The sequence below is a fragment of the Engraulis encrasicolus genome, chromosome 16, assembly GCF_034702125.1.
Source record: "Engraulis encrasicolus isolate BLACKSEA-1 chromosome 16, IST_EnEncr_1.0, whole genome shotgun sequence".
In the NCBI taxonomy this organism is placed as follows: Eukaryota; Metazoa; Chordata; class Actinopteri; order Clupeiformes; family Engraulidae; genus Engraulis; species Engraulis encrasicolus.
The window spans coordinates 27,008,134-27,148,133 of NC_085872.1; the positions used below are offsets into that span (position 1 = coordinate 27,008,134).

Consider the following 140,000-nt stretch of genomic DNA (forward strand, 5'->3'; position numbering starts at 1 on the left):
TGAACATAAGAAGAACTGTCAATCATCTTGGTTACTTCATGATTGTCATGTCTGATGAGGGGGACAGACAGACAGACAGACAGATAGACAGATAGATAGATAGATAGATAGATAGATAGATAGAATGGGTTTTGGTTCTCAGGCTTTTTAAAAAATAAATTCCCCCTTGACCTCATCAAAACCCTGCCAATGCCCCCCTTAAAAATAAAATAGACTAATGCCCCCCAATGGCAACTAAGCACCCCCTCCTCTCAACACTATCCAATGTCCCCTCAACGCTTGCCTGGTTGTGATCTCGTTTGAACAGTTAATCATCATATTTCAGACAACTTGTAATACAAAAAATCTTTGACACAGTTTGGATAAACTACTGAATTTTTTGTCCATTCACCTAGTATATCTGTTTCCCTATAAAAAAAAAATAATAGGAAAGCTCCAACTTTGACCGTGAAAAAAAACTGTTTGACCGTGTTCCACTAGATTTTTAATATGTAATTTAGATGTAGGCTACCAAGGGATTACAAAAAACTTGGCATGATTCCTAAAACAATTTGTCCCGTGTAAGTTAGGCTTCGCTCTTTCTCCCTCTCCCTCTCTCTCGTGCGTGCTATGAGAAGCCGCAGCATTCGAAGCAGGTTGGATGCCACGTAGATATGCGCTTCTTCCCCGGCCGTAGCGCATACTATTTCGCCATTCCGTAGCGCACAGACCCGTTAAAATAGCCGTCAGGAAAACGTGCTACCCAAGCTTTCATTAAGGGAGCTCTTTTGAGAATAAATACTTTTTCACGTGGGCACGGCAAATGCGGTTTCAAATTATTAGGAAAACAACTTAACTTCTGTGGCTAACTACATCCACTCCCTTCTCATCGAAATGCTTGCGTCTTGATGTTCTCATAACAAGAATCATGATCTCAAATAGCTACCTCTCTGGGAAACGTGTAGACTATCTGTGACAGATCGTTTGGACATTTTCTTATAATCAGAGATGTTGTAAGGAAAGATATTTGATACAACCACGCCAGCCCCGCAGACCAAAGCTTCACCTGTTTAAAACGCTTTCAAAGAGAAGTATGAAGGGCGGGACTTAGATTGAGCTCGTTCACGTTATTGGCTGTGATTGAGTATGGCGTTTGCCGCTCGACCCCCCCCCCCCTAAAATGTTCTCCTCGGATCTACACGATTCACAGAAATGACCCATTTTGATTTCAAAACGGCGAAATTCGCCGAAAGGTGAGGGATTTTCATGCCTGAAAGGGACACTGTGCAGGAAATGGTCAAAAAAGGTACTGCAACTATGCTGCTCATTGAAACTGGGCTGCCTATTGGTAAATTTGATCTTAGCATGAAAGTCTACTAAGTAATAAACTAATATTTTCTAGTATGGTCCACAAATGGCTATTTTTGGAAATTCAAAATGGCGGACCATGAACAAGATTCCCTTTTCATGTATGAAAAGTGCAATTTTTCCAGTCATAATGAATACTTAGAATTTGATGGTGGTGGTAAGTATTCATGAAAAAGGTAACATTAGTGAATGGGCAGCATGAATTCTGGAAATAAACAACTGAAAATCTCACACAGTGTCCCTTTAAAGGGCAGTGGTATTAACATTTTCAAGATAAGGATATTATACAACATTATTTCAGCTAAAAATGTTACAGCAACAGGGTTGAGGTTGAGTAACAGGGTTGCAGGGGTTGAATGAAAATCTGTAAAGACCCTACCAAATGCCATGAATATAAGCCCAGTAGATTACTAAAATGCTTCCAGACACAACTGCCATGAAGACACAACAAGAAGGGATGTGATTCATCAATGTAGCATTAATACAACAGTAACAGGGTTGCGAGTAACAGGGTTGCAAATCTAGGCTAAGTTGTGGTTTAACCCAGGAACGGATGCTAACCGTAAATTTCAGCTACTGTATGGGTACAAGATCAAGGACAAACATGGTTATATAAGAATATAAAGCAAATTTTGACTCTACTCAATATTAGTGTTACAATATGAATAACAGAGTTGTGTTCACTGAGTGACACACACAACTTGTACAAACATATTTCCCAGCTTCATGTTGCCTGTGACACATACATTTTAATATAACCACCAATTAGGGGTCGACCGATACAGGTTTTTTAATGGACGATGCGATACCATTTTTTTTTTCATCACCCATGGCCGATACCCGATTTCCGATACCCAATATTTGGGGCCGATATGGGTTTTTTAAAAAAAGGTTAAAAAATGACATATATTCCAGGTCTCAATTTAAAAATAAACATTCCTTTAACATTATCAAATTAAGGTAGAACTTGTAACATTTAAACACCCACTCTAACAATCAAGTAATGTCTAACAATCAAGTAATAAAAAAATGAAGTGTCTTGGTGCTTTTACAGAATGACATAAAATAATAATTATTGTGTATCGGCCAAACCACACGCGTATCGGCTGAATGCAAATATCGACCCGATATCGGACCGATATATATATCAGTCTATCCTTACAGTCAACCCTTACTTTNTCACATGATCAGAAAAAGGCGTTGGTCCATAATTAACCAGTTAATCAGTTAGCCTGACGAGCCACACCCACTCTACTTATTCCACCAGCTACAAAAGTAGAAAGGGTCTTGCTTTACAAGCTACCTGCCACATGGTCAGTTCTAGACAGGGGCCAGGGTGAGCCAGGGCCCCTGTAGATTTCTTCCTAGCCCCTGTTGTGGCCCCTGTGTTCAACAGCAAATGACTTAAAATATAAATCTGTAAGCGCATGGTATGACATGACATGATGTACCTTTTTGTATTATATATTCATAGCATTAAAAATTAAAATGCATCCCTGAAAAATCACTGGCCCCACTTCGGTCCCCTGGTAATTTTAGTCTAGAACCGCCAATGACCTGCCAGTAGATTTCATGCCAGTTACAACCAAGAATTCAAGTTCCTTGAAAATAGGAGCTCTAGCGCCGTAGGAATGTGTGTGGCCACTCGCCTTGCAGCAACCGTCAGTTCACAATGCTGTTCATATGCTAAACACAAATCTATGAAGAGCGAATTGTGCTAATTTACCTCATAACAACCTGCACAAGTTTTACATCAGCCCCAGGCAACTTGATTGACAAAACAGCAACAAGAAACTCATATTTCATTATATTTTTTACGCTGTATATGCTCTGTGGATGGATTTTGGACAGGGCTGGCCTCACACGTGGACTGTCAGTGTGAAAATAGTAGAAGGCGCTGTTGTCCCATTGACAGTCAGGATTTGGCCTATTGAAAATGTCCTATTTTTTGGCTTAAAATCTGGAATCTTGACTTGAAATTTTGCTAAATTTGTCCAATTTGAATTACACACAAGCTTTCCCTTAGCGTCAAATAATGCTATATTGTGGCCATGGACGTTACTAGGTTTGAGAGACAGGGGTTCCCTGAAGGAGGCAAGATACTGGGCGCACATAGCTCGCAAAAAAATACTTTTGAATAATATTTAAGGAGCTTATTTTTTCAAACTAATTTTACAGTTAACTCATAACAAGTACATTGTTCACAAAAAATAGTCATTTAGATATTTTGGAAATGTACATTTGAAATTTAAGTGGTGGGACAATAAATGTACCAATATCCTGGAATGTCCCAGGGCAATACCCATACATTATACATATCCTTACTTACATATATGTAACTCTTTCTTTAGGTGACCATATTTCAGGCTGAGAGAAACCCAGGGAAAGCAGATAGCTTCTCCTTCACTGTGGATAATTCTCTTAGAAATCTAACAATGTACATCACAGGCAGCTCTCCCACATTCACCATCACAAGCCCGACAGGTGAGGACACACATAGCATATAACAAGGGTATGTTGTTTTGAACCACAAGAAATAAGAACTGGAAATTGTACTATCATTTTAACCATTGTTAATTAAAATCACTTGCGTTTCGTGTTTAGAGTATGACATCCACAACCATTTTGATTCAGGGATATTTGACTGAGCATTAAGACAGAGATTCTAGTCTCTCTTATTAAGATGTTGTAATAATCTGAGCATGAAGCTATAATTATCCAGTGATGTAACCTCGTGTTGGTGAAAATGTGTGCTTTAAACCCTTAAGACACGGCTCTATAAATTAGCAGTTACCAGAATGGCAATGACCAAGTCGTAATGTATTACTGAAGTCCCTGTGCACTGACATCGTAGTGTAGTAGTTAACTTTCAATGTCTATTACAGCGTGCCACAGGAGGTACGGCGTGCATTAAGGGGCTACAGCTCCAGCTGCACTAGAGTTGCAATAAGATATGGAGATGAATGCGATGCGGTTCTCTTACAGGTGCGACACAGAGTAACACTGCCTCCACTGGAGCTGTGGGGACCATCCAGTCAGTGGGAAACTTCTGGACCGTCCGCCTGAACTCCACAGGCCAGGGAGGACTATGGGGCATCAGCATGGCGTCCACACAGCCCTACTCCATCAAAGTCACTGGTAGCTGTCTCCATGGAAACACTAGATTTAGAATGACATTCTCTGCAAAGCAATCATTCCAAAAGTGCATTCATGTAGCTTACAAATTGACAATAAAAAAATACTTAGAAAGAGAATAATGCAAAGAGTAACAGTTAACTTAACCTACATAGTGAATAGACAAGTAGGATTGAAATTGTAACATTACATTTAATAGTTGAAACCATTTAAAGTCCACGATGCCCACTTGTTCATGACATATCTGTGCTCTGTGTGTAAATACAAAACCATGGGTTGATTGTCAGGAGTACGTAGGTATGGCGGTTGGGGTTGCTATGCAAGTTACTACGGGAATCATATTACAGTCATGGCCGTAACTACCATTGAGGACACAGAGGTCATGTCCTCTGTATTTTTTCAGTAATGTAAAATGTATCTATGATGACAATTGATGTAGGCCTATGATCAACAATGATGAATTCAGTCTGTATACGACACCCCCATTTATCCTCAAGGCAGTGATTAATAAAAATGTAGTGGGCGAGACCGTTACAGGAAGTAGTTCGACTACGCCACCCCCGGGGGTGGAGCCCCCGGAGGAAATGAATTAGGGGTAGTTACAGATACCCCGGACCAACACACAATGTACCCGCACAATAGATTACCAGGCAAACACAGGTTCGTGCACAATGGAGGCAGAGACAGTGGTGACAATTAATAATTCAAATCTTTATTATTCTTTGCGTTATAAAAATATATTTTTCTCACTCTTTGTAATAAAATATAAACAGGTACTCACAATTCACAAAGTAAAGTGGGGTGGGTGTGCTGTCGCAATCACCCGCAGATAGATAAACACTTGCCCCAAAGTATGTTCACGTTAACAGTAAAGTGCAGGGGTGGGTGTGCTGCCACCACACCCGCGGATCTGTAAACACCTGCCCCAAAGTATGTTCCTTAATTCACAATAAACAACACACCTGGTAGGCCTAAGGCCTTAGAACCTACACTCAGGTTGTCAGACTTTGCCACTAGGGGCTGGCACGGCTAACACAATAGGGCGAATGGCACACCTCAGGATTAACAAAAGAAAAAGTAAAGAAATAGTTCACAACAAACAAAAATAATTCACGGCAAACAGAAACAACAAGAAATCACAGCAAACCATGCAAAATAAATCAAAATCATGCAGTTAAATAAGAAATTAGATAATGGAATGAAATAATGAAAAAAAAGGAAATTAGGCACAGCAAACGAAAGAAAACGAAAATCAAAACATGAGGTAAACCAACCCCAGAGGCTCAGCTCAGTGCAGTCCCCTAGGTATCCCCACACTCACTCATCACTACCTACACACACACTCACACGCACCAACGTAAGCACACGCACACACACTGTGGAATGGCTCACACACCAGCTCACACCGAGCCGAGCGCCCGCCCACACACACACACACACACACACACACGAATGTCCAATTTCCCGAGGCCGGAGCAGCAGCCGAGATACGGGTTCCCGGCTTCCAGAGGCACCACACAACCGGGGCTAAAAGTCGCCGCTCGTGCACCTAAACGCGTGGTGTGTCTGACCACGGCCACACGGATACAACCTGCGAGGGAGGAGGAGAGCGTTAGCAAAGCTAGCAGGACACCCACTATCACACGATTCTGCTGCCGAGAGGTTACCTTACCCGGAGATGAGGGTGCACCGATGCGCGATTCTCACAGTCGGAGTGCCAATACAGAGGTACACGGCCGAGGCGCCGGTAGCGACCACACGCTGAAACCATAATAATGGCCGTCGTTAGCAACCATGGTACGAAAACAAACAGTCAGGGCTGGGTAAAGGCACAAGCTAACCCACTATAATACATACCGGCGTGCAGGAGACGGGAAAAGCGCAAGGTAACCGTTGGTATTGTCCACCGAAGTCCTTGCCAGTGGAGAAGCAAGAGATCACTCTAGCCAAGTAAGAGACGCCAAGTTGGAATCACAACCTATAGAACAGCAGACGCGAAGTTAGCCACTAGCCGCTGGCTAGCACATAAACAGCGACAAGAGATGGTCCACATACTCACGAGGACAAGAAATGGTCCACATCTCCTAGATCTGAATCGGACACCGCACTCCTCTCGACGATGAGGGGGGAAGCAACCACAGCATTCGCCGGTGGCGATGAAACGCGCAAAAGGGGGACTTTGCGGGCTTACCGAATACTAGCCATTGGCAGTATTTATCAAGAGACTTCCCATAAGCCTCTACGAGCGGCGTGGTGACGTGTGCCGCAGCGTCAGACTTTCCCTTAAAGGAGCAGCGCTCCACTACAATCTACCCCCCACATGTTGAATCGTCGGCCCGACATTGCTGGTACGCCGTCCCCCCCACTCCCAGATCCAAAATTCCATCAAAAGTTTGGAGTCGCCCCACCAGGCAGCCGATGGGGATTAGAGTGTTGTCCCGCGTTAAACCGGGAAGTCCGGCGTGGAGGCACCTCGCTGCTGCTAGTGCCACGACCGGGTAGCTGAGCGGCCGAACTGCTGGGGGAAGCCTGCGAAGTCCGACGCTGCCCTTCGTTTCCTCCTGAGGTGCCACCCTGGGGTGCATGGGGCTCTGCTGGGACACCCAAGCCAGCATCGCCCACCTGCTCCCCAAGAAGGATATCTTCTTCGCTCGATAGCTCCCCTGAGTCGACAGGGGTAGGTTCGCCTGGTCGTCGGCCCGACCCCGGGGGGTGTCGGGGGCCAGGGGGCCCACCACTCCTTTCAGCATGCTGCGGTGAACGTGCTTCAGCTTCGTTGGATCGTTGACGGGGGCGATCGTGTACACGGCTCCGGTCTCCGAAGGGGTACGCACCACCATGTGTACCTGGGAGTTCCACACATCTTGGATTTTATTTCGACCTCGCACGCCGAGGTTGCGTACATATACCCGTTGCCCTACTTCTAAAACAGCAGTCTTCACCCGTGCATCGTGTCTGTCCTTGCGATATTCCGCCGCTGCGGCCAAACGCTCCCGAGCCCCATCAAATGCCACTTGAAGCCGGGTCTGATGCTCCTGTATCCAGTCGCACACTCGACCATGGACCGGTGGCCGAACTCGGCCCAGGAGGAAGTCTACGGGTAGCTGTGGCTCTTGGCCGAACATAAGGAAGTGTGGCGATTCTCCTGTCGCTTGATGCGGGGTGGTATTATAATAGAAGGTTACGTGCGGCAGGCAAGTTGCCCAGTCGCGCTTCCGAGAGGCCGGTAGGGTACGCAGGAGGTTGTGTAGAGTGCGGTTAAATCGCTCACATTGGCCGTTCCCGGCCGGGTGGTACGGGGTGGACCTGGTAGGCCTAAGGCCTTAGAACCTACACTCAGGTTGTCAGACTTTGCCACTAGGGGCTGGCACGGCTAACACAATAGGGCGAATGGCACACCTCAGGATTAACAAAAGAAAAAGTAAAGAAATAGTTCACAACAAACAAAAATAATTCACGGCAAACAGAAACAACAAGAAATCACAGCAAACCATGCAAAATAAATCAAAATCATGCAGTTAAATAAGAAATTAGATAATGGAATGAAATAATAAAAAAAAGGAAATTAGGCACAGCAAACGAAAGAAAACGAAAATCAAAACATGAGGTAAACCAACCCCAGAGGCTCAGCTCAGTGCAGTCCCCTAGGTATCCCCACACTCACTCATCACTACCTACACACACACTCACACGCACCAACGTAAGCACACGCACACACACTGTGGAATGGCTCACACACCAGCTCACACCGAGCCGAGCGCCCACACACACACACACACACACACACACACACACGAATGTCCAATTTCCCGAGGCCGGAGCAGCAGCCGAGATACGGGTTCCCGGCTTCCAGAGGCACCACACAACCGGGGCTAAAAGTCGCCGCTCGTGCACCTAAACGCGTGGTGTGTCTGACCACGGCCACACGGATACAACCTGCGAGGGAGGAGGAGAGCGTTAGCCAAGCTAGCAGGACACCCACTATCACACGATTCTGCTGCCGAGAGGTTACCTTACCCGGAGATGAGGGTGCACCGATGCGCGGTTCTCACAGTCGGAGTGCCAATACAGAGGTACACGGCCGAGGCGCCGGTAGCGACCACACGTTGAAACCATAATAATGGCCGTCGTTAGCAACCATGGTACGAAAACAAACAGTCAGGGCTGGGTAAAGGCACAAGCTAACCCACTATAATACATACCGGCGTGCAGGAGACGGGAAAAGCGCAAGGTAACCGTTGGTATTGTCCACCGAAGTCCTTGCCAGTGGAGAAGCAAGAGATCACTCTAGCCAAGTAAGAGACGCCAAGTTGGAATCACAACCTATAGAACAGCAGACGCGAAGTTAGCCACTAGCCGCTGGCTAGCACATAAACAGCGACAAGAGATGGTCCACATACTCACGAGGACAAGAAATGGTCCACATCTCCTAGATCTGAATCGGACACCGCACTCCTCTCGACGACGAGGGGGGAAGCAACCACAGCATTCGCCGGTGGCGATGAAACGCTCAAAGGGGGACTTTGCGGGCTTACCGAATACTAGCCATTGGCAGTATTTATGAAGAGACTTCCCATAAGCCTCTACGAGCGGCGTGGTGACGTGTGCCGCAGCGTCAGACTTTCCCTTAAAGGAGCAGCGCTCCACTACATAAACAAATTTAAGAGTTTGACTGAAGTATTTGATACATTCCATAATGTACGGTATACAGTACAGCACAGTATTTGACCTCGGTATTTGAAAATGTCTGGTTACGGCCCTGATTACAGTGTTTCTTAATTGTTTGAACACAGTTTCAACTCCAAGGACTCGGGACTCCAAGTCCTAATTCTAAATTCACCTGGTTCCATCATTATTTGTCTTTTCCTGGGATTCATCTCCTCTCATCTGATCACTTCCAAACTTTTCATTATCTCATCCTCACTCGGCTTTCCTCATTCTGCTGATTTTCAAACAGAACCAAAACTTTCCAAAATGTGTCATTATACATTTTATTTCACCGTAGGCCTATTGATTGTAACACACTCACTTACTATGCCACCATGCACTATGTTCTTGTGTGCCATTAGGACAATGTGAAGTATCATAACAATATTTTAAAACATTTTCAGGTCAGAGTGGCATTGACTTCCTCTTTGACTTTGTGGAGATATCCCTCGGTGATCACCCGACATTTGACCTGTTACCAGGACGTCCTTCAGCCAGTAAGAGAGTCTACCAACCTACACCACTAGCAAGGCCACTACTAGCAACATACGATTCAGCCTGCTACATGCACAACTGAAATGTTCTTTAACTTCATTCCACAGATGAGAATGCCACACTCTTCCTGACAGTGACAGGAGGCGACAGTGTCAGTGTCTCTGAGGTGTTGCTGGTTCCCACATCGGGAGCAGAGGCGGTGAACACAACAGTGGAGGACAGAGAAGGAGGGGACTACCTGGTGACCGTGGATAGGCTGCCGGAGGGCGAGTTCAACATTCGGATCAGGGGGGAGACAAATGCAGCCTCCAGGGCGTCGCCGGATGTGTTTGAGAGACAGTCTTCCACCCAGCTCAGGACATCTAGCTTGACAGTGACAGTGGCTGTGAGTTTATCTCCTCCAACTATATGAAAGCTGAAGGATTTGTATTCAGCCTTGTATTCAGCGAGTGTTAAGCGGTAAACTGTCGTGAACATCCTCTCTCAACAGGCATTGAATGAGACTTGGGAGCCTGGCACGAACCTCACCATCCCTTTCACCGTGTCCACTGATGCCACCGGTGACATCACCATCCGAGTGACCAACGATCGTGAGTTCACTTCTGAGTCCCCCGCCTCTCTGACCCCGGGGACAGGAGGACAGGCTGAAGGCACGGTGACTCTGACCGCTCCGCCCAGCACCACCTCAGGCACTGACGTCACGCTCACCATCGAGGCGGTAACTGCTGGGGCCACAGATTCCAACTACGCTGTGCTCCGCCTTTCAGTTGTTGCTGAGGTAACACTTTTTGTTCAAACCATTTTTTTGGCCATTACATTTCAGTTTTTGCCAGTATGCAATTTCATTCTTATCACGTCACCCTTCACACACTAGCATTTGTGTGCACTTAGTCTCAGAAATCCCAACAGTGTTCCTAAATGAATGTTGATCTCTTTCAGGTAACTGATCTATCCGCTCCCACATGTGACATAGTTGATGTGAATGCAAACTGCTCTGGCAACTGCAGCCTGTCGTGGGAGTTACTGGCCAATCTGACGGACGGCGACGGCACGGGCATTGAGCGCATCACAGTCCGACAGGGCAGTGGCAGCCTCAACACAAGGGTGGTGACGGGTTCGGACGGAGTGGCCGTGACTCTGGCCACCTACACGGCGTCCTGCTGCTCTGAGGAGGTGGAGCTGGTGGCTGTAGATGCTGTGGGGAATGTGGGGACCTGCTTCAGGTCCATAAGAACCCCAAATGTCACTGCAGATGAGTCCCCAACTTCTGCTGCCCCTACCACTGCAACTGACACACCCCCCACTACCACAATGCAAACTGAACCTGTGGCTGAGACAACTTGCGATGACATCGATGACAGCATCTTCTCGGGGCAGTCGAGAGGTCTGGACTTGGGTCTTCCACTCTGGCTCAGCCTGATTTCCTTCTGGCTTGTTGGGCCTCTGCAGCCCTGAGTCTGACTCATCATCACCTGATCCTCAGTTATCATGTGCATGTTGCCTCATGTGACCCGCATCTCAGTACCGGTAAACTTGTTTGTAGAAGTATTTGTTATCCTTAAAGGGACACTGTGGAAGAAATGGTCAAAAAAGGTAGGCCTACTGCAACTATGCTGCTTATTGAAATTGGGCTGCCTATTGCCGAATTTGATATTTACATGAAAGTTTACTAAGTATTAAACAAATATTTTCTAGTATGGTCCAAGTACAGTCCTTTTTGCAGCTAAAAATGGCTATTTTTGGAAATTCAAAATGGCGGACCATGGAGAAGATCCCCCTTTTCATGTATGAAAAGTGCAATTTTTCCAGTCATAATGAATACTTAAAATTTGATGCTGGTGGTAAGTATTCATGAAAAAGGTAACATTAGTGAATGGGCAGCATGAATTCTGGAAATAAACAACTAAAAATCTCACACAGCGTCCCTTTAAGTTCCTTTCGTACTTTACTAAAAGCACATGTGGAAACTGTTATTTTATGTCTCGTTTAGAAAAAAAAATCTTCCTGCACAATTTTATTTACCTCCAAAGTGTGTCCCAAGTCTAGAAACTTCTTGATGGTAAGATGTTATTAATTATACAACACTGAGATGTGTCAACAATACATCAATGAAGTGTATTTAAAATTAAAAATAAATTCCTGGTCTGATAAAACAAAACCTTTGTGTTCATGTTTTCACAGTATAAGATATGTTTGAAAAAAAACAACAACAAAGGTTATGCACACCCAGGTACCAAAACAACCTTTATTGTAAAGGCATGACCTTTGCGCATAAAGATGAATATAGCCTAACAATGGATTTGATGTTGGCAAATACACAACCTTGCAAAAAAAGTAATTACAAAGAAAGTTGCACGCTAATACGTAGTTGGACTGCCTTTAGCTTCGATTACGCAACTCATTTGGCGTTGTTTCAATAAACGTCTACAATGGCTGCCTGGACTGAAATGATTTACATCTCTATCCTTGTAGCCTATTAAGATATTGTATTGATGATGGTAGAGTGTGATGAACACTGAGCAAAGCCTTCTTCCAGCACGTTCCAAAGATTCTAATGAGGTTGAGGTCTGGACTGTGTGGTGGCCAGTTCATGTGTGAAAAGTATGTCTTGTGCTCCATGAACTACTCCGGTGCAATGACTTGTTTTTCATCTATTGAACAACTATGTCAAAAGACAGATACTCGGGTCATGTTAAAGGCTTTTAGCCTGTTTAAGAGGGGCCAAAAAAGGCAGCAACCAGCAGATTTAAACAGATAGGGTAACCCCTTTTCTGTTACAAACTTGGTTTGACGTAAAGATATTGGGCACTCCTGCAAGACAAAAACCCAAAGCACACATCTAAAAGCACAGTGAAATGGTTGAAAAATGAAGAAACACCGTTCTAAAATGGCAAGCAATGAGATTGCCTGATGAAGGTCTAGTACCGAAACGTCGTTTATTAAAGAAAGAACAGCAAAATGGTCAGTGTGCGGGAGTTTCTTTAAACTATTGCTGAGTGACCCATGGTGCCATCTCCGACGCACCTGCCAGCTGAGGTGTGCGAAAAAAGCCGACGTTCAAAGCAATGAGTTGAAAAATTGTGTGTGGGGGGGGGGTTGTCATTATGAGAGAGTCCTGTATTTAAGAGAGAGGATGAACATATTGCAAAGCAGGAGTGGGGGGATTGACAAAGTGTTAGAAGCTTGTTGATGAATGCAAAAAAGTGTTGGAGGCTGCCATTGCTGTCAAAGGGTGTTGTATGATATTATGATGAAGAAAGTACTGGTCGTACACCCACTGGCCTAATTCTTCGGTCAGAAAGAATGCAGCTGTTCTAGAGGTTGTGTCTTGCCATTTATTAATTAAACATGGATGAAATTGTACGTTGTGTAGTCGTGTTGTTTCATAGTGTGGAAGTTGAAAAGGTTGTTACAGTGTGGGTTTCTATACAAAGACAGAAATAAAGGGGAAAACAGGACAATGCTAATTTATTCACATTCCAAACGTCCCATTCACATTATCTACTCAGAGATAATAATTACAGGGAAAGTACTGCACACACAGTAGTAATAACAGGGTGATAAACAATACTAAATTGACAGGTATAAAGCATTAAAACAGCACAGGAAATTGTACAGCATTAAATATATTAAATGCTAACAAAGAACACCGTGTACAGGATTGCTAACACGATATTGCTGAGTCACGGAACATTCTAGACATTTCCAATTACACAGAACGATTGTCAGGCTTCAATACAAAGTTAGAAAGGACTGTAGAAACGAAATAAAGGGCTGAGGGGGGCCTGTCAGTGTGGGTAGTAGTGACAGGCGCATAGCCAAATGTGTCTGGCAAACTGCTACTGGCCTACTGCTGATAAGGAGAGGTTGATCTTGGATGCTCATGAGAAAAGCCCATAGTACTTAATGGATAAGAAGCACGCTTTGCATTCTCCATTTCGATAGCAAGCTGTTCCATTTCAGTGCTTAAACTTTTACATCTCTCCTCTAATCGATCTAAAGCAGATGTGGTAGCTCTCTCAGATGGGAAAGAAATGTTGCTCTGACTTACATGTGTTGCATGCCTGGTTGGTGGCATGTGTGGTCTGGAAGGGGATGACTGCCAAGGGGGGAGGGGGGGCACTCGTCATTCCGACATAGCACCATTCCGACATGACGCCATTGCGACATCCCGTCATTCCGACATTTTGGTATCAGCATTCCGGCAATTTAATGTCACCATTCCGACACTTGTGGGGAGCTGTCCATGGTCATGGTGCGAGAGATCGCTCGTGCGTCGGCAGCAATCCACCGCCAGCCTCCTTTTTCTTAAATGTAAAAAAATAATGATCCCCATAGGCGCAGGATATTTTTTGGGAGAGAGACCGCTCGTGCGTCTTAACACTTGACCGCGGTGAAAAGTGAAAAGCTGCCGAAAATAAAAAGCACAAAAGTGACACTGACAAAGTACAACGTACAGACACACATAATTGTCTTTAAAATAGAGCCTAAATCAAGTTCATTGGCTGAATAATGATCCCCATGAGCGCAGGATATTGGGAGAGAGACCGCTCGTGCGTCGGCAGCAATCCACGCCCCACCCCCACCCCCTCCTTTTTTTAACATGTAAAAAAATAATGATCCCCACGAGCGCGATATTATTTATTATTTAAGCGTCTTAACACTTGACCGCGGTGAAAAGTGAAAAGCTGCCGAAAATAAAAAGCACAAAAGTGACACTTCGTACAGTTCTTAGCAGCAGCTATGTTTTAAACAATTTCTGAAGACAGCTTAGGCCTACATCTCGCACACATTTATTCAACAACGCCAAGTTCAAACAAACACACGCAACACTTTCACACTCCAAACATTCTGCTTGCATGCATTCAGCTCAGGTCATACAAACATCGAATTAAACAGCAACCCGCCCAACCGACACACTGATAAGCAGGCACATGTACCCTATAAAGGAAATACCGAAACTGATTAGTAAAAACAAAGACTGGGGGACTCCACTATGAAAGGGGGAAATGGTGGAAACATCCAATTAAGTGCAGATAGGGGCGCGCAGGTTACAGCAGCGGCGGTCGCAATGCGGAGGACCCTACAGTACTGAGGACATATCGGCGAACTTCCATACAAAAGTAATTCATTAATTAATCAGTTTGAGGATCATAATGTTGTGTCCACTGGGTAACCAAAACCAAAAACATCTTGTTGCACCATGCACAAATTGACAAGGCTTAAGACTGATGTTCCAGTCGTCCAAACAGCCACCCAAAGTATGCCTCAAAAAGAACCTTCACCATTTTTTACTATGCTGTAGCCACGTTAAGTAAAGGGTTTTTATTGCAACTCCTCAACTTTTGCGATTTATTGGAACTCGTGCGTAGTGCAGGAAGCCTATTAAACTTTCTGAACTGATGCTCGACATACAAAGCGCCACGACCTACTGAGGTAGCCTACAGGTTGTCCTATATGTTTTTGTAAGACACAAAATATTTCCTGAATCTCATTATAGCTAAATGTAAAAAGGAAGGCCTACATATCAGAACATGTCTTTGGTATTTCGCTTCAGGTCTTTAGTACATCCAATCAGCTGCGTGTTTAAATACTGGCATGGCGTTGCATGCCCATGCCCAATTAATTCCCATATCTGCGACAGAATAGGCCTAAAGTCCCCGTTTTTTTTCACGATGATCAATTCCCTTGTTCGTCTTTCAGCATGCATGTAAATGTCATATGCTGGCGGACAGCTGAGATCCACATCCAATGATATTCATTCTAAGCGTTTACATGAGACACTTACTGTAAGTCCGATTTAACTCACTTTAAATCTGATTAAAACTTAATTCCACTCTAAAAATATCATGTAAACAGTTACCGAACAGGATTTAAGTTTATTCCGATTTAAACTTAAGTCCGATTAAAGTGGGTGGTTTAATCCTCTTTTAAATCCGATTAAACACGTTCCTCTGTCATGTAACCTTTTATTCGGAATTACAATAAATCCAGTCGTTCCACGCATGCTCGTTGACCACATGATGGCGCCAAGAGACCGTGCTCTTTGCCAGTGAGAAAAACATGGCGGCACTTCCTGTTGATTTTCACATGAAAGTTTTGCTTAATTTAAAGTCCCTAAGCGACTATAAATGTTGTGGCTTCCATATATTGATGTAAAAGTGCCCCACGAAGTAATGAAGCACAACAAAGTTACTCCACATTACCATTTGACCACTTGTTTTTCTATGCTAACAGGGTAGCTAATGTAGCATTGTAAATGATCCAGGGAGAAAGGGGGAAATGTTGTGATTTCAGTCCGCCTGAGGCAACGACTTTCGTGGGGAAGATGACCTGCATCTCGGTGGCATTGGACCACGCCCCCGTGCCTTATTTGGCTCGCTCAGCACGTGCGTCCTCAGTCCAATCGCAATGCTTTATTTTCCCCAGACGTTTAATCGCATTTAAGTGAAAGTGCCATGTATACACATTGCAAAATAACTCTTAATCCGATCTATTGTACTGCCGAGGTTTTCACATGGTTGATCTGAAAATCCATGCTCTGTGGTTTCTTTGAAACCACAACTGAAGTCGGGGAAGACTCACCCCCCCATTTAGCATACATCACGCATGTTGGGGTACGCGCTGTTTTTCGAAGTTAAGCGCGAGGGGTGTGGTAATATTTCAGGGGGGAGAGCGTCAATATTATTTGGCTACTTCAAGCAACACTGAATAGGCACAGCAACCTCCATAGAGAAAACGTATTCATGTTGAAGCCCACCACAGGAACACGACCTCACACCACCAAAGGAAACTAATAAAGAAACAAAAAGACAGAATGGAGAACTCTCACTCTCACCTCTTGTTTAAACTTAAAGCATGACACACATATTCCAGGTTCAGCTCTCTCGCTCTCTCTCTCTGGCATTTCCAGCTGGGGGGCGCACAGCGAACTGTCCACGCATGTGCTGCTGAAATCATTTGAAGTTCATCTGTCAGCGAACCGAATGCCAGCGTTGTCCTGAATACAGCTTATGAGGCTTCATTTTGATTGACAGCATTCTCAGTGGTTTAAGGTAAAATAACTTGAGGCAATTGTCACTTTTGTGCTTTTTATTTTCGGCAGCTTTTCACTTTTCACCTCGGTCAAGTGTTAAGATGCACGAGCGGTCTCTCTCCCCTAAAATATCCTGCGCTGGTGGGTATCATTATTTTTTTACATGTGGTGGATTGCTGCCGACGCACGAGCGGTCTCTCTCCCCAAAAATATCCTGCGCTCCTGGATCATTATTCAGCCAATGAACTTGATTTAGGTTCTATTTTAAAGACAATTGTGTGTCTGTACATTAAGTTTAGTTTAGTTTAGTTTATTTAGTTTAGTTCAACAGGGACCATGCACAATACACATTGATTACAGAAGTAAAAAGATGGCTTGTGCCAGATTATAGCTATATAGCTAATTTCCATCTGCAGTCCCTGGACAGGTAAAACAAATATTAAAATACAATAACATAGACAAGATATAAACAAGTAAGCACATCCATAGGCCATAGGTCAAACCCACACACACACACACACACACACACACACACACACACACACACACACACACACACACTAAAATGGCATACAGTGTGAGTCATATTTTAAAAAAAACATATGATTAATGTTGACAAGACTGGTTGGTTAATATCCATTTTTTCACACCCCTTGAGAAGGCCTGATAATCAGTAATACTTTTTAGGTTACTGGGTAGACCATTCCATGTTTTAGTTGCCCTGAAGGAGAAGGCTGACTGAGCAAAAGCAGTTCGTCGGATTGGGAGACTACAATCACCCCTAATGGTGGATCTTGACGTTCTGCTCATCAATTCAGAGCAGGGTTGAACAAATGTTCTTAGGGGTGGGGGTGCTGCATTGTGAATAATTTTATGGATTAGCCGCAGATCAGAAAATTGTATGATGTTTTCAAGGCTGAGCATATTATACTTGCTCAGTATAGGACAATGGTGGTACTGAAAAGATCTTCTATCTAGGACCTTCAGGGCCTGCTTGTATAGTGAATCAATGGATTTTAAGACAGTCTTGTTGGCCTGGGACCAGCTTGATAAACAATAATGCAGGTGGGACATGATCATAGCATTGACATAAGTCACAGCAGCATCAATACTCAGAGAGTTACGGATATGTCTAAAATTTGATATGCTATACTTTACAGTATTACCCAGCTTTTTAATGTGTTTCTTAAAACTAAGAGTAGAATCTAAGGTCACACCTAAATATTTAAACTCATCAACATTATTTAGCTTTGTTCCATCAACATATATGTCTGGAACAACATTTAGTTTAAATCTATTGTGAAAATACATTGTGACAGTTTTGTTGGTATTTAGTGTGAGACAAGAGGCTTTTAACCACATTGAGACCTTAGTTAGTGTTTGAGTCAATTTGCTGGCCACCTGTACCGGATCTTTGCCGTGTGTAAATAATACAGTGTCGTCAGCATACATCAGTATCTCCACACCCTCACATACAGATGGAAGATCATTTATGTAAGTGCTGAACAACAAAGGTCCCAATATGGAACCTTGTGGCACCCCCATAGAGCATGCTTTTAAGGAAGATATTTTATCATTTATCTTAACACATTGGGCCCTATTTAATAGATAGGACTCTATCCAGTTTTGTACACCTGGAGCCAGCTGAAAGCACGCCAGCTTTGAGAGGAGTACTGGATGATTGACTGTGTCAAAAGCCTTGCGAAGGTCTAAGAACACAGCACCCACCACTCCTCCATTATCAAGATTTGCCTTGATGTGTTCTATAAAATAGCAGCATGCAGTGTCGGTTGAGTGGTTGGCTCTAAAACCAAACTGCATGGGGTGCATGAGTTTTTTGTGTTTAAATGCTCCACAAGCTGTTCAGCAACTGTTTTTTCTATTATTTTCGAAATGGCCGGCAATATACTAATGGGTCTATAATTAGTGACATCCTGTTTGTCCCCAGCTTTAAAGATAGGAGTCACTATAGCTGTTTTTAGTACATTAGGAAAATAATTTTCCTCCAAGGACTTGTTTACTATATGAGCTATGGGAGTAGTTAAGACATCTTTAAATTTCTTTAGGAGAAAGGTGTCCATGCCCCAGATGTCTTTAGCTTTGGAGGTGGATATAGTTGATAAAATTTTATTTATTTTTACTTCATCTATAATATTAAAATCCAAGACAGAGATTGCACAATTTTGAACACAGAATTGAGATCTGTCTAGATTGGTTGACGGACAAGGAGCTGATGTGCTGCCACCCAATTCTAAAACAGAGTTAATAAAATAATCATTAAAACTATTTGCAATTATTAGACTATCATTTTGCAATGTGTCATTTATTTTAAGATTAAGGGGTACAGTCTCTTTGCGTTCTTTTCCTGAGAGTTGATCAATAGTTCTCCATAATAACTTTGAGTTACCTTTTGCTTGTTTTATAATATCAAGAAAGTAGTTTGCTCTGGCCTTCCTAAATTCTGATGTGGCCTTGTTCCTAAGGCCTGTGTATAACAGGCGATCCGTAACTAGACCAGACTTAAGTGATTTTTTCAGGGCTGCATCCCTTTGCTTAATAAGTTTTAATAATAAGGTGTTAAACCAGGGCAATGTTCGCTTTCTCTGTCTGCGAGGAATGTTTTTGGTGTATTTGGATAATAGACCTTTGATGGTATCCAGTAGGTCATTGCATGCTTGTTCACAATTCTTATCCTTTACAACATTACCCCAATGTGTTTCCTTAAAGTCTGTTTCTAGGTGCTGCATTTGTGACTTGGGAATGAGTGAGATATATTGTTTTCCTTCTGGTGTGTTGTTCCTGAATCTTTTTTTGGAGAGCTGCCTTGCTACTAGAGTAAGATTATGGTCTGATAGCCCAGTGACTAGATTATATGTTTTTGATATGCGTTCCCTTTTATTTGAAAATATCAAATCCAGTAGTGTCTTTGAAGACTGTGTGATCCTCGTTGGATTTTCTATCAACTGGGTTAAGTGAAATTTACATGCAATATTTTTTAGTTTTTTCCTTCTTGTTTTGTCTAGCCAGTTTAAATTCAGATCACCCATTAGTAACACTTCTTTACCACAACATGCTTTGAGAACATCAGACAGTTTCTCAAAAAACGTGTCATTATCAGACGGTGGTCTGTAGAGAACAATAACATTAAATGACATCTCGGGAGAAATACTAATTGTGATACCAACACATTCAAGATCATTTGGCAAATCAATCTGTTGACACTGCAAGTGTTCCTTTACGTAAATCATGACCCCGCCCCCTTTGCCATGTCCACGGTCGCGTCTGAAAACTTTGTAACCAGGGATACTGTACACACCCGATGGTGTAGTACAAAGGTGGCTAACCCGCGACTCTCGAGCCGCATGCGGCTCTTTGACCGGTGTCTTGCGACTCTTGCGTTCATGTCCAAGTTTGTGTTTAGGCTACGTCTTATAGAAAATATGCATTGGAATTGCGCGCACAAAGTTGATGGCAAATACGTGTCCTGTGGTCTTGGTACTACAGAAGGCCTTGCCTAAATGTGTCCTGAATGATCACGTTGGTGCGTGACATTTGTTACTGCAAATACAAGACGTGATTTAAGCCTATGTTCTAAAAATAGCGCTTTCAAAACCGCGTCTTTCGCTGACTAGACAACATAGCGGCAAAAATGTTTTAACCTGAAAGATTTGGCCATCACTCCTCAATAAGAAAATGTGCTGTCCATATTTGTAGATTCTATCGCTCGGATATGGCGGTTATAAATGTGCAAACTATGTGAAGAGAAAGGCGCCTGGAGCAGAGATGCGCCGAGAATCTCTGTCCTGCGTAGCCAGCTCGGCGCTCTGTTAGGAGGAGTGTTCATGGCTATTGACCCGAATGTGAAATTATGTTTTTGGTTTAAAATAGTCTTATTTTCGCGGGCTATAGACAAAATAGCACCATACATAATGTTCTATCCTGGTTTTCGCTGTGAATGTCGGCCGTGGTCTATCAGCCATTGTCAAAGCGGTGCGGGCAGACAGCGTGCAGGTGGGAAACAATTTCAATCCACTTGTCGCTTGTCCGCGCTCAGTTTAGTCTCAAAAAGAAAACTTTGGGTTTTCCCCTGGCCGACTGCAGCACCCGCTGAAACATTAATGTGTAAAATGAACGGCGATTTGACGAACCACCTTGTTTTGGATGGTGTCGTCAGACATCCAATGATCATCGGAGCGCAAGAAAGCGGTGCCTGTGCGCCTAACCCCCGAATGAGCTAAGAGAGGCGGAGAATCTTTGTGCCGCATTACTTCGTGCTCTGTTATAACGAGTGCTCATGGAAATTATGCTGAGAAACGTGTTTTATTAAAATATGAAAGAATTTATGAACATAATTTTGACCTGTGTACCCTTGTCTTCTTATGTAAAACAACAATTTTATCTTGAAAAACCCTTTTCCCCCAAACAATTGAAGCAGTAAAAAAAAAAAAGGGGGGGGGGGGGGTATCTTATATTCAGGATTGTAGTCAGGCCATTAAGTTGGAGTGTAACATCAATCTGACACTTGTGTGTGTGTGTGTGTGTGTGTGTGTGAGAAAAGAAGAGATGGTTGTGTAGCCTATTCTGGTCTGTGGTGCGAGAAGGATGAGTGATGCATCTTTATATGCCCGCGTGATGTTTGTGTGCCGATGTGGCTCTTTGCTGTGACACATTACAAAATGTGGCTCTTGGTCTCCGACTGGTTGGCCACCCCTGGTGTAGTAGGTTTCAACCAAGTTTCGGACAGACACAGGTAATCGACGTTTGAGTCTGTCAGAAGGTGCTCGATTTGTTCAGTTTTGGACACTAAGCTCCGAATGTTCAAATGTCCACCAAAGATTCCCTTGGGTTTTAGCTTTGGATCCCAGAGAACTCGCGCATGATTTACAGTCTGAAACATCCTGATTTTTTGTTGTTTTATTTCCGCAATACCCCGACAGCAAGTCTGTGCGGATTTCGAGGGTGAAATAAGCAAATCCCCTTTCATATTATCCACTTGCAGTTCAGCTTTACCTTGTGCTGTGGCATTGTCAAGCAGCCCGCCATTGGAAAGTTGGACCACAGCTTCCATAGCCTGCCCAAGGTCTCCAGGTGTAGCGTGGCGCAGCAGCTGGCCATGTTCAAGACCCACCGGGATTTGACGTTGTTCATCCCGCGGAAGCATACTGTTTCCTGGCCCAGGGTTGAGATGAATGTCGCCGCTAAGGAGGAGGATGGTACACAGCATCGTTGTGAATCTTCGATCACCGGGAGGTGTTTTGTTCCCCTCTTCTCGCCTGAGTCGCGTAACGCGCGACCTCTACGCGCCCGTTTGTCAGAACGGTGGAATACAGGGTGAAAGCACCATAGGGAAGCCGCTGTTTATCGGTGTAGGCAATTGTCACAAAAACAAATGGCATCAGTTTTACACTGTCAAATGAAATATCGGCTACACAACGAGCCATCACCCCTAATCATCAGTAAATTACTGAGTGGGTGCAATCATTCTGGCTTGACTTGCATGTGTCTTTTTCTCTGCTTTTGCAGCTGGTGCAGCCCTATTATTCCATGGTGAGCTGTCCACGCGTGTGGTGCTGAAATCGCGTGTCGGAATGCTGGTATGTTGAAAAAAACAAAACAAAAAACACCATTCCAACAAAAGAAAAATTGAAATTCGGAATGAGGGGACGTTTCATTTCTGAAGAAAATATCAGCATTCCGACAATTGAATGTCAATGTCGGAATGACGGTACGTCGGAATGGCAGCATGTAACCGGCAAGGGTGGCTGAGCACATAGTCCTCTAGGTAAGCTGGAGGTTGTCTTCTCCGGCTGGGGCGAGGATAAGGCTGATGTGCTTCACCCTGGACATCTCTAGAAGCAGCCATGACGCAGATGATGTACAATCCGGCGATAAGAAGGACCAATTTTGTAGGATATTATGATGATGAAAATACTGGTCGTACACCCGCTGGCCTAATTCTTCGGTCAGAAAGAATGCAGCTGTAGGCTAGAGGTTGAGTCTTGCCATTTATTAATTAAACATTGAGGAAATTGTATGTTGTGTCGTCGTGGCTTTCATTGTGTGGAAGTTGAAAAGGTTGTTACAGTGTGGTTCTCTATACAAAGACAGAAATAAAGGGAAAAATAGGACAATGCTAAGTTACTCACATTACAAACGTCCCATTCACAGTATCTGCTTGAGGATAATGACAGGAAAAGTACTGCACACATCAGTAATAACATAGTGATAAACAGTAGTAAATTGACAGGTATAAAGCATTAAAACAGCACAGGGAACCGTACAGCACTGAATATATGAAATGCTAACAAAGAACACCGTGTACAGGATTGCTAACACGATATTGCTGAGTCACAGAACATTCTAGACATTTCCAATTACACAGAAAGATTGTCTGGCTTCAATACAAAGTTATAAAGGACTGTAGAAACGAAATAAATGGCTGAGGGGGGCCTGTCAGTGTGGGTAGTAGTGACAGGCGCATAGCCAAATGTGTCTGGCAAACTGCTACTGGCCTACTGCTGATAAGGAGAGGTTGATCTTGGATGCTCATGAGAAAAGCCCATAGTACTTAATGGATAAGAAGCACGCTTTGCATTCTCCATTTCGATAGCAAGCTGTTCCATTTCAGTGCTTAAACTTTTACATCTCTCCTCTAATCGATCTACACAGAAAGATTGTCAGGCTTCAATACAAAGTTAGAAAGGACTGTATCAACGAAATAAAGGGCTGTACAAATGAAATAAAGCCTTACAAAGAAAATATGGGTACTTACAGTTACATTCACGCACAACAACACAGAAACACTTCCAAACGAAGTCGGAGAGTCCGGGAATGCGACTGCATGATAGAGAATGTCCGGGCATGTTTCATATCACGCAGCTAAAACATGCATTCAAAGCGTGATCAGTCTCTTAAAGCAACAGCGTCACATTTCTTAAGAGCAAGTAACTTGCATAGGAAAATGTACACATATAAGAAGTAAGGCATTTAAACATATGAATGCAGGGAATTTACACATGAAAGCAGGGAATTTTGTACAGGTGTGCAAACAAATATTAAAGGACCACTCTAATAGAAAACTATAAGTTTACATGGTTTCAAACGTGTTTTCATGTGTCCAGAAACAGAACTCTAATGTACAGAAGTTGTTTTGTTCAGTAGTAAGGACTGTTTGTAAACGTTGTTTTAACCGTTTTTCAACACTCTTAGTCCCGCCCCCCAAAAACAAACACGAGCCGGAATTGATGTCAGAAGATGAAAAATCACGTCTCAATCCACGCACTTGTGTCAGCCAAAATATCTGCACTTATTTGCCGTTAAGCTGAGGGTGGGAAGTGCACTGCATCTCAGTAGGCCTACATAGTGCACAGTGCGGGGAATGGAACGTACACCAGGTCATTAGCAGCGCCTTAGCTAACTGGATCTGTGCACACTGTGGGAGCTGTGAAATTTGAGTGCGGATACGATAGTGATGTTATAGTTCAAATATACTATCTCTTTGTGTTATAGAGTGCATGGTGTTCATTATCCAAGACAGCGAACAGTTTGCAAAGAAATGTTTTCAATTTCAATGAAATAGAAAGTCTAACAGCACGAGTTCTGCAACTACAAGGCTAGCTTATTAGCTTTCCCCACGTCTCCACACTACCAAGCAAACTTCCAAGCACAACACCACTGTATAAAATATAGGACACCGTCCACAGACATGGAGTGAAACAAATAGCTCTAATACCAAATCTGCCCCCCGACATTTTCGCTGTTGGGGTGAATACACAGTTACATTGTAAGCTTGACCTCAAAAGACACGTAGCAACATGGGGTTTCTAAACAGTCTGGAATAGCCAGTAGCACCAAAAGAGTAGAACATGTCACACGGAGATTATGTATCTGACACACTTACAATCTATGTTCACACCGGTATACGGTAGCTGAACGGTCAATCAAGGGAGCCAAAGTTACGGAAAGTGTTTCATCTGTTACATACTGTATCATATTTACAGCTATTCCACCCACCCAACCCTGAAAGCACAGTAGGTCGACGAAGCTAGCAGGCTAGCTAGTCCTACTCACCGATGTGTTGACTGACACCCAGGCGAGCACCATTAGCACATACCTGTCAACCATCCCTAATTTCCCGGGAAAATCCCTATTTTTGACTCATTTTCCGATCTGATTTTTTTCCCGGAAATATCCCGGATTTTTCACATTATCAAACAACACAGTTGGTCCAGTGGGCTATTTATAGGCTACCCACGGCCCTGTCCGACGAGCCACACCCCCTCTTGAAAAGAGAGACAGAGGGTCTTGCAAGCTACCTGCCAGAAGACGGTATGCCAGATACCAAGAATTGAAGTTCCTTGAAAATACGAGCTGTCAACCTCGAGCTCCGGAGTCCGTACCACTTGTGCGCCCACTCTTTTCCTCAGAAACCGTCAGTTCATGCAACGCATAAAACAGCCTCGTAACAGCGAATCATGCGATTAACCTAATCACAACCTGTACCAGCACCAAGTTTTGCACGAACAGACAACTTGTGCGACAAAACAACAAGAAGAAACTCATTGCGCTCATTTCATTGTTTTGTTTTCATTGCATTGTTTCTCCACGCTGTAAAACATGTGCTGAGGGATTTTAGACAGGATCTGTCTTTGCACGCGCGCTGTTGTGAAAAGCAGAGTAGAACGCACCGTCCGATCTGTCTCTGTCATCCCGTTGACGGTCAAAATTTGGCCTTTAGAAAATGTTCCTGATTTTGGCTCAAAATATGGGAATTTTCCCGGATTTGGGGAGTTCAAAGTTGACAGGTATGCATTAGCAGTCTCACGATCCGTTTCCAATACAGTATCTGTCAGGGCTCCTATGAATTATAATTTCAACGATCGAACACCCCATTCTTGCCTGCCGTCAATCTTCGTGCTGCTATCGTTTCACATTGTTAGCCTTGTCATTTCTCCAGCTGCTACTGTATGTTTTTGCAATGGCCAGGACAACAATCGCGGTCTTTACAAATTACATCAACATACTGTGTTTGAAAAGTGATGAAATCTGTAAGAACTAAGTTGTAATGTAGACTCGGAAGTACATTTTCAAACTTTATAGTCAGTCAGGACAGCGTCATGTCTGCAACTCATCTGGAGTCGCACTTTGGCTTGCTAGCTCAGCTGTAGCTCTACCTGCCTTCGTTGGAGTAAACAACACTCCCCATCCCATGGCTCTGAAATATCTCTATATACGGCTCTGTGAAATATCAGTGGTTCTTAACCTTTTTTTCTTAAAGCACCCCCAAACCCGTGGCCAAGATAAGCTGTGCACCCCCATCCCAAACGTCCACATATGCACTAAAAAAATATTGAAGTGATTAATTACAATGATTCTTGCTAGAGACAGTACTCAATACTCAATGACTTTACATGGGGACCAAAGCATGTTCTAATTTGGTCTTGATTTGGCCTAATTATAATGCTCACAAGCCGAACTTTGATCACAACCTCAACACAAAATTCTGTGCACAAAATTCCGGGCACCCCCTGAAATGTCATGCGCACCCCAGGTTAAGAACCACTGATCTCTATATACGGCTCTGTGAGATATGAGGTAACGGTGCCACCTAGTGGTTTGCCAACATGTAGGCACAACAACTACCGGTACCCACAGTAGGCCTACAATGCCATATAAAACAGCGTTGAAGCATTTTAAAAAATCTGGTTTTAATTCCATTAAAAATCGATATTTCCGGAGTCATGAAATGCATCGTGTGACGTCACATCCAATCAGAAATTTTTATTTTGTAAATTCACTAAAAACTATAAAATTATAAACCCAAATGATTTTTTACTTAATTAATTATTCAGGTTCATGGGTTTTGAATAATGGCGCATATAACATGTAAGAATGTTTTTTTATTAGAGTGGTCAATATTTGAAATTACAAAATCCATTCTATTTCAATCCATTCCATTTTTTTCTGGATATATTGCACATTTTGTAAGTAGAATTAAGGGGTGCCAAAGCTGATAGGTGGCTCTTTAATTGTGTGCACCTCTGTAACATTCATGTTCCACTTCCTGCCTGTTTTTGTCAGTTTTGTCTGTTTAGTAAGTGTAGAATTCTTGCACACCTCCTTTGGTCAGGAGTGGAACCCCTGGGTCACCAACGTTAAAGCAAAGAAAGCTCCCGCGCACTATTCACATTTGCATGGTTTACTGCAACGTTTCGGTCTACTGACAGTAAGCCATGCAAATGTGAACAGTGTGCGAGAGCTTTCTTTGCTTTGTCTTTCATAATCAACAGACACAAATCTCTCACAAGGCACTCCGGCTTGCATGATAATTGCACAAACATAATTCATACCAATGGCAGTGGAGCACTGAGTACACAGTCTTCAGAAATGCATGACGACATGGGGGCCGCTAGGGGGGAAAGTGGTACAGATTCTAAGGGCCCAAGCACTGACAGGGGCCCTCAAGGGGGCCTAAGCACTGAGAGTGGCCCTTAAGGGGGGCCAAAATTTAAATATTTCATGGGGCCCAACATTTCTGGCAGCGCCCCTGCATGACGATTTAGTCATTGTCGTTTTGCAATGGGCATTAGGTGTGGCAGATTGTTTCTTCTTCACAATATTGTTACAGATACATTTTCTTGGAATGAGGGTGTCATGATAGTGATCGTTTCCAAAGAAGGGAGGTGTTCAGGTTCAACACATTACATTGTGCGGCGGCCCACATAACAGGAAGAAGTCAGACTCAGTCATTCCAGGATACCCTATGACAAGATACAGGGCCTTTAGTAATGCATTGCAACTTGGTCATTGCCATTCTGGTAACAGCTAATTTATAACAGGGGAAGTGTCCGGGTTAATCTGTCACTTTCGGCTCTCTGTAATGTCCCAGCAATGTAATGTCACAGCAACGATCACTATCATGACACCCTCATTCCAAGAAAATGTATCTGTAACAATATTGTGAAGAAGAAACAATCTGCCACACCTAATGCCCATTGCAAAACGACAATGACTAAATCGACAGTGGCTGCTAGAAAATAGACTGTCATTGCATGTGGGGAAAACTGAAAGCATTTTATTTGGTACCAAACATAGGATAAAAAAGGCACCTAAGTTAAAAGTCACATGTAACGGTAACAAAATACAAACAAAATCAACAGTTACATATCTAGGTTTAACACTGGATCAGACTTTGACTGGTCATTCAATTGCGGAGAAGCTATTGTATAAAAGTGCCTCTAAATTGAAATTTACGTAACACAAGGCAATTAGATTTTAAAGTTAAAAAACTTCTTGTGTCAGCGCTTGTGCAGTGCCATTTTGACTATGCCTGCTCAGCATGGTACAGTGGCCTTTAAAAATAAAATGCAGGTTGTGCATAACAACATGATCCGTTTTATATTAGGTAAACCATCTAGGTATCATGTTACTTCAAATGATTTTAAGAAAGTGGACTATCTGCCTGTGAATTTAACGGTTGAACAGCTAAAACTGAATCATATGTTTAACATTATGAATGGGATAGCCCCTAAGTACTTGGGATCCCAGATTGTAATAGTGCATACTCAACATGCCCATGGAACAAGAGCAAGTGTTCGCTCCTGTAAGGTACCAGCTTCAAAAAGCACAGCTCGCAGAAAAAAATAGTGTTTTAAACAAAGAGTTAGAGTATTTTTGTGGAATAAAGTGGAGAACTAGGTGACGTAGGAATGTGATGGCATATGTGTATGTGATATCTGTTACATGTTTTTGTTATGTCTTGTCCTTCCATCAGGGACCATGTTGGAAATACCGGTAAGTGTTTACGTTTTTACATGTTATCCCTTGGATACCTTTTGTGTTCCTATATCCATAAATAAACCAAACCAAATGTTGTAACTTTGAGTCTTTTCGGCAAGGAGTGAGCGGGTCCATCGGTGGGCCCAGCTGAACAAATAGGCTACCATACCCAAAATATCACCCCAAAAGTTATGTAACATTAGCAGACATCTTAAAATTTATCATCAATGACTATTGACAGAATTCTCAATTCTCAGGAGTCACTCCTTTAACCTGAATCATTAACCTGACAGCTTGCATTCCTTTTACTTCAGATCATCAACACCTCACTACAAACAGGCATATTCCCAGGCTGTCTGAAAGAAGCAGTTGTGAAACCCTTACTGAAAAAGAACAACCTGGATGCACTGGTACTAAACAACTATAGGCCAATATCCAAATAATAGAGAAAATTGTTTTTAACCAATTAACTGCCTTTCTAATGTCTAATAGCTATTTTGATAAGTTTCAATCAGGTTTCCGTGCCTACCACAGCACTGAAACAGCTCTTATTAAAGTTATGAATGACATAAGATTGAATTCTGATGCTGGCAAATCATCCGTCTTGGTGCTCACTGATTCTTGAAAGTTTGGCAAAAACATGTCCCAGCAGTAAAATATTAATTCTGTTGAAAATCAACTAAATTTTCACAAACAAAATGAACCCAGGTAATGGCCAAGGGGTCTGTTACACGAATACACAGTTGTTTGAAATATTTAAGTGTAATTTTATTACTTTTCATGGCTATAAACCTGTCCACCCCCTGTAAAAACGCCTGTCCCAAGGACTGGCATCATCATTTCAATTGACTTAAAATACAAAAAATCACTAACAGAATTGAACAATATCGCCATGATGTGGAAGACTATATTAAAGTGGTTCTACAGATGTGCACATAGTGGATGTAAAACAATATTTACTATTATTTACTGATTGCTCAAAATGTGTCCAGCATATTGGTCACCACCGTCAGATTTTTTCTAAAAGACAATAAAATCAGGTATGCACAAGGTAATTTTCATTACTGAGGACCCCTTTTCAAACCTTTAGCTCTACTGAATACTTCACCATCACTGAAGCTCCTGTAAGTATATTAGTTTGTCCTCAATTTGTTAATTTGTTTGGACACTGGTACTGTCCCAACCATAAACTGTCAACACCGTCGGGGGTTTTAATAGTATTGTATTACATTAATGTTAATAAATATAATTTTTTTCAGAAAAGGTATGAAGCACCCAAGAAACAGAGCGAAAATGAAATGGCTAATGTGAACAAACAATGCATAATATTTAAAAGAGTGTTTTTTTGTCTCACACCGTCAGATGTCACCACCGTCAGATTTTGTTCTGCTCATCATGTTGTTCCATATTTTACTAAATTGTGCTGGTTAATGAAACATTACTAGGCATGTTAGTAATAATTGTGATCCAAAATTATACTCTAGGCACCACTGAGGTGCATTTGGAGGTTTTTTTTGTCAGAAAACCTGACGGTGGTGACATCTGATGGAGTTCACCAAAAAACACATGTTTTACGTGTTTTTGACATGTTTTAAGAATATGCATACAATAAGTATCTACAGTTATGTTGAATTGTTAAAGTAATTCACTTTAATACAGTAAGCATGTCTTTTTACTTCTAATTCTGTCTGCCGCTGTTGACAAAACAAGAAAGAGCCCATTTTATGAAAAATGTTAAACATGGGGAGCTTGGCCAATGCATTCACTGCACAGCCAAGACCTACATCTATGATAATACACCTCTATATTTTGGATTTGAACAACTTAAAAGCTGTTTTTACCACATTTTCAACAACCAGTGGCTTACTTCCTAGATAATCTAACTAATGAAGAAAAAACACATGCTCATGGCACACATAAAAATAAAGTGTTTATGCAAGATGCCATTGACTTGAGAGGGCTATTTATTTTGCTAAATGCAGGTACTAATTAGGCCACTTTCACCACTCTCAGATTACTGTCACCACCGTCAGTTCTTAAGTCACCACCGTAAGAAGGAGTTTTGGACATTTTAAATGAATGTGCTTACAACATTTTCCTTAGGAGTTGTTGAATTATCAAAGTAATAGCCAATTTAAGCCTACATGAATATTTGTGAAATTACAAAAAATTGTTTGTTCTATTTAGGCGTTAAGTAAGCATCGTATGACGGTACATATTTTAAAATTAGAACACATGAAACAGTATTAAAATAGAACAAAAGTGAATTTTCAACATTTAAAAGCATATGTGTGAACCAAAAAATACACATAATCACTTAAAAACTCCAGATACATATGCAACCAAATCAATACAATTTTAATAACTTTTAATTGTGTCTGACGGTGTTGACAAAAAACAAGGTATGATCGGAGAAGAGCCTGATTTCTGAAAAAAATACATAATGGGGAGATTGGCCTTGTGCATTTCTGAAAAGCCAAGACCTTAGTCTACGAGGATATACCATATAATTTTGTAATTCACTTTGTTTTTTTCTGTCAACATTACAACCTGTTTTAGCCGCTTTCTCAAGAATCAGTGTGCTACTAGATTTAAGTGCAGCTTTCCATACAGTTGATCATGCTATACTACTACATAGACTGGAACACTGGGTTGACTTTACAGGCATAGTGATCAACTGGTTAAAATCGTACTTACAACAAATACGTTTTTTTTGTCGCCATTGGAAGACATACCTCATCACCGATGTCTCTGAATTGTGGGGTCCCCCAGGGCTCCATTCTGGGACCACTACTGTTCAATCTGTATATGTTGCCACTGGGACACATTATCGAGAATAACTCCATAAATTACCATAGCTATGCGGATGATACCCAGCTCTACTTATCTATGTCCCCCAATGACTACACTCCCCTTGAATCACTCTATCATTGCATGGACCAAATTAACAAATGGATGTCTCACAATTTCCTCCAGCTGAACACAGATAAAACTGAAGTAATTATATTTGGGAAAAGAGAGGAGAGACAAAAGATTGCTACTATCCTTGAAATGAAGGGACTGAAAGCAAGGGAAACAGTTAAAAATCTTGGGGTCCTCATTGACAGTGACCTAAACTTCAACAGTCACATGAAAGCTATTACTAAGTCTGCATTTTATCACATAAAGAAAACATCTCTAAATTCAGGGGCCTCAGTGGCGTAGCTAGAAAAGAAAATCTAGGTGTTCCCAAGAAAATACAGGTGTTCCTTATTTATTTATTTATTTTTCTAACTCAGAGTAAACACATCATAGCACATTTGCACGGATCGGCCTACTATCACGGTGTCATACTATTACGCATACTATTACGCATGAATCATGATTGGCAAACCCAACCTAACTTATTTGTTGCTATATTTGCGCTGCAACTGAATTCAAAGGGATGCATATTGGCTTTAAATATACATCAATTATCTCATCAGAGTCCATTCCTTGGCGAGCTCCTTTTCAAACATTGACTGGGAGTGTTGCCAATACAACCTGTTAATTCTTGAAAACACGGTGGCTCTGGTGTGTAGGGCTACATAATATTATTAAGGAAATGTTGAAACTAGCAGAAAACCAATCCACCAGTTGGGCTGCGTTTGAAACGTTATTTAGTGTTCAATTTATATCCCGAAATTGGGAAACAACAAGGACAGACTCCAACGCAAGGAAGGCAAAACACAGCCATTCTGGCTAGTAGCAGAAGTTTTCACAAACCCAAAAGGTCGACCGGTTTAACCAAAACAAAAGAGAAAAGAAAAGGATGGGAAGAGGGGTACAGACAGGTCTGGCTGGAAGAGGCGCGCGTGTGTGTGTGTGTGTGTGTGTGTGTGTGTGTGTGTGTGTGTGTGTGTGTGTGTGTGTGTGTGTGTGTGTGTGTGTGTGTGTGTGTGTGTGTGACGTGGGTAATCACGGTTAGCACGAGCAACAGTCAGCTTACCGGTAGTCCAGACAATCAGAAAGTAAAGGAAATCTCTTCACGGTACATTACCTGTTCCGAGCGTCCCAGCGTCCCAGCGTCCCACAACTCCAAACGAAATACACAATTCACACTTGGTAGCAGTCCGAGTTGGTAGTCAGTCGGCGTGTTACTCCCTCCACAACTAATGCTACTCCTCCACCAAGTAGAACACACCGTTTACAGGCATCTCCATACTGGCATTCTTAATGCGAAATCTCCCCTAAAGATCATAATGTGATGTTGTTTAATCCATTTCGTGTTAGTTATGCTAGCGACTGGACTTCTTTATGGAGCGTTCATGCGGGGTATCAGCTGCATCAAAATCTTCAAACTTGTTTTTAAAACTACCGCGTCTGTACTGTCTGTGTCTGCGCGCGCGTTATCGTTCACGCCTTCATGGTCTCTATATTATATTTATTTTAGGAGCAACGTACAAATGAAAGGGTTGAAATCCATACTCGTCGCCTACATGTGCGGCCTTTTTATCATTTCGTTTCCATAATAATTTTAGGCACATAACGCTCGCGCCCTCCGCAATTTAATAGTGCACTCCAACCAACTGTATCGGGCGAAATCATTTAGCTATCCACTGACTGCTTCAGGGATTGGGAAAGCTTTCAGATCGCTCTGGCATTTAGGCACGTCTACAGAAGAGAGATCTGGGATCCCCAAGCTAAATGTATTTTGGTTCATCTATAGCTGCATCATCCTCTACTCACGCAGACCCTTAGTGCTTCGTGCATCTTCGTTACACTTCGTGAATATACATCTGCGTGAGAACCAGGTTATCATCCTCTCGGATGGTGTGGGTAATAAGGCTAACTGTGGGCTCACTTGGTGGTGTCGTGGACCTGTTTTTTGAAGGGAGAACCTCTGCGATTCTGGAACCTGAAGTCTATTGGACCTAATTTCGATGAGAACTCTGTTTCATCGCAGCATATTTTAGAACCATCATGTTGCACCACTGGTATAGCCTAGGCTATTCAGTAGCCTATCGATGATGTGCGATTCTAGAGGTAGTTCTATTACGGGAGGCTGCATGTAAAACCTATGGTTGCACTCCCGACGCGTGCGTTTACAATCGGTTGTCAAGTGACGCCAATTTTTTTAGGTGTTCCAGCTATGAAAGTAGGTGTTCCCGGAACCCTCTGGAACACCTGTAGCTACGCCACTGGGGCCTGATGTCTAAACATGATCTGGAGAAGCTAATACATGCCTTCATTTAGTAAAGTTGATAACTGTAACAGTCTTTTTATTGGCCTCCCCAATAAGACCATTAAACAGCTTCAACTGGTACAAAATGCAGCTGCAAGGGTTCTTACAAAGACAAGGAAGTTTGACCACATTACTCCAATTTTAAGATCGCTCCCAGTAAGCTACATAATTGATTTTAAGGCAATGCTACTTGTGTTTAAATCATTAAATGGAATGGGACCCACATATCTACTGGATATGTTTCAGCTGTATGCACCAACCAGGTCACTAAGGTCAACGGAGAAGAATTTGCTGGTGATTCCAAAAGTCAAAACAAAGTGTGGAGAGGCAGCCTTTAGCTTCTATGCTTCAAAGCTTTGGAACCAGCTTCCAGATGACGTAAAAAATGCACCCACTATTGATAGCTTTAAATCTAGACTCAAGACAAAGCTGTTCTCAGATGCTTTCCCCTATCTTAAATTACATATCATTCTTTTTTTATTATTATTATTTTTATTTTTATGTTTATTTAATTTGTTTTATTTCATTTTATTATTATTTTTACCTTGTGTTTTATCTTAATGTTTTAAATGTTTTTTGACTCTAATTCATTTCCTTCTTTCTTCCCTGTTTCCTTTCATTTACATTTGTTAACTTTGTGAAGCACATTGAGTTGCACCTGTGTATGAAATGCGCTATATAAATAAACTTGCCTTGCCTTGCCTTGCCTTGCATTCCTTTTACATGATCAGTCTGAAAATGAAAATAGTTACAGGAGGGAAAGTTAATGAAACTAAATCCACCTTTATCTCTATGGCCACGCCTTCCTGATGGAACAGATTTAAAAACTTGCTCAGGTGTCTCAAGTATGTTTATGTGTACACACAGTTGTCAAGCTACAGGCTTGACAGGTCTGCTAGGATGACAGGTAGGCTATTCCTACTGGTATAAATTTCTTCTTTCAAATGCTATTTTGTTACTGCGATTTTGTCTCAATGTGTACTTGTTTGATGACTTGTTTTCAGATTTTTCGAGGAAGCTCAGTGGAGGGCTTCTCATTTTCATGCTCCTTCAGACCCAAACCTTTTGCTTCAAGGTGCTGCTCTTCTCAAAGAAGCCTCACACTACCACCCATCAGCAAATGACAGAGACTGCTATATTGCAGACCACAGCAGAGGCCTGCAGGACTCTGGCACAGGCTGAGGGAACAGACTTTGTGCTTCCGGTGAGATTATCATAGGCCTATATACAATATTAGCACCCAAATGTTTTTGTTTTGTTTCAGTCTCTTGCCAGCTGTTCAGCAGATTTATGCTTGGTATTCTATTCTAGTTTTTGCTAATTGCTTTTTTTTCCTCCACAGAAACCACTTACAGCAGAGTCCTTGGCAAAGGCTTGTGTGGCATCTGATTCTGCCAAACATTTTCGGAGTTCAATTAACCGCATCAGACTATTTAATGGTCTTACAGATTTGTATGTATTTTCGGAGGAGCGCCATTTTGACAATGAGAAGATTTTAGGTGGCAGACAGCGTATCAAACTTGGCTTAGACGCAGTGAAGGCAAATATCAAACAGGATAACTTTGATGCAGCAAGGAGGTCACTGGGACAAACCCTTCATACCTTACAGGTATATAACACCTCAATATACGAATTCATTTTCTTTATGTTAATATATGTTTATGCAGTGTCTATAGGATATATGTTTATACAATGTACAAGATAAACAGCCTCAGTGAATTTTAAGTGTTTGCATGTATACAGGACTTCTATAGCCACAGTAACTGGATTGAGCTCGGACGGAGGGTCCCTTTCTCTGCTCTCATCAAACCGGATGTAGAAATAAATAACATTGCAGGTAAACTTACCTTTCCATATGGTTTACAACTGTTACTCAAAAAAACAGATTTATTTGATTATTTATTTATGTAGGTATTGGGACCCCTACCTGTGGAAACTGTGATGGACAAAACTGTAATAATATCCTGCAGAGCATCATTGATGGACAGATACTGACCACTGGATATTTCGGTCTAAATCCTTTCTCAAAACCACCTGGTAAGCACAAAGCTAGGAGGGAGTCAGTGTACAAGTTCAAGCTCAGGTCTGACTTTCAAAAGAAGTTCTAAATAAAAAAATAAAAAATAAAAATAAAAAAAGATTAAAATAATAATAATAATAATATAATAAAATTTAATTTAATTTAATTAAATGTAATAACATTCTCTCTCTCTTTCTTTGTTTGAGTACACAGGTAAGTGCAGTCATGGAGGATTTGGGGATGTCACAAGTCTATTTCATCCCAAACGTGGCATAAACAAAGACGATGAGGACTCGATTCATGGGGGCCTGCACGCTACTGCTGCTGCAGTCGCCACCAATGCCACCCAAGAACTCCTTCAGGACATCAGAGGTGCTGCGGGGGATAAGAACTTCCTAAGGTACAAACTAGGGACCTCTCACACCTCTGATTGTACCCTGGTGATAATGCCATAATATACACAGCTTTGACTGGACCTGGAAAAGGGAAAGCTGCCCCTCTCAATGCATAGAATGTAATAAGTACCCAATTCTGGGCCCACCCTCTCCCTGGGCCAAGGACAACGAACCCCTTTGTCATCCCCTGTCGACTTCCCTGAACAGTGTACGATTAAAATCTTACACTCAATTTAATCAACACAAAGACAAGCATAAGATGGTTGAAATGTAAAATAGAGAGTTGTGTCATTATTGTGTCAAGTGTCATTATTTGTGTTTAAAGTCCTGCACAGGTCTGGTCTGTGCCGCCAATACGTCTCTGATCCTTCCTCTCACACCCTTTTCTGCTCCCAAGTCACTCTCGTCTTCTTCATAACTTTTTCTCGGCCACACTGTATCAAAGCCCTTGGCGTGTTCTGTATATAAGTGATATAAAAACAAAAGGACTTGACTTGACAAACCCCATCAGTTACACTTTTGATCTCCTTGCAGGCTTATGGGAATGACAGTGCCATCGTCAGTCCTGTGCTTTGTCATTGACACCACAGGAAGCATGAGTGATGACATCGCAGAGGTCCGGCGGGTGACTGCAAACATTGTGAACAGTAGACGGGGAACTCTGGATGAACCTCCAGAATACATTCTAGTGCCATTCAATGACCCAGGTACATCCTGATAACTTGACTGTTGTTGTAGCTGTTTTTTTTTTTGCTTTGTTTTGTTTTGAAGTGACGCAGCGTTGTTCTCTAGAGTTTGGCCCTCTCATGAGGACTACAGATGCAGATGTGTTCATAGCGCAAGTGAATGCCCTCACTGCTACTGGAGGCGGGGATACTCCTGAGATGAGTCTGTCAGGACTGCAGGTACAACTGCTAAAATTCATGTTGTTGCAATAATTTGCTTGACAAGGAGTTACAAATGATGAAAGCAGATAGGCAATGTACTGTTCTAGGTTGCCTAGCTGGTTCTTCAGGTTTCAACTGTCATTTTTTCTCTTCTTGTCATCAGTTGGCATTAACAGGGGCTCCAGAGGAATCTGAAATATTTCTTTTCACTGATGCACCTGCCAAGGATACCCACTTGAGGAGCACTGTTCTTGCACTGATTGAGCGCACAAGATCAGTGGTGAGGATTGCTTGAGTAGTTATCCTATCCTGTCATCTGAGGTTTGGAACAGTGTAATGTGGGTCTGCTTGTCTGTCTCTCCTTAGGTATGTTGCCAAAACTACTGAGGTAAAACTAGGCAGGGTCAAATTCAATGTCACCGTACTGTAGCTTAACAGCCTGCCCGTTTGTTTTGCCAAGCGTCACCTTTTTTATAATCATCTATGGGAAATATGATCACTTTCACACCATGTTTTACACCACTTTCTTCCCTCAAGCACATTGAATGACAGCTGAGTAGGTCTATGGTAATGGATTTATAAGTCTATGGTAATACACAACGATAATAAGTACACCCCTTTTGAAAAGCAACATTTCAAACAATATTTGGTATCACTTTACTTGACGTCGGTGTCATAAGCATGTCATTACAGTGTCAAACTTACAGTGTCAACTACAGGGTTGTCTTTGCCATAACCGAATGTCACTTCAGGCCAACAGTCATAAAATGTTTATGACATGGATATAATTTGTATGACACTGTAATGACATGCTTATGACACCGGCGTCAAGTAAAGTGTTATCCAATATTTCAATAACCACACGTTATTTCCAAAATATGCATAGAGTAAGTTTAATACAACATGTGTTGAGCTTACAAGAGTAAAGTAAGGTTAATATTAAACTTAAATGACATATTGTTCCATTTTTGAGAAATCAAAATTGAGAACACCCCTACGTTAAAATCCCATTAAGAGGGTCATGATTTGCCTTAGTAGTCATGGTATATGTTCACATGCATGTTTCTTTGGGTGAAATTCAGCTTCTTGATGTTGACGGCATTCATACAGCCCAAAATGTCTGTCCCACAACCATGCTTGACTGTAAGCATGGGACAGTTTTCTTTGTACGACTCACTTGCTCACCACCACACATGCTTGACACCATCATATATAATACAACAAATTTGTTCATCTTGGTGTCATCAAACCACAGGACATGGTTCCAGTAACCCATATCCTTAGTCTGTTTTTCTCTGATGAGACCGTTGTGGGGGCTGCCCTGTGAGCCTCAGCTTGGACTGAAGGTGTTCTCAACTTGAAGCAAAAAAGTGAATTTCCAGCAGATGATTTCCCTTTAGGGTTGTTCCCCGTGCAAAAATGAAGTTTAATACAAAAACTATGTTCACCCTCTGTGCTGTTTGTGCGCATTAAAAGTGCTGGTTTGGCGTTTCAGCTGGTTACACGCGGCTACGGTAAGAACCGTGCGTTTCCCCAGTCCAAGCCTCATTGCCCACTGATTGTGGGCACTTGTAATTATAGGCCTACCTATCAGCTATGTGACCTATAATAAAAGTGAAGTGCTACCGCATGTGGCTAAAACTACGCTAAAACCTACCTGTAGGTGAGAATAAAATGGCTCCTACAATCATGATAAAGACAGATGGTGTAATGGTAACCAAGACAGCAAAGAAAACCGTCCCATGCTTACAGTCAACCATGATAGCGGGACATACATGGTTTGGGGCTGCATGAATGCAATCAACATTGGGAAGCTGAATTTCAGTAAAAGAAAACATGCATGTGAACATATACCATGACTACTGAGGCAGATCATGATCCTCCTCTCTTTGGGATTTTAACATACTGTAGGTGTAAACTCACTTTCACATCATTTCACAAAAATGGAAAATATGTCATTTAAGTTACATTATTAACCATACTTTTCTGTTTTAAGTTCAACAGATGTTGTATCAAACTTACTCTATGCACATTTCGGAAATATGTGTGCTTATTGGAATATTGTTTAAAATGTTACGCAAGGGGTGTACTCCTTATTGCTGATCATTGTACGTTCAATTGAATGTTTGATTGATTGGTGTCACTTTAAAACTCTTTCTCACATGAACCCCAGACAATTGGCACCTTCTTGGCAGTCTCCATAGCTGGTGTGTGAATGTGTTTGTGTATTTTAAAGCACTTTGAGTCAACTGTATGGTTGTGTTATTGTGCTACAAATACAGTACATTGTGATTGAGTGATTTATTGATTGAAAATGTAATTTACAGAACATTATATTCAGGTATCTGTTTTATTCTGCATGTAATGGAAACTGTATGTTCTACTCCCTACAGGTAAACTGCATGTTGACAGGGTCACTGGGATCCCGCAGACGCAGGGCGGATGATGACAGTGGACAGAGTCAAGGGCTTCGGCTGTCCAGTCGGACGTCCACTCAGCTGTACGATGATCTGGCCCAGGCATCAGGAGGACAGGCCATCAAAGTCACCAAGGCAAACCTGCCGCAGGCTACCAGCATCATAGCAGATTCCTCCGGAGAGGCTCTGGTAATAAACTACACAATGAGTTGTGATTTTGACTGAGTGTTCACATGTGAGGGGATTCACAATGGCATTTTAGCACTGGCAACTGTTTTGCTCACAGACAGCTTAGTTTCATCATAGTGCTGTCAGAGTATAGTTGCTGCTCAGTGCAGTTTATCCTATTCATCACATCTAACTGATAATCGCTATATGGCAATAGCCCATACATTACATATCCATCCTGACTTACATAGCCATCCTTAGCTTACATAGATGTAACTCTTTCTGTAGGTGACCATATTTCAGGCTGTGAGAAACCCAGGAAAAGCAGATAATTTCTCCTTCACTGTGGATAATTCTCTGAGAAATCTGACCATGTACATCACAGGCACCTCTCCCACATTCACCATCACAAGCCCGGCAGGTTAGTGGGTGACACACATCACACATCACAAAGGTATATTGTTTTAAACCTCACAGGAAATAAGAACCGGAAATTGTATTTTCATTTTAAACATTGTTAATTGAAATCACTCACACTTCGTCATATAGTTTTTAGAGTATAACATCAAATACCATTTTCATTCTGGGATATTTGACTGAGCATTAAGATGTAATAATCTGTGCATGAAGCTGCAATAATCTAATACTGTAATCTCTTATTGGTGATAATTTTGGTGATAAAATTGGTGATAATCTGAAGCGACACTAGAGTTGCAATAAGATATGGAGATGAGACCCTGCCATGGCCAACCGGTAGGGTACTCAACTGCCATGCGGCCGACCCTGGTTCGATTCCTGGCCCGGGTCCTTTGCCGACCCCTCCCCATCTCTTTCCCCATTCGCTTCCTGTCCACCTCTCAATCTGTCCTGTCATCAAAATGGTCGTAAAGGACCTAAACGAATATCTTTAATATATGGAGATGAATGCGATGTGGTTCTCTTACAGGCATGACACAGAGTAACACTGCCTCCACTGGAGCTGTGGGGACCATCCAGTCAGTGGGAAACTTCTGGACCGTCCGCCTGAACTCCACAGGCCAGGGAGGACTATGGGGCATCAGCATGGCGTCCACACAGCCCTACTCCATCAAAGTCACTGGTAGCTGTCTCCATGGAAACACTAGATTTAGAATGACATCGTCTGCAAAGCAATCATTCCAAAAGTGCACTCATGTACAAATTGACAATAAAAAAATATTTATAGAACAGTAATTTAAACAATCACTCGGTCAAAAAGTTAACCAACTTAACCTACGTAGTGAATAGAGAAGTAGATTTGGAATTTCTACATTGCATTAAAATTGTTGAAAAACATTTTAAGTCCACAATGCCCACTTGCTCATGACTACTCTGTGCTTTGTAAATAAAACCACGAGTTGATTGTCAGGCGTAGGCATAAGGGTTGGTGTTTCTATGCGAGTTACTACTGGAATCACGTTACAGTGTTTCCTCACTGCTTTAATACAGTAGCCTCAACTCAAACTCCAAAGACAGTTAGGACACCAAGCCCTAATTTTTAATTCATCTGATTACAGGGTTATGAATTTTGAATTAAACTTTTTTCATCACTTGCCAAATTTGGCAAGTAGTAGATGTTAATTGTACTAGCCAAACATACACACAATATCAGTCAAAGTGGCTGGTGAGATTTCTTTTCTACCAGCCAAACTGAGTTTTTACCAGCTGTTGGCCAGTTGGCTGGTGTCAATTTAGTGCCCTGCCTGGTTCTATCATTATTAGTCTTTTCCTGAGAATGATCTCACTCATCACTTCCAAACTTCTTTTCGATATCTCATCCTGCTGATTTGAACGCAGGGCTACGTCATTTCACAACTTTTCAAACTGTATCATTATGCATTTTTAATTTATCATAGGCCTATTTATTGTGACACACAATGACTTGCTATGTCACGCATGCACCATGTTATTGTGTGCTAGAGATGGGATCTAAATTTTTGTTTTCCCCTGGCTGCGCGAACCTGGCTGCCCACAACTCCACCTCTGATTGTTGGAAACCGCTGTCAGTCAAAAAAATTAGCTCACATGGTTGGCTGCCAGTGTCTGGCCCCTCCTCACAACACCGTGTTTATAAACACGGTGAACCCAGGTGTAAAAATAATGTGAAGTAACATGAAAATATTTTCACTTTTTTCAGGTCAGAGTGGCATTGACTTCCTCTTTGACTTTGTGGAGATATTCTCAGGTGCTCATCCGACATTTGACGTGTTACCAGGCCGTCCTTCTGCCAGTAAGACAATCTACCAACCTACACCACTTGCAAGGCCACTACTATCTACATACAATTCAACATACAATTCAGCATACTACATGCACAAGTGAAATGTTCTTCAAATTCATTCCACAGATGAGAATGCCACACTCCTCCTGACAGTGACAGGAGGCGACAGTGTCAGTGTTTCTGAGGTGTTGCTGGTTCCCACATCGGGAGCAGAGGCGGTGGACACAACAGTGGAGGAAAGAGAAGGAGGGGACTACCTGGTGACCGTGGATAGGCTGCCAGAGGGCGAGTTCAACATTCGGATCAGGGGGGAGACAAATGCAGCCTCCAGGGCGTCGCCGGATGTGTTTGAGAGACAGTCATCCACCCAGCTCAGGACGTCTAGTTTGACAGTGACAGTGGCTGTGAGTGACAGGGGCTGTACCCCCACCTGTATGAAAGCTGAAGGGTTTTATGAATCCTTGTATTCAATGAGTGTTTTGTGGTCCTTAACATTTTCTCTCAACAGGCATTGAATGAGACTTGGGAGCCTGGCACTAGCCTGACCGTCCCCTTCACCGTGTCCACTGATGCCACCGGTGACATCACCATCCGAGCGACCAACGATCGTGGGTTCACTTCTGAGTCCCCCGCCTCTCTGACCCCGGGGACAGGAGGACAGGCTGAAGGCACGGTGACTCTGACCGCTCCGCCCAGCACCACCTCAGGCACTGACGTCACGCTCACCATCGAGGCGGAAACTGCTGGGGCCACAGATTCCAACTACGCTGTGCTCCGCCTTTCAGTTGTTGCTGAGGTAACACTTTTGTTTAAACCTGTTTTTGGCCATTCTATTTCAGTTTTTGCCATTATGCAATTTCATTCTTAACACGTCACCCTTCACACACTAGCATTTCTGTGCACTTAGTTTCAGAAATCCCAACAGTTCATAAATGAATGTTGATCTCTTTCAGGTAACTGATCTATCCGCTCCCACATGTGACATAGTTGGTGTGAATGCAAACTGCTCTGGCAACTGCAGCCTGTCGTGGGAGTTACTGGCCAATCTGACGGACGGCGACGGCACGGGCATTGAGCGCATCACAGTCCGACAGGGCAGTGGCAGCCTCAACACAAGGGTGGTGACGGGTTCGGACGGCGTGAACGTGACTCTGGCCACCTACACGGCGTCCTGCTGCTCTGAGGAGGTGGAGCTGGTGGCTGTAGATGCTGTGGGGAATGTGGGGACCTGCTTCAGGTCCATAGCCCCCCCACCCACCACGGCCACTTCTCCTACACCCACCACTACCACAATGCAAACTGAACCTGTGGCTGAGACAACTTGGGATGACATCGATGACAGCATCTTCTCGGGGCAGTCGAGAAGTCTGGACTTGGGTCTTCCACTCTGGCTCAGCCTGATTTCCTTCTGGCTCGTTGGGCCTCTGCAGCCCTGAGTCTGACTCATCACCTGATCCTCTGTTATCATCAGGGCCGGATTAACGCACAGGCTAGATATGGCTGCAGCCTAGGGGCCCCCACCTACCAGGGGCTCCCTGAATTGGCCAAAAGTGAAAATTTACAGAATTGTGACAAGATTGAAATGGTAAAAATTCATCTGTCATGTAAAATACAGTTGGTAGACATGTTATCCTTAATTCCTTACTCAAAATTATGACACTGTCTATTTAAAATAGTAGGGAAATTTGCCCTCCAGGGGGCCCCACAGGAACCCGTAGCCTAGGGGCCCCAGGTCATCTTAATCTGTCCCTGGTTATCATGTGCCTGTTGCCTCATGTGACCAGCATCTCAGCACTACTAAACTTGTTTGAAGAAGTATTTTTTTTCATAAAGTTCCTTTACTACTTTACTAAAAGCACATGCCGAAATTGTAAGGCTATTTTACGTCTCGATTAAAAATAAATACATAAATGAGCTTTCAGCACAATATTTTTTTTTACCTCCAAAGTGTGTCCCAAGTCTAGAAACTTCTTGATTGTAAGATGTTATTAATTATACAACACTAAGATGTGTCAACAATATATTGTAACAGGGCTGTGCCTGTTACTTCCTGTAACTGGGCATGCTGGGAGTGGGTTATTTTGCTAATGATAATAATCTATAATAGTCTTTAAACTGTTGTTTGGGAATGTTTAATGTACTGGGGTGTTATTGTGTGCATGTTGTATTCACAATGTTGGGGTGGATGGGCTATGATATGTTTGCCACCATTGTAATGGAAATTGGGGCAGGGATACCCCTGGCTGTTAGCCTTGTGCTATGTTGCCTGTGAAATTAAACCTGAATCTACTTAAATTTAGGGTAACACTTTACTTGACGTGTTACTGCATAACACATTCATAACAGCTGTTATAACGTCTACACGAAGAATTCATGATTGTGTCATAACACATTCATACCAAACCTTTCATGAACGTACCGTACAGAATGGCCGCAACTTGTCAAAATAAAAGTCAACAACCGCAAAAGAGAACCATACCCCTTTGGATCCACAGCGCCTTTCTGCATTGCATCTGGGTCAATGATTTCGACAGCGTCAAGGTGTAGAAGACCCATATTTGATTTATAATTTATAAGATTTGCATACCAGTAGGCTGGTTTTGTGATATTTTGCTAATTGGCATGTTGTTTACTTTTATTTTGACAAGTTGCGGCCATTCTCTACGCTAGGTTCATGAAAGGTTTGGTATGAATATGTTATGAAACAATCATGAATGCTTCGTGTAGACGTTATAACAGCTGTTATGAATGTGTTATGCAGTAACACGTCACGTAAAGTGTTACCCAATTTAGTAGTAGCAGTAGTATATCTACTGCTATGGTTCCTGATTTTGTCCCATTATCAACATACTGTGATTGAAATTAAAGAATAAATTCCTGGTCTGATAACAAAACATAGCTTTTTTATTACATGTGTGTTCATGTTTTAACAGTGTAAGACATTGTTTGAAAAAAAAAACAAAGAGCGCAAAGGTTATGCACATGTAGGCACTAAAACAATCTATTCTAAAGGCCTGATCTTTGCACATAAAAAATTAGTATAAAGAGGTAATTTGATGTCGGCAAATACACAGCCTAGCCACACACAAAAATGTCATCACCACAAAAAAATGTTTGCACACTAATATGAATTGCTTCAATAAACGTCTGCAATGTCTGGACTGGAATTACGTATTTCCATCTAGCCTTGTATCGGGATCTTGAATTGTTGATGGTACACTATAAACACTGTGGAAAGCCTTTTTTATTTTTCATGTATCCTTCATTTATCTAGAACTGTCCCATTGAGACTGGGAGTCTCTTCTGCCAGGGAGTCCTGGTCTTCCAGCACATCCCAAAGATTTTAATGAGGTTGAGCTCTGGACTGTGTGGTGGCCAATGCATGTGTAAATAGAAATGCACTCAGAGAGTGCAGACCTCCGCCAAGGAAGCTGTTTAATAGACTCTGCCCTGATGAAGGCCACTCCTTGGCCGAAACATGTTGGCGTTTTTAACTTTTCTACTATGATTTAGCCATTTAATAAAGCTATTTTAACTTTTTTGGGAAGAGTGCCTTGGATACCTCGTTTCTTTGGCTTCCATTTTTTGACCAAAGAGCACCTTCAGACTACCAACCAAAAACATTGTAGCCCTCCAAACTTTTCCTATTGTTCCTGTTTGATAGGCCACTTGACTATGTTACTACACCCTAAATGTATTTTATACATGTATACATCTTTCTGTCTTGTCTTTGTGGAGTTAGAAACTAGAATGTGAAAATTGTCCCCATTCCACAGTGGTAAATCCTGGATTCGGACCATCTCCAAGCAGTAATCACTTGCTCCTTAAGTCATTTCCAACAACTCCACTAAATTTCATCCAAATCAGTCCGTACTTCTTGAGTAATCCTGCTGACAGACAAACCAAAGCAACTGAAAACATTACCTACTCTTTAGCACCCTAAACCCCTCTGGTGCAATGACTTGCTTCTCATTTCTTTTACAACTACCTATGTCAGAAGACAGATCCTGGGGGTCATGTTAAAGAGATTTAGTCTGTTTAAGAAGGATCAAAATCATGGGCATCAGCAACTTTTGGTATTATAACTAGGTTCAGCTACAATATGTGTTCAAAGGAATACAGCAGACAGCATAGGCCTAGTGAATGAACAGACAATTCCACTAATCTTTTTTTCTTTCCTGATGGAACTGTAATATTCCAACATGACAATAACAAGACTTATTGGGCTGAAATTTGAAAGCATGGTTCAGGGAGCATTAAACATCCTTTTTACACATGGATTGGCCACCACAGAGTCCAGACTTTACACATCGTTCAGGCTCTACCATTAATACAAGATTGTGATTAAAACTTAATACAACACTGGAAGGGAATAAATCCAGACAGACAATGTAGAAGTTTCTTGAAACAATACACCACCGATTCTGTGGCGTAAGCAACGCTAAAGGCGATACAACAACATATTAGTGTGTGTGACGATTATTTGTATGGCGACGGTTCTTTTTTGGCCACACTGTGTATCAATTTGGCATCTAAAGAGGTATTTGTAAAAGCATTTTAAAGAGGCAGTTTAGACAAAGATTGTATATGAAAAATCTACAATCATGTAATAAATGAGAACTGTGGTCCTTTTTCCTATCACATCATCAAGTACATTCTATATTATAAAAAATAAAAGGTTCCAGTTGTCTAAATCTACTAAATAGTAAATTGTTTAACATACAATGTCAGCAGCAATCTTGTAACATAAAATACATTCAGAATCAGTGAATAGCACCACAGATGTCAGCTGAGCGTCACTCATGTACTTCTCTATGCTGGCTCCCAGGAGTTTCTCCATTTTGCACCACTGAAAAACAAGTGCAACATGAGTCATGACAAATGCATAATTACAAGGGCTGTAACGATACACTCAACTCACAATTCAGTTCCCATCAGTATTTTTGACCTACGTCTCGATACACCCCATAATTTTTTAAATCTATGAAGACTATGATAGTGTCTAAGTAGAATAGGTCACACAAGCCTCCTAAATATAAAATATATAAACATTTTAAAAACAGTAATGATGATGATTTGAAGCACCATCACATCATATCATGTGGCTGTTTTCTAGACTGAAAGGTAACAAAACTTTAAAGGGGTGCATCACGATACTGCCTTATTGCATTACGATACAGTATCTTGGCTGTGTGTATCGTGATTTCTGGGTTCGTTACAATATTATTACAGCTGTGATAATTACCGTTATATTACTTTTATGTTCTTACACTCCAGGCATTCTTAGTATTTAAACTTGCACCATAACGAAAAGAACACTCATGCTTAAACTGTTTAAAATCCTACGTTACAGGGCAAAAACCACATTGTCACAGCTATACTACCCATCATTTCAACAGATAGTATGCATGAATTGTATGGAAGATGCATCACACGCAATACTATACGTACCATGAGGAACAGGGCAGCCATTTCACTCGCACCTCCTTTTCACCCTGTAGAGACATGCGCAAAAATAAAACATGAAAGTTTGGTAACACTTTATTTTAGGGATACATCTATTAGCACTAATACATACAATGTGCCTGTATAGGTAACTTGTAAGGCATGTACAAAGCAAAATCAAACATTTGTTAGGCATGTATTCGCAAATGTCTTGTTCATGCACAATAAGGGATTTATTACCAACTTAACCTTAGTAAGGACCTAGTAGGCCTTAGCATTTGCTTAGTACATGCCTTACAAGTTACTTATGCAGGCATTAAAGTGGTAGTTCGCTATTTTAGACATTAAGCCTTGTTTGTGTGACTTCTGGGGTGAAGTAGAGATGTTCTCATCACAATTTTGACATTTGGTGCTGAACGGAGCATTTGGGTATTCAAGACTGCAGCCCCCCCACCTTTACATTGACTCCAATGAAGCACTCAAGCAATCGATCATAAAATGGCATTAAACTTTCGTTTGCAGAGACATGAAACTCACCGAGTGGTCAGAGGTGGGTAGCGATACGTTGGCTCGAAAATCACTGCGAAATACGCTTTAAGAGAAGATATATTCATTATTGTCCGTCTTCATTGATTGTATGGGTTTGACTAGTATTACTCCGCGCGACCGGAAATGGGGGTGCGTTTGTTTACGTTACTATCTATGGTTTGTATGCAAGCTGTAGTTTTTGTAGCCAGTCCCGCTCAAAGATAGCCGTTCTACCTCGCTCCTTGATGTCTACATAAACAACACACTATCGCTACCTACTGGCTGGATGTCTACTGCTATTCAACGGCGTCTGGGGAAAAATAGGTCCGCCAAATGCTAAACAACAGTTAGAAGGCATATTTCGCTGCAATTTTCGGGTCAATTTATCGCTGTCTACCACTGACCACACGGTGAGTTCCATGTCTTCTCAAACAAAAGTTTAATGCCATTTTATAATAGATTGCTTGAGTGCTCTATTGGAGTCAATGTAAAGGTGGGGGGCTGCAGTCTTGGATACCCAAATGCTCCGTTCAGCACCAAATGTCAAAATTGTGATGAGAACATCTCTACTTCACCCCAGAAGTCACACAAACAGGGCTTAATGTCTAAAATAGCGAACTACCACTTTAACATTGTATGTATTAGTGCTTATAGATGTATCCCTAAAATAAAGTGTTACCTAAAGTTTTGCACTGGATGTTCATTTAGTAAGCAAGTCACTAATATTCTGCAAAAACTTTTTCACTTACATCTTCTGCAGTTCTTTTCTTGATGATTTTTTCGACAGGATGTAGGGCACCGTTGACATCATGTTTACACTCTGAAATAAAACAAGAAGGCTGTATGAGAATCTAGAAGTACTCCTCACACACACACTTAATACAAGCAATAACCAAAAATTGACAATAGTCCTAATTTTAAATTCACCTGCTTCTATCACTCTTCGTCTTTTCCTGGGAATCTCCTCACTCGTCAGTTCAAAACTTCTTCTTGATACATCATCCTCTCCCTGGAGATCTGTCCGCTCATCAGCTTTAGATTTCATGTCAGACGAGCCCCCTTTAATCCCACCTTCAGGCAGCAAATCATTTGGAGTCTCCTCTGCGACAGAGTCAGCTGGTTTCTGCTGCAAGGATCTTGCGTCCACAATTGCGAAGCTAGTATCCAGTTTCTCAGAAGTGTCCTCAGCTCCGCTCTGGGTGCTTGACGTGGCTGTGCAGCTCCTGAGTGGAAGATTTGGTGACGACGACGGTGATGGGGTCCATCCTGCCGAGCGACCACGGCGCCTTGCAACAGGAGATGCTGCCTGGTCAGATTCCGGAACAGCGCTGGCTTCAATATCCTGCACTGCAGCGGCTGACGGCTCCAAGGACATACTGGAGCTCAGTTCTTCAGGACCAGCAGAGGCTGTTGTCTGCAGGTTCATCTGCGGAGGCTGCTGCACGAGGGACAGTTGCTTTTCTGCCGACTCGACTTGATCACCGAGGAGACCTCCATTCATGCTGTTGAGGAGGTCATCAAACTGTACAGAAGGGCGGACGCCTGAGGGGTTGTTTGGCGCACCCAAAGACTCCAGGCATTCTTTTTTTTGGCCAGGAGAAAGAAAAAAAAGGGAGTTATCATATGCCATAAAGGGAGCCTAGTCATTTCAGGACTCATGCAAGTCAATATCCGCACATCCTACAATAATGAAGTTTTACAGATGTTTTACCAACTAAGAAAGTTCTTACTCCAAAAGGCATTATTTGTCTTTGTCACATTGCTTATCTCTGTAAGACAAGATCTTCAGACAAGATACTTACGCATTTTAAACATTTGCCAAGTAGGAAAGTCTTTAAGATGCACCCTTATTTTTCTATATTTTGCACGTGGTTCATCTTGAGTTTGGAGGACCTGAGCAGGGCTTGTGATCTGTTGTGGGGGTGAAAAGGGGGTGAAGTTCTCCCTACCAGGAGGTCGGCCATGCTGCTGAGGCAGCGGGGGCAGGTCAGCCTGGTCTGACTCTGAAGTGGGGCAGAAATCTGGATCCTCAATGCTGTCCTCCATCTCCTCCTCCTCCTCCTCCTCCTCCTCGTCCTCCTCTTCTTCCCATTCACTATGGTGCTGTTCTGCTGTGGTAGTGGCAGCTCTTGCCCGCAGGTTCATCTGATGGGGCTGCCGGTCCCCTGCAGCCTCTGCTGACCTCACTGGAGAAGTCAGCAGCTCCTGCTGCTCGTCTGTCACACTGCTCAACATTATCTGGTACTCTTTGGCGACCCACAGGAAGAAAAAAACAAAACACAAAACAAATGAAATATTTAAATATATATATATATATATATTTTTTTTTTTTATTTAATATTAAAATATTTCGAGGTGCAAGAGATTAGTGTTCATTTGTCTCCTTCGAAACGCAACTCATTCACAGGAAACACTACATGAAGTACGAGAGTATTGGCATTGTTGTGATGATTCTTACCATATGGCTGCACTGCTGGCTCCATATTCACTTGGTTCTCTACTTTCACCATCGTACACGCCAGGGATAGTTCCATGGCCTGTGAAATCGAATTGAATTCAAATGATAAATAAATGCATTATAAATGCATTATTATGAATTGCATGTAAAAGTTATACAAAGAGTAGAGACCATTTTCTCTCGCACATGAAATAAAAAGGGGCACATTTCCACAGATGGTGACTCAACAATTTAATGCAGTTCCAGTCACTCATCTGGCATTGCACCCCATTACGTTGAACTTCGGCTTTTTTTCGCACACCTCAGCTGGCAGGTGCGTCGGAGATGGCACCATGGGTTACTCAGCAATAGTTCAAAGAAACTCCCGCACACTGACCATTTCGCTGTTCTTTCTTTAATAAACGACGTTTCGGTACTAGACCTTCATCCGGGCCGGATGAAGGTCTAGTACCGAAACGTCCTTTATTAAAGAAAGAACAGCGAAATGGTCAGTGTGCGGGAGTTTCTTTGAACTATTGCACCCCATTAGAAAGACTTCAAGGGAGCCAGAAATAGTTTGAAAACAGTTCGGAGAAAAAAAGCAGAAAAAGTGTCAATGCATCGTTCCTTGCCATATTAATGAGGCGCCATTGTTGTCTGAATCAAACAGACACTACTCTGCTACGCGTCACATAAATGAAAATTCCAGCTGCAATCCTACGTGTTTAGTCCTAGTCCATCCCCTCGGGTTGATTCCCAAGGGCAGTGGTTCTCAACATTTTTTTGAACAAACGCCCCCTTGACCTCATCATAAGCCTACCAAAGCCCCTTGACATTCATAACCCTGCCAATGACCCCCTTTGTATTGAAAATCAAAACAGACTATGCCCCCCAATGGTAACTAAGCCCCACCCCCACTCAGTTGTATCCTTCTCAATGCCCCCCCCTAGAGCTCCCCAACGCCCCCTGGGGGGCTGTAGCACCCCCGTTGAGAAACACTGCCCTAGAGGTATGGGTGGAGCTTGGTGGAACTGCTTTCATCGGTCAAGACTCAGGTAACTGGTGTGTGTAGTGTAAAGAAATCCCGCACACTGTCCATTCCACCAACAAACTTTAATACAATGTTTCGGTCATTCGACCTTCTTCAGGTAAAGTTACAAACACAATTCAAATTCAGGTTCAGGTTTGAATTGTGTTTGTAACTTTACCTGAAGAAGGTCGGATGACCGAAACGTTGTATTAAAGTTTGTTGGTGGAATGGACAGTGTGCGGGATTTCTTTACACTTGAATGACAAGCCCACTGGGATGACATCCTACGCAACTGCCCAACTACAGAGGTGTGCAAAAGCGTCTTTGTTGACCTGGTGTGTGTAGAAAGTATATTGAAAAATGTCAAACACCATTTTCTGGTACACATAGGTGCTCGTTTACAAACATTTGTGTTGTGAGGAGGGGCAAGATGCTACACAGCCAACCGTGTGAGCTCATTTTTTGACCAACGGCAGTTTTCAACAATCAGAGGTTGGACAGTGCGCAGCCAGGGATTGTTTACAAACGGTAGACCCATGTATACATACCTCAGTTTTCTCTGGAGCAGGTTGCCTGTGGGCCAGTGCATTATGCAACGGCTCCTGTTGTTCCCCAACTTGATCACTGGGCCGATGCTGATCCTGATGTGCATTTGGAGCACACGGCTGCTCCCGTTCCTCCAATCTCTGTGTGAGGGTTTCCACTTGTTTTCTTGTTTTCATCAACTCGTTTTCTGTGTCCATGTAGATGTGGTCAAATATGGAAACAATTTCTGAGGTGGTTTTCACCATCAGAGACTCCATGAGGGCCAGTATCTTGGTCCTGAACTGGACGAGCTTGGCCGGAGGTTCGGGTTTCGTTGGTTTTGGTTGCGGGGGGACTTGCAGGGGGACTTGCAGGTCTTGCAGGTTGTGACACTGGTTTTCATACTGTTTACACTGAAAAGACACGTGACAAATGACAAGAGGACATTGTTATTTCCTGCAGTAGGATAACTCCTCTTAGCTTTCGCCAGATTGTTTGATGGAGTCAACAGTCGCCTTTCGCCCAGGCTACGGTAACATGAGGGCAAGGGGCAAGCGTGTCTAAGGCAAAACACAACTCCACAATTTGGTAAAAGCACAACTATTGTTCATCAATATAAGCTACTGGTAACTAGTCATAGTAACAGCCGATTGTATTCTCACCAAATACACACAACCCTGTCATCACGTTGCAGTGCTCACAGACATGAATGAGCATACCGCAATCATTTGAAACTAGACACACACAGAGAGCGCAGACCTCCACCAAGGAAGCTGCTAGATAGAACATTAGACTATGTGTTGCACCCTGTCTTTCTGCCTTCTTTTTGTGGAGGTAGAAACTGAAATGTTTTGCCCTCTCCCGGAATTCAATTTGTGGTCACTAGGGGCGTCTAGATTTATAGGCCAGCAATGGTGAAGAATCTTTAACAGACCGACGTGAACGAAAGCATAACCTCCTTGGCAGAGGTAATCAGGCAACACATGTATGCAGGGTATCAACAGGTTCGACCAAGTGAAAATTAAGACATTTTAATACCCTTTTCTAAATAAATGAAGACCAACCTGTAAGATCATATACAAGAAAGTACAGCTTAACATCCAATTGGATGTTTTACACTACTAGTTAACATCCCCTAAAAATGACAATGCCTAATTGCATTAAAGATGATTACATTACACATCAAATGCTTTGTCCTTGTCTGCTTTGGTCTGTTTGCTTGGTTGGGTTTAGTTTTCATTTTGTCTGATTTGTTCCTAACACAGTGTAGTTGTGAATAAATAAATAATAATAAAAAAATAACTGCATTGCAAAAACTGCAGTTTCACTGTACTGCTAGTATAGTTAAAGACAGAATGCAATGGTTTTGACACAAAAACACTGCAATCCTGCAAACATTTTTCCGATCTTCTAGCGTCGTTTATGGTGAGCCTGGCCAAATTGTTGCCTCATTTTCCTGGTCTTAGCTGATAGGAGTGGCACCAAATGTGGTTTTCTGCTGCTGTAGCCCATTTGCCTCAAGATTTGATGTGCTGTGTAATCTGGGATTTTCTTATGCAAACCTCGGTTGTAATGAGTGGTTATCTAACTTAATGTTGCCTTTGTATCAGCTCCAAGCAGTCTGGCCATTATCCTCAGACCTCTGCCATCAACAAGGCATTTTTTGTCTTTTTCGCACCATTGTTTGTAAACCCTAGAAATGGTAATGTGTAAATATCCCAGTAGATCAGTCTTTTCAGAAATATTCAAATCAAGCCTTTCATCACCAATAGCCATGCCATGTTCAAAGTCATTTATATAGCCTTTCTTTCCCATTATGATACCCGGTTTGAACTGCATAAGATCATCTCGACCATGTCTACATGCACAAATGCAGAGTTGCCCCCCATGTGATCGGCTGATCAGAAGTTTGCCTCAATGAACATTTGTAACAGGTGTTCCTAATGAAGTGGCCGGTGAGTGCAAATCACCAATTGAGCCAAAACTGGCTGTTTGAAAAGTTGTGTCAGAGACGAGCTAAATGCATTACAATAGAGAATCTTTGCTTGTGTCCCTTGATGATTGGTACCATGCACTGCACATTGTGCGTCAGCAGGTGGCGACAAAGCGTAAGTACAATAAGTAAGAATAATGTAGGCCTACCATGGGCAGACGTAAAATTCTCTCATAGGCCTATTTCATGCAGACGCAGTTACAAACACAATAATAGTTTTACGGATTCTATTATAAACCTTGCATGTGCACAATCAGTTTCAAAAGCAGCAAAGGCTCAGCCACAACAACGGCGAATAAACAGAAAACAAGTAAGCCTACTTCGAACAAAGTCCTGTGCTGTCGCATGGCGAAAAACAGACACGGGCGTGGAGTTGCTCGTTTTTTTGGTTTTGTTTTGTTTTTTCCACGACTGACTTTTTGTCATTATAGTAGTTGCTGCCACCAACTCATTTTTAAGCATTGGGTTAGACTAAATGCTGCAACTCAACACATTATCTTGATTAATCTTCCAGCAAGAAAATGGTTGAACTAGCTCCCATATTACCTCGGCCTCCGGAGTAGTCGTAGAGCCGCACACACCTTGGATGCTAGGTTGAGCAGAGCAAAACATTCTGAGCTGCCTCTGCTGAGCTTTCGCGTAGGCAACATGTTTTGAGCTGAGCATATGGGAATCCAGCGCCTTCCTCCCCATCGTGCTTAGCTTAAAAATTTTACAGCACAACGCGCAGATGGCCACGCGGGTATCTGTGGGTACAGCCCTGAGCCACAAGGAATATTTCGGGTCTTCCAGCCATTTCGGACTAAACCTGCACTTTCCCATCTCTCCGAACAGATGTTAGTTAACATACACAGACCTATGAACATTCAACTCCGCCAGTCTAACAACGACGGGTGCTCGTAAAGTCCAAGCAATGGTTGCGCGAAGGTTCTCGCGCCACGCGTGGCTACCCCACCCCCATTCACACACGGTTCAACAAATAGTCTAGGTGACGGTTCATCTCTAAATTTGCCTAAGCACATGTAAGGCATTTAGATTGAAATGTTAAGACAAAATAAGACTTTTCAAGGCCTTATTTGACCAAATGAAAAGTAATACAATTTAAGACATTTCAAGGACGGGTCCGCGGCCAGCTGTGTTCTTCATAGTTTTCTGCAGTGTATTTAAATGGCATACATGTTAAATTTTGTCCTTTTTCTTTTCATAGTTTATTTCTAAAATGTATGCTGGCCATCGTAATCTTTTCCAGGAATATTCACGAGGTGCTGGCCACATAGAAAACACCATTGCGACATTCTCCCCACCACGTTTAAGTGTGCAGCACGCCCACATTCCATTTTCCCCGCTGCTGCGCGCGCTGGAATTTTGTTTTGATCTTGTAGCAGCACATGCATGCAGTTGGGTGGGTGCAATTATGTTTAGCCAGCCCTATGTATATTTAATTCGATATTATTTCATGCATTCCCCTCGGGATCATTAAACCACTGCCCTTGGAGACTATATAGGAATACTACCTCCAATGTTCTCTGATGCTTTCGTTTGAGGTGCTTGATCATGGCCGTCGTGCTGCTGTGAAAAGCCATATCTGCTTTGCAGTGCACACATTGCACTATATTTTCAGTCCTGCTACGTGTGAAATGGTCCCAAACTAAGGACGTTTTTCTTGTTTGCCTCCTGGCGCCGTTATTTGCCGCCATCGTTACGCATGGAAGGTTTTTAAGTGAACAACTTGCCCCTTGGATATCCTGTCTGAAGTGTCCGCTAGTTATAAACATCCGGGTAAACGACGTGCAAAGGTATCTCCTCTATGGCACAATACAAAGGAACACTCGCTGTGGTCTAGTTCTACCACAGCCCTTCTAAGTGGTTCAACACACCAGAGGTCCGACAATTCAATAGCCCTTGGTGTTCTGTGAGAATTTCATCAATAAGTCCATTACTGGCACAGACATGAGACTGAAATTATGGTTCTAATGTCAGACGATGTTAATTAGCCTACATTTTAGTGTTCTGATTTCCATGCTTAAATACATTTTGAAATGTCAGAATGTTGCATAGTAGCAGTAGCCTACAGCATGCATATTATTTTCAAAGAATGGCCGGATAACCAACAATTGTTAACTGTCTTTCCAAATAGTCGCCCACCTTCATCCGTCTAAAAAGTTCTGGGTGTCTGTCGCGCAGATGGGACATTAAATTGGTGGTGTTCCCTCCTTTTGCCGCGATTCTCCTTCCACATGTTTTGCAGATAGGATGGCGATCTTCAACCAGCCGTCCAGTGGCATCTTTCCTATACCCAAAGAATTCCCACACTTCTGATTTCCTCTTGGCCGGTCTATACAGCTCAATCGGCGCAGACATACTTTCCTACAACGAGCAATTTCAACACGCTTGTTGATATAATTAACTGCAAAACATTGCCAGACCTCCTTCAGACACGCATGCGTAATAACTCGCCACTTCCTTTTCCGGTCAACAGGAGGACCATAAAAGGAATATGATGATGGGAATATGTGAGTTCGACCTCTATTCTAATTTCTCTGGTTCGACATGTTTCAGGTCAGGTCAGAGCATAGAACTGGATCTAGTTGGTTAACATTCACATGGAACTCAAAATCGTGTATCATGAATATCCATAAAACACAAAGATGCATGTACCATTTCCTTTTACCCTGGCCTACTACATGCTGCTTCTCCCTGGAGTAGAAGCACACTGGCCTTCTGATTAGAAAGAAACAATTACTTACTGTATTGTTCTAGGCCTACATGTCGCAGTGTCCCCTGTTTACGGGAAAGCTTTATTTTTTTTTAAGTCTCAACTTTATTTTCATGTCATGTAGCCTATTATTGTTTGATTTTACCATTATTTCTTCACATGCAGAATTAGGCCCTGAAAACACTGGTTGGTTTGTTGGGTGATGTCATGAGTGTTTCTATGTTGTAGTAAAAAAAAGGTCTTACGACACACTCAATTGGGAGTCCACCATGCCCAAGGGCCAAAGCCAAGAGACTGCAAGTGCGACCTCCTCGAGGACATTTATACATGTGGATGTGTGGACGCACTATGCGGAGGATGTGCACTATGCATTCTGTTCTGTCTTGTACCCCCCCTCCAAAAATAAATAAATATAATAAACAAATTATAATAAATAAATAAACAACCCACTATCATTTTGTTTATACAAATTCAGTATTTGTATTTGCACTACAACTTTTTTACATAGCCTAATATCATTTAAAATATACACACACCTTAATACATAATTCACCACTGCACATTAAGTGTTTTTTCCCTTTCTTTTTGTCTTTCTTCTTACATATAATTCTGACACATATTATGTCCACTGTTAGCTGATGAATGACTTCTTTCCATCGACATATCCTGGAACACAAGAAGATATAACCGTTAGATAATAATCATGGAATTGCAAAAAAGGACAAGCACATTTTGCCTAAATACGGTAGGCCAAAACCGACTTACTGCTTTCTCCTTTACTTAGTTGCATTTTTTTGTTAATCATTTGTGGTTGTTGCTTCTAATACTGATGTTATTATTGTGATTTTAATGTGAAAACTGCAATGTGAAAACTGCACCTTTGCTCTCCTCCTTAGATAATCCCTTCTGTTGTGAAGCATTTTCGTACAGCGCACAATCACCTCCATTTCCCTTCCAGAAAGCTGAGGCATTGCTGAGATTATCTGTGTACATCGAAGGAAACATGTTTTGTTAGCTCTGTTCCTCTTGTATAAAATATCTTTAACTCAAAGACAACTGTGTGGATGTTGTGCATCAACAAACCTTAGCTGTTATTGGGCCCCAATCAATATTCCTGCTGTATGACGCCCTTTGCCATACTTGGGACTGCATCAGAATTTGCCTGGCTACACTCTGTCAAACATCACATTCATTAGCCGTGCTGAGGTGCACTTTAAAGCAAGCATGGGAAAACCATGTGAACATGCAAAGGCGGATACTTACACTAAATGTCCTTTGTCTGCTTTTGGGTCTCCTCTTTGCTGCTTGCATGGTTGTCAGTCTGGAAACGTTTTGAATAACCTGCAAAAGACAACAAGAGCAGTCAGACAGTGACTCAGTCCCCTGCCTAAGATGGACGTCATGTGTGTTTCACATCTCAAAACTTTGCTGCAAACAGACAAAAAAAGACATGGGGGCAAGTAGTAGGCCATTCTATTACCAAATCACCCCATGAATACTTTAATACAGCAATCAATCAGTTCTGGATTAATTGTCATTCTCTTGTTTTTTTTAAAACATTTCCATAAGTGATCATGACTGTGGGCTTACATTACATTTGGATTTGAATGATATACAGTACATGTAGGTGTTTCAATGTTGCTGAATATTTTAAGAACTTTTTATGAAGATATGTTACACTTTGACGTTAAGTGATGCTGTGATCAGTTCCCTTGATGCACAGTACGTGTGCAGACTGCAGAGGCATTTGGGTTTTCTGACTTGACAACAGTCAGAGCATCTGACCATGCCAACATGGTGTAGGTGTAGACCAAAAATAGGGAGGCACAGTCTTTCTTTAAATAAGAATGCTGCCATTGCCCCTCAAACAAAATGTCATAATTATCACAGATCAAGACCAGTTAGGAAAGGTGAGTGGATTAAAAATAAAATAAAAAAGAAACTCCCACATCTAGTGTTAAATATCGTTATGCATAATACAAGGAGATTGACCAAAACTTCAAACTACTGTTGAATAAATAGTTCATACCACCAACCCAAATCGAGCCACCTCTGCATAGTTTCCTAATTTTAACATGTTTTCACACAAAATAGTCGTTTATGTCCAGTGGTAAGAACATGAATGTTACATAATTTGCAAATAGCAGTCATTGGTGAAAGTTTGGTAGAAGCTCAAAATCTCTGTTTTGAGGACTAATAGCGTCAGTTTGTATGGAGGGAACTCGTATTCCTCGCGGTCCAAATACTCATCACCAGGGCCCTAAATGAAACACCAGCCAAATGCTGGTGAAATTTTTACTAAGCACTTTGACCCATTAGTGAGTGCCTGTTTGGCTAGTAAGGTTAAGATAAATAGTTCATTTAGAGCCCTGCTCATCACCCATCATGCCACACGTGGTGTCGGGACCAAGTGAACAAGAACTGGTCCACCAAAGTCACACTAACATACTGAGTGGGTGGGAACTGGGAGGGCAGTGGTACAGTGTCGATATGTTTAAAATGGATGTTTCCTGGATTCGAGGTGATAATCTGAAACAAATATTACTTGCATCAGAAAATAGAATTGCGTTTCTTTGGTACCTTGCTGCTAAACAATATACATTACACTTTACAAACACTTTGTAAGGTAGACCTCTATACTGATTGGTAACAGAAACCAGCCAACCACTAATGCATTTATAAATGCATATAAAAAATATCAAGGCTAAGTAAAGATAAAGTTCAACTGAAGCACCATAATAGGAATCAAGTCATTTGACTTTGAATGTGGTGAGGTGTCATATTGATTTGATTTGGTGAGGTGCCATATCATGCCAACAGGTGGTGAAAGTATGTCACAAACTGCTGAACAATCAGGGACAGAGAATGAATACACACCAGGCACAAAAATAAACAAACACTTGAGAATCTTAAATTACCGCTTGTTACAACAGAAATATGCAGAGTATTGGGACACACCAAACTTAGAGGCTACAACAGAACAACACTCAAGAGTACCACGTCTGCTCACAAGGTTAGCTTGGACACAGCCTGCCTTCTGTCAACAGTTCATGATGCTGATGCTGATGTAGATTAGAAGAATAGGGTGGGGTTGGGAACATGTCCTGGATCAACTGAGCAAAGGTTAATCACCACCGCCTACCTGAGTGTTGCTGCTGACCATATCCATCCCTTTATGATCACAGTGGACAGAATGGCATCTTCTCATGGATACTTCATGAAAGAAATGCAGCTCGATGCAAAGCTCAGATCATCACACACTGCTTTCTTAAACATGACAAATGTTCAGTGTACTCCAGGGGAGCTCCACACCACACGCACCAGACCTGAATCCTCATGTGTCTTTTTGGGAGGGCAGGGAGATTTGCATCATGCAACCAGCATATCTGCCACAGCTGTTTGACATTTCAATATGAATCCAAATCTCTGTGGCACTTTTGTCTAATAGTTTGTGGAATCTACAACAACCAGAGGTAAGGCAGTCCTGAAGGCAAATTGGGGTCTAACCTGGTCTTTGCAAGTTATGCCAAATAAGGTTACAAGACAAAGACAAAAAAAGAAAAGAGAAATGATCTACAATTGTATCCAAAGGCTCCAGCAGCTAAATTGCCAAAACTTGCAGCAACTATTGTCCATTTGACTAGTCTACATTAATAACATGCTTATAAAATAATTTGTTTACATTCCATTGTGCCGTACAGGAACCTGACTCAATTAAGAAATGATATGTCCTTTATTGTTTTGATTTTTAATTTTAATTTTAATCTTCGCTCATTCAACTCTTGACAGACTCTCATCTTTTTTTTTTCGGACAGGCCATGAAAATGAAACTGCACATCAGCCACATCATCATATAATAAAATATCATATCATCACAGGCAGATCCCACTAGGCCTGCTGTGTCGTCGCAGGTGAACTCTCAGGTTGCTGGAGCGAGTGAACCTCATGCCACAGTAAGCACAGCCGAACACCTTCTCTCGTGTGTGGATGTTCTGGTGCTGGTTGAAGTTGCTCTGCCGCGCAAAGCCCTTTCCACAGTGGTTGCAGACGTAGGGCTTTTCGCCCGAGTGGTGCCTAAGGTGGATCTTGAGCTCAAAGTTATACACAAAGCTTTTGTCACAGTGGGGGCAGCTAAGAGGCTTCTTCCCTGTGTGGGTGAGCATGTGGGCCTTGAGGTGGCACAGGTGCTGGAAGCCTCTGCCGCACTGGGTGCACAGGTGGCGCTTGTCAGTGTGGAGCTTCAGGTGAGCTTTGAGGTACTTGTAGGACGAGAACCTCTTGGGACAAAAGGGGCAGCTAAAAGACTTTTCCTGACGGTAGCCTTGCTGCTGCTGCTGCTGCTGCTGCTGCTGCTGCTGGGACACGGGCGGGTTTTCGCTCAACACTAAGCTACTATTAGGCATCGGGTATCCAACAACGCCCTGAACCTGTACATCAGATCCAACTGACTTGTCAGGGAAATCTGCCGTTACCGGATTTAAGAGCAGGGGCGGAACCTGACTGCTCGGCTCCGCCAATGTGTCCAACTTAACAGAATATGACATTACGTACGTGTCTGCCTCCTGTGATGCAAGAGGGGAGATATTGTTAATGGTCTCTACCTGCATCTCCTCTCGGTTCCAGGTTCCTCTGGAGAGTGTCTCAGATGGATTCGCCATGTCTTGACAAAGCTCTGCGTCCTCACTTCTCGGGTTCCACACAGGTAAGGCCTCCTCCTCCTCTTTCACAAGAGACGGGACTGCCTCTGCCTTAAAGTCCAGTGGGGCGGAGGGGGGAGCCAAGTCACTGCTGGAGCTGCTGTGGCGACTGCTGCCTGGTAGAGCTACCATGGAGAGCAGGGCTGGCTGTGCTACATGTGATTCCGGAATGCTCTCTTGTGCATGAGGGGATAGAACCCCAGCAGGTTCTGTGTTCCTGTTTCTCTGTGTGGCGATGAAGGAGGGATCACACTCCTGGATTATTGTGGATCCAGTTGAAATAGGGCTCTGTAATGTCCACTGCTTGTCTGGCGTTGAAGATAGGGATGCCACACTGTCCTCTTTGTGTGCACTGACAGAGGCTACACAAGGCTTGGTTTCATGCGCCTCTGTCGAGTTCCACACCTCCTCTTGAAGAAGCTGTCCACCCTGGCGGTGCTCACTGACACTGAGGCTTAAACACAGAGTGTCTGCCTCTGCGCGCGCACACGCACACACACACACACACACACACAGATAATAAAAAACAGTAGTTAGTACTGACATGAAGCATTCTGTGCGTAACAAGAATATATTTATGTAATATTGCCTAGAACTACCAAGGCACAGCAATATTCATACTAGTCATATTTACCAGCGTGTGTCTCACTTTGGGTGCCATCGCTTGACGCACCAGGTCTTCCGCAGTTAATACACCTCGACCGCTTCACTTTTTCACGCTCCTTTTCCCTTAGTTTCAGCTCAGACAGCTGTAATTTCAAGCGCAGCATCTCTACTTCTTGCCTTCCACGACCCACTTCCTCCAAAAAGCTGTCTTCCACTAGCCTAGTAATCTCGTACATAGCTGACTTGAGGACAGTCTCCATTACGCTGGAGAGCTGAGCCTGAAAAGTGAGCACAAGGGCATTTGGCATCTTCAAGAGCAGAGTTGGCTATTCGGGGATGCGATGAAAAGTTGATCTTATTTAGGGTGTATTTGGCGCCCTGTAGGGAAACAATTTCATTTTAGCAATACATAAGAAGATAAGGAGAATAGTTTACGGCATCTCAAATTCAGAAATGAGACAGTCAACATCTATGGCGAACGAATTACCTGCAGGCCTATGTATCGTCACAAAAGATGCTGTTACTGTAACATGTTTGCAACGTGCGCAAAACCCCTTGCAATAAGGCACACTAAACATCTAATCTCACACCACTCGAAGGTCGAAGCGAATACCCTTTCTCGATAAGCTATGACATGGATTCCTACATTAGCAGTCTACTCACCAGTGGTGGGCTAGTCACAACTGTTTATTTATCAACAGCGGGTCGGCTGATTGTGTACCATTTTGACAATCAATAGCGTTTGACGTTTTTTCTGTGTGGCCGTGGCCGTTCAACGATGTTCATCTGTAGATATGGTAACGAAAATATCTTCACTGCCACCTATGTGTGTGGGTGATTTCATCTCTAGGTCTGTTTCACCAGACAGAGGATGTGGCTAGCTAGTCTATTTCACTTCTAGAACTATTCCTAAGGGTGGCGCTGGTCGCACATGTTGTCCACAGTCTGGTGTGTAGACTGGGCATAATCTAGATTCTACAAGGACTGTGCACTGTGGCGCATAATACACCGCCCAAAGAATAAAGGGAAAACGGTTACCAAAACAACGGAATGCAACTCCAGGTCAGTCCTAGGATGAAACTCAAATTTGTTTTGCGTACTGTTGTGAAAGTTGAAGCAATGGAGGTTATACAATCCATCACAAAAATAGAGTTATTCCACAGGTGGTGTCCACAGACCATTTTTCTTTTTTCATCCTTTCTTCCTGGTTTTCTGTCACATAGGCTATGCATTTTGGCAGTTTCACACCCCTGCAAAACAATGAATTTGCACATTCACCATTGGTAGGCCTACCCTACCCTGTACTCTTCTCAAATGATGTTGCAGGCAACATAATCTCCATGGCATCTCCAGGTTTGACATGTCTGTCACATGTTCAGTCTGAACCTGCTTTCATCTGTGAAGAGCATAGGGCACCAATGGGGAATGTGACCATCTCAATGTTCTCTAGGCCCATGTAGCCTGCGTTAGTAGTTCTGCCAGGAAGACTCAGATCACCTATGCATTTCGCAGAGCCAATCAGCGGCTGCCATCTCCTTTATAGCAACGTGTCTAACTCTCCCTTCTTGCTGGCTATAGGCATGGCCGGTCCGAAATCTCCTCCTCCATCCCCACCGCCACCAGTTGGGTCCAGTCTTCCTGTCCGGGGGGTTAAAGGTCCAGTTCCTGCTGCACGGCTACGGCAGGCTCTACTGGATCCGCCAGCGCAAGACCCGGGCTGATGATTGGACCTCCGCCAAATACTGTCTACTTATGCCAATTCCATTGTCAACTACGTTAACATTCAATCGCTAAATACGAATTGCTCTCTCTGTCTACTTATGCCAATTCCATTGTCAACTACGTTAACATTAAATCGTTAAATACGAATTCCTCTCTGAGTCTTAATCAGGGCTGTAGTGGAGGGTAAACGCACGTAAACGCCGTTTACGCACCTCTGGAATTTAGGAAATAGCGTTTACCCACCTCTATTAGCGTTTACCCACCTCTAAATAGCGTTTACGCAGCTCTTAATGGCAATTACGCACGTCAAAGTTCCCTGCGCCTTGTGATCTGCCGTTGGAATAATCCAAAATAAATTTGGTGTCATTTAAAAAATATTGTTGAACATAGGCTACTTAACGCTTTAGTAGGAATCATTTTCATCCACTCCAGGTTTCTCTCTACCGTTCGCAAATTAGTCACGCCCTTCTCATCAAATCTAGCCACTTGGCAACGTTTGTCCGAAAGAAGTAGAACTAGGGGACAAGCCAGTGCGTGCGCCCCATGTTTACAAGCGAAAGCGCATCTGCCCGCCGGTTCTACGGACGGCAATGCCGATAGAAACGCAAATGCACGTTCGCGGTGGAGTTGGGGAAAAAATCCCGCGTGTGAAGCCAGGTATGAAAGTAACCTAACACAGGAGTAAGCCTAGTAAACGCCACCAAATCCATCATTTTAGGGAGGTACAAGTTTTGTTACACCTTTGTCACGACTTATGAATGGTAGGTAAAACTCCAGTTCCTCTCTTAATGGCTGCAGTGCCTATTGCTAATCTATGAGCAACCATGCCACTACAAGTAGGCCCTAGCCTAGCTAAGTAGGCCTAATGGATGATGGTGGAGGGGTAAATTGTGAGGTGTCTTATAAAAATATAAGCCTAAAATGTAGCCTAATAGCACTTCATTATCAATTCAGTTGAAAACCACAAATGCTGTGTTTTTTATATTTAGTTTCCAATGTTATAGCCTAATGCCATTCATCTTTGTGGGGAATGGCTGAGATGGGCCTACAGTACATGATGGTGAATCTATTTTTAAAAACCTAATGCAGAAAGTGGAATAGGCCTATGAAATTGAGCTGCATTGTTATGCTGTTGAGCTACTCCAATATAGGTGTTAGGCCTGGATTGTAGCAAAGGCACACTCTGCATCATATGATCACACAAATTATGTGATAGGCCTATAGGCCTAACTGAAGAGATTTTAATTGTCATTTATAGTAGACAAATGAATGTGCATGCCAAAAAGTTCTAGTGGCTTTTAAACAAATGACCATTTTGGATGCGTTGATACCGATACTTTATAGGCCTACTATCATGCCTGGCCTCATACCCATTTTCATACCTGTAGATACACAGATACACCGATGATAGGCCTACACGCGTCGCGTCGCGTCACGGTCTGTCTGATCAAAAAAATCATAGTTTACCCACCTCTAATTTGACCACTACAGCCCTGGTCTTAATGGCAGAACTATACCCAGGTAGCAAAGTTTATCTGGTCCATGGTTGGCCCGATCCTTTTTTCGCCAGTGAAAACAGTCGGTCCGATTCTGGCTTTGTCCGCGGCCCAATAATGGTCCTATGACCGTATGCCGACAGTGTCGGCTCAGTGTTGGCTCAGTTACTGCATGAGACTGACAGTTATTTTCAGTGTCGGCAGAGTGTTGGCTCAGTTAGGCTAGCCTACTGCATGAAGTGACAGTTATTTTCAGTGTTCTATGAAGTGTTGGCTGAGTCACGGTAACCAGTGTTCCAGCCGAGCCGACTCTCAGCCGACAGTGCCGACATTCTGCCAAGTTTGGGCCGACTGTTCTTAACGTTTTTTGCTACCTACACAACTTGTGCCGTGCCCCACCATCCCGCTCTATAGGCCTAAGCAGCAGCATAGACCCCACTTGTAGATACCAGGCTCTCGTGCATGCCCTCCTCATGAAATCTCTTTCTGACCATCCCATCTGATTCTGACCACCAACATGCACGTCATCTGCTCATTTTGCAGGGCTCTGGCTTTGCTCTTCCTGTGCCATCTGGCAAAAGGAAGGATATGGCAAACCTGGGTTGTAAACCGCCCCATTGACTCCACCACATTCCCTGGAGTGCTCTGGACACTGATGGGAGACACGGCAAACCTTCTTGCCACAGCACACATTGATGTGCCATCCTGGGTGAGTGGCACTAGCTGAACAAATTCAGTGGGTAATAGACACCATCTCATGATACCTAAGTAGGATGAGTAGGATATTGACAAATGCACACCAAAAAAAAAAAAAAAAGCCAGAAAGGATGTAAAAATGGAAATGGCTGTGGCCACCACCTGCAGAATAACGGTTTTGTGGACGTTTTTGTTGTTGATGTTACTTTTATTTCTACTCATTACTTGTTAAATGTGTACAACAAACAATGAGTGTTGCTTCCTAGCTGGACAGGATCACACTTCTGTGATTGACCTTCAGCTGCATTGCATTGTTTTGGTGCTCCCTTTATTTTTTGGAATAACTGGAATACCTTTGGTGAGGGCATCAGTCAACATTTTTCACCAGCGAGACAATACAGTAACCATCTTGCTTTTAAAATAGCCCCAGACTAAAACATACACAACAAATAGCTGAAACCCATCACTCTTGTTTTGGGTAAAACATATCATTTAATTTCTTAGGCCAATCTTACCTTGAGTTCAGGAATTGGGTTTTAATCAAACTACTGTATATCTGAACAAGTGAAGTGTTTAAACTTTAAGGGGATTCAGGCATCAATAGTGAAAAGGACATAAATAGAGGGGGCACTGGATATTGCGATATATTAAACACATCCGTGTACAGCCAAGTCATCTCCAGACAAGAGTCTGGGAACGTCCAAATCCAGATGATGTCTGCATTGTCTGAAATGCTGTCATATCAGTGGAGTGGAGTGATTTGAAATTATTGAATTTGACAAGCACTTGAAGCTATGAGAGTGCAATTACTAAACATACAATTTCAACAATTTTCATGAAATAATGACATTATTCCATCTGTCTAGTTAAGGTTCAATTTAATCTAAAGAAAAACATAATTAATTTACATTACATCACATTTAATTCTTTGGAAAGGACTGCGAAAAAGATAAATACTATACACATGTATTGAAAAAAACCAAGATGAAAATGTACATTTGCGTTTTGAAAACAGTTTGCATTTATTGCTTTACCACTGTTCACCACTCACCCAATACACCACAGTGCCTGTTAAGATAACATTAGAATCAAATGTATGAACAAAAACATCTAACTCATAATATGAAATATTTTTTCTGGGGCTCAGTTTAAATACCACTTAACATTCAATAAACATTAACATATAGAGGTAGAGGTAATGAAAGAAACCGGTTTCCATATAAAAAAGTATATAAGATCATGATAATCAGATTTCCTTTCAATCTGTTCCTTTCCAACCCATATTAGTGTCCAAAACAAGCACCAGGCAGGTGGCAACTGTACTGTACAGGGGCCTACTGCAACAACGGTCACAAGTGAGCAGTGTGGATTCTCTGGTGCCTTTTGAGGTTGCACTTCTGCGTGAACCGCTTGCCACAGTCCGAGCATATGTAAGGTCTCTCCCCGGTGTGCACCCTGCAGTGTGCCTTCAGGTTGCTCAGCTTGGTGAAGCTCCTGCCACACAGGGCACAACAGAAGGGCCTCTCGCCTGTGTGCGTCTGCTGGTGGGCTCGCAAGTGACACAGGTGGGAGAACCCTTTCCCACAGGTGTTGCAGCTGTGTGGCGATTTTGACGCGTGGTGGTGGTGGCTCAGGTGTGTTTTGATGTTCGCCATCTGTGCGTAGCCGCGGCTCAAGTGGAGGGCGCCGATTCGCCTTCCTCCACTGGCGAAAGCCCGCTGGTGATGGTGGAGCTGCGCGGGCCTCGTGGTGGCGCTCTTGTAGAGCGAGGCGGCGGCGCTCCTGTCCCCCTCAGCAGCAGCAGCCAGGTTTGAAGCGGCTACCACTTCTGGCTGAGCGAGACCTAGACTTTGCTTTCTGACCGGCTCGTGGTGAACCACGGGTTGAGTGGCCAAGCCACCGTCGGTTCTGTGCCGCTGGGGCTGGGGAACCCCCATTACCTGGTCTATTTGACGACGGCTCGGTGACGTCTGAGGCGCGATGGGAGCCCTTGGCCTGTTTACTTTGGGAGGGTTACGCACCCCGTTGTCTCGAGGTGCCTCCTCCTCCGCGCTTCCCCTCCACTGGGGATACCCAACAACCATCGTCTGTTTGGCCAGCAGGGAGTCAGAGGGCCCGGCGTGATGCCGCACGTTAACAGGCTCTGTGGAGGTCGTGGAGGTGTTGGTGCCTGCCCGGAGTTGAGATGATGGAGGTTTGGTTTGGTCTTTTGTTAGGAGCTCAGGTCCTGGTTGTGTTCTCATGGAATGACACCTAGAGGATGCTTGGTCCTTTGATCCTTGATTGCTCATGCCGCCTTTGGGATGTTTCATTTCCACCTGCTTGGCTACTGCCTCAGAGCGCTTACAGTCACTCTGTACACCTGAAGTGTCTTTCTGGGGTGTTTGCCTGTCTCCTGAGAAACGATGGGTTAGTCGCGACCCAATGTCCTGGGAGTCTGCTGAGTCCGTGAGGATCTCTTTCTTCACTATGTCCGAAGGTTGAACACCATCCAGTTCTATGACCTGGAACACATGTTTGAAAATAATGTTTAAAAAAAACCCTTCAAGATCTCAATTCAGGTGTGTCTAGAAACTAAAAGGCTGGAGAGTGTCCTTACCTTGAATTCCCTTTCTGAAGCCGGAGAAAGGATTTCCTCTTGTGCCTCTTCCCGGTCACAGCTGCTCCACTTTACACCCTCCTGCTTTATAGCAAGGCCTTCCCCTCCACCTTTAATTTAAAAAAAACAATTGCATGAATACAATTAAGTGTAATACGCACAAGACAACAAGCAGTAAGAACGGCTATAGTGTCCAAAGCATTGCTGCACACATACAGTAAGCTGCATGCAAAATAACTGCTCATGGTGGGCTTTCAAATGATTTTGCATTTGGGCCTACAACAGGGCTCATTATTTCACATTCAGCTCTTCAGGTCATACCAGACAGCATTTGCTGATAATGTCAACACCTTATCTTATCTTTTGACACCCACCAGGTATTGACTCATTAGAGATGGGGGTCCTTCCACAGTCGGCACATCTCCCTCTCCGGCTTGTCTCCCATTCTTTCTCCTTAAGTTTTAGCTCAGACTGCTGTAGCCTGAGCCGTAACAGCTCCACTTCTTGCTTTCCACGGCCCACTTCCTCCAAAAGGCTGTCCTCGACCAACCTGGTGATCTCGTACATGGCAGACTTCAAAATAGTCTCCAAGACATTAGACAGCTGGGTCTGAAAACTGACGATGATAGTCTCTGACATATTTCGTGTTACAGACTGCGCACTTCCAATTGAAGCCTTCACAATGATATATCTTGGGCTAAGTTCACTTAAATCTGAATGTTAATATCTATTTGACATCCAGTCCGAGAGAGAAATCATGTCAAACCAGTGCATTCAATCCATACCTAGAAGGAGCCAGACATACCGCGATTTTCGTACACACTACACTCAATGCGACGGGCTCTGGCAGAGAGCGTTCACACAGGGCATACCGAGATACCCCTCAACGAAATTAAATAACTCTAGCAGCAAACCGTAGTCTGCATTATCGTCTACATTTGCCAGGTTAAAGCTATTTGATGGTGAGTAGTTCTAGCCTGCTGTGACAGCTAGCATGGTACCTTCGATACCTGGTAAGTTAGGCGTAAATTGGAGAAAAATATCATCAAGTCCCATAAACCGCATCAAGAAATTACAAAAGTGGACCATTACACAACAACTGACTGCTGTCTGCTGTCTAGATTTTACCAAGTTGGCTGGCTGATGGACGAAAGTCCCTGCTACAAACATCGGCGTATAAATCGACAACCTTGTTGTAAACAGTGATGTCATCCTGAAGTACGGTGGCCTGCGAGCGCAACATTTTGCGTTTTGCTAAATTGAGACGCGGCCACAACAGCGACCACATACCACATCCCGTCAGCCTCGTGCGCTCCCCTTTGTCAGCAGCAGCACAGAGAAGCAATATCTAGACACTTGCATTTTCTCAATCCAGCTTGACTAATAACATACTTTGTAAGAACTACACAATGTTTTTGACAGTGAAAGTGATATTCCAAAACGCCAAATAGCCATTTAATATAATTTTCTTCTGTGGCCATTGGAACTGGGTTAGTATGTTTTGTTTGTTTAGGAATTCATGTAAAAAGGAGGAAAAAAGTAAATGCATAGTGTTTTGGAAAAGAGATTTTGCTGTTAGCAGTTGCCCAAGTGGTTGGACTAGTTGTGACTAGGACTCTGTACCTCTGTATGCCTATATAATATGGTTATGATATGGCATATAAATAGGTTATCTTCCTTGAGACATGAAAAAATAACGTACCAAATATGCAAAGCTGGACCATTTTGGACCCCTGTTTTTGGATGCCAGGCAACTAGAGGTATTACACTAGGTATACTTTTGATTCCTGGCAGGCATCCAAGTGCTGTAAGATTTACTTTTCAGTGCATACCGCATACTCACCAAAGTACAGTCAGAGAGATTCTAGAATGAGAGGGGACATATGGCGGCCATCTTGGTGACGCCTCCGGGGTGCTATTTCGCGATTAAGTAGACCAGATCTGAGAGTCAATGGGAAAAATGAATGGGGAAACTGAGTATAGGACGGAGGGGAACCCAGCGGTTGTGAAAACCATATGGTTGAAACGACCGTGAAAAACTGATCAATCTAGACTACTTGGTTGTGTCATACGAGTCAAAATAAAGCTTTTTGAGCCACTTTTCTCACGGTTTTTTTGACAGAGCGCAGGCGCAGTAGTTCCATAACGGCACGAGAGCAACGGCTTTTCAAAACTGAGCATGTGCATAATTTCGCGTGCGCCGATGCAGCCAGATGATTGGATCACTGGCAACGCAGCTCAGCAGGCACATTGGCTCTTATTACCAGAAAGGCGGGAGATGTGCGGGTAGACGCCATATTTGCGTTACGAATCTTCACCGTTAATTTCTATGTACCTGTTCTATCTCCTCTTACTAGAATATTTCTGGTACAGTCCTAGCATAGGCGCCGACTTCGGGGGTGCTCCAGGGCCCGGGCACCCACGAGAATCTGTGGGCACCCACGGAAAATATGGGCACCCCATGCGCACCCATGGCCAATTCCGCGCGCTACAGTAATTTGATCAACGAGAAATCTTCTAAATCTTGCACGCTAAGTTTTAGAGCGTGTATCTAATTCATTTGGAAGATTGTCAGACTTATATACCCATCCTGTTTGAAATACATCACGGTGGGCAGTGAAGTGTAATCCTTTCCATAATACAGGGGCAGCAGAATCTCTACAAGCAAACATTATAATTATAGTATTGTGTTTTAAGTGAAATCCTGACGTTCATTTTAGGCATATTTAGTTAATGTCTGTCAGAGAATGTTTCAAATAGATTGATTTGTGAAGATGCTAAACTGTGTAAAGCATGATGGGTAGACGGGTCGAGAGAATTCGAGACCTCTTCCGGCTGCCTGGGTTGGTTCCAGAACAATGATCAATCCATTCTGGCAGATTAAACATATTGCTTTATTTTCTGTTGTTTTTTAATTGTTTGTCGATATAAAAATGTTAACAGTCAGGGGATAAACATGTCATCTTGTATGCCTACTGTAAGCTATTTCACGCCAATCGTTTTTTGTCCTCTGCGGTTGCTCTTGTACACAATCAGTAACCATAGAAACATGTTTGGATTGACCGTATGGCATACAGGGCTTTTGCCCAATGGACTGTTGATGAGTCGTGCTGCTAAAGCAGACCTCTTCGAGATAGCAGATATTGATAAAGCTCGTTGTCTGTTAGGGTAAAAAAAAACTCATAGATAACTAAAATTCCGTTGAAGGCTTCATTGTCGCTCTAAATATCTGCTGGAGTCTTGACTAAAAATGCCCGGTTGGAGTTTTCAGAACAGTGCAGTGTCTATGCAGACGGTTCCGAAGTTGAAGTAGGCCCTAGTTCTATCACAGAGTCAGACTACGCGTGAAGCTGTATAATTATGTTGCTCATTATTTCACACGTTATGGAAGTTATCGAAGGATCTAAGCCTACTTGTCACTACAAGCTAGGACTTCTTACATACAAAGGATAGCAGTTGGAAAGTTTAGCCCACTACAAAATGGTAAGTCACTGTCATCCTGCTAATCCCATGTGTAGCACCGCCGTGTGCTGTTTATTTGATATTTCTCTATGCTCTATGGGTCTTTAGTGATGGTATGACCAAGTTGAGCCTAAATATCCATGCTTGTTGTGCGCTGTTGGATGGTTTTGCCATTGTAGGCTATATGCGGCTCTGGCTGCTAACATTGTTGGGTTTAGTTGTGACTGAGTAGCCTGGTTTGAACATAGCTAGCATGAAGTGCGTGGTATATAAACGCTGTGTTGCAAGTGACTGAACGCCAGTCTGAATTCACTGTGGGCGCTCGCGTTGCTGCTGCTGTTATTGTTTTCAATTGAGATCCTCTTTGGACGTCTGTATTAGGCTACTGCACAATGCTGCTATGCTTCATAAAAATGTATTTGAAGACATACAACTTTCACATGCATGGTTTCATTTTAGTAACTGACTGCATAGTCAGTGACTGCAGACTTAGCTTTAGTGGCATGCTCAAGGAAAATCTTGATCTTCTAGCTTCACAGCTGTGTTCATTTTAAACACGGTCACCTTTAGTCATAATGCCGTCTAGAAAAAGGCACCGGCAAACGTGATCTGGGCTTTGCGTTTAATTTATAGGCCCTTCACCATGTAAAGCAATTCCATTTTCAATCTCAATTCAAATATAGGCAAATTTATTGTAAAATAGCCTATTGATTTGACAACCACAACGAAAATAAATAAGCTTAGAATACATTTATTATGTAGCCTACTCATTCAAATAAAGTCACCAACTCATGAACCGGTTATGTTGTTGGAAAGCAAGGCATGGCAAACAAACGGGACTTTCTGTGGGTCGCGACCCCCAGTTGGGAACCGTGAGCACCCACGGGACAAAACAAAAGTCGGCGCCTATGAGTCCTAGCAATTGTATCTTTATTCAGTTGATATGGCTAAACTTGAAACTTGTAATAGCATTCTTAATATGAGCATGTTATACATGCCATTTTTCAGAAAATAATTAAATACAGTTTATACAAGTTTGTTTTATTACAAAATGTAGTCACAATCATCTCAAAACAGAGAAATTCAACATGATCCATTTCTTTAAATACGAAAGACATTTTCCTTGCAATAACTTCAGCATGTGTATCCAAAAGTTAAAAACACTGGTGGTAATAATAAAATATAGTACAATCACAACATCTTTGAAGTTCAATGATGGCATTTAAAAAATAAAAAAACAGACAACAGTAGAGAACATCTAGAAACACAACTAGCATCTACAACCAATATATACACATAAGTTGTCCGCCACACAATACTATACCAATGTTCCAAATCGCTGGTCAAATGTCATCAACATTCATCCATGAACATCAGTTTCTGAAATCAGGCCTGTGTTTGCGCTGGTGTGATTTCAGATGGTCCAGCCGTTTGAAGCTGAGGCCACATACCGTGCAGGAGTATGGGCGCTCTCCCGTGTGCGTCCGGTAGTGGACCTTCAGTATGTCCGCTCGGGTGAAACTTTTATCACACAGAGTGCAACTGTGTGGCTTCTCCTGCGTGTGGATCCGCTGATGCAGCTTCAGATTCCACAGGCGGCTGAACTTGTTGCCGCACAGAGAGCAGCAGTACGGCTTGTCCACGGCATGGCTGCACTGGTGCTTCTGGAGGTCGCCAGACGATGGGAACCCTTTGCCACAGTGGCTGCACAGGTGGAGGCCTTCCCCCTGGTGGATGCGCTGATGGACTTTAAGGTTGCAGGCCTGGGTGAACGTTTTCCCACACTGGTTGCATGAGTAGCGGCTAGAGGATGCTGCTCGGTGGGACTGCATGTGGGACTTGAGGGACCTGGCATCGGGGAAACTGATTAGACATTGGCTGCAAGTGTGCAGCCTCGCTTCGCCGCCGTGCTCAGCCACACCGTCAGTCGACGGCAACGCCGCGTGGCTGTAGGGGTCTCCTGCATACATCTGTTCGTGTTCAGGATGGACCAGCGATGAACTGCTAGGGAGGAGTCCATGCTCTCTCTGCCCGTCTTCGTCACCGTGCTGGTACATGGTGCTCGTGTTCTCCAAGCAGCCATCCTCGTTGATCAGCAAGTAGTTCAGATCTGCCGAACTAGCGTTGCCGCACGAAAGTTCTGCTGGTGACCGTCCATGAGACCTGAGTGTGCTTCTCCTCCCTTTTTGGAAGCTGGACGCGTGTGTGCGCCCACTGCTCTCCTCCATCACACCAAAATCACCAGGCAGATGAGTCTGCATGGCTCTGAAGCCGACAGCATCCTCCTCTCTTGCAGGAGAGTTTGACAAACCACGCAAGTCCCCCATGTCCAGATCCTGGCTGTTGTAAGACGTCTCAAAATGACCAAGTTCATCCATGCTGTATCGCAATCCCTGTGGGCCCTCAGTCTCCCTGTCTGGGCCAGGGTCTTGGGACCGGCTCAGCGGTTCCGCTTCCCACTCATCCCGGCACTGTCCGAGTTCCTCACCGCTGACACACTTACTTGAAGATGAGTGGAACAGCTCTCCCTCTGCTTGACAGGAAAATACAAAGGAAAAAGGAATATATTAGGTCTGTTCCATTTTCTACCTGACCATGCAATAGACAAGACTTTTGAGTTATGATTTAATCACATAAGTGTGCAGCATCATTCCTTTCAGAAGTCATATACTGTGTGTTCAAACCATTGTCAATAGCTGTGTACAGGTAGATTATTGTGGCAGTCACACACACTGTGTAACTTAAGATCTAAGATAATTCAATTGAACACACTCACCTTCCATACACATACTCCACTTGTCTGAGTGCTCCTGCACATTTCGCAAAGTTTCCTCTTTCCGCTGCGAGTATTCCTTTACTCTTCCCGTAGTAATATCCTGTAGATAACGAGGAAAAAATGAATGAATATTACTTTTTTTAAAAGCAACTGGGGCAGGGTAATTAGTTATAATACCTGTGTACCTGACTGCTGATTACATGGAAAAAAACGTACCACATCCCCAGAAGTTGAACCTGCTGCTGTTTCTGGCTGAATCGCATTGAAGGAATCTTCCTCAGTGTTGCTACAGCTGTTCCAGCCATCCTCATGGCTTTTCTCTTGCTTCAGCCCACTGCCTCTATCTAAGGTTTAAAAAATGTTTTGTTAAATAGCATGCCATAATTCAAAGCACTCTAGACACGTTATTGTTGCCGTTTCTATATTTTACTTACTCGACTGTGTCTCTCCACTCCTGTCTACAGGGTTCTCGGAGGTACCATCTGCCTTTCCACAGTTTACACACCGTGTTCGGCGTGGGTTGTCGCGGTCTTTACGTCTATTCTCAAACAGTTGTAGTCGCTTCTTTAGCGACTCGACTTGTTCTCTGCTTCGAGACACTTCCTCTAGAAAGCTGTCCTCTACCAACCTTGTAATTTCAAACATGGCAGCCTTAAAAACAGTCTCCATCACGCCGGATAGCTGAGACTGAAATGTTATTATCACCTCGGACATCCTGGCGAGTATTGGTCGCTTTGCTTTCAGCTTTTTGTCGATACAGCAGACAACGTAAACAAAAAGCTGCCACTTCACGGTGGTTTGCAATGTCTCCTATCTACAGACAAAAGTACCGACTAGGCGCCACATCTTCAACTGGGCGCGATGCTGTTACAGGTGGAACATCACAGCTGAGGCAGCAGATCTTATCAAACGACAAGCGCCAATATCTTGCAAACCCCAAATTCACACTTAGTGCAACGATCAGCGTTTGTGAAATCGATGCAGAATGGCTAGCAAGCTAACCACCCAACACCAGGATGTGAAGTTTCCCCCCACACGGTGCGCAGCATTCAGCTCGCTAGATTTTATCCAGGATGTTTAGAGAGGTGTTGATTCGTACACAATAATTATATAAAATCAACAGTTAAAGAGCGCCTAAAATGAAAGATGAATTACGCCCGTGCACGAAATAGCATTTCATCTCCACTGTCTTCCAACTTCACTGATAAAGCACACTGTTCCGGAAACAAATGTACGGGTCGGGGGAAAGAACAAAAAGACCACTCAGCGTTCGCCGTTTGCGCAGAGACGCGGCTTGGATAGCGTACTGGAGTAGGCCTACATAGAGATAGGCTAGGCCTATAGAATAACAAAATATTTAAAAACATTTACATTTTACATCAAGATTCATAACAAGATTCATAACAATCATTCATACTGTATACATACTGTTTTATTCACACACACACACACACACACACACACACACACACACACACACACACACACACACACACACACACACACACACACACACACACACACACACACACACACACACACACACACACACACACACACACACACACACACACACACACACACACACACACACACAAACCTTCAGACCTCAAGCACAGCAGAATGGAAGAGCAGGGCAACACCTACATAAAATAATGAAACAAGGAAATGATATTATAAACTGATAATTCAAAATAAAAAAATAAATATATTTAAATATAATACTACTATAATACTACTATTTAAATATTATTTATATTTATATACATACAATTAACATTAAAATAAAGGTTTAAACGTAGGCTAATTAATAGCAGCTTTTTCACCACACTTAGAAAAAAACATTTATCTTCACACTGCAAAATACCTCTTGCATACAGCTGAAACATATCCAGCTGGTTCCCATCATATCAAATGTTTTTAACACAATTGATACAGGCCATTTAAGTTATCATATGGAAATGAAGACATCTCCTGATCAATATCAGTCCAGTTCGCAGTTTGACCTGGGGAGTAGACCTATGCAAAACTGGGTAGGCCTAAGTAGTAATCCAGGTTAAATTAACCTTGAGGTAGTGGTAAATTACTTATTTTCCTAACTAAATGACACCCATGATATCTATTAGCAGATTTACCACTTCTTGCAGGTTAACTTGGCCAGGTTTATCACGTGATAAACAAATGAATGAATGAATGAATGAAGGAATGAATAAATTAATTTCATTTTTTTTTTCACAGCATAATTTATCTGTCAATGAGACGTAAAAAGTTTGACAGCATGGAGAAAGGAATGCCCATGAAGCAGTAAGCTTAAACTTAGCTAGTTTCCTGGAATACTCCCCTGCAGACTCAAGTTCGAATACAAAAGCCTGTATGGATTTTAGTGCATGCTATAGCCTGGTCTACCAGTGCCGGATTATACATACCGGTGGCACAGAGGCACCAACCATTTACAGCCAGTTAGGGGGCACCACATGACACAAAATTAAATTAAAGTTTTTAAGTTATTTAATTTTTACTTTTTTGAAAGTAGGTCTCACAGTACCTGGTTAGAATTTCTGTCTAGGACGTGGCATATGGGAGTGACTTCTGTGCCGCAGTCATGTCAGATTAGGTTCGTGATGAAACAGTCACATGCTTTTGCTAGGCAGTACGCATTCACACTTTGCCAGTGTGGTGCATTCTAACCAGGGCCCAGACCTAGGCCAACTTGGCCCTGCGGCCACAACCCAAACCGGCCTTCAAAGCCACTTAATCATTTTCCTAGGTGCTTCATGTGCCATCCAGTAGTGTACAATGAACTGGTAGGCCTATAGTCCTTAGGCCAAGCCGGGTCCGGGTGTTGGGGGGGCCCAAGGGGGGCAGAGGACCAGCGACCCCAAGGGGCCAGGCTAACCACGACCCAAACCAGCCTTCAAAACCACCTTGAGCACTGGTTGGAGTTGGTAGGCCCTAATCAAAAATACTGAATCAAACCAAGATAACGCAAAACACGCCCACTCAATGCAAAAGCGTCTGCTCAAGTTGGGTCTCCTAAGGGGGCGTTGTCCCCTACTTCTTCTTCTCTTTTTGAGGTGTTTGCGCAAGACATGCGCTACCGCCATCTACAGCGCTATGGGGACTTCATTGATTCTCAACCTCAGGACTCTGAAGGTCTCCTAACCGAAGGTCTCCTAAAGGGGCGTTCACCCGACATAAGGTGGATACCGGAAAAGAAACAAAATGACGCTTCTTGTTAGATCCACCTTCTTTGCCCTAATCACCCACCAACTTCCACAAAGACATAGCGCTTGTGCCCAACACAAGCTTGTGCGGAGTTGGTCCCTAACTCATCCATACGGCAACATACTAAGAAATTTGCCAGATGCTGCTGGCTGAAGTTAATTTGCACTTCCTTGCGCCCCCTGACTAGACTCCCATGAGAGCAAGTTGATGAGTTGCTACTATTGATTGCGGTTGCTACAAAAATGATTGTGCTGTGTATATACCTACGTATAGTTTGGTGGATTCTGCATTTTCGGTTTTCAGTCATGACTGATACAGTAGGTAGAAATCTCAGCATAGCAGCACATGCGTGGTCATGTGACATTCATTTTGTCATTTCAACATCTCAAATTTGAGGGAGGGAGTCACATGGGATTTGCTATTCCTTCCTAGCCCTAAAATTGATTGCAATGCAGAAAATTGCACTTTAAAAAAAATAAATAAAAATTCTGGGGGAGGGCCCCCAGACACCCCATTCACAAATTCTCCACCCAACAGTACCCCTGCTGAAAATGTGTTTCATATGCCATGTCCTATGCGCACACACTAGCCTAGTAGGCTATGAGTGCATTCCAATATGCACACTCCCGTCCTCCACTTGTGCTTGTGGCCTCGCCCCGCCTCCTGGCCCCTTCTCCGTGGAGAAAACAATAACAATTCCCAGCTGCCATCCTAGCCAAAAGAATTTTTCGGGGACTATTCTTCATTCACCACCCAGTTTGCAAATGAGAAAATGAATTTACAATTGAGCTTTAGTGAGATATTGAAATATAATCCTGTTGTCAGTGATTTCATGATGACGTATTACTTCCTGGTACGAGGCCACAAGCACAAGTGGAGGATGCAAGGTTGCATATTGGAACACACTCTATGTACATTCTGTCTCATTCTATAGCATGGATGAACTAGTGTGTATCGTAGCCCACAGTGTCCAATAACTGTGCTCACTGTAGTATCATGTATTAATCCTGAGAGAAATTAAGGTGTCCAGTAGCATGCATGCATATAAAGTAAAAACACAAAGACATTACACACAGGGTCGAGGTGCGGTTCGGGTGGGGTTTGGGGAGCAAATGTCTGGCCCAGGGGGCCATCATTTCTTAATCCGCCCCTGCACACGGGTGCTCTGTCAGACACCTGAAGCCACCTGAAGCCAGACACCTGAAGCCATAACCCAATCCACCAGGTGGCGGCAAGGCACCTTTAACATTAATTTGCCAACAAAAAAACCCAAAGAAGAAGAGGACTCGGATAGTGTAGTTTGTAGTGTGCCTAGTACAGTACCAACAGATGTTCTCTGGTTTCAGCATAGCCTTTCTATTATTATGACGGACCATGGAAAGTTCCGACGGCAGTTTACATCTGTGATGGAGAAGCTGCTGCATAACGCCGTTTCTGAAACGTTCAAACTCTTCGACAGTGCAGTACAGGAACTAAATGCAGAAATTGTACAAGTAAAAAAGAACTACGAGAGTTTGAAGTATAGTTCTAGACTTTATTCTGACAATCCACATCCGTGCTTGGACCTTGGACAACTCTCTGTTATAACAACAGAAGGCAATCTATATAAGCGTGATGTTGGTGTGCAGTGCGGTAAGTTGCCATTGGTGAAGTATTTCCTTATGTTCAGCGCTCACTCACTGTTCACATACTTCCTGTTTCGTAGAGTTTTTGCTTGAGGCAGAAATGTTCTAAGCTATGAGATAGGCGTCTGTCATTGGCTCCCATTATAGCCCCGTTGGCGCACGCAGCCAAGTAAAAGATGAATGGGAGCCTATTGGGCTAAATGGCCCAGCAGGGATTTGTGACGATTCTGTTCTCTGGTTTGTAAAGATGTGTGCACATTCTGTACCTTATCATGGAAGTTGTATTAGAAGTGAAGTTAAAGGTTCCTGACATGGCTTTGTTCTCCCAAAGACGTGTTAGTTTTGTCCTGCAACACGCTAGCATTCGGCTAATACCTGCTGGCTGAGGAATCTCTGCGACTATTCACGACCAGAGCTGACGAGAGACGTACTCTGATTGATCCTCCTAGCAGAGACATCTACGGTCACACACCTCAACCCCCACCACCGTCCAACATGTTAATTGAAGGTGCCCAAATTCTTAAGGATGAGCGCAGTCATTTCCTTTACCCCATGTACACATGCCGCTTTTCCACCACCTTAAATGCAATAAATAACAGGTGTCCGCAACAATCCTAACATAACTTTAAACACATCGACATCTGAAGTCAGACTTAAAACTACAAAATAAATGGCGTAGTGCCGTAAACTCGATTGTCACGTGTTATGTCATTGCTATAGTTGAAATAAGTGTTTTCACGAATCTAACACTTGACAAGATGCAAACGTGTCGGCAAATGCTTTCACTTACTCATATCTATCGAACGCGACTTCATTGTTTCCAGGGAAAAAATCACACGGGCAGATAGTTCTAAGAGAAGCGTACAGCCCCATTGGCACCCATTCATTATTTACTTGCCAGCGATAACATAGCTGCAGTGCCACTCCTGGCCACACCAGCTAGTTGTCGTTCTTGTACAAGATTCCATTTTCTTTGCTTGAGGTTAGAAATCCTGACTAGCTGGAGAGTGGACTTTACATCTCCGCCCCCTTGCACTCAAAACATTTTCAATGCCTTTCATTATGTAGGCCTATGTCTATATAGGACACGTTCATTTTTTGCTCTTAATTGCGGTGTAGTAGGCTAGTCCATCAAGTGACGCATTCGAGGCCAGAACTACCTGTTGAGCAGATCACCTGCTGCCACACACTACACACAGACAATGGGCGCGTTCGTGATGTCAATAGCAAAATCAATAAGATTTGTACAGCACATTATCATAACTTTCATTCAATGTGCTTAAGAGAAAAAGAGAAGATGCAAGAAAAAATGTTGTAGAAGGCATAATGTAGTCTAATTTGGACATGGAAGCTGGTTCCAGCATTTGGCACCTTAATGGCTAAATACCATTCACCCTACTGCATTCCAATATGCAGATTGGGCCTGGGGACTTGTACCAGGAAGTAAAGTCGTGATGACATCACTGATAACAGCATTATATTTAAATGTCTCGCAAAAACTCAATTGTAAAGTCATTTTCTCATTGGCAAACTGGATGGTGAATGAAAAACAGTCTTGCAAAAGTTGTTGTGGTTAGGCTGACAGCTGGGAAACTTAATTGTTGTCTCCACGGAGGCAGGACCAGGAGACGGGGTGAGGTCCCAAGCACAAGTGGAGGACGGGAGTCTGCATATAGGAATACACCCCTAGTCTGTATTTTACCCTTCTATTTACTCTCACTCTCAATGATTTTACCTTAGGCACAGCCAGTAGAAGAAAACTCGGTGATGACCAATAGGCCTACATCTTATAGGATGATATTGATATTGCTCTAGCTATCATCTACGATATATTTGGGGCCTAGGCCATTTAGTGACTTATCAGAAAGATATTTAAACTCAATTCTCTTACTGGTAGGCACTAATAACCAGAGATGGGACCAAGCCACTAATTTGCAAGTCACAAGTTAGTTTCAAGTCCTTCCAATCAAGTCCATGTCCCTTACGAAAATCGACCATGATATACCATGAATTCATGCTTTTTTGAGCATGGTTCGCCATGATTTTTGGTTTGACTAGGTTTAACTATAAAATGAACCAGGGTCATTCCACGCCAAATCAACAGGAGCCCGCGCACTTGGGTCTCAAAAAAATCTGAAAATATTACCAAGTGCACCCATGGTACTTAAGAGAAACACTGAATTTATTTGAATGTAATGTATACTCTCCGTGTTACAGCCAATTTTACTGGGGGGGCTGCCCATTTTGTTCACACACTTTTTTTTGTCAAAGTTCACAAGCCCATGGCACAAGAACTAAACCATGAAGGAAGCTCACATTTTGCATGCTGGTACATAGATAGGAATAGTTTGTTGCAAAATTGTCCGTTTTGGTCTGGATGATCCTGCATCGTCATAGCATTTCCTCAAAAGATGATACCAATTTTATTGCAGTTTTTGGATGTGCTCTGTTTAGGCCTTCAGAAGACATATTTGTACCCAATATAGATTCTTGATTTTTTCCCCCTGGTAGAGATAAGTAGAAACACTCTCACAAAACGCAATAAATAGAATGGAAACCCTATCGGTGTTTGAACAGAAGACCACACAAGTCTGACAAATCATTTTGGGTGTCATTTTCAGAGCTCCAGAACCCGTTGTGGGATTGTCCACAGATTTTTTAAATATATTTTTCCTTATTCCCCATGAATTCTTCTTTTTAAAAATGCCAATGAGACTTGTCTTATGTGATGTTTTCTTTTTTAATTTCCATCCTGAACATGGACATGGTTTAGTTCTTGAGCTACGGGCTTGTGAACTTTGACAAAAAAAAAGAGTGTGAACAAAATGGGCACCCCCCTCCCCCAGTGAAATTGGCTGTAACATGGAGAGTATACATCTTACATTCAAATAAAGTAACAGTGTTTCTCTTAAGTACCATGGGTACACTCAGTAATATTTTCAGAATTTTTTGAGACCTAAGTGCGCGGGCTCCTGTTGATTTGGCGTGGAATGACCCACCATGGTTTTACCCTGTATGCTTTTACCACGGTTTATTCATTAAATTACACTTAGTTGCCGCCTCTTTTATCCAATACACATATTGGTGACAGTCCTTGTAGTGATGTGGGGTTAGGTGCCTTGCTCAAGGGCACTTCAGTTATGGATGGAGGTGTAGGGAGAGGTTAGGCCTAAGGGTGGGATTCAAACCTGCAACTCTGTGATCTAAATTCCAACTCCCTAACCATTACACCACGACTGCAAACAAGTTTTTATGGTTTTTTTGTGTGACCATGCAACCCACAATTAACAGTGGGTGTTTGAGCATGGTTTGTGACTATGGTTAAAATAGCCTACTGGTACTGTTTGAGAATAAAACGTTTATTTATTTTTCTTTCATGCATTTTTTTTACACGGAAATGCAAAAAATGTATATATTCAGACGACTTGGAATGCTATTGCAAGCAGGGCTGTAGTGGTCAAATTAGAGGTGGGTAAACTATGATTTTTTTGATCAGACAGACCGTGACGCGACGCGACGCGTGTAGGCCTATCATCGGTGTATCTGTGTATCTACAGGTATGAAAATGGGTATGAGGCCAGGCATGATAGTAGGCCTATAAAGTATCGGTATCAACGCATCCAAAATGGTCATTTGTTTAAAAGCCACTAGAACTTTTTGGCATGCACATTCATTTGTCTACTATAAATGACAATTAAAATCTCTTCAGTTAGGCCTATAGGCCTATCACATAATTTGTGTGATCATATGATGCAGAGTGTGCCTTTGCTACAATCCAGGCCTAACACCTATATTGGAGTAGCTCAACAGCATAACAATGCAGCTCAATTTCATAGGCCTATTCCACTTTCTGCATTAGGTTTTTAAAAATAGATTCACCATCATGTACTGTAGGCCCATCTCAGCCATTCCCCACAAAGATGAATGGCATTAGGCTATAACATTGGAAACTAAATATAAAAAACACAGCATTTGTGGTTTTCAACTGAATTGATAATGAAGTGCTATTAGGCTACATTTTAGGCTTATATTTTTATAAGACACCTCACAATTTACCCCTCCACCATCATCCATTAGGCCTACTTAGCTAGGCTAGGGCCTACTTGTAGTGGCATGGTGCTCATAGATTAGCAATAGGCACTGCAGCCATTAAGAGAGGAACTGGAGTTTTACCTACCATTCATAAGTCGTGACAAGGTGTAACAAAACTTGTACCTCCCTAAATGATGGATTTGGTGGCGTTACTAGGCTTACTCCTGTGTTAGGTTACTTTCATACCTGGCTTCACACGCGGGATTTTTTCCCCAACTCCACCGCGAACGTGCATTTGCGTTTCTATCGGCATTGCCGTCCGTAGAACCGGCGGGCAGATGCGCTTTCGCTTGTAAACATGGGGCGCACTGGCTTGTCCCCTAGAACTACTTCTTTCGGACAAACGTTGCAAAGTGGCTAGATTTCATGAGAAGGGCGTGACTAATTTGCGAACGGTAGAGAGAAACCTGGAGTGGATGAAAATGATTCCTACTAAAGCGTTAAGTAGCCTATGTTCAACAATATTTTTTAAATGACACCAAATTTATTTTGGATTATTCCAACGGCAGATCACAAGGCGCAGGGAACTTTGACGTGCGTAATTGCCATTAAGAGCTGCGTAAACGCTATTTAGAGGTGGGTAAACGCTAATAGAGGTGGGTAAACGCTATTTCCTAAATTCCAGAGGTGCGTAAACGGCGTTTACGTGCGTTTACCCTCCACTACAGCCCTGATAAGTCATTGCAAGCTAAAACTGTCAAGTCAAGTCAAGTCTCGAGTCAATAGCGTACAAGTCGAGTCAAGTCACAAGTCATTCCTAATATTGGCAAGTCAAGTCTCAAGTCGAGTCATTTGTGACTCAAGTCACAAGTCAGTCCAAGTCACAAGTCACAAGTCCACATCTCTGCTAATAACCTAAGTAGGCCTACTGGAGTGAGATGATTTCTTTTCAGATTGGCAGCCATTTTGGAGTTGCCACTCCAGTGTACATTTCCAAGTACAAAAATTACTTCATCATAGAAGGAAACACAAATGAATGTGAACATTATTTGTGCCACATGCTTTTAATTGCAACCAATTAATTTCTAGGTTCTTATTTGGTGGTCATCTCAAAATAGGCTGCCATGTTAAACTTTCAATTGGCAAATCAGGTACATGTGATTATATTGCACACAGAATTGCATATGTGTATAGGGCTGGGTATCGCAGCCATGTTCCTGTATCGATTCGATTCTTAGGGCTTTGAATCTATTATTCATGATTCAATTTGATTTGATTCATTCCAAATCGATTCAATCCGTTCTCTTCTTGGTGCCAGGATTTCCCCCAAAAGATGCTGTTGCATATTTTATATAAAAATGTCAAAGGGCTGTGGCTTGACAGTGTTAACAGATTTGCTCATTTGTAAGTAGGCCTAGGCCTAATTGACTAATACCTACTGGGTATTTTCCATAGACTTAAATTAAACAAAAAGAACAAAAAAAAGAACAAAAAAAAAACGATTTTGTGCCCTGTAAATCGATTATGTGGATTTTAAATGAAATCGATCGATTATCGATTAAATTGATTATTTATACCCAACCCTATTTGTATTCACAAATATGCATTTTGTATACAAATCTTACAAAAATTCTAACCTTCGGCATTGCTTCAAGTCAGGCCAATAGCAATACAAATTTCGGGAACTTGTCGGGAAGCAATCAACTTTGAACAGCTCCAACGCCCATGGGTTCAAGGCAGTGATGTGGTTTAAGCAGAGACGTCCTAGTGGGACTAAGAAAATGTTTGGTTTAAACTTCGGCACAGCCTTTTCTGGCCTTGACCAGTAGCAAACCCAGGGAGGCGGGTTAACCAGGCCGTTTTGGGAAATGGTATTCAATATATTCTTGGTCAGACCAACATCTTGGTACGAGATTTGAAAGTCGATGATAATCAGGCAAACTTTCTCAATACTCTTATCTATGAAGGGAGATTTAAAATGGGCCTATAGTGTTTATGCACACAGGATTCTAAGTTACTCTTTTTCAGAATAGGGTCTATAACTGCCGTTTTTAGTGCTGCTGGAAAAAACTCCTGATAAAATAGAGCCATTAACAATCTATGAGCTCAGATGCTAGACAGCTAAGAACACTTAAACAAATCCAACAGGCGGACAAAGATGCGTCCATCTATGCACTGCCACTGCCGCCTTGTGGACACAGGAGGACATAATAATTTAAGAATGTGTTTCAGATGGACAGACATACCGACAGACCGACATACCGACAGACAGACAGACAGACAGACCGACGGACGGACGGACATACCCTCTTATAGAGATGGTAGAGCGCATCTAAAAAAAAACCTTTTAGGCAGTGTGTCTATATGCAACTAGATGTGCTTTAGGTTTACTACAAATCGTTTTAACTCCTTGTAGGAACTAAGTTACAGCATCAAAAAAGGTCATCGGGTTGAAGTTAAACTGACTAAGGTGGTCTTCTATAGGCCTAGACTCAAGTCATTATAATTGGCATCATGGCCATAGCTTCTATATAAAGAGTACTACTATTCTCATTAATGTATGGTATGTTAAGTGACTGTTCCACATTGCTTTTTAATGATGGGAGAAACCAGTCCATTAAAACAATACATAAATGGTCAGTCAATTGCCAAATGCAGGATACATGCAAGACAGATACAATTGCCATGAAAGCTTCGTGCTTCAATTTATCATCACTAGATGATGGTTAGAAATCATGTTCGACTTGAGCAAATGTACTACTGATGTCACACAGACGTGACGTGTCAACATGGCCCCAAACACACGGGATCAAAGCGTTTGCAGATAGACTGTGTAATTCCTGTCGTTGCTTATCTCCATTGATGTTTGTTGCAAGGGTCAGCATTGATCCAGTCGACACGACTGGTCTGCAAACCTGAAATCAGAGGGCGGAGAATGCGTAGGGGAAAACAAACGCACTACAATGGACTTGTTTTTGATGGCACATCCTGCAGCATGCCCACTGCGAAATTACAATGCATTCTGGTCGGAAATTAGGTGTAGTTGGCACATTAGGTGCCCCAGAGATGTTCAATAGGCCTAGTGTTTAGGTCTGGAGACATGCTTGGGCAGTAGTAGTCACTTTCACCTCAGCCTCTTTCATTTTCTACAGGAACTAGTTCAAAGTTCAGTTCACACATTTCAAAATGAACTAGTTCATTCAGAGTTCATAATTGTTTAGAGTAAATAGTTTTTTCATAGTTCCACAAATGAACTAGTTCATTCCAACAAAGGGGTTGGGGCATGTCGAAGATGTGTATGGGGTCAATGGCAGCATTTTGATCAAGTAGGACCTGCCATATAAAACGACTCAACCAGCTACAGGCCCAGACTAGATTTACTGACCTTACAGAAAGTCTGGCTAACTGACATGTTATTTTTAAAAAGAGCTGATATCACCCAGCATGTTCTCCCAGTTATCAAGAATTGTCATGTAGGAGCCATGTAGTGAGTGACCATTTCCCAGATTTTCTAGCTTTGAAGCTCTTCTGCAGTTGCTACAAATCAGGGGTTCCTATACTTAGCTATGACAAGGCCCCCATAGCCTACCGGTAGGTTCCAGCCAAGGCCCCCCTTACATAGGTTGTGCCATTCAAGTGTAAAGAAATCCTGCACTCTATCCATTCCACCAATAGACTTAGCTGACCTTCTTCTCCTTCAGGTAAAGGTGGGTTGAGCCACACATTTATTTCTGTTCTCCCACTTTCACAACCATAGTCTAGCGGTGTGTCTGTGTGTCAGTTCCCCATTGGGATATAAAATAACGATTGTGGTAGTGAGAGATGCAATAGATTATTATAAGGAAGATCTTAACTCTTGGCAATATTGTTAAGCTTAATTTTGTTTAATTTTGTGGTACATTCATTATTTTATTTTGTTTTGCTCTTCTTTTTCTTCCAACTTGCTGTGGACCCCCAGCAACCCCCCAGGGGTCCCCGGCCCCCACTTTGAAAACCATGCTATAAATGCTGCCAGGTGCATCACTTCATTTCTTTGCTAAAGTTCCTGTTTGTTTGCCCTGGCAATGGTGAGCACAGGTGTTCTGCATGCTCAAGTTTGTAAAAACAAATTCAGCTGTCAGAGAGTGCTTGTTCGATGGCTGACTTCACTCCAGTCTGCCCTCTCAAAATATTCACTCAGTTCCTCTTACAAGTCTACAACCTCAAACATCAACATCAATAGTAGACATCATGCTGCATGCATGTGCCAAGAATCCTACCATCACAATACCCCATTCTACTAGCCTGATTATCATCGACTTTCAAATCTCCTCAAGACTTGGTCTGACCAAGAGCATAATAATTAACATTTCCCAAATGGCGTGGTTGACCTGCCTCCCTTGGTTTGCTACTGGTTGTTTGCTTCCCGACAAAGTTGGAAGAGTTCCCGATTTGTCTGGAGCTCAGAAACGATATTTGTATTGCTCCTGGCCTAACTAGAAGCAACGCTGACGCTGACGCTGCCTGGCTACCATTCTACCCCATTTTACCATCATATTGATCCATTTCCCTTCCCAAAAAATGCATGAAATTACTCTTCATCGACCTGGGTCGATCCACAAAGCTTTAAAAAAATATTTGAAGTATGCCGAATGGCTTGGAGATATCACGTGGACCTCATTCTGGTGGCTCCAGTATGACCCGACCAGCTGTGTCTCAGGCCTCTGCAGTGTCGTGGTGGGTACACCGTGGAGAAGTGCTATGACCAAATGCCGCTTTCACACCCAAAGTGGTCACAGCTCCGTTTCAGGACCAGCTAATCGAACTGTCTAGTCTTTCCTCAACGCCTTTTACTTCGGTGGTGGAGAAGAATTTACATGAGCTGCTTTGCCGCGTGCATGCCCTTTGGTTTTATTTGGATGGTATGAAGGGGTTAACACACTGCAATCCGCTGTTTGTGTGCTATGGGGCAGCTTTGAGAAGCAAGGTCCTCTCCAAGGATAGGCTGGCACACTGGATTTTGGAGGCCATTGAGTTTGCCTACACAAGCCGCCATTTGGGGCCCCCCATTAGGAGGCGAGTGTTGTCGTGTTTGGCTCTCCTCAGAGGCATGTCTGTGAGTGTGTGAGATATGTAGGGCGGCAGGGTGGAGTTCTGTCCACGCCTTTATTTGTTTCTACATGCTGGATGTGACTGAGCCTCCTGTCCCACAGACTGTGTTGGGTATGCTGGCAAAAGGGAAGCTTAACCTCTGTAGTTGCACAAACCTCTGCTGCTCTCCTACATGCAGCTGAGTGTTGGCATATGTGTGGTTATCACAGTTCCTGTGACAGGGAACGTCTGGGTTAACTGTTGTAATTGAATTGCCTGGTGTCACTTCAATGTTTTGTCCCCACCTATTCTCAAACTAATGTGTATCTGTGCTGTCAGCAGTGCCTGGGCCAGAAGGGGCTTGTCACTTTGAGAATACGTGGGTATGTGCGACCTTGGCTGCGCACAACTCAACCTCTGATTGTTGGAAACCGCTGTCGGTCAAAAAATTATCTCACGTGGTTGGCTGCCAGTGTCTTGCCCCTCCTCACAACACCGTGTTTATAAACAAAACAAAAACATGCCAAAATGATGTGTGTACATTTTGGTGACTGAAAATTGCATGAATTTTTAATTAATTTTAACTCCCTGTTTGCAATGAGGACGCAAAAGTTAGTTCGTTTTTAAAATGGAAATATATAGGGAATTGGATACACACAATTATCTGCTGTTCTTTGAAAATGTCACAATGTTCCCATCAGATGGTTCTGAACGACACACTACAGATTCACAGCAATGGAAATTATTTGTTTGCAATGTGAGCCCTGGCCACTAGATGTCTCTTCATCCTGCACACAAAATAAACCATACCAAGAGTAGAAAAAAATCACTGAAGAAAACTTGTTTTTTGATTGTACAAAGAAAGTGATTATCATAATGATCATTGTTCCATAATGAAATTACATATGTAAAATGCTAATTACTTGCATAAATAAGCAGTGATGTGACATGGTAAATGAATGTGTTTTTTAGCTGGACCGACGCTGGTGGAGAGATCCTCGTCTCCCTGCTCCCAGAATGAAGACACACTTCAACCTTATGACCCGTTTCCCAAACTCTCTGAAGAGGAAAAGCAATGTTTGGCATTAGTGCTGATCAAGCAAGAGGTTGGTGCAGTAGTGCGTGCTTGCCATGTATGTCACTCACACATCTTGCCATTACATTTGTTTTTATGGAATGCTTATCAGCATATGGTTTTGTGTAGCACCGGTGGCATTTGCACATGTTTTGTTTATGTACAGTTTTATGTTATACAGTAGTCGGTAGCTTATGGTGTTACAGCAGTTTTATTGTATATTATGTTCCCATGTATGTTATTTGCACGTCATGGAGCAGCTTCGGATCTCATTTTGCTTATAATAACTGACAATAAAGGCTTTCTATTCTACCCTATTTTATTATATTATATTCAATGTATTTCTTTTATTCTTTCATTTTTCTCTCCTTCTCTCTCTCTCTGTACGCATTTACAGGAATGTGACTTGGACGATTATAGCTCTGCATTTTTCCTGCTGAAGCAAGAAGATGGTGAGCCAAAGCTTGTTAGGAGGCCACCCATCAAGGACATTCCACCAGAAGGTGAGAAAATGAAATTCCTTGTTGGTGAAATGCCAAGAAGATATTGTAAGTAGAAACACTCTTTGTTGAGTGTTCTAATCAATGTTCCACCATTTCACTCTTCTTAACACATTTTTCATGTGGTTTTTTTTGGTAGTTTTCATCTCATCAGAAGTCTATAAAACGACAAACAAGAAATGCCTTTCTGGGCGATCATCTACAGAGCCTGCTACACCACCTCCAGAAATGGATGCAGAGGAACACGGGAGCAGCCATAGTCAGATTCAAACAAGAAGCAATAGCGAAGTGAGAAATAATGTGTGTGAACGTAGACCAGCAATTGAAGAGACCAATATAGAGACATTTCCTGCACCGGGACCGGGAAGTGTTGTGGAGAAACAGACTACGAAGTCATCCCAAGATGAAAACAAAACTGTACGAATATCAACACCAAACAAAGCCCCATCGTGCACTATCGGGCCGTCTCAGGCTCACCCGGTTTTGCCTCTCGTCTCCGAGCAACGGTTTTCTTTAACCCAGACAGCTGATTTTGTAGTATTGTCATCTGCAACGGCAAAACTGGCTGTTAATTCATCCCAAGTTGCATCCACTGAAACCACATCTTTCACATTTTCCACGTCAAATGGCTCCTCCACCATAGGGCCTCCTCAGTCCAGGATTCATTCAGTTATGCCTCCACACACCAAACCCTCTACATGGTCTTCTTTGCATCCCCCTAATTTAGCTCCAACATCACAAGTGTCTCACTTTCCTGCCGAATTCCCTGGCTTACTAACAGAGCTGTATTCAAACCAAGCTGCAATTATTACAAATCCCTCAACTCAGGTCATTCCCTCACCCGCTAGACACACAGTCTCACGGGGCCTAGTCCAGTACCAACAAAATCAGATGCTTATGCCTAGACAGCAAGCTCCTCCGCTTCAAGGCTTGCCCCAAACAACACAGTTGCCGAATCCCCAACCAAACATTTCACTGGTGTCGACGGGCCAGGCCATGTTTTCAGAGGGCATACCACGGCCAGTTTACCCTCAACTACAACCAGCCTCGCCAAGTCTCCCCATGTCCCCATGTCTTCAAACAGTACAACCACAGCTCCATCCAAATAATTGGCGACCCTTACAGGAGAAGGTTTCGACCCGAGCGATCAACTTCCCACAACCAGGTATCCCTCAGGGTCATGCGGGAAACGCAGGGGAATATAATCAGTCACGGCTTCCATTTACTGACATGCCAACTCCACCAGTAGCACAGCTCGCCTCTTTTGGCAACATTGCGGCATCTAAGTCCCCATCCGTCAACGCCAGCAGCATGCCCACTCCTTCACCATGCCCCCAAGCCTTTGCTGGCGCCACAGTCAATCAACCAGGTGCTTCTTTAACACAAGCAACGCAATCGTCTGTGGTTTTGTCACGTGTACCTCTACCTCCATTACCTCCTCCATCTCAAATGCACACCCCTGCTGTGTCACTACAGCAGGATCCTACTTCAGCAGGGAATCTCGGACCGCCGACCACAGATCCATCGTCCAGCTCCGCTTCCCAACACATGCATCCCGGACCCATCACACATTGGCCAAGCTCTTCTCCAAGTCCGCCAAGCATGCCCTCCTTTTCATCCTCAGGCCACCACGCCTCGGATCCTTTAGACCACATGCAATTGATTAACTTGCTCCATGGTGTTCCCTCTGCTGCAGCTCCAGCAACCGAACCCTCTGTCCTGGCAGACCGAGCTCCAACTCCGTCCACGGCTCATGCTAAGCCCCACGCCAACTCTGCTCCCGTGCCGTTCCAGCCTCCTCCTGAAACTCCACAAGACCCCTTGTCTTATCCAATGGAAAACCTCATTTTTACCTACCTTAACCCAGAAGATGACTTTGAAGAAGGGTCCACTCCAACAATGCCACACAGTGCCAATACTATGGCAGAGGATTCTTTGGCAGAGCCTTTGCCCTCTACCAGTTCCCAGGAGTACGGTCCCTTAACCGAGTCTGTGACTCTCCCTCTGCCACCCCATGCCACGCCAGATCAGCCAAAGGAGGGTCCAAAAGATGATGATGATGAGGACGACGACGAGGAGAGCAAACAACAGAGTAATTTGGCGAAGACCTACAACACTCGAGCAAAAGGAAACAAGCAGTGCGAGGTGTGCGGACGGGTCCTCAGCAACGCCACCAGTCTGGCGGAGCATGCGCGGCTTCACACCGGAGAGAGGCCGTTTTCGTGCGGCAAGTGCGACAAAGCGTTTCCCACGCTCAGAGGCCTGAACCGGCACGTCCAGACGCACGTGGCGGAAAAACAGCACCGTTGCACCGAGTGTGGCAAGACGTTTGCTTACCAATTCACCCTGGCCAAGCACCAGCGCCACCACACTGGCGAAAAACCGTTCCAGTGTGCGATGTGTGACAAGCGCTTCTTCACAAAGTCGGACCTCGTCATTCACATACGCAGTCACACGGGGGAGAAACCTTTCAGCTGCACACAGTGCAACATGCGGTTCAAACACCGCATGGCCCTCAACATACACATGCAGGGACACCGCGGGGAGAAGCGATTCATATGCCAAGTGTGTGGCAAGGGATTTTTGGACCCGGGCAATTTCAAGAGGCACAGTCTCGTTCACACTGGAGAGAAGCCTTTTGCGTGCAAAGTCTGTGGGAAGAAGTTCTCTCAGTCTGCGCACCTCAAGAAACATGCCAGCTCGCAGCATTGATGGGTTTAAGAGGGGTTTTATTTTAGACATTTTTGGTGTATGTTTTTCTAAGGGTTTGAAAAGAGATGTTCAGAGCATTTTATAATAGCATCTGTTTATCAGAATGTGAAATGATGCTCTTTTTGTGTGTGGTGTTAGTTTTGTTCTTTGTTAACTTGAAAAATAATTAAGTGAGATGAAGACCTCCCATCTCGGGTTTTTTAATTTACAAAAAAAAACTACTGAATGGATATGGACCAAACACATAAATGGCATTCACAGGTGTTGCCTATATAATTATTGGATATGAAGTGGGTGGAAACTGTCCAAAGAATGTACATTTTAATTTGTTATCAGAAGTAATTTAATTTTTTATATTAAAACAGGTGTTGAAGACAATTCTTCTTGATTTCATTTACATAGCGTCATTTTATAAATATAAACAGGACAGACAACCTTTAACAGCAAGCAAGCAAGTAGTAGAGGAGTAGAGTAGAATAGATCTTTACATTATAATAGCTGCTACATTACAAACATGATGTCAGAAAATTGGTACACAAGATGTAATTAGGCCAAAACAAATATATCATATGCATTGCTTAAGTTAGAGTGGACTTTAAAGGTGCACTGTGTAAGATTGTGGCCAGAGTAGGTATTGCAACTATGCTGTCCATTGACAAATTTGATCATTTCATGAGTATTTACTGAGTAATAAACTAATATTTACTGATATGACCAAAGCACTTTAAGTTTTGCAGTAAAAAATTTTTTTCTTTTTTTTTCTGGAAATTCAAAATGGCGGACAAGGGAGAAGATCCACTTTTAATGTATTAAAAGTGCGATTTCCCAGTAATAATGAATATTTAGAATTGTATGGTGGTGGTAAGTATTCATAAAAAAGGTACTATTTGTGAATGGGCAGCATGGATTCTGGAAATGAACTACTAAATATATTACACAGTGCACCTTTAAATGACCAGTCTTTGTGTTGATACTGTGTACTGTACATCACACAACCAGTCCATAGTCAGTATTTCAAGAGAGCCGCAGTAATGCTTTTTCGAAGTTAGTGGATATGGTCACTGTTTTATCAACAGGCTGCAGTATCAGTTTCGGACCATATAAATTACCAAATAATCTTTCGCCCATTTTTGGAGTTGGTAGGCAACTATGTGGTGATCTCATAGTGAGAACGGCGTTATGTCTCGAAGCACAGCAGTAGCAGACAGCAGCAAACACAGCCACAGGGGCGCTGCCAGGCCGAGGGACGGCTGTCCACCGTGAGGTGTGGTGAGGGGAATGGGTGTCGTCGTCGGAGGCCGGATGGAGTGGAAGCAAGAGCCAACGTTGCCCTCCTTGTCTGTGACGGTGAGTTGGAGATCAGGGGTGCAGCAGGCCACCTGGTACGAGTTGAAGAGGACCGTTACGCCATCGGCCTCCGTTTCATTGGTGGAGACGAGGTCCATCTGACCCTGCTGCAGCCAGATGTTCTCCACTCCTGTGCCATTGCCATCGGTGATGCTGACTGTGGCCATCCAGAGGGCTTCACTGCAGTTGGCTGGGCAGCTGTTGTTGACGTTTACCACGGTGCATAATGGTGGGGTGAAATCCGTAACCTTTCAGGGGGGGGGGAATGAGTTAAAGTCAATTCTGACTAATTTTCAGATTAATGTACAAAGTACAATACATTTTCAACTACTTTATCATAGATTTTACCTATTCATTTCAGCACAAATAAATAATTTGTTGCACAAATAGTACCTTTTTAAAATAATCAAAACAATTTTCATAATTTTACCTTTTTGACCACTGATAGGCGCACAACCACATAATTTGAGTCAGAAGCACCACTAGCGGATTCTACATCAATGGTTAGTGTCACGTCTGTGCCTGAAGCAGTATTAGCAGGGCTGGTGATCTTCAAAACTCCTTCAGCTGTTGAGCCACCGACGGGTGTAACACTGCAAACCACAGAGAGAATGCAAACATATGACAAAAGTTGATGGCCTCAAAGTGCCTCTGATATATATTTTATATCAACATTTTATTTCTACAGTATACAGGTGTTAGACGAAACTGAAACACCTGTCATTTTAGCAAGTCTTTGTAATGCTTCAAGAACCATGAAACCTCCCACACTAAAATGACAGGTGTTTCAGTTTCATTGTCTAACCCCTGGTATCTTCCACATGATTCATTTGATAATCAAAATACATTGTCAATATAATAAATGGCAGGGAAAGCTTGGCACAACAGGTGTTGCAGGTATATTGTTCACACTGCCTTGATCGTTTGGACAAGTGGCTCTAAAGGATGTGTTATCAATTGTATTACTTATTTGTCAGCGTTTTAACTATCGTCATGAACGTCGATGCTTGCCAAATAATTTATCAAAAGCTAATGTGTGATGCAATGTTGTTAGCCTGGGAACTCCCATACTGCCTTTAGTTCTACACAATCGTTTTGATCTGAAAGACAGTATGGCGAGGATGACTCATAACGTACAAGATCATGGGATCTGTGTCATAATGGCCAAGCATTCCGACCTTAACAGTTTCTCTGCCCAATCAGAGAGCAGGGCAGTGTGTCATAATAGCCAAGTATTCCGGCCCAATACGGAATTTACAATAGGCAACTCCCCAGACCTAATCTCACTTGTGATTAGGTCTGGTGTTAACCAGGCAACAATGTTGTTGGAATACAGCATAACAGGAAAATCAACCTCTCACTGAGCACAATGTTAATTATATTATCAGGAACAAAATGTCATGTCCACCTAGTATGTGGATCATGCCAAATCGTCATTAAGGGTCCTGATGTCATATTTTGTATCATGGTATACATGTATTACTAGGGCCAGGGGCGGAGTGGCCCACCTTTTCCCACCGGGAGAATTTTCCCCTTGGTGGCCCTCTTTAAAAAAACAAAAAAAACTGAAAAAAAAAAACCAAAGCGAACAACATGGTTTCCTAACCAAAAACACAAAAGCCACGAAATCTGCAGTCGTACTACATGTGAACATTAGTGTTGTCAAAATATCAACCTGAAGTGGAGAATTGTAGCCTACACCTTGATGAAATGCACAGCCAGTGGTGTAGTCTACGTAAAACGCAGGTATACGCACCCATTTCAAAATTTCAGGGATTACAGTATACCCACTTAAAATTGATTGATCCATTATTTACAATAGCACAAATATATACAGTACACATCAAAAAATGCTCAAATATAGGCCTACAGTATATCCACTTCAAAAAGTAGACTACACTACTGGAGCCATCATCACAGTCCAAAGCATTCATAGGCCTACTAGGTTAGGCTACATCACGCTACTGCTCCATGCAAATGTGCACTCCACAGTCATTTTTGACCGTTTGAAATTGAAATATCGTTTAAGGAAGACAGGATGGGCACAAAGTTTTGAGTATGGGGATTTTTAGAAGAGTAGGCTTACAAAATATAGTATAGTAGCCAGCTTACAGAAAGTCTGTCTACATTGTGCAATAAACCCACCATGCAGCAAATAAGCCAAACCTAGCTACTTCAAAGCTCAACCATAAGTCAACAAAATGTATAACCAAACGGTGTAGGCCTACCTTAAAACGCTGTCTTCGTCGCAGCAAATGTCTTTGTTTCTTGCAATCACTCTACTTTAATCCACAGCTTATACACACCCAGCACTGGTCACATCAGAATCTTGTGTGGTAATTATTTTGTTCCATTTCTTCAGACATAGGCTACATCCTAAATGTAGGCCTACCACATATAAATATATGTATGATAATAATATTATTTCGACTATAAGGAGATATACTGGTAGTTCTAACAAATCAAAACAAAACCCATTGCTTCTGTTAGGTGCAGTTCTCTTCCTTACCACTTGGTGGAGTCTGTTCGTAACCCAATTCAATAACCAGAGAGCAAGTGAATCTGGACTGGAAAGACTGTAAACTGTAACAGTCGTGTGGAAATCGGAAAATAACTCATAATTTATTAATATTTCCATCCTTTGGTAACCAATCTACATATCACAGGTTCTTCAAATACTGAAAACGAAACTGTGTTACTAAGATCTTGTAAACTTCCACGATTTACGGTGTATGAAAATTATCAGTAGCGAAGGGGTGTGGCCAATTTACTTACTTGACACCGTCAGTGAGGTATTGCCGTCTGGTATACGGTATAAATACTAACTAGGCAGCTGATTTTAAATAAATGTGGAAGCGGAAAGTTGGAAGTCAGTGTATGTAAATTTTATCTCAAAATTACAGGGCCGGACGAGAATGTAGGGCGGCCACATTGTTACATTTCACGGCCGCGGCCCACCGGGACAGGTCCCCGATCTCCCGACGGCCACTCCGCGCCTGACTAGGGCTGTAACAATATTGTATTGAACTGAGAAATTGCGATACACAATCATGATGCTGTATTGTGATGCAAGAAGGCAGTATTGTGATACGCCCTTTCAAAGTTCTGTTACCTTTCAGTCCAGAAAACAGTCACATGATATGATGTGACAGTGCTTCAAATCAATATCATAATTATTTTTAAACTTAAAAAATATATATATTAGTGGCCTCTTGTATCCTATTCTGTCTAAAAACAATCATCAAAAATCACAAGGTATATAGAAGTGTAGGTCAAAAATTGTGATACGAACCGAATCGTGAGTTGAGTGTGTCGTTACAGACCTAAAAACTACTGTGTTCTTTATGTCAAGTAATTACTTTTATTTTGATTATTTTTCCTAGCATTTTTATTATTATTTGCGCTCATGTATTACTATGCTTTCTATATAATTTGATTTGTTTTATATTGCTTTCAATGTATTCACCTTGAAGGGACATTCATGGCAAAATCTTTGTCGTTTCTTGCTCGTATGTTGAACTTGGTACTTGGCACACTGCTGTGGATGGTGAAGGGTACATCAAATTGCTTTCCTGGTTCCATGTTTTTATCAGCCACAACCTGCAGAGTAAATGAATGTAGAATTTCAGCAGAAGGTGATCAACACCACACCACAACCACAATATATATATATATATATATATATATATATATATATATATATATATATATATATATTTTTTTATTTTATTTATTTTTTTAATTTTACCTTTATTTAACCAGGGAAATAAAATCACATTGAGAATAAAATTCTCTTTTACAAGTGAGCCCTGGCCAAGGCGGCAGCACACATCACAATTACATTTACAGACAGGACACAGACAAAACAGAACAAATCAATATGGATGAAGAGATAAAATTACACAATAAAAAACATAAAATAATAAACATAAAACAAGATTAAAAGGAGATTTACAAGATTAAAAGCAAGCGCAGACAGATTTAAAAGTGTCATTAAGATAGGCTTTAAACTCAGCTACAGACATAAAAACAGCAAGCTTAAGAGATTTCTGAAGCTCATTCCAGTGAGTTGGGGCACAATGAATAAAAGCAGTTTTACCAAATTCTGTTTTTATTATGGGGACATTTAAAACAATGTAGCTACTTGAGCGTAGGTTATATCCTTGATTGCTAAAAGATAAAAGGCTCTGTATATACAAGGGGAGCTGGCCAACTATGGCCTTGTATACAAATAAAAGCCAGTGTTTATGCCGTCTAATATCTAGTGATGGCCAGCCTACTAGGTCATACAGCATACAATGGTGTGTAGAATGCTTTCTTCTAGTTATGAATCTTAATGCAGAGTGATAAGTAGAATCAAGCGATTGTAAAAGTGCCTTGGTGGTATTTCTACAAAAAAAATGTCCCCATAATCTAAAACAGGCAAATATGTAGCTTCTACCAACTTCCTTCTTGCAGACTGTGAGAAACAAGCATAAACCCATAAACGTCTATGACAGAGAGAATTCGGTAACACTTTACTTGACGCCGGCGTCATACCTATGACATAAGTGTCATAATAGTGTTATGAACGAGTCATAAACATAATGCCAAAGTCATAAACGTTTTATTCATGCCTGCATTATGACAATGTTATGACACCGTTATGTCATACGTATGACATACCGGTGTCAAGTAGTGTTACCGAGAATTCACAGCATGCACACCTTAATTGTGAGTGGTGTCACGGCCATCTGTGTGGTGGACTGTCTCTGGAAGAGGCTGGAGGTGACTGTGTCCTGCCCCTTCAGAAGCACCACAAACTCGCCGGCCGGTGCACTCTCCACAGACACCAGGTAGTTGCCCTCGCCCATGTGCTCGACCGTCCCGTTGGCCACACCTGATCCAGACACCTCCAGCAGAGCCGCTTCGGTTACCTTCAGCTGCCCCGGCCCCTTGGCACTGCTCAGGGTCAGCAGCAACATGGTTGGCATACCTGCCACGAACGTTGGAGAAAAGGAAGTTCAATAACTGTGTTGTTACTGTTATTTAAAAGTATATATTTGGTAGCTAGGCAAACGCCCTCCTAGTGACGCAACACCTTCGGCGTTGCTTCTAGTCAGGCAAAGAGCAATGTAAGTATCGTTTCTGATCTCCTGAAAAATCGGGAACTCCACCCACTTTATCGGAAACCAGTCAACCAGTAGCAAACCTAGGGAGATGGGTTAATTGCTATGCTCTTGGTCAGACCTAGTCTCGAAGAGATTTGAAAGTCGATGATAATCAGGCTATATATTTGGGGCCTTTTTCTGCCTTTATTATTGGATAGGAGTAGAGAGAAGACAAGAAATTGTTGGGATAGAGAGATGGAGAAATGGGAAATTACCCTGGCTGGATTCAAACCTGGGACCCCATGGCCATTGTTGCTATGTGGTAGGCCTACGGCAGTACGACACACCGCGTGTTATTTTTTGAGGACTTCTCGCGCACCTCCTTTGGCAGGTGAATTAGAGGAGACCCACAGTGGTAAACAAAGTTATAATGAAAACTCATTTGCAGTGCTGTACTACTTTGGTTTATGGTCAGTAGACAAAAAGCAGTCACACACACAGGAGCTGGATGCAATTCAGGAAAACTGAAAACTATTGAAAAAGCAGAAAATAAAGATAAAAACCAAAGACAAAGTGGAATATAAATGTTTATAATGTAAATGCTTTGGGACTCTTGCCCATCATCATGGTAGCTTGTATCTTTATTTTCAGCGTTGTCAATAAAGTTTTTTAGAAAATAAAGGACTTTTATTCAACCTGTGAGTAGCTGCAATCCCTTCTTCTCCACTCTGAATTAACTACTGTTTGAAGCGGTATCTGTTCGCTATCTGTTAACAAATCTTCGTTTGCAGATGTTTGATTGATGCTAAATATTCCATTCCTAGACCATGGCTACTAAAAAGGTAACGATTTCATTCGATTTTACGACACATTGCAATGCATTACATTTCTACTGAATATGGCATTTGCAGAATCGAGTATTGAATTGCCCTGCCCCGCATTGCCATGCATTGCTGATTCGATTATTGTTGACACCACTAGTGAATGCTGCTTTGTCATAATCGTGAGGGTGGGGTGAGGAGGCAGCTGTTGTTGCTTCTTCTTACCTGACTCTGGACGCCCCTCAATGACTGCATAGCCTGGGTGAGGACCCTTAAATGTCTCCACGAAATCGTAAACAAAAGTGATGGCACTCTGACCTGGAAATCACACACACACACACACACACACACACACACACACACACACACACACACACACACACACACGCACACACACACACACACACACACAGAGATTGAGAGAGAGATACGCATGATTCACACACTACCACTGTGTCATATCCACAGACACGCATCAGACTTCTCTTGTCACCACAAAGCTCTTATATTGGAAACAGTCATGGCCTAATCAGAATTAAGCAATTACGAAGAAAAAAAAAACCCACCAGTTACTTTGACAGTGTAGGAGCTCGAGGACTTCATTTGGATCTCCCACAGTCCTGTCTGGTTAACTGCGTTGAGTCGGATGCGTTTGAGATTGCCCACAGTTTTAACTTCTCCCAGAGGTCCACTCGTCTGTGATGAACTCTGAGTCACACCTCGGATGAGACACAGTCCACAATTCAAAACAAGCGCGCTTACCATTGGACCTCACTACCATATTTGGACATTGAGCCTCAGTTTACATTGAATGAGCACAAAAAATGGTAGTAGGCAAAGCCAAAGGATGGAGATGGTGGAAAAAAACTGATGTAATTTACATTTTCTTTACAATCAGCTTTCAGCATAAAAGAAAATCAACATGTATTCGTTTAATTAAAAATTAATAATAATAATAATAATAATAATAATAATATAAAATAAATTGCGCTAACAGCAACAGAGATAAGGTTCACAAACGTCAATGTTACCTGTGGGGCTTTTTAGAGTGAAGGTAATTGAATTTCCTGTGACGTACAAGGTCACGTTGGAGATCGACTCATCCAGAAGGAAAGAAAAAGTCTCAGCTTTGCTTCTAGACCGTTGCATAATTGTCACCTAAAGCGCAAAGACACATTTTAGAAAAAAGGACTCGTGAAATCGCATGAATAAAAAAAACGGTTAAATGTTTCCTATTAGAACACAAAGAATGTGTTAGTTTTGAAATTATTTTTCTTAATTCTGAATTGAGTGCTCATACTGTTATCGTGGTCCTGAAAAGGGAATTCCTGCTAATTTCAACATGCAGTCGTATTGCTCACGCTACCCTTGACTTGTCAATACCTGACAACACACCACTTTTGTTCAAACCTTTCCGAGATCTTGGCCCTTCTAATGGGGGGCATAGTTTGTTTACGGTACATCAGTAATGGGCAACCTGGATTAAAAAGCTACATTTCAGTGCCGCGTTTTCCAAAATACCTGGAGGGTTTTTTAACAAGAAGGTATTTGGAAAAGGAAAAACTGGTAATTTGGAATATGGATTGTAGTTTCTGACTCCAGATTATCCATCATTGGTCTAACATGGTTTACATGTTTTTTTTAAGTGTCTACTCCAAATATCATTCCAAAAGTTATTGCGGTGTTGTAAGGTGTCTGCTGATGTTGCATACCTATCGGATGATATTTTGAGTATGTTAAGACATCCAGGAAATTGGCAGGAATTCTCTTTTAATAAAACTTCTGTATGGAAGTTAGCATTATACACTATGAAACTCAAGCCTTATTGGTCTCTTATAGTTGCTGCTATAATAATAGTAATAATAACAATAATAACAACAGCAATAACAATAAGAATCGCCATACTCATCATCACCATATTCATCATCATCATCATTACAAAAATGGTAATGCAGCTTACAAGGGCAGATGTGGAAGTATCTACGATGATTTCAGTAGCCTGGGGAAGGTTGGACTTGGAGACCTCGATAGCAGAGCCACCCGAGGCCAATGCTAGATCGTAGTACACACGGAAATCTGGAGCACGGGCAGTGTACTTGAGGCTCCTCTTGCTCTCGGAGCGAGTTTTTTTTGGAGTCATGAATATGTTCACCTGCATAAAGTAAAACATTAGTGTGTGTGTGTGTGTGTGTGTGTGTGTGTGTGTGTGTGTGTGTGTGTGTGTGTGTGTGTGTGTGTGTGTGTGTGTGTGTGTGTGTGTGTGTGTGTGTGTGTGTGTGTGATTAGTATGAGGCTAATACGAGAGTTTAAAAAAAAAATCTGAAAATTGAAAATCTAAAAAAAAAATCTGAAAACTGAAAAGCTTACTGTTGATTTTGTGCTGCGGATCAGAGAAATGATGGTCTTCTCAAGATGCATGTCTTTTGCAGCAGCATCCGTGAAGATGTAGATTTGAGAGGAAGGTGGGGCCCCAGTCAGAGCGAGCTACACCATGAGCAGAAAATCAACAGTGGGGAGAGAGAGAGAGAGAGAGAGAGAGAGAGAGAGAGAGAGAGAGAGAGGGATAGAGAGAGAGAGAGAGAGAGAGAGAGAGAGAGAGAGAGAGAGAGAGAGAGACAGACAGACAGACAGACAGACAGACAGACAGACAAAACAATATGAAGGCAGAGAGGACACTATAGCAAGCCAGCTTCAATTGATTCATATATAGTATTTTACATCTACTCTCTCAGCACTGATCTGGTCCAGTACCAGCTCTGTACCTGCAGTCCTGACAGACACATCTCCGGGAGGTCCCCACCTCCGTCGGCTCCCAGGCCAGCGATCTTGGCTTTCATTACGTCAGGGTCAGTGGTCCTGACCAGAGGCCCAAACTCTGTAATAATGTACACACACGTCGTCTATTATTCACCCATAGAGACACTGTGTGTGTGTGTGTGTGTGTGTGTGTGTGTGTGTGTGTGTGTGTGTGTGTGTGTGTGTGTGTGTGTGTGTGTATGTGTGTGTGTGTGTGTGTGTGTGTGTGTGTGTGTGTGTGTGTGTCTGTGTGTCTGTGTGTCTGTGTGTCTGTGTGTCTGTGTCTGTCTGTCTGTCTGTCTGTCTGTCTGTCTGTCTGTCTGTCTGCCTGTCTGTCTGTCTGTCTGTCTATCTGTGCTTGTGTGCATACACAAATGTGCACGTATGCATGACGGTGTTTTTATTTTCTGTGATACGCGTTATGTATTATGTGATTTTACATATTTTTCACTATTGTAAATCTTAATCAAAGTTTCTATTCTAATTATGCTATTGCAGACACATTTTACAAGTGATCTTTCATAACTCTAAGTCTGTTTTAGTTAACACTTGCCCTTTCACAGTATCCAGTTCATTACACAATGCTCTCCCTGTTTAAAAAGCTGTCTGATTGCAAGGTCTGTGTGTTTCAAGCGATACTATCCAGGGGTGCATTTCTCAAAACCAAAGTTGCTTATTACATTAGCTACTTTGTTGTTTTCAATGCATTTTTCCATTGGCCATTACCGAAGTTGCTAACAGGTTAACAACTTATTTTTTGAGAAATGCTCCCCAGGGTAGAAATCTGGGATAGGTTTCTAATGGACGCATCCTTACTGGGGTCATTGAACGGGACAAGGATATATTCAGAGGGCTCGTCAACTGTCCCTTTCTTGGTATCGATGATTTGAGTGGCAACTCTCTTCGCCTCTGCGATGTCATCTGCCATGCTGCCCGTGGTGTCGATCACAAAGCAGAGCACCGCCGAGCGAGCGATGCCCATCAGTCTGAGACAGGAAGAGTAGAGGAGACAGATTAATCAAAAATCACAGAGGGGAAACATCATCCCAAGAACAAACAACTCCCGTGGACAGATTATACCTGAAGGAGTAGTAACATGACTACACTTAGTTTCACATCTGTGTAAAAAACTTGTGTATGTATTTTAGAAAGCCAAATTCACAATTCTTCTCATTCACGTGTTCTCAGCACAGAACCAAGCATGGTCGTCATGGACACCTAGCCTAGGCCACCATACCGCAGGAACTCCTTGTTGCCCGCCGCCCCGCGGATGTCTTCCAGAAGGTCCAGAGTGGCCTGCGTTGCCACGGCCACAGCGGCATCATGGAGGGCTCCGTTGTCCGATCTGCGTTCGTCCTTGCTGAGTCCCCCGCGAGGCTCCACAGCGCTGGTCAGGTCAGACGCTCCCCCATGACTGCACTTGCCTGTTAGCAGAACAGTCCACTATCAGTCTCCCTCCCCGCCCTGATAGTATAATCTCGCAAGCTGCTCATAAAATGTGTTCCATGGGAAAGCCTCAGTGGGCTTTTAAAGACATTTTATGGTGGAAAGCATACTTTTTTTAAAAGAATACACAGACTGAGATTGTACAAGATGAAGATCAAACTCATGAACTAATGAAAATACAATCTATTTACATGTACCAAAAAACACACTTTTACATTTACATCACAGTTTACATTATCCTCTTTCTAAATGCAAATGTTGGTGGTAAATTGTCTGTGTGTGTTTGTGTTTGTGTATATGTTTGTGTGTGTGTGTGTGTGTGTGTGTGTGTGTGTGTGTGTGTGTGTGTGTGTGTGTGTGTGTGTGTGTGTGTGTGTGTGTGTGTGTGTGTGTGTGTGTGTGTGTGTGTGTGTGTGTGTGTGTGTGTGATATTATTATTACTATTATTATTGTTATTATCTACTGTACCTTTAGGCTTGGTAGCAGACTCCAGCCCCAAGTATCCAGAGGTGAGTTTCTTCTTCTCCAGAATATCAGGCAGGAGAGGGTTTGGACATGTACCACTGGCACAGTCGCTGCATGTAGGAGTATCAATGTCTGTTTTACACACGCACGCACGCACACACACATGCACGCACATACACACACACACAAACGCACACACACACACACACACACACACACACACACACACACACACACACACACACACACACACACACACACACACACACACACACACACACGCACATACACACACACACACGCACGCACGCACGCACGCACGCACGCACGCACGCACACACAATTGGACAGGATCTCAGGATCATTAAAACAGTTCTGGGGTCATGCCTGACATACTGTCCATTAAAGGTGGAATGGATTTCAAAATGTATATATCCACGACTTCTTATCTTTACAGGGGCATTTTTCTCATGGTGTAAAGTCGTCAGTGTGTCTGACTCATGCATCATATGGCAAGGGCGTACCTGCGACATTATCGATGGGGAGGTCTGGTCGGAGAAGGGTTGTGTAAGGACTTTTGTAGCCCAGATCCACCCAGTTACTGTGGCTGTAAAAATCCTGCAAAATCAGATAATCATGTGAATAACAATGATGATAAGTTACGGTCATAAGTTTACTTGACAGCTCCCTCCCATAGGTCATGTTGTGTCAAATCAGTCCCACACATCCAGCTAATTTGCATCACTTGTTTGCGTTTCCGGGTAATACTACAGTAATTTTTGTTTTATCCTAACACATTTCCCACCGTCTCTGCCCATGCTTGTTTGATCTCAGATCACAATTCTTCTTTCTTTCTTTCTTGTTAAAGTGTTTTTGGGGCTTTTCGCCTTTATTCTTGACAGGACAGTGAAGGACAGACAGGAAATGAGTGTGGAGAGGAAGAGGGGGAGGGATCGGCAAATGACCCAGGCCGGAATCGAACCCAGATTGCCGGCGTAGTAACCAAGTGCCCCACGGTAGGGCCCTTTCTTTCCTTCTTTCTTTCTTTCTTTCCTTCTTTATTTCTTTCTTTCTTTCTTTCTTTCTTTCTTTCTTTCTTTCTTTCTTTCTTTCTTTCTTTCTTTCTGTCTTTCTGTCTTTCTGTCTGTCTTTCTGTCTGTCTTTCGTCTCTTCTCCATTCCATTCCGTTTACCTGCAAGGTGTGGCAGACGCGTCCAAGCGTCTCCCTTGCAGTCTGAAAGTTGCCGTTGCGGACGTTTGCCTTGACGCTGACGGTGCCCTCGGTGATGATGCTGCGGGACTGCACGAAGGCCTCGTTGTTGAAGTGGTGGGCGGGGCTGCGGGCCAGCTCGCGGTCCACGAGGCCGTTCTGCATGTAGATCTGGTTGAGCGCCGTGTGGAACTTGGCGGCCGACACCTCTCCGGTGGCCGTGCCCAGACACGCGCGCAGCAGCTCCTCCGCAGACGAGCCCTGGAGATGAATTCACCAGCAGCACAGCAGTCAGTGACAAAATAACAAGATAACAACAGACAGACATTCGTGCTTGCTCGATTGCTTTGCACCCAGAGGCACATGCAAGCAAGTGTGTACTGTACTGTGTACTGTGTACTGTACACACACACACACACACACACACACACACACACACACACACACACACACACACACACACACACACACACACACACACACACACACACACACACTTTCTGTGAGAAATGAAACCCTTTAATCTCCATCACCATTCAAGAGGCCCACAACGAATATAATCTGACACTCACACACACACACACACACACACACACACACACACACACACACACACACACACACACACACACACACACACACACACACACACACACACACACACACACACACACACACACACACACACACACACACACACACACACACACACACACACACACACTAAGGACCTGGCAATAAATCCTGATAGTTTCCCCAAAAAGTTGGATATACTCAGCCGGATAGAATGTAAACGTCTTTGCTTACTATCACCAAGGATACTATAAAAGCTGTTTAGAACTGAAATACACTGCAGTGATTCTGTATCTGATATGGATATGATATCTGCCTCTTGCATAATGGCAGCTTAGGCCGGCCGCACATAGGCTCCGACAGCAGCCGACAGCAGGCTCCACTGCGGCGCACTTTCGCTTCCGACATAATTAGGACCTCCAAACCCAATTTCACCCGAACATTGCATTGATAGTCAACGTGCGGCGCAGACAAAATAGAACTTGTCTCTAATTGCTATCCGACATCGACGAATGTCCGCGGACATCGGCGCCAGTGTGCGGGGTTCTAATTGAAAACAATGAAATCGAACTTTTGCCCAGCAGTGCTCAGCACTTTGTCGGAGCCGGTGTGCGGAAGCCCTTACACACACGCACACATGCACGCACGCACGCACAAAGTGTATATTATAATAGTTTATACTTCAAGTTCAAGTTCAAGAAGTTTATTGTCATCGAAGGCAACAAAATTGTGGGTGGAGCAACAACACTGCGTAGTTTCAAGTATAAATTCATTCATTCATAGTAAAAATAAGTAGTAAAATGAGTTATAATAATTATTCAAGTAAATTAATCAATAAATGAGATCCCTCTCTCTCACAATTCAAGGTTAACCCCAGTGCTGATATTTTTTAAAAGGTGCACAACAACCCTCCCACACACACACACACACACACACACACACACACACACACACACACACACACACACACACACACACACACACACACACACACACACACACACACACACACACACACACACACACACAGCTATGTATAAATTAACAAATCAAAAGATCTTAAGTGCCCATCTCTTAAAAAAACAAATCACAGCAGAACACCAGTCCAGAGTCCTATGTGAGACTGGAATTAAGCAGTCTAATGACCTCAGGGTACAGGCTATTGCAAAGTCTTTCTGGTGTTATCTGTGTACTTACCATATACTGTAATAGTAATAACCTGTAGTAAACACACACACACACACACACACACATACATGCACACACACACACACACACACACACACACACACACACACACACACACACACACACACACACACACACACACACACACACACACACACACACACACACACACACACACACACACACACACACACACACACACACACACACACACACACACACACACACACACACGCAATTGACAGACAGCTTCTCACCGTAGGTTTGAACTCCCTGCCCTCGGATTCTGCTACAGCCTGGCATGCCTCCTTCACCTTACTGAGCACGGCGGTGCCTGTGATGGTGGTGTGGGTCTGTGTGCCCCCGCCAACCGGCATGAAGGCCTGCGCCACGCCGAAGAGGGCCAGCATCAGCAACGCCACACGCAAGGCTGATAACAAGTTTACCATCTACAACAACAACAAAAACAGATACGACACTGGCTTATTATATTCCCAGTTCAAATGGCTAGTTACCTTAGTTAAGATCCCTTATGAAAACCAACCATGTTTTTACTGTAGTAACTGTGGGTTTTACTGCAGGTTTCGTGGTTATAAAAAAAAAAGATGTTAAAGAAAATGAAGAGAATGCCGCACACTCTGCTCCATGTTTTATTGGTGAAGTTCCATGTTTTATTTTACTGTAGTAACTGTGGGTTTTACTGCAGGTTTCGTGGTTATCAAAAAAAAGATGTTAAAGAAAATGAAAAGAATTCTTCAAAGGCCAGACGGCCGAAACGTCACTTCACCAATAAAACATGGAGCAGAGTGTGCGGCATTCTTTTCATTTTCTTTAACATTTGTATGCTCAGGAAGCCCGCACCTCAAGAAAGACTTTATTGGTGTGCGATACCTCTTTTTTTCTATCCAAAAACAAAAGCAAGAAAACCTGTGGGCAGCAGTGGTAATAATGGTAAAGGAGTTGCAGGTCCGAATCCCACCCTTACCTCTCCCTACACCTCCACCTCTACCTTCACCTCCCAACACCTCTTGAGCAAGGCACCTAACCCTGCATTGCTCCAAGAACTGTCACCAATATGCGCTTAAGATTTAAAAAAGCGTCCGTAACACTTTATTTAATGTCTGCTTATAAAGACTAAGCAATCAATTAACTAATGATGAACAAAACATCAACATATGTTTTTATTATTAGCTACATTTTGTTCATGCTTTATAAAATATCTACAAATAATATTTCACAAATCTTTTAACAGAGTATTATTAGTCATTTACAAACAATTTGTTATGAATCTCACACACACACACACACACACACGCACACACACACGCACACACACACACACACACACACACACACACACACACACACACACACACACACACACACACACACACACACACACACACACACACACACACACACACACACACACACTGTTCATTATTTAATAAGTGTTATTCATGCTTTATAGGCAGAAATTAAAATAAAGTGTTACCAGTTTTACAAAAGTTTGAACAAATTAATCCATGATGGGTATGTTAACACTTTCAAAAATGGTTATCATTCCCTCATGGAAATTGGAGTGCAATAACGTAATAAAGTGTGGAGTTGTCTTAACTCTTGAGAACACCCAACACTGTTAATGTTACAAAATTTCTGAATAATTTAGATTCATAAAGCAGCCTTTTCAACACATTGCTTTTTTTTCTAAATCTGAGCCACTATTGTTGTCCTACCTTAGAGTCTGATAATCCGTCGTTCTTCTGGACCTTCCCTTCCCTTCCCTCCTTTCCACTACAGGGCTAAGGCAGATGTTGCCGCAGGTATTTATACAAACACAGCACAGCCATATCTTATGTTTCTATATCACAACTTAAGCGAAGAGGGTTAGGCTGTGACTGTTATCCTGTTATCTGTTATCAGTTATTGTTGAGGGAACTCCTTTTTTGGGTGACCTGCATTTCTGGAAAGTGTAGTTGTTAGCAGTTAGCAACTTCGGTAGTTGCCAATGGGAAATTGCATTGCAACCAACAAAGTAGCTAATATAGTTAGCAACTACGCTCTCCAGAAATGCACCCCAGAATTCCTTCCTTTCACTCCAAGATTCTATAATAACTATCCTGGAAACTTAGTTAATGGTTGACCGAACACTCCCTTCTGCAATAGTATGTATTGCTGTATTGCATAAGAACGGCTTTATTTGTTTTTTTGAAAACTAATGACTAAAAATGATCACAGCCCATCCTCTGACATTGGTAAATGAGAAGAAAGTTTGAAAGGACCTAGAGACACACCTGTTCAAAAGAAAGGAATTGCTGATATTTTGTCCTTTCCTGGATTGATTTTCACTTAAAAAGGCATCAGTCCTATTAGACAGTGTATGCCTGCTAAAAGAAACATTTACTGGTACCTAGCCTATACCTTGACTGGTGAGTCACAGCTGCACCCTTCTTCCCTGTATGCAAGACAACTGCAGCGGATAGATGGGTATCCTAGACCAGTGGTTCTTAACCTGGGGTGCGGGCACCCCCTGGGGGTGCGCCAGAGATTTCAGGGGGTGCGCAGAATTTCACTTGAATACTTTTTTAGTGCGTGTACACCTGTATAAGTTTGGGTTGGGGGTGCGTGGCTTGTCTTGGGCACAGGTAAGGGGGTGCGTTAAGAAAAAAAGGTTAAGAACCACTGTCCTAGACGACAGCAGACACCCCTTGAACAGGGAACTCCAATAGGCCTACATTCCCTCTGTACATAGGCTACTCGCGTCTCTCTGTTGAACTGCAAAACCAGTTCACCTACGGGTACAAATAAAGTTACCTCACCTTGAACCTGAACCTTTTGTGTTATTGTTCCAGCAATGCCTAGAGGAGCTCATTGTCCATCTGACTCATTTCCGTTTTCACCATGAGGATGTCTATAGTCAGTTTTATGACACTTTGTAAGACCTCACAAACTCCACAAGCTGGCTCCCTTACCCATTTCATACCATTTTATTGGGTTCTTTCCACTTAACAACTGTGATTGCATTCTCAGTGTTGTATAAAAATGGAGCAAAAATACCTCACTGCTGTATTGCTGAAGACTCTGTACTTAAGTTTTGAAAATTCTGCTTACTTCACTTTTACTTCATTCAATTCCTGAAGTCCCTTGCAAACTTTTACTCTAATACATTATCAATGTGCCAAATACTATACGGTATCGACAATATTTTCTTTGTCTTTTCTCCTCTTCATAATAACAACAATAGCAAAATGTGTGCTTGTGTTTAAGGCACAATTTTTAGACTTGTCATTCACCAGGTTAAATGAATTACACGCCCCATGATTTGTGATGCCCGAGGCATTATTCTTTCTTCATATAGAATAAGAGCAGTAGTCATAGTCCACGGGCCAGGTGAGATGTCGGTACCACTCAGAGGGGCAAAGGTTGCTTATATTTTTTGAAAAGATACATGTCTGAAGTTAACATTTTTGTATGATAACCCTTCTGGAAGTACAGCCAAGTTAGGGTTATCAGCCGTTAAAGTAACACCCCCCCATCAAAAATAAAGGTTTTTAAGATGGGTGCCTGTCTTTCTACTGGCCCTTGTTTAAGACATATAGGGATAGTTAATTTTGTTATGTGTGGTATCGTTGCGAAGGGGAGACTCTGAGCTTTCACCCGACACCTTTTGAGAACATTTTGGTTAAGCATAGCGCTCCCTGCAGCGCTTCAAACATTTACTCAGACACATTTTTTTCCATTTTCGCCGATATCATCTCTTGTCTTTTCATACTGTGGCATCAGGGAGCATCAGAAAGACCTATTTTAAACTCTAAAATATTGTCTTGAGTATCAGGAATCTGAAAATGTATCCTTTCACTATGATATCCCACGTTTAGGGGGTGATTTTCAGTCTTGTATGAGGCATGGTATTTTTTTCAAAACACAGTTTTGCCATTTTCTCATAAAGTTCAGGAAGCAATACCTCTAGGTGCATTTTGGAGTTGGTTTTCATAGCTTGTTGTATACCATATTAAAACTTGGAGTGGGTAGTATATTCAGATATTATCATATTTGGTGTACCTGTTTGCAGAGCAATGTTAACTAGGCAAATCATTTTCCATAACCAGTATCAATGATATAGTTTTTTCTCAGTGATTTCATTGTGTTATATGGGGTCTGAATCCTGACTATTTGTCCTAAAATAAATGTTGTTATGCGCCCAGAGGTTATATACCAGAAATATGTGATAATGTCCCCTTTGATATTAGTCTTGCAACTGAAATAATAGCAATTGTGTGTGTTGCGGACTGACTTTTGGGTTCAGAATGTGATTGACATGCTGGGTTGGTGACGTGCGTAGAGTGGGTCACGTGGTGATCAAGTTTGGTATATCACCTGGGCTACTTGGGAATGGTGGCGGTAGTAGGGAGTAGGTGTTTAGGGGAAAGCCTAAACTTTGTTGACCGCTTCGTTGTACACGCTACCGCTCGTTTGGGACACGCTACACCACTGGCTTTATTAAGAAACCGCTTCATGCTTAACCGCTTAATGACCACGCTACTCTGTGCACTTTAAGCCAATTGTTTGCACAGCGCACTTTCACTCCTTGCACGGTTTGCACACCTGCTGTGACTTCGTTTCAATGCCTGGATTTAATGGTCCCTGTGAAACCTCGAAGATGAAACTTGAATAAAACCAGCAACAAACGGAAACGTGGATCTACTCGGAGCCTTTTGTACAACGGCGTGTCGGGCAAACCTTTTCCCTAATTCAGCTACTTGGCGACTTAATATTTGTTTGATACGTCGCCACAACATTGTCAACAAAGTACGGCATTTGCTCGGACGACAAATGAAGCATAGCCTAAAACCCCAATGAGCTCACACAGCCAACACAACAACGTGAAGGAAGCCGTTTACCTGAACAGGGAAGGCAAATGCGGTAATGTACATCTGTTTATTGAAATATCGCTGGCTGGGTGAACGCTGACTGCTGCTGATGGTGACTTCCTGAGAAGCTGACGTCGTGCTTACGTCACGTTTCAGTCATTGTCTGGACTGTTGCTACTGTGGCTTGGCTAACGCAAGAACACTGTTTATTGGAATCATAGCGTTGTGTGTGTGCGTGTGCTGTTGCTCAGGGTGGATTTGTGAATAGACTACTGTTGTTGCTTCGACATTTGTATTTGATGCCGTGATTTGCATGCCTCATTGGAAAACTTAAAATGAGTGACCAAGAAGCCACTGCTGTGAAAGATGGGCCTGCAATAATGAATGATAAAGAAACCCCAGTTGTGACAAATGTAAAAACGTGTGACAAAGAAACCCCTGGCGTAAATAACGCAACAATGAGTGACACAGAAAACCTCAGTGTGAAACATGCTAAGACGAGTAGGCCTAAAGAAGCTCATGTCGAAAATGCTCAAGATAAGAGACCCATTGTCCTCACTGAAAAAGCTCTGATAAATAAGATTGAAAACATTCAAACAGGACGGAAAAAGCATGTAAACAAAATGAAAGGTATCATTACTTCGCTGAAAGATCTAATGAATGCTGATGAGAATGAATCTCAGGTCAAACTGCTGCTCCATGAATTAACACAGCGGCTTAAAAGAGCCACTGAACTTCATATCTCCCTGTTACCACTAATGCCTACAGAGGAGCAAGATAAACAAAACGAATGGTTCTCGAGCATAACTAAATTCAATGAATGGTTTATTGAGGACGTACAAGCATGGCTTGCAGGCATTGTTACAATTTCGGGTAGGCCATCAGATGAAGTGTCATCTCGAAATGCTCCACTGGAGGGAGACGTGCAAGGAAAGGAGCACACACAATTCCACCTGCCTCTTCATTCTCAAGATGATGAGCAAGATGGCGTGTCTCCAATGGACAGTGTGTCAAACCTGGGAAGTAGGGCAAACTCAAAAGCCTCTTCAACTGCCTCGGACTATCGCAGAGCCCAAGCCGAAATGGCCGCCTTGCTCACACAGCAACAAGCGCTCAAGGAAAAGCACAGCATTGAGGAACAGGAGGAAAAACTGAGAAGAAGGAAAGAGGAGCTTCAATTGGAGGCAGATATTGCAGCAGTTGCTGCGAAAGCGGACGTGTTGAAAACTGGATCAACTGTGCGGAGTACTGCATCAAGAAAATCAAACGGAATGGAGTCTTACTTTAACGCAAACAAAAAGGCCTTTAAAAAGCTTGATGCGGATGCAGATACATTTGTCCCAAGGACATATGACTTAAAATCAAAAGGAAATCCAGTTGCTTTCAACACTAAGTCTATAGTGAAACATCAAATGAAAACTAAACCAGCCCCTCCTCTCACTGGACCTCCTGCACGCGTGAAGCAGAATGCACACTTACCGCTACAATCAAAGGCAAGCTTGCCAGTACAACAGCAGGAACACTGGTCTTCACAACAAAATGCTGGCTCAGCAACCAATGCTAATCTTGTTTCAATCATGCACACACAGAATCGTTTGACTCAGATGTTGGTCCATCAACAGAGTTTGGCAACGTTGCCCAAGAGATAAATATCCGTTTTTGACGGAAACCCTCTTCAATTCCACGCCTTCATGAGATCCTTTGAACAAGTGATTGAGTGCAAAACTAACAATCTTGATGACTGCCTACACTACATGGCTCAGTACACTAGGGGGCAACCTCATGAACTTGTCAAAAGCTGCCAACATATGACAAATGGTGCTGGATATTCGAAGGCTAAGACTCTCTTGCATGAGCATTTTGGAAACGAGCACGTGATCGCAGCTTGTTACCTGAATAAGATCCACTCATGGCCATTTATCCGATCTGAGGATACAGAAGCGCTTCAAGCTTATAGTCTCTTCCTGTGCGGATGTTGCAACGCAATGGAGGAGGTCGACGGCCTCTCAGAGCTAAACACGCCTAGCAATATGCTTTCTGTGATAAACAGGCTTCCTTACAAGTTGAAGGACAGATGGCGGTCAGCATCGTGGTATATCCAAGAAAAGCAACATCGTAGAGCTGCATTCATGGACATTGTCTCCTTTTTGGAAAGGCAAGTCAAAATCGCCACAGACCCCGTGTTTGGGAACTTGTCTGACCCCCTGTCCAGCCATCCAGCAGCCAAGGCCAGCGATGGAGGGAGGCGCACAGCGCGCCCAAGAATGAAAGAGAGTAGCTTCGGTACAACAGTCACGGGAGTTGGAGATGATCAAGCAGCAGGGCAAGAGCATCACGGCCCCAAGAAAACCTGTCTGTTCTGTAAGGGCACACATTCATTGGAGTTATGTTCTCACCTCAGTAAGAAGCCTCACAACGAGAAGATTTCCTTTCTTAAAAAGAATGGCATTTGTTTCGGCTGTTTGTGCACTGGGCACATAAGCAGAGATTGTAGGCAACGTCTTTCATGTGAAGTCTGCACTTATAAGCATCCAAGTCTGCTCCACATTCATAAGGAAAGGAGTGAAACCAGGTCTGACAGCATGGAAGAGGAAAGTCCCGTTGCAGTTCAGTCTAGTGGCCTTACTGGGGCCGGTGAACACGATTGCAAGCTGGCCATTATACCAGTTAAAGTAAAATCAAGGAAAGGCCACAGAACCGTTGAAACATATGCCTTCTTAGACCCGGGGAGTTCAGCGTCCTTCTGCACAGTGGGTCTACTGGACAAACTGAATCTAACCGGGAGGAAGACGAGGATTCTTCTGCGTACAATGGGGCAGTAGAAAGTGGTGAACAGTGGCATCGTGTCAGATCTGGAGGTTGCAGGACTGCAGAGTGACGTCTTCTGCGAAATGCCCGACCTTTTTACTCAGCAGAGCATGCCAGTCAATGCATGTGACATCCCGAGACAGCAGGACCTGGAAGGCTGGCCTCATTTAAGTCAAGTTGTTCTGCCAGAAATACCGGCACAAGTTGAACTCCTGATTGGCATGAACATGCCTAGAGCACTAGAACCCCTAGAGGTTATTCGGAGCGTGGGCAGTGGTCCTTTTGCCATTAAAACTGTTCTTGGCTGGACTGTTAACGGGCCACTTGGCAAAGAATGCTGTGAAAGTCAAAGATGTATGTCCACTGTCAATGTCAACAGGATCTCTGCGGTGAGTCTGGATGAGTTGTGGAAGCAGCAGTTTAAGATGGACTTCCCTGAGAGCAGGCATGATGAGCAGTTGGCTCTGTCAAGAGAGGATTCTAAGTTCCTAGAATTGGCCAGTAAGTCAGTAACACTGAAAGATGGGCATTACAGCATTGCCCTGCCATTAAGAGATCGAGACATGAACATGCCTAACAACCGCGCCATTGCAGAGCAGCGTGCTGTAAGCTTGAAGAGAAGATTTGTCAGAGACAAAGAGTTTCACAGAGACTACACCGCTTTCATGACTGACCTCCTGTCCAAAGGCTATGCACAAAGTGTGCCTTCTACAAACCATCAACATACGGGCCGTAAGATCTGGTATATTCCCCACCATGGAGTTTATCACCCAACCAAAGGGAAAATCAGAGTTGTGTTTGATTGTGCAGCATCATTCCGTGGTGTCTCGCTAAATGCTCAGCTGCTGAGTGGTCCTGACCTCACAAATACACTGGTTGGTGTGCTGACTAGGTTCAGAAAAGAGCCCGTTGTCTTGATGTCTGACATTGAAGCTATGTTTCACCAAGTCCGTGTGCCAGAGGAAGATGCAGACCTGTTGAGATTTCTATGGTGGCCCGGTGGGGACTTCAGTCAGAACATGCAAGAGTACAGAATGGCAGTTCATTTGTTTGGGGCAACATCCTCTCCGAGCTGCGCTAACTATGCGCTAAGAAAATGTGCAGAAGACAATCGGTCACACTTCAGCCAGCTGGCCGTTGACACCATCTTGAACAGTTTTTATGTTGATGACTGCCTTGCCTCAGTAGCCTCAGAGGAGGAAGCTATCTCTCTCTAAACAGACCTCAGAGACATCTGTGCTAAGGGCGGTTTCTACCTTACAAAATGGATAAGTAACAGCCGCATCGTCCTGGCTAGAATACCCAAGGAAGAGAGAGCAAAGGAAATCAAAGACTTGGACTTGGACTCTGCCGTCCTGCCTGTCGAGCGGGCATTGGGCGTCCGATGGTGCGTGCAGTCAGATGCATTCAAGTTCCGTATATCCATTCCAGACAAACCACTGACCCGTAGAGGTATCCTCTCCACAGTAAGCTCCTTCTATGACCCCCTAGGGTTCCTCGCTCCAGTTATCTTCACTGCTAAGAGGATCCTCCAAGATCTATGCCAGATGGGAATGGGATGGGATGACCCTGCACCGTTGGCAGTTGCCCAGCAGTGGAAAGACTGGGTCACAGAGTCGCGGCTGTTGGATGACGTTAGCATCAGACGATGTCTAAAGCCTCCTGACTTTGGGGAGCTGACCACTGCGCAGTTGCACCACTTCGCAGATGCAAGTGAGAAGGGGTACGGAGCCGTCACCTACCTGCTGCTGTGTAACAGCCGCTCCCAAGTACACACCTCTTTCATAATGGGAAAGTCCAGGGTGGCACCATTGAAACCAGTCACAATTCCTCGAATGGAGCTGACCGCAGCTGTGGTAGCAGCTCGCATGGATGGGCTGTGGAGAAAGGAGTTGAGACTGCCCCTCCTAGACTCGGTGTTTTGGACAGACAGCACTTCGGTGCTGAAATACATCAACAACGAGACAACCAGGTTTCGTGTATTTGTGGCGAACAGAGCCTCAGAAATTCTGAAAACGTCAAAGGCCTCCCAGTGGAGATATGTGAACACGGCAGATAATCCCGCAGATCTGGCCTCCAGAGGCATAAGGGCGGAGCCCTTCTTGAAGAATGCGTCATGGCTAAATGGCCCCACCTTTCTTAAGCAGCCAGAGACCGAGTGGCCTGTGAGCCCAGACAGTTTGCAAGAACTCTCTCTTGAAGACCCTGAAGTGAAGGTCTCTGCCGCAATTAACATTTCACAAGTGGCTGCCAGCGATACTGATGGTGGTGAGGATGGCCATCCTTTTACCCACCTGATCCGTAAAACCTCATCCTGGACTCGCCTTATAAGGGTGGTGGGTTGGATCCTGAGATTCAAGACATCACTCCAACACGGCAAAGCCAACGCTCCTCCTCAGTCCTCCTCAGCTCGTCGTCACACGGACAACTCTCATAAGGGCTTCCTCTCAGTGGGAGAGATCCGTGATGCTGAGACGCAGATAATCAAGTTCTGTCAATTTGAGCGGTATGCAGAAGAGATCTCCTGTCTGCAAGGAGGAAAAAATGTGAAACGAAGCAGCCATCTGTACAAATTGAACCCAGTCCTGGAAGAAGGTGTGCTGCGAGTTGGTGGACGTCTTAGCAGAGCCGCTATGTCTGAAGACTCCAAGCACCCAGTCATAGTCCCCAAGGACCACCACATTGCTGGCCTCATTCTGCAGCACATTCACAAAGAAGTGGGCCATGATGGTAGGAACCACATTTTGTCGAGGCTGCATCAGAGATACTGGATTCCCCAATCTGGTACTCTGATAAGAAGCATCATGTCAAGGTGTGTGGAATGCAAGTGGCATCATGGGGCAGTTGGCCAACAGCAAATGGCAGATTTACCTGGAAGCAGAGTGACCCCTGAGAAACCTCCCTTTACCTGCGTGGGGGTGGATTACTTTGGCCCGTTCGAAGCGAAGCGTGGGAGAAGTCTGGTGAAACGTTACGGAGTCATCTTCACGTGCTTGGCAATCAGAGCTGTGCATATTGAGGTCGCCACATCTCTTGACACTGACTCCTTCATTAATTCCCTACGCCGCTTCGTTGCAAGGCGAGGCCAGGTACAAGAACTGCGCTCCGACAATGGCACCAACTTTGTGGGAGCAGAGCGTGAACTAAGAAGAGCAATGGACGAGTGGAATCAGGAAAAGATCTCTGATACTATGTCTCTGAAGGGAGTGCAGTGGATCTTCAATCCCCCAACTGGATCACACCATGGCGGTGTATGGGAGCGCTTGATTCGTTCCATCCGAAAGGTCCTTAACTCCACCCTCCGGACACAGCACTTGGACAAAGATGGTCTGCAAACGGTTCTATGTGAAGTTGAGTCAATCCTTAACAGCAGACCCATTACTCAGCAGTCCACTGATCCAAATGACTTGGAGGCACTAACTCCAAACCACCTCCTTCTGCTCAAATCGAATCCACACTTGCCCCCTGGTCTGTTCCATGCAAATGACCTTTATGCACGGAAAAGATGGAGACAGGTCCAATACATCTCTGACCTGTTCTGGAAAAGGTGGATCAAAGAGTACTTACCACAGCTTCAGCGACGTGACAAATGGACAAGGGTCAAGCCTAACTTCACTGCTGGAGACGTGGTCCTGATCGTCGACGACTCTGCACCTCGTGGTTCCTGGATCATCGGCAGAGTCACATCAACCGTGCCAGACCAGAAAGGGCTGGTGCGTCAAGTCTGGGTCAAGACCCCGACCAGCCTTGTATGCCGGCCTGTCACGAAGCTGTGCCTCCTTGTGGAGGCTTCCGATCCCTGACCTTTGACCGCACATAACGCGACCTTGGCTTCTTACGTTAAACGCACTGGCCAGTTGACATGACCAACTTCAACTTTAGGCTAAGTGCTGGCAACCTCTGGCCTATGACTGACCCCCCCCTGACCCGTACGAAAAAGAAAAAAAAACACATACACGCACTCATGCACACATACCCAGGAAAAGGAAAGAAGGGCGAAAGAAAATGTCTTCATGGACTTTTGAGTAATGAATTTGATGTGCATGCATAATGTTGGGGTTATTATAATGTGTAATTAGTACTGGGTGATGTCGTAATAATTAGGGGCCGGAATGTTGCGGACTGACTTTTGGGTTCAGAATGTGATTGACATGCTGGGTTGGTGACGTGCGTAGAGTGGGTCACGTGGTGATCAAGTTTGGTATATCACCTGGGCTACTTGGGAATGGTGGCGGTAGTAGGGAGTAGGTGTTTAGGGGAAAGCCTAAACTTTGTTGACCGCTTCGTTGTACACGCTACCGCTCGTTTGGGCCACGCTACACCACTGGCTTTATTAAGAAACCGCTTCATGCTTAACCGCTTAATGACCACGCTACTCTGTGCACTTTAAGCCAATTGTTTGCACAGCGCACTTTCACTCCTTGCACGGTTTGCACACCTGCTGTGACTTCGTTTCAATGCCTGGATTTAATGGTCCCTGTGAAACCTTTTACCTCGAAGATGAAACTTGAATAAAACCAGCAACAAACGGAAACGTGGATCTACTCGGAGCCTTTTGTACAACGGCGTGTCGGGCAAACCTTTTCCCTAATTCAGCTACTTGGCGACTTAATATTTGTTTGATACGTCGCCACAACAGTGTGAAAAACACAACATAAACTCATCCCTTAAAGGGTTTATGAAACGAAAACAAACGGTCATTCCCATTAAAGCCTTGTTTTTTCTGATAGCATCGATGAGACTTTGAACCCAATCATCCTGGAGGAACTTGTGAAAATGGCAATTCAAAGTGTGAATTCTGTGAAATTTGGTGTGACTAATGAGCTGGGCTGTGACATCAAAGAGGAGAGTCCCTGGTTTGCTAGTATGGCGATCTGAGAAAACAACACACATTTGATGGACCCACATCTTATAAAGGAACCAAAATTCTGATACAAACATCAGCATATCGAAAAAACCACACATCCAACCTCATGAGAAAAAAAAACAGCAGCACAAATCTATTTCAGAGGCACTGATACATCTGCAGAAAGTGACATGTCTGACGATTGTTGACCTAGCCTGACAGTTTGTTTTCTTTATGGTTACGGTTGCTAAGGGCGCTTTGCCATGACCCAAAGATGACATGGCGTGTGTATTTGTTGACAAATGGGGGGCATTTTGATTCAATTGCGCGATATAGTGTGATTGAAATGCATGTACATGCAAAAATATTATCAACTAGAGAAAAAACGGAGGTAATAGGCTGTTGGAGCAGCCCCGACATCCTAAAAAAGAAGAAGAGAGAAAAAAAGTAGGCCTACTCTATATGCATCTCCGTTTATTCGCTAAGCAGTAGCCCAGTCTGTGAGTTGGCTGTCCTCGACCGAGAGCACCACGGAGGCTGAAGCGCAGATATCCCAAAACCAATTTATTGACCAGTTGAATGGCAATCAACAAAAAGTGCATATCCCGAGAGCATTTGCACCGGTTTGGCATGTAATGTGCATTACCCTTTCCTGAAAACAACATACAAAGCAGATGGACAAGGTAAAACGTAGCCTAAAGCAAAGCAGTGCACGAGCAGTTACAGGGGCAGTTTCAGTCTGCACGCCGGCGATGTCAATTGTTGGAACTGCTTGAGACAATAGCATTCTCTTCAGTCCAACCATGCCCGTGATCTCCACATTTGTGGTGAAGCACGAGGGGTGGAAATGTGCAGAGAACAACAGTGACCATGAGCTTGCTTCAAAACCACGCCGGTGTGGCAGCTTTTGTGATATGCACCGGAATTCTCATCCACATGTACATCTGCTTGTACGAGGCTATGGCAAGCGATGTGGGACAAATGTATGGCAGGAAGCGAATGTCAACATAAACAGAGATTACACAATCTTCGATATGGTCAGCAAATGTTTTGGGGATGTCATTTATGTTATGCCTACACTTTGGAATTAGATCAGAGTCTTGTTGTTACACAGGCATATTTGATTTAGCCCAACTGTACCCTATACTTAACTTTACTCAGTCTATCCTACAAGCAGATAGCCTACAGGACGGATGAGAATCCGGTGCATATCACAAAAGCTGCCACACCGGTGCCTGCGTACGAATTGGATCCACAGAGCCCTTGTTTTAGCCTTCTCCACAGTTGGCCACAGTTCCATCATTCTTCACAGAAGGGAACTTGTGCAAAGATATTCCTTCTGTCAAGTAGCCATTTTTGCAGCTGGCACCGTTCGGCCCTCCAGCAACACACTGCTTGACACTGCGCTTTGGTTTGGTACTAGCCGCCATTGATCTGAACAAGGTGGAATGAGGTGAACTCCCCCCTTTTATGTCACGCATATCATTTGCATAAAATTTGCATGTCACCAAAAAAAACTGAACATAACACTTTTTGGGAACGTTTTAACATGACTTTTAGGACAAAATATCACCCAGACAATATCCCATTTTATTCACAAGGCTTAGAACTTTCAGAATCTGTCCCGGAAATGGTCAAATTCCTTTACTTTGTTTTCGTTTCATAAACACTTTAACTTGTCCCTTTTTAGTAGGCATGTGAAAGTGAAGTGAAAGCCCAACTAGTTAACTCCTACACCCATTCACATTGTGACACAGCACTCCACAACACACTACACACTGTGCACACGACACACAACAAAATTGCATTTATGCCTCACCCGTGCAAGGGGGCAGCCCCCAAAGGGCATCCGAAAGGGAGCAGTGTAGCGGGACGGTACCATAATTGGGGTGCCTCAGTCATGGAAGAGGATGGTGGAGAGCACTGGTTAATTAATCCCCCCACTAACCTGACAACGTTGTCACATTAAAAACTTGTTTATTTAACTCGAGAGTTTGCGGCACTTCTCTCCTCCTGGAGGCCTTGGTCGTACCACATGTATCATGATTTACAGCAACATTTAAAAACCCTCCGCAAGAGCACTTGATTTGAGGTGAAGATCATGAAGAGGTTTGCAAAGGAAGAGTGGGGTACAATGTCATCAGAGCTTTGCAAAGATAGCACGAGTTCTGAACTTAATACTGCTGCAACAACTACTACACCATGCCACCGATGAAGCAACATGCATACATGTACTGTATTCATATGTGTTGGTGTACCAACTGAGCAACTGTAGCTCACTTTCCAGGCATACACTGAGACCCATCCCTAGACCCAAGCAGCAGTACTGAACAATGGAGTAGAGTGAAGTAGAGTAGAGTACTGTATGGTACGGTAGTGTATAGTTCAGTAGAGTACAGTGCATTACAATAGGAGACCATGCTGAGCATTGAACTCTATGAACCTGGTAGTCATTGTAGATGTAATGGGTTTGTTATTGCCCTGCTACTCTACATGTGCTAATATCACAATAGCACAGAACCTCATACCACACTGAGTAGTACTCACTGCACATGCACTGTAAATGTAGAGAGTAGGACCAACTGTGGCATTCACACAGTTACATAACAGCCATGTTACACATACTGTAACAACAGCACATGGGGCAGTTGTGGCGTAGTGGTTCAGGAGATGGACATCAGATCAGAGGGTTGCAGGTTGAAATCCCACCTGTATACTGACTTATGCATGAAACTGTATACTGTATACTGTATACTACATACCACGTTAGAAAGAAAAAATGCATACACAAAGAAGATGTACACTTACCTGCTACTTAGGTACACCTTGCTGGGCTGGTACTTGGCTGGGTACTGGGCTGTAGCCTACCCCTTTTGCCATAAGAAGCCATTTAACTGCCTGCAACAATGTTCAAGTAGACTGGGGCATTGTAATGATGCTTGATTGGTACAAAGGGGCCCAACGTGTACCAAGAAAACATCCCCTGCTGAAATTATATTTTTGTCTTCTGAATGGTCAGTATACAGTCCTCACCAGTTGTATTTGGGTGCACAATGACAATGAGCTTTTTGCACTTTTCTGATGGTATTGTCCCTCACTCTTCCTTTGCAATATGTTCAACTTCTTCATGATCTTCAAGTGTTATATCACGGAGAGTTTTTACATTTTGCTATAAATCATGACACCTCTGATACAGTCTAGGTCTCCAATACCAGATGCAACAAAGCCCTGCTGCCTGTTCAAACCACTACCCAATACCGAAGTTGACCTTTAGGTTTGTAGATGATAGACCTGCTGGTTTTCCTGCAAGATGGCCTGTCTGGGAACACCAGATGTGTCATTATTGACTAAACAAAACCACTAAATGAAGAGCATCTCAAAAGGACTAGGCATGGACCGTTGCTAGATAGGGCACCAGGCTGCCGCCTCTCTCTCTCTCGCCAATCCTTTCCTGTCACAAAATGAGCCATAAAAGACCAAAAAAGTGGTCTTTAGAGGACATCTAATTGAAAGTAACAAAGAACTATTTTTCATCAAATTACATTTTAAGTTCAGTACTTTTTTGAACTACTTAACCTTTACTTGAGCAGATTTTGGATGAGTACATCATTTTTACTTACCCCTCGAGTAAGATTTAAGAAAGATAGGCCTACGCTCACTTGAGTACAACTTCAACTCTTTTCCCATCTCTGTTGCTAAGCACATGTAAAATTAAGATACATGTAGATCTGACATGTAGTAACCGAACATTTTTAAGTCATATTTAACATGACACAATATGTCTACAAAAGTTGACAAGATATGTTTAAAGGCCTATTGTATTTCTCACATATTTGCTATGATTTCGGTTGGAAGACTAATATCAAATGGGCCATTATCACATATGTTGCAGATGTTGTATATAACCTCTTTATGTATTGCATCACAACACTGATATTAGGACAAGTAGTCAGGATTCACGTATCATAACACAATGGAATCGCTGAGAAACTGTATCATTGATGCTGGTTGGTAAGGAAAATGCTTTACCTGCGTTGCTAGGCAAATAGGTACAGCAAATATATCATAATATCCCATACACTGTAAACTCCAAGCTTTAATATGGTGTCTAATGAGCTATGATAACCAATTGCAGAATGGCCTAGAAGCGTTGCCAGTTTACCACTACATGGAACTGATAGAGTAGTGTGGGGTCATGTACAATGCGGTGTAAAAAAGAAAAGTGGAGTGGAGTCAGATATATTATGATCAGATATATTATTACACCAAATACATGGTCATATCTGTATACTATACAATCCAAGCTTTCTTATGATATACAGGGCAGCTGACAGCCTTGGCTGGGCCCGGGACAAAGACATCTGAAAGGACCCCAAATTCAATACATACAATGTAATGAGGATCCAATTCTGGGCCCCGTCTCTCCCTGGGCCCGGGACAAGACATCCCTTTGTCCCCCCCCCTCGGCTTCCCTGATGATATATAACAAGCTATGATAACCAACTGCAGAATGTCTCAAAAAGGCCTTGTCTCTTGACTATACGAGACATTAGCACACAAAAAAACAGCAACAAAAAAGTGGCAGGCCTGATACAAGACTGAAAATTACCCCCTAAAAATGGGATAACATAGTGAAAGGATACATTTTCAGATTCCTGATACTCGAGACAGTATTTTAGAGTTTAAAATAGGTCTCTCTGATGCTCCCTGATGCCACAGTATGAAAAGACAAGAGATGATATCGGCGAAAATGGAAAAAAATGTGTCTGAGCAAATGTTTGAAGAGCTGCAGGGAGGGCTATACTTAACCAAAATGTTCTCGAAAGGTGTCGGATGAAAGCTCAGAGTCTCCCCTTCGCAACGATACCACACATAACAAAATTAACTATCCCTATATGTCTTAAACAAGGGCCAGTAGAAAGACAGGCACCCATCTTAAAAACCTTTATTTTTGATGGGGGGGTGTTACTTTAACGGCTGATAACCCTAACTTGGCTGTACTTCCAGAAGGGTTATCATACAAAAATGTTAACTTCAGACATGTATCTTTTAAAAAAATATAAGCAACCTTTGCCCCTCTGAGTGGTACCGACATCTCACCTGGCCCGTGGGCTATCATTCCTGTTTAGGGTTTTAGCCTTGTTCATAAAGAGTGAGCGATACATTTGAATTTGAATAAATTTCATTAGGTGCTTACATTTTTTTTGTATTACCTGTCATACTTAAACAAGTTCCACATAGTTTAAGACTTTAACTTATAGTAAGTATAATTTTGGTTAGAGACTTTTTTTTAAACCAAAGTGTACCCACCAATACCCATACTTCCACTTCAGTGGGATTTGCCACTTCTTAATACAACAGCAAATATCACCCTTAATGTTGGTGGTGCTACAATGACAGGCCATGCAGGCAGCTGTGGCACTCTGTTGCATTGGTGTGGTTGGTATGGTGTCCTCAAGGGGTCAGCACCATCTCATTGGGCTGATGGGCCCAATGGGCATAGTGGCATACCCTGGGCCCAATGCACAAGCTGATGAAAAGAAAAATAGCCATGGCTCTTGAGTGTTTTCTCCAGGTAGGGGGGGGGGGGTGCATCTGGTTATTCCTTTTAAGGATGCATTGACTGATTACCTAAACCCAAAGCACTCACCTCCAACTCGGAAGCGGGTGCTTTGCATTCAGTTTATCACACAAGCTGATACCTTGGGCTGTCCTCAATAATGAAAAATAATCCACAAGTTCCATTTCACCACTACGATGCTCCCAAGCTATGCCACAACCCCTCATCTCCACTCCCTAACCACAGACTTTCCTCTGCTGCAAGAAGAAAAAACATCACATGTATTCTCACTTTATGAAGACAATCACATTGCGCCCGTTTATGTGGCCGTAATAACTGGGTTATTGGAATAAACAGGTTATTGGAGTAAACGGTTTATTGCTGTTTATATGCAGTCCATCGATTGCCTGTGTTCCACTAAAGTGTGTGACACGAAGCTAGAATTTAAGGCTTGTGATTGGCTACTTATCCCTAGAATGTCAATAACCTGATAATAACCCGATTATGCTGGATACATGTCTTCAGAAATCAGTTTATTAGCCAAAAACCCACCTGTGCAAATCGGATTTCTCATAAACCAAATAACGGCAATAAACCGATTATGAAAACTGTTTATTCGGTTTACATGAGCGCTCGAATAAACCAGTAACTCCGAAAACCTGATCGTAAAGAGTTGATGCACATATAAAGGGGCTCAGTGAGGCAATATGCCACTAAGGATGTCAACACACACTGAAAGAAAAGCACAGCATGGTACAACATTGCACCTCCATTTACAAAACTGCCCCTTCAAATATTTTGTACAAACAGTATTAGGCTATATTACACATCCTTCATAAGACTGTATTGTACCAGATTGGAAGATATTTGCATTAAAAAAAAAGATGTTTTGGTGCATACATAGTTACTCTGCAAAAGGGTACTTTCCCAGAGACAAGTGGTTTTACCCATAGATGAGTATAAATGACATCTATGGTTTTACCCACTTAGACACACACAGGTACTTCCATGTACACCAGTAGTTCAAAATGGCAAACAGCACCACACACTGTGCCCTGCATACCTGAGTGAAGCATTACATAACTGATGCACTTTCAAATCATTTGAAAGTGTGTCAATCCAAATAGCCAGCAAAACTGCATCCATAGATACTGTAATTATATTAATACAGTAGACAGTTCTCTCCATCGTGACCTACAAAACGGCACACAATCAAGCTACAGACAGATAGAGGAACACAGGCTGCTGTGCGGCTGGGTCTTTTCTTGTTTTTTTTGTGTGTTTTTTTTTAAAGATAGAAGTTGTGGTATGAAACGTGTGACATTCTTGTCTCTGTCTGTAGTTCTCTTTTTGCATGCTTTGATCCTTGAGCAAAAACACAAGGGTCTCGTCTCACTATACACATCATGTAACATGCCAAATTAAAATATACAGCATTTACCCACTACACAGCCCTATGCTACAAATACAAATAAAGTACAGTGTGTTCACTATTAAAGAAAATCCTTAATATCCATAGCTACTGTATGACTCATTATATGTGTATATGCGGGTTGTGAGATTACATGTGTAATCTTTGATCGTGAGATTACATGTAATCTTTGATCTTTGAACATGCAAGCAGCTCCAATAACTGAAGGTGTAGGCTGCTATTTTGCTTAGGCGAGGATTCCATTCCCCTTGTAATTGTCCCATATGTAGTGATATACAGGCCGGGCACACCTGCTTCGTGATTACAGCTAATATCTAGGCCTACTGAACAAGAAGTTTGGCCAGGAAAGAAAACAACTCTATTTACATGATAAGCCGTGCCACCTGTGCCATGCATTATCTGTCCTAACAGAAGGGCATGCCAGGGAACCTACACTGGGCCCTGTAAATACGCCATTCAGAGATCCACTCTGCATATGTGCACCACGCAGGGCTGCACTATCTGTTTTGCGCATGTGCAACTGTATTTCGCCAAAGCCGGTCAGTAAAATTGAAGAGTTCAGATGCAAAACCCCCTAACTCCATTTCTGAATACCTGCACTTCTATATTTGTAGAGAACCCCGTTGTTGGTTTTGGTTTACATTCATGAGCTTGATAATACATATAAATAGTTATATTACATAAATAAGATAAAAATATGCAATTTTGATAGTTTTGTATTAAATAAAAATGAATTAAGATTATTTTCTGAAAAGGCACTTAGGGGGTTTTGCATCTGAACTTTTCAATTTGTTTTATTCAAGTTTAGTTCATGTTTAGTTTTATTCCATTTTATGACAGTTTATTAATACACATAATAATATAAATGTAGGCAATGGGAAATACTCGTAATATTGTAAAGTCAATATGAGGGAAATACCCAGAAGTGCCATTTTCTAGTGTTTACAGTATAAACAAGAAGCTAAAGATTAACAGCTTGTGGCCGTTCGTCCATGATATTGATCACGCTGGTGTGAATTGCGTTGTCAGTTCGTCTTGACAGATAGCCTACAATTCATAATAAAACATGGACAATTAATCATAGACTTTCTGAGTAGGTTCATTCAGTGTGTGCTTCCAACATAACAAATCTTACAGACCGCCTTTTATTAGAGAAACACGGGGCGACTAATCACACATGTGCAGAGCGGATAATGCACCCCTGCGTGGTGCACATGTGCAGAGCAGATAGTCCTAGGCTCTGAAGAAGACAGTAGTCGCAACGCGTCAGCCCATTTAATTAAAGGCTTTTTAACTTCACCAGCAGTGTGCCTTGGAATCTTTGGCAGACCTTATCAACAGCCACAACTGGAGCTAAGTCTGACCATAATTTTAAGAAACTTTTCCTTGAGCCAAAGAGCACCTGCTAAAGAGAAAAAAGTGAAGCAGCACTCCTCCAGGATCAACATTCACTTGTGAACAGTTGATTTTTTTAGCATATGATTTCCAAATGGTGTACTTATAGACACAATGTAATGGTGGTAAGTGCTTTCTCACATCCAAGTGGGGCCAAGTGTGCTACAGCGGCGGGGGGCCCTAATCTTGGGGCATTGTGCTGGCCCAAAGAAACGGATGGATGGAAGATTGGTCTGACCTGAACCAAAGTATGTGCCAAAAAATCTTAGGGAGCAAAATAACTCAGAGGTTGGTGAAAGTTTATCATTGGTTGATTTTTCGTTGTTTGAATGAAATATGGCTTTGTTTTCTAGTTAACTAATGTTTTGACACAATGTAAATGTACCTAATTATATTACTTGTAATGTAAAAGTAGGCTACTAATATATTAATTATGTTTAAACTCATTTTATAGGTCCCTATAGGAGTCTTATAGGAGAGCTGTTCACACAAGAGCAAGCAGAGGCACAGTCAGTTTGAAAAATACTTAGACATGAACAAGTTTGTAAATAAGTATTAACTCAAATAAAATAAAACAATTATCTAAAAAAGTTACTGCCCAACCAATGTACAAATAAGAACACACATATTAGTTAATGTGTTGTGTTCTATTTGTTATTAAAAGAGGCTATTTCATGTTCAAAAACATTGTGATTAATGTTGAAAGTTTGTTTAATATCTTAATTGATAGGCCTATCACAATGTAGATTTCAGTTTTGAGCGCTGTCATGGTACCTCAGATAGGCCTATATGTCACCTAGTATCCCACATTCTACCCAATATGGTACTCTAGTGCTAGTTGAGGGCTTAGATGTGGTATTTCGCAATCCAAGTTCAAGACGACATGGAAAAACTCATTATCAGTACATGTAAACACTCCCTCCATGTTCTTCTCTGTCTTTCTGAACTCCCTTATTTGCCACAGCAACTGAACACTCGTGCAGTATCTTATAGTTTTTTTTCTCAACGGGGGCTCTACAGCCCCCCAGGGGGCATTGAGAAGGATACAGAGCTGTGAGGGAGCGGCGGTTGGTTGAAATTGGAGGCCATTAGTCTATCTTATAGACTATTATTTTAACCAATAAATTGATCCATGATGACAGATGGTAACCTAAAGTAATCCACACCCCAATTCCAGGCATGTATTCATCTGTATTATACAAAGAACACAATAGTTAATGCTGAGTCATGTACAATTCACTATGTGTCACACGTCTATGGATTAATTTAGTTGTTGGTTTATAACAAGTCGTATATTCACTAATAGTTCAATAACGTTTTGTAGCAGGTTAGAGTCAAAGCATATTGTAAATAGACATATTCAGGGGCCTGTATAGAAGAGTGTCTTGTATTCAGGGCTGGGCTGGTAATCTGACATACAGGACATTTTCCCGGTGGGCCGACAGTCCTTAGGGGTCGATTGCCTAATGTTTAGATGAGGTAGCCCATTGGTCCATCTTTAATGGACTGGGTCAACCATGTCGTTGAAAAACGAGGGGGCTTTGTGTGAAGAAAAATGCCGCCAAAAATGACCGGGCCGTTTTTCGATCCCAGTCCAACCCTGCTTGTATTTCTACAGTACTTCCTCTTCCTGTGCTCAGACTCACACACTGTACACAAGACACTTTCCACCAGACACTGTATCCAGTCACTGCTCTACACATGCCTTTCTGTCCCTGTTTCTAGTCAAGTCAAGTCGGCTTTATTCTAGTCAAGACGGCTTTATTGTCAATTTCTTTACGTGCACTGTGACTGGTCACAAAGAACTGAAATTACTTTTCTTGCTTTCCCACGCAGACATAGACACACTTTAGCATAATTTAAATCTCCTTGTATATCCTCTGCCGTGGCCTAGTGGTTAGAGAGTTGGTCTTTCAATCTAGGGGTGGCAGGTTCGTATCCCGCCTGACTTCTCATCTACATCTCCATCCATGGCTGAAGTGCCCTTCAGCAAGGCATTTATTTAACCCCACATTGCTCCAGGGACTGTAACCAATACCCTGACAAATAATAACTGTAAGTCGCTTTGAATAAAATGAAAGCGTCAGCTAAGTGCAATGTAATGTAATGTAATGAAGAAACTGACAATAAAAGCTAACTTGACTTATTAACCATTTCTATAACTAAGACTGAACAACAGTCTAAGACATATAGTAAGAACATAAAGTAAAAAATAGTCAAGTCAAGTGGACTTTATTGTCAAAAATCTGTGGAACAGGGTTAACACAGAAGTTTGAAATAGCGTTTGACCAGTCTCCAATGTACAGATATTTAAAATAGCGGTATTTGTGTCGTGTGTTTATTTACATTGTCCTATTTCTGTCTCATTTCTCCTTCAACCTCCCGCCCCCTACCCCGAGTGCATTTACAGTAGACTATCCACCAGACACTGTATGCTGTATAGTCCCTGCTCTACACATGCTTTCATGCCTCCCTCTCTGCCTCATCCCTCCTTATTGCTCCTCCCCTTGCAGTGTGTCAGGGGAGAGGAGTGCCTGATTGGGGGTTCCAACACTTTAGCAGAACACAAGTGCACTGAGATGACAGCTAGGAGGAGAGTGAATCTGCCAAATCGAATCAAAGTAGTTAAATGAGAATTTAAATAGCAGGATATAACCCAAGCTGATTATTTTTTTAGAGGTAGGCCTACTTCATTTATACTCAAAGACATATTTTATTGAGCCTGAGAGAAGTTGAGGAGACCCATGACAAACCTGACCATTTCACACTTAACTTCGATGTTGAAGAGGAATACATTTTTCCTCTAAATTTTCCTGCAACATTTTTGACAAAAGGAAACTGGACCAGTTGAGTCTTGAACAACCTGTTCTATCAGTCAGGCATCTGCAGAAATATGTCACGGACAGGTTTGGAACCAGAAGAGCACATCCTTCATAGCTGAATGAAAACTCGATTTCTTGAGACATCAGAATCAAGATTGTGTTTCATCATTTCAACAAGGTAGGATTATGTGATTTATTTGTGACTCACCTGTGTGTGTGTGTGTGTGTGTGTGTGTGTGTGTGTGTGTGTGTGTGTGTGTGTGTGTGTGTGTGTGTGTGTGTGTGTGTGTGTGTGTGTGTGTGTGTGCGTGCGTGTGCGTGCGTGCGTGCGTGCGTGCGTGTGTGTGTGTCAGATTATATTCGTTGTGGGCCTCTTGAATGGTGATGGAGATTAGATCAAAGGGTTTCATTTCTCACAGGAAGTCTGAGACCAGAGGCAAGGTTTAGCAGACAGATTAATTCATTTCATTAACCCTTTGAGGAGTACCATCACAAATATGTGATTAAAATTTTGAGTTCTCATTATGACTTGGCAAGATTTTTAACACAGACTTCTATGGGAGCTATAGAGTGTTCAAGTCAAATTCTAGAAGAACCTGGGGAAAGTCCTCTTGTCAGTCTACAAAATTCTACTCAAGACACCTCGAGGATACCTTCTGACATTGTTACACATAATATGGCTACAAAAATTAGACCTGAATTGTAAAAGATGACAAATCCTAGTTCTTTCTTCTGTTTACTCTAGCATAATTGTAGTCCAAAAACACAGGATACCACCAGTTGAAATAAGACCCAATCATCAACAAATAGCTGTTCAAAATATAATACTGTAAACATTCAACAGTAGCATTCTTCATTCTCACTTCAAAATAACATAGCCTACCATTTTATTGGAGCACTGACTTAAAGTCCAATTATGTTGTTTATTTGACACTGTTTGTTTGTTTGTATCTGTTAGAATTTAGTACTCCAACAGCATTTACCTTCTATCACTTTTGTTACCAAAATGAGCAAGGCTGTTTTTGTGAGGTTCATATTAGGCTACAGCGTTATTAGCCTTAACTGGTATTGACTGGCTGATCAGCCAGTCGTGACTGAGATATGAATCTGCAGGGAAGTTGTCGGTACATCAGATGAAGCAGGGCGATCCCTCACATCAAATCTGTGTGTCAGTTTGACAAATGTCATTTCACCCTCGTGTTTGCACACCAATTGTCAATGTCACCATACATGCACACACAATTAAAACACAATTATGCACTTTCACAGCCTGAGCAAACAGAACCTGTTTGTCTGTCCAATGGATGTGTTTGTATAACTTCCTATAAACACACCCATTTAGAACAGCTCAAGCACGTCGTTACACGGAATGTGGTTGGCTGCAGGAGGCAGGCTTTGACATGCTGCTGTCACGCTGTCATAATGAACATTTAGGCGCAGAAATGAGAGGTATTTTCTGCTGTGGTGTGCTGTAGTTACCCACAACACAAAGAATAACAAAGGGAAGACAAGAAAAACAGAAACCTTGCCTCAGGTAAAAAATAACAATTGGATGATTTTTTTTTTTTTAAGAATAAAGGCCCACTTTGGACATGGGGTGACTTCTGACTAACATTGGCATCACAGTTCCTGGTCTGGTTTGATAAGCGGTAGCTTACTGTAGGGTTACTAGTGGGCTGTTCATCAGCATGCATCATGGAGGCACAGCGTGATAAACGGCCAAGGCCCTGAGGCACAACAGGTGAGGTGGTGGCGCAATACCGTCACCACGGCCACTGACAGCTTTGACTGGGCCCGGGACAAAGACATCTACAAGGGCCCCAAACCCTACCAATACAATGTAATGATGATCCCGTTCTGGGCCCGCTCTCTCTCCCTAGGCCCCTAGGCCACCAGCCCCCCACCCCCCCCCACCCCCCCCCCACCCCGCCCCCCCCCCCCCCCCCCCCCCCCCCCCCCCCCCGGTCGGCTTCCCTGTCCGTCACACACAACAAATGCCGATCACTGCGGTTTTAAGGCTGCCTCGGCCGATGCAAATATGGCACGGTTGCGGGGGTTGTTTTTGTTTTTCTTTCCAGGGAAAGATGACAATCAGGGATCACATAGCCTACACTATATTCCCTTTCTCTCAGTAGTAACAGCCGTGGCCTCCATGCATGTGTCTCTGAGGGAGATGAAGCATGGCCCTCATCAGTCTGCCCCAGTGTGTTGGTCAGCCAGACATGACGTCACTTCACCACTCACTCACCTCCCCACCTCCCTTTCCTGCATGTGTTACTCACAGCTCTTGCTGTAACTTTGCCGTCCACAGAACAAACAGGTTGCATCATGTCAGCTTGCGTTACCTAGCAGACACTTTGATTCAAAGGAAATGTAGCCCCCTTGCGCAGATGGGGCCCGCCGCTGAAAGGACTAAAATACATCATAACAACATAACATAACATAACACTGCTATGACATTGCCGAGAGCCTTAGCAACCGATTAAGACTTGGACGTTAGAATTTTGGTGACAATATAATTATATAGGTAAGATACACTATCAAGTCAATACTTCACTCATCGCTCCTTTGCAGCTCTCTCTGTGGCTGAACTTAATGACCTATTTAATAAGCATCCAATAGCAGACGAAATGCCTCCAGTTAGCACTAATGAACGTTTTCATGTTTCATTTCAGGTTTGTGTGTCATCATGACATAAACCATGAATAGACAATCACAACTTGTCTAATGTGAAATTCAGCACTACTCGCGCACACACATGCACAACATCTCGATTTTACAACATCCATTTTACACTGTGCTATAATTTACTCATGATCAAAGCAATCTGTCACTTTCAAGTTGTTGAACAAATCAAGATTAAATATAAGCATGTTTGCTCCCAAGTCCGTCATAAGCCTACATGGTTGGTCAGCATCAAAGTGAAAAAGAAGTCTGCGACACTGCTTGTCTTACTGTGTATTTAATAGTGCAACGTTTCGACCTTCAGGTCTTCATCAGGCCTGATGAAGACCTGAAGGTCGAAATGTTGCTCTACTAAATTGATGAAGACCTGAAGGTCGAAACGTTGCTCTATTAAATACACAGTAAGACAAGCAGTGTCGCGGACTTCTTTTTCACTTGGATTTACTCTTATTGTCCTGCACCTGGCACATCGGGTGGGATGTGCACACATCTACTCCTCTAAACTTGGTCAGCATCAACACACAGCACATGCATGATAGGCTTGCAGACACACACTTGCATCAGAAGGTTACAACATACCTTTTCGTTCAAGATAAAGAGCGACTGCAGCAAAGTGATGTTGAAAAGCCTCTATGAAGCAGCCCATCTGACACATCTAAGGTTTGTCATTGGTGCTATGTGAGAACAGAGCAGGCAGACAGAGACTGAGACTCTTTCCCCCCCAACATTAGTGCAAATGTAATAAGGCTCAAACCAATACTGGTGCACGGGAAGGCCAAGGATTCACAGTCAGCTAACTGGATTTGGTTTTTGACTTTGTTGTCTGATTTCCTGTTTTCGTGCGTGTTCTTCCTGTGACCTGTCTTGTCTTGTCTCTGAGCCGTCCAATGAGAGAGTTCTGTCAACCGGGGTCCAGAAAGTCGGTTGGTGATGTAATTCGCGTGGATTAAAATATTTCTAAACAGCAACCTTCTGCTCGCTGGAGACTAACACAGAACCATTACATAGCGACCAATGATGAAGTACAAACGAATTACATTTACCTTTACCAAATTTTCTGTGTTATACGGCCACCTCCTAGAACTAAGTAACTATTCTATTGGAACTAAAGTCAATGGGGATTTACATGTAAAAGGCTCTGTGAGGCTCCATAAGAGCCGCCATTGCTGTGGAAAGATTGGGCCATAGAGGTCTATAGGAGTGACATAACTCTCCTATTAGACAACTCTGTTTTGTCTGCTAGAGAATTTGATGTGCAACCACCAACTACCCCCTTTCTGTTCCTCCCTCTTTAACACGCTCATATTATTGTTGTTGTTGTTTTTCTTTCTGCCTCCCAAAGCATCGTCGTCATGGCTGCCTCTCTCTTCAACTCCTCCTTCTCTGTGGTCTCCGCGGCCACCTCCTCCGCCTCGTCCGGCCACGCTCCGGAGCTGTACTGCCCGCTCATGCAGATCATGCGTAGCAACACCACAGTGACGGCGGGCACGACGGCGGTGGTCTACATCCACGGCCTGGTGTCCATCCTGGGGATCCTGGAGAACGCGCTGGTGCTGTGGGTGCTGGGCGTGCGCCTGCGCCGCAAGACGGTGGCGGCCGTGTGGGTGCTGAACCTGGCCATGTCGGACTTCCTGGCCACGCTCACGCTGCCCCTCTTCACCCACTACCTGCACTCGGGCCACAGCTGGGAGCTGGGCGCGCCGCTCTGCTCCACGCAGGCCTTCGTCTTCTTCCTCAACATGTTCGTGTCGGCCTACATGCTGGCCGCCATCTCGCTGGACCGCTGCCTGCTGGTGGCCCGGCCCGTGTGGAGCCAGAACCACCGCTCCGTGGCGGCCGCCTGGAAGGTGTGCCTGGCGGGCTGGCTGTGGGCGGCGGCCAACGCCGTGCCGTACATCCTGTTCCGCTCCGTCATACAGCAGGACACCGGCCCCAAGCTGTGCTACCACAACTTCGCGCGGTACTCCTCGCCAAAGCGGCTGGAGCGGGACTGCGAGGTGCGGCAGGCGGCCACCGCCGTCTCCAAGGTGCTGCTGGCCTTCGTGGCGCCGCTGGCCGTCATCACGGGCAGCTACCTGTACTTCGGGCTCAGCCTGCGGGCGCGGCACCGGCGGCGGCTGCGGGAGAACAGCTGCGTGGGCCTGGCGGACAGCGGGGGCTCTGCGGCACTCACCGCGCTCAAGCTCTCCGCCAATGTGGCGGCCACCTCGGAGCGGCTGTCGCGCGGCTTCACCAAGATGGTGGCGTCCGTGATCGCGGCGTTCATCCTCTGCTGGGCGCCCTACCACGTCTTCTGCCTGCTGGAGGTGGCTGCCCCGTACCGCCGGTCGATCCGCTTCACGCTGATGGTGCAGAAGGGCCTGCCGCTCGCCACCACCTTCGCCTTCCTCAACCCCGTGCTCAACCCCATCATCTACGCCTTCAGCTGTCCGCACTTCTGCTCGCGCATCCGCCAGAGCCTGTCGGCGCTGCTGGAGGGGCTGGTGGAGGAGGGCGGCCCTGTGTCGGTGGCGGGGGGGCTGGTGAAGAGGAGGCCCACCAACAGGGCGGGCGGTGGTGGCAGCTCCTTCTCGAACACGCCCTGCTCCCCGACCACGCCCAGCCTGCCCCGGCACACCCTCTCCCCGCAGGGCTCCGTCAACGGCTGCAGCTTCCAGAAGTGTCCCCCGGACGACACGCACACGGAGAGGTTTCAGACGTGCCCGTTTCAGGACACGGCTGCGGACAATGGATCTGTGAAGTTCCTCTCACACGGCACGTCTCCTTCCTCGTCGTAGCAAAAGACTGAAGGTTTGTCTATCAGCTGAAGCTGTCGACTGCTGGGGTGTAGAAGTGAACTGCCAGACGAGTCATAAGTATTAGTGTCAGTCACTGACTTTGTCATACCGCACTGAAGTTTCAGGCACACCATGGGATTATTTTTTTTGTTTGAAAAAGGAATAATGTGTTCTGTCAAACGTTATCGCTTTTAAATTATGGCTTTATCAAGGTCTGTTGTGCAACTGTATGCCTGCCCCACCATGCCTTGCCGGTCCCCCACCCCTGCCAGACACCCACACACACACATACTCTTAACTTCACTCATCCACGTAGAATTCACAGTCCCTCTGGATTGCAATAGAGTGTGTCGTAATTTTGAGGATATTAAAGAGAGGAGATCAGCGCTAAAAATCTGTAATCCGTTTCAGATCTGCATGTGCCCATATTCTTTTTTTTTCTTACGTCGTCTACATTATGTTGTGTGGTGGTCATCTCCCTACTTCCCATCCCAGCCTCTCTCCCACGTTCTCATTGTCTCTCTCTCCCCCTCTTCAAAACAGACTGGAAGCACCAAAATGTTATCCTGGCAAGCCAGACTATAGTATGAAATGAATAGGCTGGCCCCCTCGACTGATGAAGATGGAAGTTATGGTGGAACCAACGGTTGGCTTTCAGACTGCTTAACTGCACATAATAGGCCAGCACATTTGAGTCCATCCCCAAAGAGTCTGACAGATTCAAACAGAAAAAAACAGATACACAAATAGAGCATTGTGGTTGGAGGGCAGATTTTGTGACCTTCTGGATTAACTCCTATGGTGCGGTGCTAGAGCAACCGGCTGCCGGGCAGAAATATGGCCTGTTCTACCGCTAGGGTAGCTATCCAAACACAAACATCACAAGTCTTCTAAAAGTAACTAATAATCAGCACAGCAAAAGCTCATACTGTAAACCTGGAACCCACATCGAGAGTGCCCTATGATCTTAAACACATTTACAAGATCCCATTACAGTGACGTCACACTTTTCCTTGTTCTAAATGCCACGGACGTCAGGCAGGCCTACACATCTTTAGCATTTCTGACTGCACCACCCATGTGACTTCCATGTTCCAAAAAGCATTTCAAAGGCAGAGTCTAACTTGGCATGTAAATTAGTTCTTTTTTGAGCTATGGATGAGCCAGTCAAGGCATATCAGATAGACCACCACTTCCCTAGAAGCATGGTAGAGATTAGCATTGTGGGCTGGAAGGGAAGAGATGTGGGGGCATTCCTGACACGCTTTGGATGGCACTGACTGTACTATGGCAGTTAAAATGTAGCAATTAAAATGCACCTTTTTCGCAGTTAAGGGTGCATATGTGTTTAAAGTGTTTAAAGTGTGTGTTTAAAGTGTTTTTTTTCTCACGCTTCAGTTCTTCAATTTTCACCAAGTGCCCTTTCAGAGCCGATAGCGCTTGTAAATTTTTCACACAATCGCACAACACCATCAGAACTCAAAAAATGCTTTTCATCAGTAAGATTAGCCTACACATTTTCACATTTAACCTAGACTAGACAACTTGAAACAATTTTAATATGTTCATATGCTTTATTTTTGTATTTTACAATGACTTGTTGCAAAGGAAAATAAACCTTTTTGCAATTTACAGTTCTATTATCTAGATTTTTTTTGGTTAATTCTGTACCACAACAACATGCTGTATGTGTGTCTTGAAAGTTCTCTGGATACAGGTACTTCACATTACCTCACTCCACCAATGCCCCATATCCAAACTTTCATAGACCAAAGATTTCCTGAGAATGGTTTCGGTTACCACTGTTTATCCTTCTGACATAAACACAGGTGTCACTGAAACTAACCTTTATGCAAGTGTCATCAATCATCACAAGCATTGAGGAAAAAAAGAGTACGATAAAACACAGGAACAACAACGTCACTGTTTTCATGGGAAAAAGTTTTGAACAATTTCTTTAGAAGGTGCCCCTATGAAGCGGTAAGAATTAGGCAAGGCATATAACTAGGAGGAATGCCGTGGCAAGCAGGGACGCGGTGAGGAGACAGAGCACCTGCCCCATTAGAGAAAGAAAGCAACTGAGGAAGAAGTCTGCGATTTTGGCACGTACTTGTAAACAGGTGCAGTCTCGTATTATGCTATGACACACTATAGATTCACGAAATCTGTTTCAATACTAGATTCATTTTATTTACACGTGAATCGCCTCTCTCTCTCTCTCTCTCTCTCTCTCTCTCTCTCTCTCTCTCTCTCTCTCTCTCTCTCTCTCTCTCTCTCTCTCTCTCGCTCCTTGTGTGCAAACGGGTCAACTGTCCCGGACCCTGTGAAGAGGGGGCATCATATTGCATGTAGTGGGTGGGGGCCCTTTCAAATGACTTTGTCCTAGTAGGTCCAGCCAAAGCTGCCAGTGGCCCTGCATGAGTAGGATAGAGCCATAGGGACAGGAGCCTGTGACTCCTTGCCTGATTTTCATAGACTTCAGATCACTACCACGATTCTGGTCTGACCAGGACTATAACGATTAGCATTTCCATACAGGAAGAACTTTGTTTCCATGGCCTGGTTAAGCCGCCTCCGTCGGCTTGCTACTGGTTGAGGGATGTGCCAAAGTTTAAACCAAACATTTCTTAGCCCAATAGAACGTCGCTGGTTAAACCACGTCACTGCCTTGAACTTGCCTCTACCCAGGACGGTTGGAAATGAAGAGAGAGAGAGAGAGAGAGAGAGAGAGAGAGAGAGAGAGAGAGAGAGAGAGAGAGAGAGAGAGAGAGAGAGAGAGAGAGAGAGAGAGGGACAGGGACAGGGTAGGCCTACAGTAAATGAGTGCATGCTGTAGTATACATGCTTTATAGTGGGGGGGGTCAAAGGAGGGCTTTACTCATAGAGCAGATGTTTCAGCATGGTATTAGAGTAAGTGCGTCACACAGCCACTGCTAGATACCCATGCTAGCCATGTGCTCACCGCACTGCACATCATTACACTGCACTGCACTGCACTGTACAGGCACAGTCCAAGCAAAGCTTAAGATAATGGCCCTGCCGTGGCCAACCGGTAGGGCACTCGCCTGCCATGT

At 43.2% G+C, this 140,000-nt stretch overlaps 8 protein-coding genes across 10 annotated transcripts; 4 read left to right on the forward strand and 4 right to left on the reverse strand.

Moving 5' to 3' along the window:
• The first annotated feature begins 3,703 nt into the window (after positions 1-3,703).
• LOC134465497 (mucin-5AC-like) lies at positions 3,704-11,821 on the forward strand. The gene is made up of 6 exons (XM_063219174.1): positions 3,704-3,831; positions 4,333-4,485; positions 9,594-9,686; positions 9,792-10,069; positions 10,175-10,462; positions 10,624-11,821. Exons 1-6 carry the CDS (start codon positions 3,783-3,785, stop codon positions 11,137-11,139), a joined length of 1,377 nt encoding a protein of 458 aa, XP_063075244.1. The 5' UTR covers positions 3,704-3,782; the 3' UTR covers positions 11,140-11,821.
• A 22,746-nt stretch (positions 11,822-34,567) lies between these two features.
• LOC134465498 (von Willebrand factor A domain-containing protein 7-like) lies at positions 34,568-44,137 on the forward strand. The gene is made up of 16 exons (XM_063219175.1): positions 34,568-34,608; positions 34,706-34,905; positions 35,044-35,310; positions 35,445-35,538; positions 35,613-35,738; positions 35,935-36,121; positions 36,651-36,823; positions 36,909-37,021; positions 37,167-37,283; positions 39,397-39,609; positions 39,877-40,009; positions 40,535-40,687; positions 41,744-41,836; positions 41,954-42,231; positions 42,336-42,623; positions 42,781-44,137. Exons 1-16 carry the CDS (start codon positions 34,602-34,604, stop codon positions 43,261-43,263), a joined length of 2,925 nt encoding a protein of 974 aa, XP_063075245.1. The 5' UTR covers positions 34,568-34,601; the 3' UTR covers positions 43,264-44,137.
• Positions 44,138-44,708: 571 nt separating this feature from the next.
• Positions 44,709-57,101, reverse strand: zgc:66472 (uncharacterized protein LOC327494 homolog). 2 transcript variants are annotated; one of them, XM_063219187.1, is made up of 8 exons: positions 55,931-57,101; positions 51,816-52,205; positions 50,259-50,337; positions 49,750-50,046; positions 48,728-49,381; positions 48,550-48,620; positions 47,279-47,322; positions 44,709-46,676 (listed from the first exon to the last, which is right to left on the reverse strand). In XM_063219187.1, the coding sequence occupies exons 1-8, from the start codon at positions 56,144-56,146 to the stop codon at positions 46,640-46,642; spliced, it is 1,788 nt and encodes a 595-aa protein (XP_063075257.1). In that variant the 5' UTR covers positions 56,147-57,101; the 3' UTR covers positions 44,709-46,639. The 2 variants fall into 2 exon arrangements, with proteins under 2 accessions (XP_063075257.1, XP_063075256.1); XM_063219186.1 differs by having other exon boundaries at positions 49,603-50,046.
• A 663-nt stretch (positions 57,102-57,764) lies between these two features.
• Positions 57,765-62,564, reverse strand: si:ch73-109d9.1 (transcription factor YY2). 2 transcript variants are annotated; one of them, XM_063219189.1, is made up of 4 exons: positions 62,468-62,564; positions 61,833-62,082; positions 59,644-61,674; positions 57,765-57,842 (listed from the first exon to the last, which is right to left on the reverse strand). In XM_063219189.1, the coding sequence occupies exons 2-3, from the start codon at positions 62,062-62,064 to the stop codon at positions 60,374-60,376; spliced, it is 1,533 nt and encodes a 510-aa protein (XP_063075259.1). In that variant the 5' UTR covers positions 62,065-62,082; positions 62,468-62,564; the 3' UTR covers positions 57,765-57,842; positions 59,644-60,373. The 2 variants fall into 2 exon arrangements, with proteins under 2 accessions (XP_063075259.1, XP_063075258.1); XM_063219188.1 differs by having other exon boundaries at positions 61,833-62,182.
• A 4,015-nt stretch (positions 62,565-66,579) lies between these two features.
• On the reverse strand, positions 66,580-75,764 carry si:ch73-109d9.2 (uncharacterized protein LOC565042 homolog). Its single transcript, XM_063219949.1, has 7 exons — positions 74,990-75,764; positions 74,772-74,899; positions 74,556-74,655; positions 73,162-74,312; positions 68,692-69,037; positions 68,318-68,427; positions 66,580-68,222 (listed from the first exon to the last, which is right to left on the reverse strand). Exons 1-7 carry the CDS (start codon positions 75,267-75,269, stop codon positions 67,068-67,070), a joined length of 3,270 nt encoding a protein of 1,089 aa, XP_063076019.1. The 5' UTR covers positions 75,270-75,764; the 3' UTR covers positions 66,580-67,067.
• Positions 75,765-79,097: 3,333 nt separating this feature from the next.
• LOC134465499 (uncharacterized) lies at positions 79,098-93,172 on the forward strand. The gene is made up of 4 exons (XM_063219176.1): positions 79,098-79,412; positions 89,480-89,613; positions 89,980-90,085; positions 90,222-93,172. Exons 1-4 carry the CDS (start codon positions 79,145-79,147, stop codon positions 92,792-92,794), a joined length of 3,081 nt encoding a protein of 1,026 aa, XP_063075246.1. The 5' UTR covers positions 79,098-79,144; the 3' UTR covers positions 92,795-93,172.
• Positions 93,173-93,336: 164 nt separating this feature from the next.
• LOC134466053 (von Willebrand factor A domain-containing protein 7-like) lies at positions 93,337-108,179 on the reverse strand. The gene is made up of 16 exons (XM_063219950.1): positions 107,988-108,179; positions 105,952-106,230; positions 105,284-105,377; positions 104,763-104,891; positions 104,086-104,272; positions 103,665-103,834; positions 102,815-102,927; positions 102,420-102,536; positions 102,013-102,204; positions 101,084-101,210; positions 100,619-100,771; positions 100,278-100,370; positions 98,848-99,116; positions 97,608-97,741; positions 94,572-94,734; positions 93,337-94,389 (listed from the first exon to the last, which is right to left on the reverse strand). Exons 1-16 carry the CDS (start codon positions 108,177-108,179, stop codon positions 93,955-93,957), a joined length of 2,847 nt encoding a protein of 948 aa, XP_063076020.1. The 3' UTR covers positions 93,337-93,954.
• Positions 108,180-131,244: 23,065 nt separating this feature from the next.
• Positions 131,245-138,513, forward strand: LOC134465504 (prostaglandin D2 receptor 2). The gene is made up of 2 exons (XM_063219190.1): positions 131,245-131,642; positions 135,492-138,513. Exons 1-2 carry the CDS (start codon positions 131,584-131,586, stop codon positions 136,924-136,926), a joined length of 1,494 nt encoding a protein of 497 aa, XP_063075260.1. The 5' UTR covers positions 131,245-131,583; the 3' UTR covers positions 136,927-138,513.
• The last annotated feature ends 1,487 nt before the right edge of the window (positions 138,514-140,000 follow it).

Bases quoted from the DNA above. Each gene is read 5' to 3' on its own strand.
- LOC134465497 (XM_063219174.1), top strand. From the start codon at position 3,783: ATGTACATCACAGGCAGCTCTCCCACATTCACCATCACAAGCCCGACA. The intron at 9,687-9,791 runs GTAAGAGAGTCT...TTCATTCCACAG, and splicing joins ACCAGGACGTCCTTCAGCCA to ATGAGAATGCCACACTCTTC. The intron at 10,070-10,174 runs GTGAGTTTATCT...CTCTCTCAACAG, and splicing joins GCTTGACAGTGACAGTGGCT to GCATTGAATGAGACTTGGGA.
- LOC134465498 (XM_063219175.1), top strand. The intron at 34,906-35,043 runs GTGAGATTATCA...TTTCCTCCACAG, and splicing joins GAACAGACTTTGTGCTTCCG to AAACCACTTACAGCAGAGTC. The intron at 42,232-42,335 runs GTGAGTGACAGG...TTCTCTCAACAG, and splicing joins GTTTGACAGTGACAGTGGCT to GCATTGAATGAGACTTGGGA.
- zgc:66472 (XM_063219186.1), bottom strand. From the start codon at position 56,146: ATGTCTGCGCCGATTGAGCTGTATAGACCGGCCAAGAGGAAATCAGAA. The intron at 52,206-55,930 runs GTGGGCGACTAT...GTGTCTTTTCAG, and splicing joins AACTTTTTAGACGGATGAAG to TGTAAACAGTATGAAAACCA. The intron at 48,621-48,727 runs GTGAATTTAAAA...GTTTTATTTCAG, and splicing joins ACGAAGAGTGATAGAAGCAG to AGTGTAAACATGATGTCAAC.
- si:ch73-109d9.1 (XM_063219188.1), bottom strand. From the start codon at position 62,112: ATGCCAAATGCCCTTGTGCTCACTTTTCAGGCTCAGCTCTCCAGCGTA. The intron at 61,675-61,832 runs GTAAATATGACT...GTGCGCGCGCAG, and splicing joins CCAAAGTGAGACACACGCTG to AGGCAGACACTCTGTGTTTA.
- si:ch73-109d9.2 (XM_063219949.1), bottom strand. From the start codon at position 75,269: ATGTCCGAGGTGATAATAACATTTCAGTCTCAGCTATCCGGCGTGATG. The intron at 74,900-74,989 runs GTAAGTAAAATA...TTTAAACCTTAG, and splicing joins GAGTGGAGAGACACAGTCGA to ATAGAGGCAGTGGGCTGAAG. The intron at 74,313-74,555 runs GTGAGTGTGTTC...TTTCCTGTCAAG, and splicing joins GTGGAGTATGTGTATGGAAG to CAGAGGGAGAGCTGTTCCAC.
- LOC134465499 (XM_063219176.1), top strand. From the start codon at position 79,145: ATGACGGACCATGGAAAGTTCCGACGGCAGTTTACATCTGTGATGGAG. The intron at 79,413-89,479 runs GTAAGTTGCCAT...TGTGTTTTTTAG, and splicing joins TGATGTTGGTGTGCAGTGCG to CTGGACCGACGCTGGTGGAG. The intron at 90,086-90,221 runs GTGAGAAAATGA...TTTTTTTGGTAG, and splicing joins CAAGGACATTCCACCAGAAG to TTTTCATCTCATCAGAAGTC.
- LOC134466053 (XM_063219950.1), bottom strand. From the start codon at position 108,179: ATGGTAAACTTGTTATCAGCCTTGCGTGTGGCGTTGCTGATGCTGGCC. The intron at 100,772-101,083 runs GTAACATTGACG...GTCTCATCCGAG, and splicing joins CACTCTAAAAAGCCCCACAG to GTGTGACTCAGAGTTCATCA. The intron at 99,117-100,277 runs GTAAGAAGAAGC...CGTTCGTGGCAG, and splicing joins TGAGGGGCGTCCAGAGTCAG to GTATGCCAACCATGTTGCTG.
- LOC134465504 (XM_063219190.1), top strand. From the start codon at position 131,584: ATGAAAACTCGATTTCTTGAGACATCAGAATCAAGATTGTGTTTCATC. The intron at 131,643-135,491 runs GTAGGATTATGT...TGCCTCCCAAAG, and splicing joins TGTTTCATCATTTCAACAAG to CATCGTCGTCATGGCTGCCT.